General features: G+C 38.3%; 1 long non-coding RNA gene across 1 annotated transcript; it reads left to right on the top strand.

Moving 5' to 3' along the window:
- Positions 1-15,587: 15,587 nt before the first annotated feature.
- On the top strand, positions 15,588-97,444 carry LOC137479062 (uncharacterized). The gene is made up of 6 exons (XR_011001950.1): positions 15,588-15,985; positions 81,538-81,638; positions 87,028-87,162; positions 89,944-90,095; positions 91,271-91,412; positions 96,971-97,444. It is a non-coding gene; the product is annotated as an uncharacterized lncRNA (long non-coding RNA).
- The last annotated feature ends 46,735 nt before the right edge of the window (positions 97,445-144,179 follow it).

Below are 144,179 nucleotides of genomic sequence, written 5' to 3' on the forward strand. Positions count from 1 at the left end.
CCTCATCGAGAATATCTTCTGGTAATAGTAGGAATAAAAATCTTAGGTTAAGCAAGGGAAAAACCTCTGCCTTAATGTTATGATAGGAATCATATCAGTAAACTACTATGCCTGCACGATGTTCTGTTGAGATGCTCATTTTGACTTCAGTGTTGCATCTGTGCCATATGAGGAGGAGATGCTAACCTGGTTAAGAGAGATAAATACTGTCCACAAGGTCAAAAAAGGTTTCTGTTTCTGGTACATTTGTGACTGAGATAGGACCTCTTTTATAGCATGAAGACAATTTAACATCTGTCTCAGGGAAGCTTGTAAAACCGCAGATAACTATGATGTGTGCTAGAAAAATTATTTTTAATATTTTTATGCTAGAAAAAATGTTAGTCTAGGCTTGCTATTTCTTTCACAGAACAGCCATTAGTGATGTGTGTTTGACCAGATAGAGGCTCAGATGAATTGTAGATGTGACCCAGTTCCTGTGTTACATGATTAACTTCTATAAAACATTGCTTATCAAGTAGCTAAAATAATTTTATTGGAACTTTTGTGGTGCTTTTTTAATAACGGTAGTGAGGGCAGATCACGAATGGAAATTAATTATCTTCAGGACATGCCTCAGTATGTATTTAGAAAAAATTTAGAGCATACTTTTTGAGTATTCCTGCCACCTTATATAGTTTTGAAAACAATGTGTTTTAGAAATAGTTTTCTGAGTATCAAAGATACTTCTAGTAGCAGTTCTTCAGCCTTTGTCTACAAGCAGTGAGTTCCCACAACATGTTGTCTTCTGTTGTCACAGCTCTGTGTGGGTTTGAAACAGCCTTTCTCCAACAGCCATGTTGGACTTTTTCTCTGAACCCCTCAAGGGGTTTTGTAATAGCCTAAGCACAAAGCACTTTGATAGAAGAATGAGGAGCGGGCTGCTCCTGTCTTCTCCCCAGTGCTTGTTAGGATTGAATTGATAAACTGTAGTTGGAGTGCAATTCTTTGAGACAAGTCTACAACCTGGCAAAAACCCAAAACCAGTAGTGTGAATGGCTGCAAAATGCAATTATTCTTCTCTGACTGTTAATGCAGGAGGAAAATGGCTAATTTATAGCAAATTTCTTCCTATTTGGATAGCGTGACTGTATCTGATTAAAATGGAATACTTTACAGAAGTTTTATTTCCTGACTTCTAGCTCAGTCTGGGCTGTTACATCAGCTTGTTTCCTTCCTGCATGTAGAAGAGGAAGCATGACCATGATGTTGGGGGTAAATCTGTCAACGTTGAGTGGTAAAGTGTCTTGGAAGGGGAGAAAAATATTCTAGAAAGATACAGCTGGCTCTTGTAAATGTTAGATTGTTTTTGACAGACTGCAAAAATGTTTCTGCATTTTTTTGAAACTTTTCTTTAGTTTAGTCTGTGGCAATTGAAGTGTAGAATTTAATCTGTACCTGTTTTTTGTTCCAATATATCTTTGTTAAGACAAATCCTGTATTTCCCCTTGTTTTATTCGCCCCTCCATTCTTGTAGCAGCTTCAAAATGGTACAATAAAGATTTTCCTACCTATATAAATTACATATTGACATAAATGATAGCTAATTATATAATTAGCTATTATATAAAACAGTGAATAATCCTCTCTACTGTAGGTGTAACCACTTCAAAATGGGAGTGCTTTATCTATAGATGAAGTTGTGGTAATTACAAATTTTTTGACATGCAGGCCTGAGATATTGGACAAATTGTAGTCTCTGTTGCAACAGCAACAAGTAAATGCTTCCATCAGGGTGTAGATGACTTTCCTAAATATAGTATCTAGATTTAGAGTTGGAATAGAACACAACTACAAACAAGGACAGTACTGAAAAAAGAGAGGGTGAAAATTGTTCTTTGAGAAGTAGGAAGTTACTGTGGCCAAATGAAGCAAAGTAATTTAAGAATGGCATTGCAGAATTCCTGCTAAAAGAAAGACATGTACCTTCTCAAACGATTAAGCTTTGGAAATGGATGTCACCTCTCAGGTGCCTTTCCAAATATACATTTAGCCTTCATTCATTTTCCAGTGTTGGCTCAGTTTTCTCATCTTCTGCTCTTAGAAGTTAAAAAACCAAAAGAACTCCTAGAAAAATTTAGGCTTCTTAAGCTTTTCAGCCTTGAATCAGTCATGACCAGAAGCTGTACAAGCTGTTAAAAGCTGCTATTGTTGTATAACTAGGTGTGGTCCAGTTATTGTTTGAATAAACAACCATGAAAATCTGAACTAGGGAAAAAATATTGAATTTGCTCCATTTCCTGAGAAAGCAATGCTGCAGCTTACTATGTTAATTACAAAACATACAAATAGATGTTTTAATTTCTATCATAGTTAAATCTTTCACTGTTTTAACTAATGACTTAGAACAATATATTTAATTGACTCCTCATGATTGTGCATGAGCTCTTCTCCTGATATCATGATATATTTTCGTTATTTGCCATTTGACTGTTAACTGTCTCCTTTGATCCCAAGTGTGTTTAAATATAGTAAAAAATCTTATTATGGTTACTTTACTGCTGTACCTGCTACTTAATTTCATTTTTTTTTCCAAATTACCTTCAGCATTGATGAAACTGTTAACAAGTTACCAGTAGTACCCCGAAAATATTTGCATCTTGATTTTTTGTTTTTGTTTTTGAGCTGAGAATGTAACCATCTAAGTATATTCTCCACAATTTCATCAACAGAATTTAAATTAATATCTGTAGTTGTGATTTTTTTTTTCTAATTGAAATCTATTTCTAATGCAATCTATACATTACAGCCACTGAAGCGTTTAAAAAAAAAGAAAATATATTTTAATACATGAGATAAATATGAGACTTAGCAAAACTAAGCCTTCCATTTTTTATCTGGAAATATGCTGAAGTTTGAGTCCACTTTGATAGTAGGCATAAGAAATACATGAATATTACAACTTGTCATTGAATGCACATAAAACTCATAAAAATGCTGTCTGTTTTGATTGTGTCTTCAGCTTCAAATTTGAACTCTACTTAAACATAAAACTCACAATGGAACATAATTGAAAAGGTAATGTGTGGATTGAAATGAGAGAAAATATGTATACTGAAATCTCTTAAGCTTCACCATTGTGTACTCCTTAAAAAAAATTTAAAAGTGTATTGCATCTTTTGAGAACATTACTGTGAGTGTCCTAATGGAATCTGACTCCTTTGTCATAATCTCTTCATCTAATAATTCCTTTGTAGCCTTTTTCCCCCTTATCATTCACTGTGTGTTGATTTACATTTTGATTTCTGAGTCCTTGACCCAAAACTGTCAGGCCAGGATGGTGCCATCATATACAACAGATTGTGAACTATTAATTCTCTCTTCCTCTATGTGCAGTAATGTGCCATATGCAGATGGGGCTAGTCCCCAGAACTTGTGCTTTCTGTTCTTTAAGGGTCCTCGAGTCTGTCACAGATGTTCTGATGTGAAACAGGATCTCAGAATGCGGTGGGGTTGTCTTCAGTCTCAGGAACATGAGGCGGTGTCTCCATGCTGTGTCTCATCAGTGAAATGTCTGGCGTCATATCTCCCTTTCAACAGTGACCATTACCACATATTCCAGAGGAAAGTGTAAGCAGCTTCAAGTGGTTCTCTGGAAATGATATATCAATGGAGGAATTTTCTTTTTAGTTACCATAATTTGCCAGGCTATTTATTTGCAGTATAACACACCTTTTCATGCCTGGATTTGTATATAAATGTTTATATATATATTTTGTGTCCATGACTACATGTATACACAAGGTAATTTACAGTCTGAATGACAGAAACTCAAATATATAGGTGTGGGAAAGGAAGGAGTTGAATTTGGAATTTCAGTGGAAACCTAGTTCTGATTTATAACTCCAGTGATTTTTCCCTCTCCCTTAACAATTCAAATATTTTGAAAGAGCATGTTAAAACACAGTAAAACTTAACAGGAAAACAAGATGGCATAAAAGAGCAGACAGGTCAGAAAAATACCTTTACATATGCTCTTTGAGACTCAGCCAAGACTGCATCTGTTTCTGGAGAGTGCTGGGGAATTCTAAAGGGAGAATTAAAGTGACCATATAGGTATGACATAGACATTGGTAGCTGTCTAGCTGGACAGGCTTGCTGTCTTTCCCATTCTCTGCTTTGACTAGTGCCGTCCATGGGGCTCTCAGCATTGTCCTAATTCCTATGAGGCTGCCTTAAGTCACCTGCCAAGTCTCTCTCTCCTGCAGCAGTTCCAAACACATGATTGCTTCCTTAAGTAGCTTTGAGTATTATGTATCATCTCACTTTCTGAAAATGGCTTGTTCAAATCTCTCACCATGTTGGCCTCAAGAGGATCTGCTTCAGCACTGCTACCTAATAATGATTATGTAAACCCAGAAAGAATTATTGTGTAGCCCTGCTACTTGAAAACATGCATTATTAATAACATATGGCAGAGAGATTAACTGGTCATACTGTTGTACAACAATATGGGTCTTTCTTCTATTTTTTCCAGTTAAAGGGTAGGATAATTATGTAGAGGGCAAGGATAACTTAAGTGGTGCCATTAGAGGTTGTTGCTGCATTCCAAGTAACCCCTTTTCTACTAATCTGCTAGAAGAGAAACTACTCACCTCAAAATTCAGTACTGAGAGCACTGTTTTTTATTAGATGGAAAAAGAAGGAAAACCACCCCGATTCTCCATCATTTTTGGGTTGCTGTTTTCTTTCTCTTGATTCCAGCTCTTTTGTTGCTGAAGTCCTAAAATTAAATGGTTTTATTCACATCTGTGTGTATAAGTGGTTTCTGTACAGTGCATGCTGTAGTTACTGATAGATGGGGATCAAAACTGGTATCAGAGTCTGGATTCCTAATACAATTTAGAAATCCAGCTTCTTTACAGCATCATAATTTCTGGAACCTTTTTTAATATCCTGATGAAGATCCTGAATGAGGAGATGATAGCAACTCTGACTAGTTGCCATTAATCACTTTAGTTGAAGTGTTTTTCTCATTGGACCTACGAATATTCAGTTTCCAGCTGACTGGAAGTTCGTGCTGCCTATAACTAGTCAGAGTGGCCAATGTTTCGACTGAGATTGCAGATAATGGATTTTTGCTACACTTCTAATATGGTGGCCATGACAGAGATAACAAAAGAGCATCAACAGCTTCTGAAAACAAAATTGACCCTATCTGTCATGAGAGTACAGCCTTTCTGCTATTTGAGAAAATCACATTCCCCTAACCCATAAGATATTCAGTGATATTGATGATCTCTTGAATAAGAAAGCATAGCATGTACTGACTTTTTATTGCTGTAGAAAAGAAACCAAACCCTCTTTTATATTATAATTTATGTAATATTTCCTGTGTCCTCTTTATGAAGAAGTGGAAACACATCTGCAGTTGATCTGTATATCAGAAAATTATCATTGGTCACATTAATTTATTGCTGGAAACCCATTTCTTATAGGAAAAATAGAAGGAGCCACAAAACTTGATGATATCTTTTCACTGGCTACCTTAGAGTTTAAATATGTATATAGAAGTAGTTTTGTAGAGGGTTTGTGAAATCAGTTATATTATTTCTTGACTTCCATGCTTCAGTGATAAAATTCAGCTTTACTAGAAGAAAGTCTTATAATCATCTTCACATTTGCTATGCATTACTCTCGTCTTCTCTCCCCCTCTTTCCTTTTCTTAAATAAATAGTACTTTGCAACAAATTGATTTTGCTAGATAGTGCATTGATCATGCACCTTGCCTGAGGACAGAATATAGCTTCAAAAACAATAATAACTAAGACAATCATCTAATTTTACTGAAATAAAACTGAAAATGTACACCCAATGAAATAATCTCTGAGACTACTTTAGGTGCATTTGTGCTTGTACTTTATCCTCAGTGACACAGTAATCTACTAAAGTTCTTCTCTCGATTTTTCTCTTTGCAATCTGGAAGAACAGATTCACCAGTGATTGTGCTCATTTATAAAAGCATCCAAAACAAAATTGAACCCCAAGGCTGATAAACTATAAAGATGCTGATCAGATCTGAGCAGAATGGACGGGATGCTTTGGGGCTTGCTCAGCTAAAGATGGCTTTGCAAGACTGATGGCTTTATATACACAATTACAAACACCATAGCTTTGTCGAATGAATGGGAAATCATAAAATATGTTGCTTGCCTGTTATTAAGTAAAGAATGGTATTTTGTAAAATACTTGCAAAGATTTACTAAATTTTTGTAATTTAATTTCTGCCGCTGTATTTTCTTTTCTTTGCAGAAAACTTAAACATTTGTTTGGAAAGGATAATCCAATAGACTAAACCTCCTAGTCCTGAAGAGAAAGGGGCTAATTGATCTTGCTTACCAATACATAGCAAGTGGTGCACATTGTCTGCCTCATAAAACTCATCCCTTTTTAATAGCTGTGTCATAACCAAAAATGGTTTAAAATTTCATTCATTCTCACAAAATTATTCTCTAAAGGAGACACTGAATATAAGAGTCCTCTAAAAATTAGGTATTCACTGGAAATCATAAGACAACAAATGAAACAGGACAAAGATTAAAAACTTCAGTTGTTCTTGTCAGTGATATTTCCTGTTACCATAAAAAAGCTTTGTCTTTATGATGACATGAAAAAAAACTCTGATATAGTTATACATAGAGGATCTGTAGTGGCTTTTGAAATAAAATAATGTAAGACAGAATAACTTCAGCAATAGTTAGCAATAGGCTTTTAAAGCTCATTGATTTCTGAAGGACTGTTACATTTTTTTGCATTTTACTAGTGAATGCATGTTTGAGTCTTGACAGTTTTTGTCATTTAGGGAAGCACCACATGTATAGACATATGCAGAGGGGTGGGGGGCAGAGAGAAAAATAAAAGAAAATAGGTAGAAGTTATTAAAAGTTACCTATATAGACTTTAAAAAGGAAGAACATTTCCTGGGAGCATAGACATGGTAAAGTCGGAACTATTTATCATGCAAGGAATGAATGAATATAATAGAATGAATATTGTGTTATCCTTGACCTTTAGTGATCCTAATTACTTGTGATTTTAAAAGTAAAATGTATAGCATGTCAGAAGTCACACACACAATTCTCAGCTTGCAGAAAGTAGTTTGAAAAAAGTAGAACCAAGTACTTTTTAATTTTTTTAACAGGCATTCCTAGGATCACATTGATTTGCTATAAACTCTAGATTGTTCATATCCATCTTATACTCAAGATAACACAGAATAGGTCAGGTTGAAAGGGACCACAGTGGGTCATCTTGTCCAACTTCTCTGCCCAAGCAGTGTCATCCCAGAGCACATTGCACAGGATTGCATTCAGATCATTCTTGAATATCTCCAGTGAGGGAGACCTTTCTGGGCAATCTGCTTCAGTGTGTGTTACCCACACAATAAGGAACTTCTTCCTCCTATTCAGGTGGAACTTCCTGACCATCAGCTGCTGCCCATTGCCTCTTGCCCTATTGTTTGGCACCACTGAGAAGAGCCTGGATCTGTTCTCTTGGCACCCTCCCTTCAGATGCTGATAGGATGCTGATGAGGGGTGTTCTCGGTTGAACAGAGCCAGCTCCCTCAACCTTTGATCATAAGAGAGGTTCCCCAGACTTTGACCATCTTAGTAGCCCTCCGCTGGACCCACCGCAAGAGCTCCATGTGTCTCTTGCACTGTATAGACCAGAGCTGGGCACAGCAGTCCAGGTGTGGCCTCAGCAGGGCTAAGTAGAGGGGCAGATCACCTCCCTTGACCTGATGGCAATGCTTTTCCAAATCTACCGCAGGATTTTATTTGCCCTCTTGGCCACAAGGACACACTGCTGGCTCATGGATAGCTTGTTGTCCACCAGGACCCTGAGGAACTTCTCTGCAGAACTTCTTTCCAGCAGGTCAGCATTCAGCCTGGTGCATGGAGTTGTTCCTCCTTAGGTGTTGGACCCTTCATTTGCCTTTGCTGAATTTCAGAAGGTTCTTCTCTGCCCATCTCTCCAACCTGCTGAAGACCCTCTGAAGGGCAGCGCAGTCCTCTGAGGTATCAGCTACTCCTCTGTGCTTTTTATGATCAGTGAAGTTTCTGAGGAGGCATTTGCCCCCTCATCCAAGTCACTGATAAGCAAGTTAAATGTATGCCTGTGTCAGGTTTAGGAAACAGAGAAAGAAAAGCCCTCAGGTGATTCAGACCAATGAGGCTGGTTGAAATTATATCCTAGGAAAGTTAAGCATTTTCCATTAAGTATGCAAGGAAATTTGCCTTATAATTTGTGCACTGGAACTAGATTTTATGAATCTTCCCTCTTTCCCCTCCATGTTTTGGATAAACTTTCAAATTGTGCTTTATGTCTTTTGTCTGTGACAGTCGAGGGCTTATTTCTGCTAGTGAAATCCAACTAACAAATCTGTCCAAGGAGTGATTTTGTATGCGTGTGTGTTTTTGTAGAATTACTGCCTGGTGGGATTAAAAAAGGATCTTTTTAGACGGGTTTCACTTAGATTTTGTTTATAAAATGTTGTCCTCTTTATTTTCTTCCACGAAACACCACTTTAGTTACACTCTTAATGACTTCTTGTAGGATAAGTGATGTGAAAATTTTGAGGCATAAGCTAAAAAAAGTTTCTATAATATATACATGAGGTAAAAACAGAGTTTATAAGTTTTCTTTTTTTTTTTTTTAATGCCAGACACAATTTTGTCCTTCAGATTGGCATGCATCTTTCTTGCATAATGATAATACACTGAGTAAAAGGAATAGCAGACTGGCCAAGAGTACATCTAATGAAGTGGAGCAGATTATTTGGCTCTGATTTTTTTCCACCTTTTCCAGATCTGTGATGTCTTGTTTAGGGGTAGTAGCATACTTGCTATATAAAGCTAGATTATTTATTAAAGTAGTAAGTAGTGGTATTTTTTTCATGGTCTGCTGTGAAATTCTCTTGATCTAAAACTGAGTTTTTTTTAAACATGAGCTAAAAAAAAGCAGGTGGTCATTACTGTTTTTTCTCAAATATTTTTTTCTGAATCTGATAAGAGAAATCCATTCACTTCTGCTCCATTTTGTAAATGAACTAATTTTAAATGGTATGAGCTAAAGAATATCTTCATAATGTGTTTGTAATTTTTTTTTTTACTGTTCTAGCTTTAATTCATAATTACAAGCTTATTCCAATCGCTGCATTATGGAACCACATTTTAGACCAACAGCTGTTATCTACTTTCACTTGTAGCCTTGGGATATGCATATTTTAATATTCATTTACTATGTGCCGATAAACTAAATACTTCCTACTGGAAGTCTACGAAATTAATCACAGTATCTTAGTTGCTGTTCTCTCTTCCATGTAGCTCATATTTTTTAAACTTACTATGTTATATAAATTCCTCTCCTTCTCCTCCCCTGAATAAAAGGGGAAGAGGAAAGGTTATTACAAAATATAAAAACAGAACAAGTTGATTAAATCTGTGATAATTAGAAAATAGAGAGGAATGCAGTGTAGTCATTCGAATGACACAACCTTCTCTCCTGTTCCTGTATCTTGCATAAAACTAGAATAAAACCTTGCCACATTGCCTCCAGCAATATTTTAATAGCTGGTTTTGCATTTGAAGGTTGTGGTTTTAACTGTTATTTAAATAGTATTAGGTCCTCATATGCATATAATATAGCCTAAAGCTAGATATTTTCCAATCTTCCAGGCACAAACATAACTCCATGTGTCTTTGTGTTAAAAATATAAAATATGTGGCAACTTTGGAGACAAAATGTAATGAACAGGGAAGAAATAAAAGTCATGCAGCCCATTAAAGTTTAAGGCTGTTTGTTGTGCTGCAATGGATAAAGGATTGGTGAAAAGCTGTAGAAGGGCATGAAAATAGATTATTTCAAGGATGGGTTTGGTGATACAGAGTAATAATGTCAAGGCTGGAAATGTTTAGATGGATTTCTCATATATTTACATTTCTAGAGCAATGTCCTCTTCACACAAATTACAGCTCAATGGCAGCACTTAAAAGACAATAACAGACAATACATACCTGCTTCTGCTCACACTACAATGGAGAGTTTTGCTATAGAGTTTGGTGGGAGCAGTGTTATCCAAAATCCCTTTGGGACATAACATTCACTACTGCTTTGTGAATAATAAAGCTCTGGGCTGTGCTATTGCCCAGCCTTGTACCTGAATATTCCCCAAGAGTGACCACAAGCATACTTCAGGCTAGATTCAGTAAATGAGCTTAGGAGCATGAATAAGATATCTGAAACCACAAACTGTGTCCCAGAAAGTCCCTGTTCAGCTGTTGGTTGGGGCTGCAGATGTCAACTTCATGAGGCACCTCCCCACGACTGTTCTGGAGCCCTAAGTGCACTAATAGTTACCTTCCACACTTGAGAACTAGGGACGTTTTGATGTTGTTCAGTGTATATTCCTTAAAAGTTCATTTGAAATGCAGAAAGTGGTTCTTCCTTCACATAAGTGCCTGGAAGAAAAATTCCAGTAGCCATATTACAAGCTGGCTGCATGCACTAGCACTTTGCATCGAACTGTGCTTGAGAAAGTTCTTAGAATTCAGGTCCTCTCACTCTCACTTAGGTTCTATAGCCAGTTACGCTCTCTGATCCAATGAATCTGGTTTTCTACCGCTTCAGTTTCATAGCCTCAAAGGGAAATAGTGAGGAAATTATTCCAGAACAGGCTGTACTTTCGTGTGGACAGTGCTCTCTGGAGATGGGGGTTTGGACTCCATAAAGTTGACAAAGGTGCTTTTGGAAAAGGCTTTTCCATTTCTCAAAGGACTCCACTAATCACAAGGCTGCTAATCAAAAGATGGATGACAGCTCTACCACATTCTACTTCACCAAGAGGAGTGGTAGGTTCCTGTCTTTAGGGTACCCGTGCTGGGAGAGCCAGATGGACAGAGGTACCCATGCTTTGAAAAGTAGTGGAAAAAGAATTCAGATACACCCTCATTATTAGTATATCTTAAATACCATCCAGTTCCTTACTGTGTGTGAGAGTTCTCTTCAGTTTTAATTCTTAATTACCTTAACACTTTTGTTAAGGTAATTAAGAATTACCTTAACAAAATAATAATAACATAATTTGTTATTATTGTTCTGGTCCTTGATACCTTCTGAGGTATAAGGCTGGCTTAGTTTAGTTTTCTGTGATCAGAAAAATCAAAGTAAATAAAAAAATGTGCTATATTATGTTAATATTAAATATCTTGAGGAGGAGCAGACAATTTTATTTGTAATCATATTAACATATAAAATTATATCTAATCTGAAATTTGTATCTCTAATTAATCTCATAAAATGTATAATGGCCTACAAACTGCAGTTCACCTTCACAAGCTCACTGATGCCCTTCATACCTCTTATGAAATGCCTAGTGCACTTCTGAAGACTAAAAAATAGTAAAGAAAACTGAGTATCAGTTTATCAGTTGCATCTATTTTGGTAGTGAAAAAAAAATTTCCCAAGTCATTAAAACACATACACACACTAATAATAAAAAAGGAATCCTAAACATAAATAGAAAACAATGAATTTTAAAAAAATTAACTAAGTCACAACCTGTATCAAACTATCAAACTTCACTCAAGCTTCAGAAAATCAGGAAATTGAACTGATGGCAGGTCCTTGAAGCTTTGTCTCAGCACAATCATGAGGAAAGCACAAACATAAATCACAAATTAACTGGAAGATGATTTTTTTTTCACTTGCACAAATCTATACAAAGCACTCTTTTGGGCTGAAATATACCAAAACACTCTTTTTAGTCCAATGTGGAGTTAAAAAATGGAACACCAGTCCTGTGGGACATTACATTTTTTTTAGAAATGGTACAAAATTTGCAGAATACTTGGAAGTGGAAAGGTGCACGTTTTGCTTTAGTGGTACTGCATCCACCCAAAATGCTCTACTGCTGCATGAGAGCTGTCTTGTGGCTGCTGTGTTCTGTATCTGCTTTTGCCCATCAGGACTATTGGGTTTCCCATAGCAGCTCATGTTGTGTGATCAAAGCATAGACCACTCTCTGATGGGAAATACAGTCCCTGCTGAGGCAGCAGTCTGTGTGTTAAACTGTGGGCTTCTGCAGGTGCAGAATGGTAACTAACTAAAGCAAAATGTTTTGGTTTGCAATAAAACTAACTTGAAACACAGTGCTTTGTTTTGCTTCCAGGATTGAAAATACCTGTGATAAAATTAAGATGCTTCTAGAGCAAAGAGCAACCTCTTTTTGAAAACAAATCCAAGATACAAGCAAGGAGCTTTCCTTTGTATAATTGCATGTCTTGCTTACAGAAATTCTGTGAAGCTTAGGGACTACTGAAGTGAATATTAGCATGGTTCTTATATGATTTAAGACAGAGATCAGGTCAATAATGAAGTGAAATTTGCATCAGACTCTGATGTCATTGTCATCTGTGTAACATTATATAGTCCTCAAAGAGGAGACTTTCATCTGCTTTAACTAATACTGATATTGCTGCACAGTTGCTTTTGAAGTTCCTTGATTTTCAGATCTCTAAACATTTCCAAGAGAATGTTGAAACCCTTTTGTAATTAATTTATTATGGAAGCTAAGCTCTTGTCATGGTCACCTCAGAACTTACCTATGGATCATGTGTAAAAACTATTGAAATGAACTGTTTCACTTCAATTACTGGAAAAGAAAAAAATCAGTGGACTTTTTAGGAGAAGCTGTAGTGGAATATAAGAAACTCATTACCTGTTTTGTGCTTTATATGTGCTCCTTTTAAGAGACTTGTCACTTAGATTATTTGGCCAAAGAAAGCAAGCATGTAATAAAAAATTTCAGGTAGCTCCAGAAACTTAGCAAAGAAACATGGAAGAGTGCTATGAATGGACCAAAACAGGTCAGTAAAAAATACCCGCTGCTGCAAAAAAAAATTTTCCATCAGCTATACTAAATGTTCATAATTGTGAAATTTTATTGGGTTTCATGTTTACTTCCAGATATTAGTTTTAGTCTGCTGCAGTAAGTGAAAGAGTGGTACCTATTACAGCTGTTGCATTACAGATTTCAAGGACAGATAAAGCCTTTGTGTGTCTTTATGTACAGGATACTTTCTTATGGTAGCAGAGTAATGTCCTCTGCTCTAAGTACCTTATCTTCTTTCCATTGCAATAAAAAGAAATATGTTTATATGATAATAATAATTTTTCATTATATATCATAAATTTTTTTATGTGTCCAATACCTGATAATGTCTCAGATTGCTGCCTTATTTTCTTACTCTTTCTCTCGGTGGTTTATGAATGGTGTTTCAACTCTACCAATTTTCCAGTGATTTCCATTGTTTTTTCAGTATTTCACCCTTTTCCAGTCTACCAAAGTCTTTTTCAAAAAATACATAAAACACATTTCTAGTTAAATTAAAAAGTCTTTTTCCCCTCCCCAGCTGCCAGCCCCGTTTTTCTGTCTGTTTTTTAGGATCTTATCCTTCAACTCCATGCCAGAGAGGCTAGATAATCCTGAAAGTCAATGTTAGATTATTCTAAGATTGATATTCATATAAGTCTTTCATTTATTTAGGTAATTATTTGCATCATCAAACCTTAACCATATTGATTGCTTGACAAATGGAATTTGTCATTTGGTTTTTGTGATTTTTCTCAGGAGCTGGTTCATCAGTTGCAGTCTGTTTTGGTTTTTTTGGGTAGATGATAGAGTTGTACAAAAGAAGACCTTTTTTAATCTTTGTAAGATTTTAGAAATATCTTGTTCATCTCCTCCAGCGTATTATATTTTCATTATTATTATTAAATAATATATAATTATGTAATTAACAACAAAAAAGCAACAGCAACAATAATAATATCAATAATAATAATAGTAATAATGATAACAATAATAACAATATGGGCAAGCCTTTGCTGTTTTTAAGCTTTCTGGGAACATTTGTGTGAATGAAATGTTGGTCAGCTGAATTAGTGTAACTGAGAAAATGACAACAATAAAAGCAATTAAATAGACCAGATAGCTTTGTTTATGGAGTTGTTTGCTAATTTGAGGTTTGTAATAGGATAATTTTTGGGCTCATAATATGCACCGTTCTGATTTTCACCTTGTTTTTTTTCCCTGATTTTTTGCCCATATTCCCCCATCCCCTCTCCCCCCCCCCCCCCCCCCAAGACCTGCCCCCCCTCTCCCTGGTTTGGGAATAAAAAAAAAAGGAAGGCAAAGAAAACAAAGGAGGAGGAATAAATTTCCCTCAATGAAATCTATTACATTGAGGTCATATTTCAGGATAATGTGGAAGGACATGAGGAATGATGTTTTCCAGTTTCACAAAGATGAAGCATCCTTATTATATGTTAACCATATCCAGTTCTCATTTCTGATGAAGGACAAAGGAATTTAGGAGCCTGATCTTTTGAATTACAAGGACCTGCAGGAAAGTTAGGGAAATTCACACATCTGTGTTCTTTCTGAAGAGTGATGGTTTCAGAGAGTAAAACCAAAAGTAGTCTTTGCCTGGAAGTTGTGAATTCTAACACTTCTTGAACTTGGCAGCTAGAGATGGTCTCAGTAGTCTTAATTCTATGGTGTATATTCTGTTTTTATGAGATTTTTTTAACTGAAAAGCTTTCGTGCAGAAAAGCAACATGAGTGGCATGTTATTGAAAAAAAAATTATGGAATACTTTATCTATCTGAAATCATGTGGTTCTGAACTTTCTGTCTAGATTTCATTAGCAGTGGTGTAAAGATCCAAAAAACTATGTGCAGAAAAATAATAATTGAATTTACAAGGAATTATCATAGAAATGGAAAATCAGAGAGAATAAATGAATGAAGAATAACATAAATGAAATAACCACATCAAATGGGGTTTGAGAACTCATACAGATGACCTCCATATTACTATAGATTACTAAAAAGAAAAATGAGTAGATAAATAAGCATTCAAAATTAATGTTATTATCATTGCAGATATGGCTGCAACAGATTCCAGCACCATTCATAGAAAGCACATGCAAAACCAGCAAACAGAAAAAGTGGAAAAATTAAAAAGCCCAGTTCTCGTCCAGAAGGTCAGAAGTGCTGGTTCAAGTGCTGCAAGAATTCTCTTGAGTCTCTAGAAAGTGCCTCTGAAGGAATCTCCTGGCTTTCAAGTATACAGGAAACATGAGAAGAAAAACTTCTAACAAGGGTGCTATGACTGTCTCCCTATTCTCATTCTTACACCTATATATTTCAAAGGAGCAGGACTCTTGACTCTGGGATACTTGTTTCGATCCATATATAAATTCTTAAATCTGCCCAGTATAGGTTTATTAGTATAGATATATTACTTAGTATAGATCTATTTTTAATTTTTGACTAAATACAGTAAGAGGTAGTAAACTTATAGTCAGAAACCTCCGTGCACCCAATGTGTTCTTCATGCACACAAGGACATTTCAACAGCTTGAAATTGCAAATATACTCAATCTTCTTTCTGATTCCAAATTCTACATTAGCAAAGTTTTCACAGCAAGCTTCTTTATTTTTTGTCAGTTTTCAGTTTGGGATGTTTGTGCTTTCCTAGGTTAGAATATTGGGGTTTTTTCCACAAAGGAATAAATCTCTATTTGTGAGATGGCTATAATTTCCATGGCAACAATCATAGTATTAGGAAGGTAAGAAAAATCCAGCTACAGAAGGCTGCCAATGGTGTGGATGAAAGCTTGAGGAAAAATCATAGGCTAAGTAAAAAGTGTTTTATTAAAATTCTCTCTGTCTTTATATTTGCTCAAGGATAAAAATTTTTTTAAGAGGGATGTTACAGAGTTGTCTGAATTGACTTTGCACAGATTTGGACTGGCTCCTGACAGAACTCTGATAACACTAACTTCTCCATATCTCTGGCAGGTTCTGAATACCTTATTCAGGCAACATCTTTACTGAATTCTCTGGGAGTTTTCCAATTATATGGATTCCTATGTCATAGGTTAGTACAGTTACAATATTTTAACCTATAATTTAAGTGTATAACTTGTACAAATATACCAAATGCTTGCTCAAGATTTCCAGAACATTTCATCAAGCGTATCTTATACCCACAACTGGTGTTCATGATCTTGCTGATGATATTTTAAAAAAGTTTTGCAGTAAGTGTTTGAGGTATATTAATGAAGTGTTTCATCTGTACAATGGGACCTTATACAAATTAGATTCCAAAGAAATAATTTTTTATGGTATTTTAAAGATTATTAGATCTTCATTGAGTACTGCAGTGCTTTATTTTCTTCCATATTGATTTTTAATTATGCTGACTGTACATTATTTAAGAGAGGGAAGAGGAAGTTAAATCCTAATCTTATTAGTAGTGGTATAAAATGCATCAAGTTCAATAGGATTTCAGCTTGTCCTGGGTCTGATGTGACTGAGAACAGATGTCAGCCCTCTTGGATTAGTTTTTTTATTCCTATGACATAGTCATTTTGTTCTGGATTAGATTTTTCATTCATATGACATGGATTTGGCACATGTGGAATTGATCAAAGAGTAGACAAGGCCAAGCCTATCTGATTATATAATTGCTTCATCTGTCATACTGTAGTTGCACAGGGCCAAAACCTGAGATCTCCAGTCATTTTGAATCAGTCCTTTTTAAAACAGGCCTCAGCTGTCTTCTACGTTTGTTAATGCAATGGCACTAAAAACTGCAAATTTTCCTAATAAATAAGTGTGGTTTAAATAGAGAGGTGTAAATCTGTTAGTTCCCTTTAGCTGGTAGATTTGGACCCAGGTAATTAAAACCAAAGGCTGACCATGACCAGAAGAGGGAGGCTTCAGCTGTTTGGCTCAATGCTCAGCTTTTCCAAGCGTTTCTGTGTAACCTTAGTCAAGGTATGTTGTTACTTTGTGCCAATTTTCTACATAAATGTCTTTAGTTTCCAGCTTTGCTGCAACCAAAACCCAAAAAAGCCTCAAATGTTTTTTATTGCCATTAGGAAGCGGTCAATAGAACAGGAACACAGAGGATACTATGGTTTGACCTCAGTTCAACTGCAACAGTCTAATAGTTGTGTATGGCAGGAGTTTTAAGTGTATGTATGGCTGTACAGGTACTTAAGGGGAAAAAGTCATACTCTGGCTTCTACACCTACGTTCCAGTAATGGAATGTAATCAGGTTGCCTTGTACATGAGGCTTATGTGACCTTTAGATGGTACAAAACTGTCTGTTAAATTCAAAAGTCTCCTTGTATTAAAAGTGAAATGTTTGGCTCAGTTGCCAGTTTTCTAATACTTTCTGAAATTGTTCTTGTGGACTAGCTCCTTTCTTGTTGTTGCATAAAATAACTACAGTCACAACAGATGCTATTGTGCTTATTGCTTGAGAAAATGTCTTTCATTCTTCATTTGTTCTGAAAAAAGCAACAGCACTAGAAAGCCCTCATCCCTGTCTGTAATAATCACATCGTTTCACTCACTCGTAGCTGGTGACTTTTCTAAATATTTTTGATCAATGTAAAGAAATGTAAAAAATCAGTAGATTGCAGCTTGTAGCTGGAATTGATAGATAGTTTAGGTGGCAGGCTTTGAACTCCCTTGGCAATCAGTAGTTGAAAGAAATTACCTTACTTCCATAGCTAGGATCTTCTGCCAAATTTACCCTGTACATGTCTAAATCTCTTACATATTTTAAAGGATTAAAGATGAGATTAAAAACTTTCCTCTTGGCTTCAAAAAGAGAACTGAATTCTCTATACAAGCGTAACTGACAACCTCCCATGAGAAAAACAAGTAAAACACTAAAGATGTTTCCCCATCTCCTTAACCATTTCTTTTCCTTTTTTTTTTTTTAACTAGATGTCTCACTGAGATGCCTCTTTACAATATGGTGTTGTTAGACCTTATGCAAAGGCTATACTTTATGATTTGACATACAGTATTTTTGTTCCTTTGAACTCTTCTTTGAATCTTTAATTCTTAACAGTGTAGTTAATTCTGCATGTTGTGGCAGAATTAATTGTGTTGCCATAACATCACTTTCCCCTAATAAATTTTCCACTGTGGGGATTTCAGAGCTTCAAAGACGATACAACATACCTTTTGCTAACCAGATGATAAGGTTTTGTCTATGCAATGGAGCCAATGATTATTTTTGAACCAACATATAATTATGAAGACACAGTGAGAGAACTTTCAACATGCTCACAAGTGGCAGAACTAAATGCAAGTAGAAATGTCATGTTGGGGTGGAGGTTCAAAGTTAGCATCCAGTCTTCAACTCTGCAGCTGCTATAATTACACAACTCTGTAAATTGGAATCATTTATCCTCTGCCAACTGCAGTAATTAATTTTCTCTTCAGTCAGTGGAAGGGGGATTGATCTTTCCTTTGTGAAAGTCTTTCTCACGCAAATACCACTTTGCTCTTCTATGTTTCCAGTTCTGGAAATTTGTCATTCTATGCAACAGCTATTAAAGAGTGGGGCTGCAGCTTCCTTGCCTGTGTGTTCCTGTCTTGTAGCAGTGATGAAAATGAAGATCCGAAGTACAGGGTTTCATCATAATACTTAATTACTACCTGATAGTGGAACTAGGGTGGTTTGGCTGGTAGCAAATGTGCAAACCTTTAGCTGATTCTAATAATGACTAGAAGACAGATATTTCTTCAGTCTAAAGGCCTCTTGAAAATCTATGAAAATTATGCATGATTTACATCCCATTCATAATGTGTTTCTCCATTCTCACACTGCCTTTATTATCTAAATAAGTGGCAATTCAAGAAGAAATCTTGCATAAAAAAAGCCATAATCTGAAATTCAGGGATTCATCCTTAGAGATCAATTTTCATCTGGGCTTTAGGTTCTTTATAAATTTTGGTTGCTGCAAAAGAGCTATTGCCACAAAATTAATGCTTGATAGATATTTTGCAGGAGAGAAGTCTTCACTGTGATAGGCTTTGTGTTGTCTTACTGTCCTAACTGATCTGGAGTTAAGCACAGAGGCTGTATGTAGTTGTGAGTGGCAACATGGTGTGCATCTGTGGGATGGTCAGTGTTCCTGATGGCCTGAAAGCACCTCCAGACAGTGACAGCGATGGAGGTTTCTGCTGGTTGCAGCTGACTTGATTCCTCACAGACTACAGAAATAAATCATCAAGAATGGAGTCACACTTACTTTCCAAAGGGCTGCTGGTTCTAAACGTGTGACCAGGCAAGAGTCAGGACTTACAGGGAGGACAGGGTCTGACTTTTCCAAAGCCTGCACTGTTGTCCTTCCAGTTCAGGAAGAGGCATTTCAATGATGCAGTGTGGGAGACCACTTTGTTATTATTACCCACACTCTGCTTGTGCACAAAGAAATATGGAAGACTTGCGTGTCATGACTGTGCACAGAACCCTTCCCCTAAACAAGAACTTTCTCAAGTTTTCTTTGGTCTCAAATACTATATTCATTTGGCCTTTTCACATACTGTATCTCAGACTTTTGGGGCCAGATCTTCCCCTGCAGTAAACCTGTTGGCATTTTGCTGGTGTCTTTCTGATGAATTCTGAGGTGTAAGCTGCTCTGAACTACTCTGAAGCTACATCATCATCCCTGGTGATTTATGCTACTGGACTATACCAGCCTCCAGCTGCCATAGGTTGCTCACCTGTGAAGGCAGGTGAAAACCCAAGGGAAGGGTTTCATCCCTCCTTCTAGCTAAGGTTGCATTTTATTTAGGCTAGTGACCCCCCATGACCTCTAGGACCTGACTTGCAGTTTAGTGTGATTCTGAATGAAGATACAGTGCTGGAAGGATTAGAGCCAAGGCAGAATTCTTCAATGTGTTATCAGTATGAGGATGGGTCTTTTAAAAGGTCTGTCTTTCTTCCTTTGCTGGTGCCTGGTTGAATCCATTCTATAATCCTCTGCAAATGATATGGTACTCCAGATTTTTTGTAGCAACTAAGAGAAAATAAAACTATAGGAGTTAGAGTGCTTGTAATGTAAGAAGTAAAAGGAACATAATTTTTGCTCTTTTTTCTTTCAGCCTCTATTTATCAGATACTTGTATGTTAGAAAAACTACTGTATATACAGTAAAAAAAGATGGTCATTTGAGTAGATAAAAAATTATGTTTACCCTTTGATCCCAAAGGAGAAATGGGGGATTTCTCTCCAAGAGGAAAATCACTCTATTCCAGTTTGACATACTTGATAATCCTTCTTTGTCACAGAGTTTACTACACAGTTAAAACACATCAAACATGATCAAGCCACATTTATCAGCAGAAAACAGCTAAGTAAAATTATTAAAAATCCTTTGAATTTCAAAGGTAAGGATACAGCATGATCCTTTGGTGTCTATCTTCATATGGTGATGCAGAATAATCTGCTTCCAGGCCTTGATCTTTGCATATTTATACTTCCTTTATTGGTGTTGAGGGGTTTTGTTTGTATTTAATAATAATGCAGCTCACAGTGGCTGTTGAATGCATTTCTGGAAGTTTTGTAAAAATCAGTATCACTTTGGACAGGCAAAGCCTGCATATTTTGACAGTAGACATGCATTTGAAATCAATACATGACTTGGATTTGGGAAGCCTGGAGCAAAATCCTCAGGTGGACTAAATCACCATAACTCCTTTGACTTCCATGAGATAAAGCTGATTTTCACCTGCTGGGAATCTAGGCTTTGTTTTGGTTTCTCCTTTGACTAAACTGAGACAAAAAGCAAAGGAAATGTTTTATAGATACTTAGTTTTCCTGAAAAAGAAATTAAAAGGGAAAAAAATATCTGAGTGGGGATCGCAGTAAATGAGCATCTCTGAGTGGAACAAAGGAATAGAAGAGAGGGGCTAATTGTTTAATTAGTAAATGTCTGCTTGGTTAATGACATATTAATGAGTTTTTAAGACAGTCATATCATTTACCATAAAAGACCCATATGCGTATCCCTGGATGTACTGTATAATTAAGTAATGTGACCCATAGGAGTTCATCATTTAAAAACCTGTCAGCTGTCTCATGTTTGGTAGCAGATGAGTAAGCTCAGGAGGGGCTCACCAGGAAGACTCAGTTAGGTGTCCAAAATGTCTCACTGTAAAACAATCTGTTAATCTATCAGCAGCACGGTACCCGTGCATAAAGAAAACATAAATTAGGATTTGCCCATCGGTCTATTGAATTTTGTTAACAGAATAGTTGTTTCTGCGAGGTTGTGGGTCCCTTCCTCTCAGCTTAATTTCATAATCTATAGCATGCTAGGTGCTTCTTCAAGGTGCTAGGCCTGGGTTGAGAGGTGAATTTTACCCAGCACTGATCCAGTTCATTTTATTCTCTAGCTATTTTATCTCTGCTAGTAAGAACTTAACCTTGGTTATAAGTCTGCTAAAAAACATCTACTGTACTCCTAAAGAATTCTTCAGGCTATGAGAACAATGCATAACCATGTAAAATTTTCCTCCCTCCTTGTCCTGCACCCCACTATAGGGCCACAGAAGGCATAGGGGTGTTTTAATCATGAAATGTATTCTTCACCCTTTTCATATCTGAAAACTGCTTTGTGGAGTGTTGCAGCAAAATCCTTGCTGCTCACGTTCCTTTAGCTTTTAAGGTGAAGGTGTACATTAGGAAAGGTGTGGCTGTTGGAAACTACTTGTCTTCACCTTCAAAGAGGGGTGTAAATGTCAGTATCAGTCATCCTTTCTGTCTCAACGTGTACATATATATAATTTCATACAAAAATACATTTTATACCTGGCGTCCAGGTATGAATTTTGAATTTCAAAATTTCGGGTGAGCTCCAGGTGCAAAGTATGTGGGCCTAATGTGTATGCTTTCTGTCAGAACTGTCTTAAGCCTTTGAAAGAGCATGGGCAAAGTGCTGTGTGATATTCAGGGAATGCTAATTGCACGCCTAATTGATGGGAATGTGCCAATCCAATGCCCATCAATTATGCAGCACGTGTGGTAAATCTGATACATATGATATTATAGACACAGGTGATGAAAGCCCTTCTAAAGCTCGGGCTTTTGGGCTTGGCTTGGCTTGGCTTGTGGGGGTATGATATACTGGAAGCACACTCCCATTATTTTTGCCTCCTTTCCTCAAAAGTTTTTGGAGAGATTACAAGAGCTCACTGTCTCCAGACTTACAGGTTTAAATACAAAGAATACAAATAGAGCCGGAAAAGAGATGGATAGGTCTAACTCTGCTGTGCTCTTCTATTAGTAATATGGAGTCTGGCCTAAAGGGAATATGGGTACATTGAAAAAGGCTTTTGGCTGCCATAATACATGCCTAGCAAGTTAAAAAAATATCTGTGTACAGAAAAACATTAAGGAAAATTGAAACAGTTTTTCATTTCTTTGTGTTAAATTTGCATTACTTTTTCCAGTTTATTTTTTTTAATAGGACACCTATGACAAAATATTGTAGTAATAGTTGTCTAAGAAAATATTATTGTTCTAGAAGCAAGTTGCATTCAAAATAACGAAAAGCTTTTTTCTTATTTTCCATAAAAATAAATGCACACATATGTGACAGAAAAATAATTCCAGGAGTTGCAGAATGAAAATTGTGGCTTGTTATGAGTTGTGGTATCTGGGAACTGGATATGTTTTGAGGTTCTCTTTCTAGAGCATCCCTTCCAGTCTTTTCAGGATTGGTAATGAAATAGAAATAGACAAAGGAGCTAAGCTTCTTTATCATACATGTAAACAAAAACAAAAATGGTGTTATCTTAGCAGTAGGGAGGACAAGACAGCAGAAGAAGCTAAATGGATCATTATATCTATGCACAAGCAGAAATAGGAGAGCACTTAGTAAAATACCTGTCCCTAATACATGGTGTAGAGGTCACAGAGAGAAATCATATGGACTTATAAATTTTTAATTTTTTTTTCCGGTTTGTTTTTTTTGGCAACAGTAAGTGAAGTACCATTGCTCCTGATAGATGAAGTTTGAGAGCAAATATTACACACTGACTAAGGGCTTCATTCTGATCTCCCCTCTGTGGGTGTGTATCATTAATGATTCATTGCGTATTTTGAATAGCAAGCTGTCTGCATAGCAGAGTGCAGAACGTGGTCCTAGGAGACTACTGCATGTGTGATGCATTAAGAATGATATTGAGAATGTGTACCTTATTAAAGTAGTTGTCTTGGATTAAGTCACTTTTGGGGTGTATGTATGTCTATTTATCTGAAAATTAGAGAAAATTAAAAAGCCATCTCAGAAAACATTCTACGGAATGAGACTGTAGAAATACAATTTTAAAGGAAAGCTGTTTTTTTAAAGGACATGAAACATGACCTTCACCTCCTGAGTTAATAACATTCAAGAAAAACTGACAAAATGTACTTGCCTATTCTAGTTCATTTAGATTTTTTTTATCTGTTTAAAGTGTAATCTCCATCTTGTAAAATGAATGTGAAAATTAAGTGACTTTGGCAACATTCTGCTTTCCTGAAATGATAACTATAATGAAAAATAAATAATATTTTATTTGTTTATAAAATACATTCCTGTGTAAGAGAACAAGCAGAACCTTGGAAAGTTGCTATGTGTGTGATCTGTACAGAAACATGTACGGACTGAGTTTTCAATGTGTGTGTGTAATGTTTACACTCATTAGACTGTGAAAATATTTGTCCTTTTACTGTCAAGTAAGTATGGTTACAGAAAAATAAAATTAAAACAAAATCCCCAAACTCTTTTTTTTTCCTTTCTCTTTTCCTCTCCTTTCTTATTTTTCTTTTTTTCTTCTTTTTTCCTCTCTGTCTTTCAACAAAGCTAAGTATAACTGACTTAGCTTTGGGTTGAGTTGCAAGAGTCTGCCCCAGCCAAGGATCTGCCTCATGGTAAGTGTGGCGTGGCCTGTTAAAAGAGCATGTTAATGCAGTGTTATTCCACATTCTATTGTACTTTTAATGTATTTCATCACACTGTGATTATACATATTATATTATGACTATGGTACATATTATAACTATGCAATACAAATTTTCAGGAATGCAATCCTAGCATGACTGAGGCCAATTCACACTCTCAGGTCAGGAAACTAAAACATTACATCTCTAAAAACAGTATTAATTTCATGTACTTATGAGAAAATACTCTTTCTAAGAAGTATCTTCCATTTTTCAACTCTTCCCATAAGAAAACCTTGTCAGCCTACTTAAGGAATGCAGCAGGACTGTCATATCCAGATTGGAAGGTGAAGGTTTTTCTGCTTGCTCTTCTGTTGGCTGACACTGAGAATGAAGGAAAACAGAAGGGTGAAACGAATAGAATTGTAAAGTACAGTGGCTGTTACCCTTTTTCTCATGCTTCCCATTCCCTAACCTCTCTTTAAGCACAGGCAGAAATATGTTATTTATAAACAAAACTTAGGCATGTGGGAAATTGGGTTTGATCCAACAATGCACATGTACCTTGAAGACCATGGCTAGCCAGAGGTAGCGGTATTGTTACTTTGTGCAATTCTAGTAGTTGCTTGAAGAATACATGTGAGGAAAATTTTTGCTTGAAGAAAGTCATGGACCCAGGCTTTGGCACTCTTCCTGACAGGATGAAACCATGAAAAAAGTAGTTTGTCTCCAGTAGAGCAGGGATATTTGGTCTATTGATGCTATTTCAAGTTCAGTTTCTGTACTGGGAATATTTGGGGGTAAATAGTAGCTACACACTGGTATGTGTGGATTTATTATATTTACTCCTAGCGTATCTTATTGTCTGTTATGTGTACAATATGCATAGATAATAGAGTAGAAAGAAATGCAATTGTGTGTATACTGGAGTAGATAGTGCTGTCTGTGCTGGGAGGAAGGAAGGAGGGTTATTTGATCTGTGTATTAAGAGAGAGTGATACTGTGAAGTTTTTTTAACTTTGTAAGCTTTCCCTTTGAGGGAGATATGTGTGCAATCTGCATGCCTGGCTAGCTCTTTGATGATAAATTTGGACTCAGTTTTTAGACAACTACAAGAAGGTGCCAAAAGCATTGGCTTCTGTTTTAGAAAATTGGCAGACTTTCCTTGTCTGCAAATTTCTTTATCCTGCCTCATTACTTTGCTCCTATCAGCTTTTACCTGCATGAAGAAAGACCAAAAGAAAAAGGCAAGAAAACCCTTTAAAACTTAAGTAGCTATTACAACAACAGAGCCTAAACCACTCAGGGTGAAGATTCTATAATTTCCACTCTTTACACATACTAGGTGCAATCAAACAACTTGAAGCAATAACACAGGGGGAAATATGTTTTACATAACTTGACTTCCAAATAGCGATTATCCCTTCAAGGCTATTTGTTTTCCCAAGAATCCTGCTGATTATAGGCTCTATGTTAAACCTGTTTCAGATGATAACCTAGCTAAACCCTGGCATCCATTACACTAACTGAATTGTGGTTGCTATGAATGAGCAGGAATTATGGGTTTCTTCTGGATGCAGAAATGTTGTCATAGACAGACTAGTGTGGTGATATGAGGCACTGATTACAGGAGATTACAAAAGATGAAGTGAAACCTCAGAAGCTGAAGACCAGTAGCAGAAAACTTGTTGACCTCAGTCAACAACAAGCCATTGCCTCTAGTATTTACAAGTGATTCTTTTAGTTGGCTGCATGTGACTTTAGTTCCTAAGAGGGTAACTGGTTTTGTTTTATGGTGAATAGGTTCATGGCTTAGTTGGTCTTCTCATGTTTTGCTTTATTTTTTAAATATATTTTTTGTTGCTTTTCCCCCCCAAGATTTCCTATGATTATTTTGAAAATATGAGGCAGTCATGTTATGATCAGAATTAGGTGACAAAATAAATGGGCGATACTGTTCTTAATCCATAATTCATTGTATAAGCAGATCGAAAACCATCTAAACAGATCTGAAGTTATGAGATCCTAGAAAGTTGTCAAGAATCTAGCCTATGTCTTTTGTAATAATATGCAGTCCCAAGGGAAATCACATTCACATTTCGTGCTCCTTGCTTCTGTCTGGAGCTGGCAGAGACGGGATGTTTCTAGGACACAAAATATCTCAGTTTTACTTGTAAACTGTTGGTTTTTTTTGTAGGGCTGTCAGTGCAGAGCAAATTAGATATCTAGTGCAAATACCAACCCTTGCTGATGGTCCTTATCTGGCTCTCATTTAGTTCACAGCCCAGATCTCTTTTTACCTGGGTTTCTGAAGCCCCTCTTGCATTGAATTTATGATGTTTGAAGGAAGTTATTTTGGAAAGAAACTCATAGTGCATTGTAATTCCTGGAAGCTGCAAATCTCTCCAGCAGCAATTTCCTAGGTGTGAGGGTTTTTTCCTAGTCATCCTTCATTCCTTCCTCTTGCTATTTCTGCAATGGAAATTGATTCTACCCTATGTCAAGAACAACTGTAAAATAGACGAAATCACAGATGGATGTTAAATTTGTGGTAGAGAGTAAAGGACATGTGAATCAACAAAATTTTTACTGTGCATATTTCAAGAAATATGTTATTTGAAAATTGTTTCTGCAATTATTTGAAAATTCACAAGGTTAACAACTATATGTAAAGAAAATTGATATTTCATAAGCATATTTTTAATATTAGCAAGGGCTTCATTTATATTAACATGCTGTGTCAGTACTAAGATGTCTCTGTAGCTTTCACTTTCAATATTGCCAATTTAGGTTCTTTTGTTAAATTAATTGTGTTTTATAATAGGAAAGCAGAAAAAAAATAATGTTAGATATTTTCTTCCTCAAGCTTTAAAAGACTAAAACTATTTCTTTCAGTCATTTAAGAATCACTATTACATTCACTCCCCACTGCAAATGCTCTAAAACATCCATCTTGTGGTAGTGCCCAAGATATAAGTCATTGGAGCAGCTCTGAAGTAAGGAAGAAAACATAAGGAGTCAAAGAATCATAATTCACACCTCCTGCAGTACAAATGGCCTGCCAGGTGATTTAAGAACTTAGAGTTCTATAGTTTAACTTGGTTAGGGTACTAAGGTAAAACCCAGACTTCTGCACATTTGCTGGCATTTGCAGTCACTGACTTTGTAAGTGGTATTAGGTATCCTTAATATTATGTGGTAGGTTGTGTATACACCTTTATTGCATCAAAATATCATTGGCTTTTCCAAGAGTATGACTTGATCAAGGATTAAATAAATTGATGTCCTAGGTCTCTTTGCCTGTTACTGAAGCTGGTAGAGTTATTAGTGTTGTTCACAGGTATATTCATGAATTTGTAAGTTAAACATTTAAACAGTTTGAAATACACATGTAGGAAATACTATTGCTTAGATGTAATTGCTATTCACTTAGGTGACTCATCCAGCTCCAGAAGAAATAGGGCTGAGGGACTAGAATAAGAAAATAAAGATGTTTATAGACATACATATACATATCTATATAGTGGTGAAAAGCTTAATTCTACTAATTGAATTTTATTTCTTGGTTGAAATTTCTTTATGTTTAGATGGTATAATAATTACAAATAGTCTGATACTCGGTAGTTATTGGCATTACAAAGGGATAAAATCATTAAGAGGCTGTGTCCTATCGTGCATGTATTTATCCACTTGTGAATGGAGCATGAAGATGAGCATAAGAATCCTTGACTTGCACATTTTTATAAATATCTGGAAGAGTGGGGAGGAAAATTTTCTGGTGCCTGAGTTCATGGGGCATTGTCAATATGTCGGTCTGTTAATTTTGTTGTAGTTTAGTTTGTTACTTGGATTTCTGCAAATATAATGTCTTTCCACAACATTTTCAACATTATTGAAAGATCCTCAATGGGTTGACTGATCTGCAGAATTGCAGAATTGTTCAGAGAGATTTTATACAGTCTTTTGAAAGCCACAGATATATGAACAACTTTGGGTTGTAGAATAAACTCATAATATGTGGTGGGGGTTCTTGGTGGCTGTTTTTTTTTTGTTTTTTTTTTTTTTTGTTTTTTTGGTAGGGGGGAGGGAAGCAGGGAAGTATTTGTTTATTTCTGGGAGTGTTTCTGGTGTTTGTTTGTTTAGGGACGCACACCTGAGTAGATTGAGTACTGCCTTTCTAGACACTGTTGGCAGGCAGCACACAAGTACTGAGTGCTTAAAAAAGTGGCATATCCTCATTTTTGTTCATTCTAGCTGCAATGCAGCTAGAGGAAAGAAGTGGAAACTTTACACTCTTTTCCCAGATTCAATATAGTGACATTTGATACTTAGTGTACAATTGCCTCCCGATTTTTTTTTTTTGCCTGGTCTCTTTCATCTGTGTGTCTCTTAAGAAAGAATTGCAGGTTGAGGTTTTTAGGAAGAGAGTTTTGTGTCAGGAAGGTCAAAGTGTTGAACTTTAAGGGGTATCAATTGCAATTGGATGGCAGCCCAGTAGGAGGATCTCTTAATGGGGTGGAATAAAAAAATTTTTAGACTGTTTAAAGGTAATACTTTAAAATGTGTGCTCCAAGGAGACAGTCTTTGATTTAGCATATTTTGTGTCCTGCTTTTCAGAACATGCAGGCCTTAGATCTTTGGATGATTCAACTATTTTTAGTAGATGAGAATTCCTCTGAATTTGATTACAGTTTCTTTTGCATTTAACCTTTCCTGAAGAGAGGTGCAGCTGGGGATTTTTCTTCTGTCATTTTTTTGGTGTATTTGCTGGAACTGTGCCACTTTCTCCTTTGTTCATCTTAGTATCTAGCTATTCATATTAATTTCTACCTATCAGTAAGTATATACATAATCTCTGAAAGCCAGAAACATGGAAATGGTCCTTGTTCACTTGATTAGCCAGGCTGGGTAGCTGATGAAGCAGGAACTCCTCAGTCACAGCTGAACTGAGCAATAAAAAAGTGAAATTGTTCATCTCTTGTAAGAAACAAAACAAGTTTTCTTAGGAAAAATTTCTCCTTTGCTTTCTTCTCTCATAGAGACATTTCTATCTATTAGTTTCATCTTTAAATGTTCTGTGGTCACATGGAAACTAATATTTTCTTGTAGAAATCTGTCTGTTGTACCCCTAAAAATGCCCAAAATGGCAAAATAAAAAGAATGTGAAGCTAGTAAGTTTTAAAGGAATACAGCCAATATAAAATGTAGCATCTTTAGACAAGGACTGATTTGTATTTTGTATATAACTAAGTTGACTTATTGAAGCTGGCACACCACCACCCTAAGGAAAGATGAACAGCTCAGCAGTGGATGTATTTTCTGCTGCTCAACTCTAGACTTTACTGCACAATCACCCTTTTATGCCTAAAGTTCTGGGGGAAGATATCATTGCTGTCTTTATATGTCAGGAAATAAAAGCCAGGAAGGAAGAATGAGCAACACTGGCACAAGAATAAATGGATATAAAACAGCCATAAATTCATTAGAAAGGAAATGGAACATTTCTCTGATAGGAAGAGTGGGAGTGAAGAAAAAACCAAACCCAACACAAATACCACACCAACAAACCCAAACCCTTCTAATTCCTTTAGAAGTTAGAACGAAAAAAATTGATAGTAGTAATATAATGCCCACGCTTGGGCTTCACTTGTCTGACTTAGCAGCTGGGATAGCATTGGTGGCCTGGAAAATGTCATCCAATCCAGTGCTCCTACAGCTCCTTCCAGTGAAATCACTGACAACGTTGACATTCACTGGATCTCCACGAGCTGCTGTCAGTGAGAGGTGAGCACTGTACAGCGTCTAGAAGCTGGCTTGTCGAAAATCCTTATGTAGATTGAATGAGAAAAACAAGTGAAAAAATTTTTCTTATTTCAAGGCTTACAAATTACACAGTGCTTTTTCCAATTTTCTCTCCAGAGCTTGAAACAGTCCAGGGTGAGCAGAGGTGAGGAACACAAGCCCTGAAGCTGTGACCAGCATATATGTGTGACTGTTAAAACAATACTTAGATATCAGTTGTGAAATGGTGATTATCTTCTCAACATCTATTCATTTAAAGGAATACAAAATGCTGTAATTTGAGTAGCAGCTCTCATCCATAAAGCATTATTCTCTCTTAAGCTTTGATTAGACACATCATGTGCCATTAGATTCCACTACATTACGTTTAATTTCTCTTCCACAAAGTAATAATGCCATATATTAAAGTGAAACCTTAAAAACATTAAAGAGAAGATACTTTAACCTGCATTCAGAGTGTATTTAGCTATCCATGAAGCTTTTCTCTCCCCAAAAGATAAATACCCAGACACTTAAATAGGCACAATACTTATGCTAAAACAAATAGATTCCCATAATGGACTTTTTTTTTTTTTTTTTTTTTTTTTTTTTTTTTTTTTTTTTTACGAGTGCCAGGCTTGATACAATTATACTGTGAAGAAAGTCTGTTGCTATAGGAAAACCTGTCATCTGACAATTCCCAGGAACCCCTCTGCTGCTGAAAAGTCTTTTTCTCTTTGGACAACTGCCAAAATCCACTTTAATCCAAAATACATTAAAGACTTACGGGTTTAATTCAAAGTCCATTGAAGTCAGTGGAGATTTTTGGTGCCTTCAATGGGTTGAACAGGCTGTTGAAGCAAGCTGAAGGCTGACATCTCATTTACTTTGGGGATACTGTTATGTTCTTTATGTAGGTTAAGAGTAATTATAGGTAACATAGTGGGACAAACCCTGCAATCCTTAGATAATTCGTATTTAAACTCAACTACTGTTTAAATCATGGATACAGATGAAAATATTCTACTTTGTTCTTTAATTAGCAACAATAACCAAAGGCGCACATATCTTTAATTTCTCATTAACTATAAGTATATTAGGCCAGGTAAAAAAGCAGATATGGAAAAAAAAGTGGTTTGGTTTTAAATGTTTGTCCCCAAGAAGCAGTGTTCAGAGGATTATGGCATTCATTTTCTTGCCTAATAAGGTTTTATGACACACCCTTAAGCACGTATCTGAAGTATCTTTAGGAACAGTTCATAGCAACAATAGACTAATTTTCCTTTCCTCCCTGAGGCAGTTGGTGCTCTTGGTTTTGTTGTTTGTTTTCTTGCTTGCCTACTTTTCTCTTATGCCTGTGACTTGGCACACTGATGCTGGTACCAAGTGTGTTGTAGCCCTCACTGCACTTTTGAAAACAGGGAAGATAAAAAGAGGATGTCCAAGTGTCCTGGGCCAGGATAGATAGGAACAGCTGTCTTTTATTTCCACTTCTGAAGTAGTACACTTTTATCAAATTCCCAAATCACTCCAGTGTTTCACGCCTTTCAGTTCCTCCCTCTGAAATAAAAATTCACAGGATACTATATTTTAAAAAGTCTATAAAGACACTATCATTTTAACCTTCCCTTCCCTTCAAAGAAGCTTGTGTTTTGACAGTTTACCTTTTTGAAGAGAACTTTTATTTTTAAAAAATGGTACTGGAAAGCTTCTAATCAGATTCTAGCTGAAATCCTAGTATCTTCTTAAATGTTTTTAGCTGCTCTACTAATGACAATATTAACCTTAACAGTTTTGGGTTGATAATCTGTCCAAACTATTGTGTGAATCTGTTGTAGCTTGTCAGCAAGGGCTATCAGGTTTATGTGATTTTGTTTTATTAAGAAACATACATATTTGAACCTGTTCTATAAGCAGCTGTGTACCTTTCGAAAATCTGTCAGAGACTTGACTATTCTCGACTGATTCTATTCTTCCATTTAGACACAGTACCCTTTAATTGCACAAAAGTGTCTGAAGTGAGAAATGTTGCTCAACTTAATGCTGATTTTCTGGTTATGGCATACATCTTCAACAGTTTTTCATAATTTAAAATGTAATATTTTATTTGGTCTCTGTTGTTGGTGTAATATCAATACTACTTTTTTTCATCACTAAAATCAATATCAAAGACATAAATTGTGAAGATAAAACTGAAGACAGCTTTCCACTGGGATTCCTAGTTGTATTTTCTTCTGAAACAGATGCATCAATGTTGATACATGTATATACACAATTAGAAAAGAAAAAAAAAAAGGAAGCAGTTTTTTAAACTTTAGTTCTTCATATTTTCTGGCCGTGGTTAAAATGAAATTTTCTAATACTAACCGGCCAATGTTATTTACAGATTAGCCAGCATAAAAAGGGCAAAGAAAAGGACAATCACTGCATTCATGACCACCAAGTATTTTTCAAATAAGACCCTTGTCAAAAGGGTGCAGGTTCTTGATGGGCAGAAGCGTTTAACCTTTTTTGAATTACTTTTGCATTGTGTCTACTTCTAACTTTGTGATTGTTTGGTTTATTTAGGCAAATGTTAGCTCTCTCATGGTTGCCACAGTTGCAGTAATGTCAATAAGAGAGAATTTAGCAAAGCCAGTGTCAAAAGGAGCTGGAAAAATATTGCTTTGACAGATAATGCACATTGATAATGCATGACACATACATCACCTCTGCTGCATCATGGCTGCTCATCACCTTGTGCAGTGCAGCATTAGGGATGATTTGCAATTTGATGGCTTTAGACATAGTTTAATGCTGTCAGTTGGATAGGACTCTGAAGAGATACTCTGACCAAAAGACGGTATCTATCTTCCTCAAAGGGAGATAGTCCCCAAGAATTAGCCATTCTTAATACTGATTTTGTGGACACCCCAGATCCAATATACAGCCTTGATAATAATTTTTAGGGCTACCAATTTTCCTGAGATAACACCTCCATACATTGAGGATCTATATAGCTCCATAGGCAGCTATATTCTGAAGAGACTTATTGGCTAAAAGTGTGAGATAACCAAGGTGTTTTAGAAGCTATTTTTAACATTCTTATGGATTGATCAAATGCTTAACACTAATGTGATGAAGGAAGACATCTGTATTATTTGTTGGTTTACTGTAAAATGGATTAACATTAAGCATGAGTTCAGCAATATGCGGTGTTTTTGGCTGTATAGAAATGTTTTGCCAGCTATGGAAATGCTGGTCTCTGAATATACCCAGTGCTTTGTACGTAGCTTAGGATTTTGGCCAATCTTAGACCTCTTCCTGAGCAGGTTAAACTAAACCATAAAAGGTGATTGATACTTATGCTCGAACTAAGTGTGTTAGACCAGTCTGAGGTGAGACTTAGATATTTACTTACTTTTAAATCAGTGCTCTGGCTTTTTATGTAGGAGAAGTATCAGGAGCAAGTAGTGACAATATTTACCAGAGTAGGCCTGACAATCGCAGCCAGTTGATAGAGCATTGAGTTGGAGTGGTGAATGAAGGAAACACAGTTTCCCTTTCTTCTAGCTTACTGAAGGAATACTATTTGGTGATGCTTGTTCAGCATATGTCCCTCAATAGGATATATGCCTCCAGAGATCTCATTAGAATATTTTATTACAGTACATGTAACAAAACTTTAGAAAATAAAAACCATTATACTAGTTTATTCCTACAGTGTCCATCAAAGTGTTGCTGCTGCAGTTTTAGGAAATTATTCAATTTTCTAACAATTATGGGGATGACTGTAACTTTTTGGGAGTGGAACTGTAGAGAGGAAGTTACTATTATCTAGTCTAACTTTACTCAGAAATTTTTTACGATACTGGGGAAAACCTCTGTCTGCATGTTGCTGGCAGATACCAGGATGAGGAACATTTATCCATAGCAGTGAAGTCATGGAATGCTTTTTAGAGAAGGAAGACTAGATACTGGCCTCCACCAACTGGACAGCTGGACACAAAAATGGAGGAAATGTTTTGCTGGGACAAAACAAAGCCAAAAAACCAACACAAACCACCCTACTGCTGAAATACACTCTTTCCCTCTGGCTAGTGCCATTTTATCTTGAGGAATGACAAAAAGAATTGTAAACCTTACTGCAAAGTATACAGAGATTACTTCGCACATCATTGAAGTATATCCTGTCTCTGGGGCAAAAGCTAGCAATGGTTTAAGAGCATACGGTGATGCTGTACAGGAATTTCTTTCTGATACAGTTCCAACTCCTAGATGTAATTTCCCACTATCAACTTCAGCGCTGTTGATGAAGCTAATGTTGCTGTTCTTATTTTAAATGTGCCAGAAGGCTCTTTGATAATCGAAAATATTCTGGGCATCTTGAATGAATCTTAAAATTGAAAGAATCTCTCTTCAGTGAGAATAATTCTGTAGAGTTCAGTAGGGCTAGGTGGATATAGATAAACCATATTGGCCTACGACATCTGTGCCAGTACTGTAGGAGATTGCTTTGCCTCTGTTGCTGGCCAGATAATTCAAATCAGCCAGTGATTAATTAATGATATGTTCTTTGCAGTAAGACCATGTTGCAGAGATGGCCAAATACTGATTCACTTCAGATGTCAGAGAGATAAATCCACACAAAGTAATATGGTTGAGGTTTTGGTGGGTTTATAGGTGTTGAACTGGGAAAAGTTGTAGTGTTTAGCAGTTTAGAAGAAAAGGTTAGAGTTCTCCAGGACAAGTCTACACTTGGTGTACAGTGATATGGATAGCAAAAGAAAAAAAGCTGTAAGAGAGAAAATAAAAAATCCTGTCAGGACCTGTAATAAAAAAATGAATCCCACAAGAATTTTGGAGTGTTCACTTAATACATTCCATGTGTTGTAACTATGGCAGAACTTTTTGAGTCATGAGGTAACATTCCCAAGTAATTCCCCAAATTGGACTAACTGGCAGGGATAATTTTTTTCAGTCAACATAACTGTATTTATAAAGTTTGACAAACCAACTGTAGTTTACTTCAGGCTGTTGTATCTGGTTTCTTATGATAGGTTTCACCAGTTTACTTGATAGCTCTGTTGCACAGAACTAGGCAAATCTAATTTACATAATGGAGGCTCTGTGGGCAACTGGAGTTATGTCTTCCCCTTCTAATTCTGTGAACCTGGATTCACATGTGATGGGAGTTCAATAGAACAATGTGTTTTGTGGTCTCATTTACCAGCACGTCACCAGAAGAAATTTGTCCATATTAGACAAACTACTCAGATTTGATGGAGTCCAGGAAAATTTGCATCCTCTGATCCAGTGAAGTTAAGTAGTAGAAGAAAATGGCAGGAGTTCAGAATGGATTAGCTCTGATCTGGGTATCTAATGATCACAACTGGTACTTGTACAGTAGATGCTGCAAGCTTTGCTGATGTGACAATACTGTGAGGTGAATATTTTCATAAGAAAGGACAGTTTTGAAATCCATTAATGTACACACAATGGATTCTTTTTTCATTTTCTAGATTTAGTGAATGTCCATCTTTGTACCTGCTGTGACTGCATTTTCTAAGGTACAGAGCAATATCCTCTCTAAGACAAAAGTAGATTTCTTCTGGTTCTGCATCAGGACATAATTACTGTACACCAGACAGTAGAAATCATTTGTTCTATGGGAGTCTGTCATTTGGTCTCTTTGGTTGATTTTCTTTAATTTTCTCAATGACAGTACATGTGTACCAGTGACAGTACCCACTAACTTTTGTATCAGTGACTGTAGAGCCTGTAAACATATACTCCTACTATCACCCTTCTTCTGAGTGTGTGTAAACATGGTATAGGAGAATCATAGAAAAATTTTGATTGGAGGAAATTTATGGAGGTCATTTAGTCTTTCCTGCTAAAGGCTGCTCAGCTTGCCCTGTTCAATTTTGGATAAGGATGTTCAGGCACTTAGACAAGGATCTGGAAATCCTCAAGATGTAAAGTTCTCTGCCTCTCTGGGCAACTGTTTCAGTGCTTAGGTATGCTTATTGTGAAGAATTTTATATGTGTGTATATATATATATATATATATATATATATATATATACAGTTGGAATTTGTATTGGAATTTGTTGCTATTTGTAACAGTTGCTTTTTGTCCTTTCTTTGAAGGACTTCGCTTCTGTCGACCAGCACACTTCTGGAAAGTCATCATTAGTCTCTTCTTCATCTCCTCACTCCTCCCTTCCTCTGGAGTGCTTAGCAAGTCTTATAAGTTTGGCCTTAGACTTTTCTCCTGTCTAATTTTCTTCCGGAGGGGAAAAAATAGCAGACTCAAAATTATCTTCTGTCCAACCCTCCGCCCCCGCCATTATGGAATGTCTTTACATAAAGGTTGCAAAATTCCCTGTATTTTGCCTGCCCCTTGTCAAAATTACTCAAGACACAGAGAAGTGCACTAGGCAAGTGTTTTTAGGAAATCTTCAAAAGCAAACAAAACTGAGTATAATCCATGCTACTCAACAGCTCAAGGTAGTAGAGGCAGCTGCATATTTTTGAGGTAAGAATCTCACATTGGTACCAGTGCAAACCTCACACTAAAGTTTGTGAAATTCTACCATTTAAGAAAAATTTTCGAAGTAACACAGAGACTGCTTGGATATTTTTCTATACATTCATGGTAAATCTTGATTTGTAATGCAATTAAAATGCTTTTGTGTGTAAGCGTAATCATAAAAACCTGTAGAAAATTATGTTTTTGCATACTCATCTGTATGCTGAAAGAAAATATTTTATCTATGTGGTTGTTAATACACCCAGACACAGAACTATACTATGAGATCAGCAGCAGATTATCATGTGCAGCAATTCCATTAAATGCCCTGGAAGGAATGCTCTCTATTGCCAAAGTGACATGGTTTAAGTCCAAATGACAGTGTAAAGGCTAAGTGGATTTTGTTCACAGATGCATATTCTATTGGTAGTGCTCATAGTCTGCCTGTTCCAGGCAAATCCAGACACTTTTGTACTTCTTGATGATCAGCAGGTTATTTGTATGGTTTGACCATCTAGTTCCCTGAGCATAGCAAAACTGATTCTTTGGGACAAGTGTGTGGTAGTTTTTAATTTATGCCTGTCATAGCAAAAGGTAGGTTAAAATTCACAGACTTATGCTAGGAGCCATGCTAGCTGCATGACTGGTGCTAGCTGCTACATGAAATCAACAGGTTCATCAGCTGACCCACCCCATGTGCAGTGACATTTGTCCTAGTAATATTAATCATATCAGAATTTCTACATAAAATAAAGTCGGCAAAGGTTTCTGCCTCGTATTGGATGAAACCGATTCCTGTTTTGATGAAAATGAGTGGCCATTATGTGGTCACAAAATGCCTGTTATCTGGACCAAGTCTTATCTTAAAAATATATATACCAAGAGGGCAAATAATGAAAATTCTAACTGAAGTTATATGAAAAAATTAATTAAAAGGAAGCAAACAGAAAAAAACTGACAGGAAACAACTGACACAAACCCCCCTAATGCCCCTTAAAAACACAAACAAAAACACCCGAAAAAGCAAACCCATTTGAAGGCCAAGCTGGAAACACTGAAAATTATAGAAGAGTCTACAAACAGAGACTGGAGCCCTGCAGTTGTGGCCTCACTATGGTAAACTAAATCATCTGTACAAGCTGGTTCCAATAAACCATTCAGCGTGATAAAGGGATGCTATTATATTACAAAGCCCAGAAGGCTCTGGTACTTCCAATGTCATGAATTGAATAGGATAAAAGTATTTTAATGCAACTGGCATAGCTTTCTTCAGTGAAAACAGCTATAGACAGAAAAAATACCCCTTTATTAATATATATAGTAGGTCACTAGGACAAATTAGAGGGAAGTAATCTGGTTTGTTCCAATCATTCAGTACTGTGAAAACAGTTTAAGAAACTATGTAAAAGCAGCTGTGAAGCAAATGATCTTTATAAAAAGTCTTGTAATAAAAAGTTTCTCTTGAAAAGTGAATTGCATGCTGTAGTAGAAGGGCCCCTGTCAAGATGCCATCATGTTTTTTACTGGACAGAAATTTAACCCAGAATCAGTCTCTGGAAGGAAGACACAGCGCCTTGCTACCTTTGCAGTTATTGTTTTATTCTTTCCTTCTTGGTTTCAGTACTAGTGGTGGAGAGGGACTGTTGCCTGTGAATGATAATTCCTATTCTGAAACATCCGCTCTTCTTGGAGTTCTGTTTCCTCTGTGGTCATCTGACATTCAGCAAAATAGGATAAAGACAAAACAAAGCCTATGAGCCAAATGCCAGAATCCTTACTCAAGCTCCATTCCCTGCTTTTTGATGAAAAACGTGTGAGAACAGGCTGCAAGGGAGACGAAATCACTGTGAATTTCAGCTCCTCACAGTTCCCTCTTGAATTCTCTTGTCAGAGTGGGCTTTAAATCCCAGAAACTTCTACGCTTAAAATGTGAATTGCATATCTTAGGTGATCTGAAGGCATCAAAATATCAAATATGAATGCTATAGCATTTGGTGATAGCTCTGTGCCACCACGTTCTACTGAATTTGTCTGATGGTGTTTGTTCATGGTGTATGTATAGAGGAACTGCTGGGCCAGGCAAGTTCCCTGGGTGTGGGGCTCATGTGGATGGAGTGACACAGGTTCTTTGTACAAGGACCAGCAAGGCGTGATTTGTACCTCAGTCTGCATGGGCAAAAATCCCAGCATTCAAAAAATCATTGAACTTTTAATTATTTTCTTTTGAGAGTCATTTTTGCGAACTAGATGGACTCTGAGAAGGAAAGAGTTACATAACTAGGATACCTTAGCCAGGTAAGGTGATCTGGGGTAACAAGCTTCCCTTACCAGTAAAGCCTTTGGAATCTTTGTCGTCAAAGTTGTTGAAGCCACAGGATGCTTGGAGGGAAAGGCTGTAAAGACAAAGGAGGGAAAATACTGCTAAATCAATGTTTTCTGTGCAAGGGGGAAGCTCTGAATTTCTGTAGCTCTTCTGTTGCTGTCAGTGCAGCTTCTTAATGAACATCTAGGGTCTCTGCAGGTGTAAAAAGACACAACTCCTCCAAAAGCCCACCCAGCTTTGCCTGGCTACCTTGGTTGGAGATCAAGCCTTTAAACACCATGAGGCTTTGTAGAGTACTATGATTTGAATTAGGTCTCCAGTATAACTCAACACATTTCTAGGAAGTTGCTCCAACAGACATAGTCTGCACAGTTAGTTCTTGGATTTTACTCTAATTCACAGAATCAGAGTGAAAAATAGTGTCCTAAATGTGTATCGTTGTGTCAGTCATATATACTTAGACATCATTGGCCTTCACCACAAATCTGCCAGTGCAATCATGTAAATTAGTATCTTATGTTTTCTCATGTTAATGATGAATTGAGACCTATCATCTCTCCTTCACCACACCTCCTTCCCACAAACCCTTGATTCTGCAGTCTTTGAGAAAGAAAAGCAAATTCAAATATTAAGCAAAACTTCTTGTCACAAAAAATATGGAATAAAAAAAAAAAAAAGAAGACATGAAATGCTCTGTATCATTTACGATGTAATCTCCTGGCAATAGAAAGCTGGCAATGTGCTACAGTCATGCTTTCAATTACATTACTAAGTAATCACACATTAAAGTCTAATGGCAAATGAGTCTTTATTCCCAGGCTGCCCTGTCCAATTGTTTTCTAAATTGGTTTCAGGAATAAGGATGCAAGTATGACTGCAAAAATATTATTTATGGTTTGGAAGTCATCTTTTGTATCTTTTTTTTTTCACTGTGTGCTTTTGGCAGATAGTTCAGAATGTAGTTTATTATTTCTAGGGACATGTTATAGTTTGACAGTTAAGAAATGCTTAAATCTCATTATAAACTTGGTTGGATTGATAGATAGAGTTGTCATATTTTCACTGCCACCAAATATGTTGTCTGTCCTGTAGGAAATTACAGTTTCTCAGGAAAGACCTGTGTTGGAATTTGGTATTTTTTGCCTTTCTCATGCACTTCCATTGCTCCTTCTCAGGGCCTGCAGCCAGTGGTATGTAGTGGAAAAAAATGTACAGGCTTTGTATCTTAACAATATTAAAGTTTTCAAATATGACAAAATGTAAGACGTATGGTGCTTTCCATAATAATAATAATAATAATAATAATAATAATAATAATAATAATTCCCTGAGGAACAGAGAACTTCAAAGTACAAAATAAATTTCAAGGCTTTAAGAAGGTAAAACCTCAAATTGTAGTGGATATTCATGCTAAATGTTAGAAGTTTTCCTTTTATATTGCACTTTGTAAAAATATATTTATATAGCTGACATTTTCTTTTCTCAATATCATTGTGTTTAAACATTTTGGAAGTACTTAATCTCATGATAGTTCTTAACGAACAGGTTTTTGCATTCAACTGCATTTTCGCATAGAGCAGAAAAATATAACACTTCATAGAGTCTAATTAATCGAGCCATCACACATTAAGGTCATCAAAAGAATGCTGTGTCTCTGGTGGTTACTTGAGTATTACTTGGGTACAAAATTACTTGCCACTTGGGTACAAAGAAGGAAGAAATGCAAAGCAGGCTTGTTTGAAGACTACGTACTATGAGGTCACAAACAGAAAAGAGGTTTTAAAGAGATCTAGCTCCATAGGTCTCTTCCAGACCCACTTGAAGCAGCCAAGACCATGAGCAGGAGCTGCTGTCCATTAGTGTTTGATGCTCTGAGCACAGAACTTTGGTCTTGAAAAATTTAGATGTTTTGGATGGCCCAAATGGAAGCCTGTTTCCCTATTGACATCACTCCCAATTTTGGGAAAACTTTCCATCAATTGTGGTACCTTCAGAGAAACAAATCTTTATGCTGCTTTTAATATCAATGTGCACATATAGAGAGAAACAAAAATACATTCACGATTTGTATTGCACAGAAAGGTATTTAACAAAGACACAACTGTTGTTGCATTACAACTTATGGAACAAATATATTAGGGCAATGTGAGTGTCTCTTAGCTCCTGCTGCACTTAACTATTTCTACCTCCTGTTCTCCCTGTGGTGTGTTGTGTGATGTGGAGAGACTGAAACTGGGTTTTTTTTTGTTTTTTTTAAGTTGCATTCTTCTTATGCTTTAAACACCAAGTGTGTGAATGCTGCTACCAGAGACATGGTAAAATGCTGCTACCAGAGACGTAGACCCAGCAGGAACCCAATGTGAGCACTGCCAAGCTGCCCCAGAGCCCAGTATGAGCCCTGCAAGGTTTGATGAATTCTAAATGTTAATTAAGTCAGATGGCTAGTTTTAGTTAAGACCATAAGTGGGTCTGATCCCTGTGAGATTTTACTATAGTGAAAATGCAAGTGCTAGAAATTACATTGCCGTAATGACTTTTACAGGGTCTATACACTGAGCCCAGCAACTGAGCTAGTGAATGGGGTTGCTTGCTGTGTGGGAGGTGCTTTATGAAGGCAACATTAGACCACGGTAAAGATGATGTTTAATACAGAAGTGGAAGTGAAATGAGTGTTGCTGTGGTAGATGGATCTGGTTGTTTGATTTGGCTGCCTCAGTTTTTGCTTTGAACTGAAGCATTTTATGTAATTGTGGCTGCCAGGGCAAACGACCTCTGAGTTTTAGGAAGGAAGCCACCACAGTCAATCGAGGGGTGGGAGAAGACTTTGTCTTGGTGTTGTTTTTCTTAATTAAATACCTGACAATTAGATGAAGAAATTTTTCAGAAAGGACCTGGTGCTGCCCCTTAACTCTCAAATCAGGAAGTAAAATGGGTCATTTGAGAAAACTGCCATGTTTGGGACCCACAGCTGTACAACCCTGACTTTACTCCCTGCAGCGCTGTGAAAAGAGATGTCTTGCCAACATGTTTTGAACTATGCAATATGGACTTTGAATAAGATTCTTACCAAGACCTTTCACCCATGTACTGAATTAAACTTGATGGACCTAAGCAGTGTTGTGACTCAGTGCAAGTAGATAGTCCTGCATTATTTATTTGATTGGTTTGCTTTTCATGTAACATTTCATAGGTACAGTGGATTTTATGTGGTGAAGTGATCATTTTAAGGGTAATGCTATAAATACTTATGTAAACAAGTATATGAAGAATTCCTTTAAGTGTTTCTCTGTCTCAGAAGTGCTCTTGAGAGACTTTACCATTAACATGATTTATATTGAACTATACTTAAGCAGGAAGTCTAGAGTGTAAATAAATAAATGCTTCTTGCATTTATTGGGTCACTTCTTGACCTGAAACAAGATCAGCTGAGGACAACCCTAAGCATAAAATAATAAGGTTTATTAAAATGGTAATTTCTGCAAATGTTCTGTAAAGAAATATTTTTGTTGTGTGATTTTAACCGTATCTGCCTCTTCTAGTGAAAGAAGAGGTAGAAGAGAAGAAAATGAGGTTGGAAGTGTTCCAAATACTCTAAGCATAATTTACTGATGCTTAGTTTGTGCTACAAATGTTCAGAAATTAATTAGAAAACTGTCCAAATTCCCTGAGAATACACTGATATGTCTTTCACCAAAGGTTGTTGCTAACAGTGAGAAATTGTTCTGGTAGAGACTGTATTGAGAATGTGCTAAGTACTTACTGGTATATCACTTTATTTAAAGGTCCCTAGGCTTTATAATAATCCTGAGGTTTTGTGCTAGGTAATGTACAAAGAAAATGAGGACACGGGAGTCAGTAAGGGCGCTTGAAATGTGGAAAATACAAAGAGGAAAATGTGTATGCAGGATGGCTTTATTTCTATTTTATGCTGTAGTATTGGAGACAGAGTAAGGTTTGCACTGACTGAGGAAGGTGCTTTAAGCACCTGCCTCCCACAAGCATCTAATTTATCTCTTGTAAATATGTATGTTGATATCTAAATGAACTAAGATTATGGCAGGTCAGGTAATCTAAAATCACATTATGTGTCTATGACACAGGCAGCAACGAAACCCAGACCTGAATTCCAGTCCTGTGGTTTAGCAGCAGTGTCAACCTAACTTTAAATATGAATCCATTGCCATTTATCGTCCTCCTGCATCTCCCTGTCTCACCCTACCTCACAAATTCTGGAGAGTTCAACAGGTTTTAACTTTCTTATTGTTAATATGAGTTTGGGGTTTTTTTAACCTTTTTATTTTCAGTTACTGTCTGTGATGGTGTGAGCAAGGTATGATGTAGTTCCAGTCCAAAAGCAGTGTGATTAGGGTCAAACTGCTCAGATGCATGTGTTTTGCAACTCAGTTCAGGTTAATAATTTAACCTCATTGCTGTAGAAATGCACTGAGTCACAGAACTTTGAGTTAGTTTGAACTACAGGGATGTTTTCATGGGTGTCCAGGAGGCACAAGTTTACAAGTTTTGTACTAAAATGCTTGCCTACATTTTAGTCAACATTTGTTCTTCCAGCCTAAGCAGGTCTTAATTCCTCTTTTGGTATTACAAGCATAAAGATTTCACTTATGATTGCATTCAGAGACATTAAAACATTGATTTGGGCTTCATTATATATGGGGGATTTAATTTATTTTGCATTATTATGACTTCTAAAGAAATACTACACATGAAGATGAAATATGTTTGAGATCTAATTATCTTCTTGTTGTTATGGAATATGTTTTTTTTTCCTTCTAAGAAGGAATTTTGAGAGGAGATTCATAGCAAATGAATGAACTCATGATCTTGGAATAGCATAACTTAGGAAGGACTTTGACCCCAATAGACTGTGGAATAATCTCTATATGCATGTTGTATTTTGGGTTATGGGATTCTTGTGATTACCATGTACTGTACTTGAAGTGAGAGATACTTTGTGTTCAGTAATTTTGGATTTAACTTCATCAAGATTAAAATCTATGACACTGAGAAATGGTAAAAGCCTCCAGGGATATTTCAGATATAAGAAAGTGCAGTGAGCCTGTCTATATAACTGATCACACCTTGACTTAGAAGCTTATTCTGAAATCAATGCCACACAACTACACACAACATCAGGGGAAGTCTTCAGATGAAAATATGAAGTTAAGCAGTGCTCAAAATTATAAATGCATGATACTTTCTTCAGATGAAAAGCCAGTTATAGAATAATAAAAATTTTTTGTTTCTTTTAATTTAAAGAACATGACCAAAGATAACTAGAAATTGATTCAGTTGAATTGTTTTCAAGGAATCAAATAACTTATTTCCATGGACTTGCAATTTAAGCCTGTGGATAGAGGAGCTTAGCTGGTGAACACACACTTTCATATAAAACATAAGCTGTTATCAAAAAGGGGTTTATGCCCTCAAAATTCCCACGAATAACTTCCTTTTAAAATTAATTTCAATATATCTCTTTTTTTGTTTTCTTTTTCTTCCAGATTGTGAGCTAAAACATTAATAAATATACGTAAAGACTGAGAGAATTAAAAAGAAAGGCTTCTGAGTTAAATTTTCTTAAACTTTATACAGATGCAGACAACAATAAATTTATTTGTATAATGTGCATATATATATACATATATGCACAAACATTCTGGTGATGAAGTAACAAAGGCTTGTGTACTGGAAATGCAAAGGATGGCAGGGAATTGTAATACATGAAATGGTTCATCAGAGGGTCTGAAAGTACTTCCCTTTCAGAAATGGTAGTTAATTAATCCTGAAAATGCCCTTTATGATAAAGTTCAGTTTTAAAAAGAGTATTAAGAGATCAAAAGTTTTTGTGACCATTTTAACTTATTCCTAAATTCAGAATTTGAATTTGTTTCTTATTCTCAAATACATTCAAGGTAATGGCTAATTGTAAGCATGTGCTAAAGTTACATGGGCATAAATACATAATTAATTTTTAAGGTCTCTTGCTGAATAGGTTTGCTTTTCTGATTCAGCTCTGACTTTGTAAAGTCATAATGCATTTTCCACAATGAATATAAAAATCTCTTAAAAACAATTAGAAACAGTTACTTTTTTTTTTTCAAATGATTATTAATATGGATCAGCTCTTTAATTCCAATTCTACTGTCTGCTTATGTATAGCTGTAAATCTGAAGTATCTTGAGTGAGTTACAACATTAGATCATTCATAAAACTATACAAAAGGATTATACTGACTTCATCCTATATACTCTGTCTTTTCCTTGATGTATGTGATCTGCATTAATTGATTAATTGCTCTATGTTTATAGCTAGGGATTGAAGTAGTTATCATGCTTTTGTAGTAATCAGTTCCTCTTCTTGCTGATTCTTTTACTCTAGAGAATAAAAGAAATTCAAAGTAAAAGCCAATGACTGTATATCCTGTGCATTAAGGTTGCCATTTGGTGGTCTAATTAAAAAATTCTGCCAGTTACTAACATAATTTCAAACAAAGTTTGATGGAGACCACTAAAAAGGCATTGTCCTACAGCCTGAAGGCAGAGATCATATTCAGAAACAATCCCTTTTGTCTGTGAGTGAGTACATTGTTCATTCTTTGGAAATCTGACAAAGATATTTGTTGCTGACATTTACATTTCTGTTGAGCTGCATGGAAAGATTCAACATAATTGCACCCCACACGGGCAGACCTCTCAGTGTCCTGGAGTCCCAATGTGTGCAACAGCTTTCCCTGCATCATGTGGAGGAAGGAAAGGAATGCAGGCATCTGGTCTCAGTGCGAGCATAGGTGATGGGACAGAGCTGTGCTGGTGCTGGTTGGGAATTTTGTGGGTCCAGGACTATTGAGAGCAAGCCTCTGCTATAAGGCATGGGTGACCTGCCTGCTCTTGGTACCTCTCTCTTGCACTCTGGGCAGATGGAGAAGGTGACTGGCAGAGGATGTCTGGTGCAGCATATCTGGGGAGAGATGCAATGCTGTCCTACCAACAATGTGAAATATTGTCATTTGGGTTTTTACTCCATATCCTCTAGCTGTGGGCTCTGCAGCCCTGGATCTTCAGTGTCAGCCTGAGCTTGGACTTTGTCTTTTCCTAGCTCAGCCACAGCTGTGTCTGTGCCTGGCCAAGGGCCCTGTTGATCTGAACTGAGACCTGTGGACTGATTTGTTCATTTGACCTTGGACCTGACTTGTCACCATGGACCTTTCCCAGAGACCACAGGGCTTTGTCCAGCCCTGGCTACTCCACAGGACTTGATCTGACTTCCCAGCTTCACCTCAGACCTGCCTCATCACCTCAAAATTGCCTCATGATCTCCTTTTTGAACCTGGGCACCATCCCTGGCCCTTGCTTTACTTGAGGACAATGGTACATGGCACCTGCCTGGTGAAACACTATTACCTAAAGGCCAGAACCTTAAAGCTTCCTGACACAGTGATGACTTCTGCTCTTCATTAAGTTTCCCTTGTGTGGATACAATTATCTGGAAGGGTGCTATGTAACACCAAACTGAAGTTTACTTGCTGCCTTACAATGTACTTTTGTTATGTTGTAGGATTTTAACCAAGAGAAGTAGGAAAAGACGAAGTACTGGGATGGACAAATTCCAGCTGTCCATTTGTGCTTCTTGAAGTACAATTTTGCCTTTTATTGGAAGCAACATATGCAACTATTGCTCATTTCTATCGCAGCAAGAACTTCTGCTGTTTTGTTTTTACACATTGTCTCTAAATTGGCATGTGGAGGTGCATGAGTCCCTTCAGTGACCTTTAAGAAAGTGGAGGTGCCTCAGCTCTGTGCCCCAAGTTGGACAAGTCTGAGTTTGAGTATTTTGTGTCATCACCCATTGCACTTTTGAAACATCTCATAAAGTGGATAGGCAGATTTCAAAAATCTATTTTTTATTCATTTTAGTTCAGTCCATATGTTTTTCTGCACAAAAACCCCCAAATGTATTTAAGAGGTGGCTGAAAACCTGGCATAAATGTGTTGGTTTACAGAGACGGCTGCTCTGATTTTGTACTGTGAGAGGATGTTTGCAACACAAGGAAATCAGGCTGCAGATGTCTGGGTTTCTGTGAGTGCTCATGACAGAGGAAACTAGATGTTTAAAGTGTTTCCAGTGGAATAAAAAGTTACTGCAAGATGAAGACACAAGGGAGTTTTTAAACTGCTGGTTAAAAGCCTTGCCTAGAGTTGTTCACAGTTGTGAAAAAGTGACAAATCCCTGGTAATGGCTTTTCATCTGTGCATCCTGTAAAATACTGTAATGCCACTTCACCTAATTGAACAGGAACGTTACCTAAAATTCAACTTCTTGCTGTCCTTACAAGAGCATAGATTTAAACTTTATCTCCTCAGTGTTCAGATTGCATAGAGCATGTATGGAAGTGCTCTCTAAAATAATATATTATTTTCTGTTCATATTGTAATTTATCTGCAAAAATTGTACTTTAAGGTATTTAGTCCATAGTGACACTCTGTGTTAGATCCTAAAACATTCTATAAGAAATAACCATACTAAAGATGGTTACTTTTTCATTAGAAGTCTACAGAAGTAGAACAATGTATTGGACATTGCATTTAATAGAGTTAATTAGTGTACAATGGTTATTTAATATGCTAATCAAGATTTAATCATGATAAAATAGACTAATCTCACCATTACTCTGCCATTGTAAAAGTGTAATTGAAATAGATTGGAAAAAAATACAGTACATTCTTGTTAGTCTCTTAAAAACCAGTGCTCAGTAGCATTGCACTGCTCCGACACACATTTCAAAATTAGTTGTATTTAATCAAAGTAGGTTTAATTCAGTTAGTATTTTACATTAAAACTAGGAGCCACCCACTTGACAGAAACAAACTCAGCACATAATTCTGCAAACATGTTTTCTCTTTTAGCTTGGTTTCCTAGGGAGGAGGCTGAGGTGGTCATTGTGTCTGTCTCTGCCTTTGTTTATTTTCTTTCTGATCATCCTTATGATGTCCAAACTCTTGGACAGAGAAAGGCATCACAAATGCATTATGGAGTTCCTTTGGGTTTAACTGGATGATCCAACAAGTACAAGTTCATAGGAATCCAGACCCCATTAGCTTCATTGAGTTACTTAGAGAAAAAGTTATCTAAACTTTGCAGCAGGGACAGTTGTTGGTGGGGCTTTAGTCTTGAGAGATACATTGATTATTCAGGCCAACATATCCACCACAGCTTGCAATGATCTGTCTTCAGCTACTACTTGGGCTGGTTTCTAAGGGAAATCCAAGCAAGGATGCCTCACTCTTGAGTTAAAGTACACTAAGGATGCACACTTCTGATCCAGACCATGGCAAAAAAAGGGAGAGGACCTGCAGTTTAGTCACAGATGCAGGGCAGCATATTTCATTAGGAAGGGAGAGGATGTAGTCTCACTTAGGTGTGAAGTAACCCAATTGCACCAGCAGCCATAGTCTATAAGTAACAGCACCAATTATAAATTTGTGATTAAAATCCATTATTTTCATTTCCCTGTAGCTTTTGGGGCAGTCTTCAGAGGTCATGGTTTTGGTCTACTGTCTGTAACTGAAGGGTTATCAATATTTTAACTATCTCTTAAAATAATTAAGTCTGATGCATTCACGACTTCAGGGTTAAATCTCTAAGAAATCTGTAAAACAAGTACCTGAACTTGTGATGCTCCAGATAACATTATATGTGCTTCCAAATTTTATAATATTATTGATCTCAGATTTTTCACTGGTTTAAATGAGTAAATCAGACTGGTGTAAATTAGTAAGTTGGACTGGTTGCAAGTATTTAGAGGTCTGACTTTGTGTGTAAGCCAAAATCTTGTTGATTTCCAAGAGGTGCCATGCTTTTATACAACTATAAATGCTATTAATATCTGTGTATTGTGAAGTCGGTGTCTAATTATATCTGCAGAAATACTGTTCTTCTAAGATAATGAAATTTATATTTCCTATTCACTGCATTTCTAAAAAGCTGTGGGGTTGATTTTTTTTTTTTTTTGGATACTGCTAAAAAACAACAGTGTGGATAACATCATACCCTGTTCAATTTTAGTTCTGGAGAATAATTTCATACAGACCTTTATGATGGAAGGTTCTCAGAAGGACTACATTATAGGGAAGTTTACAACGCCGTGTCTCTTAGCAAAGAAAAGTCAGGTTTAGTGAGGTTTAGTGATGCTTGTTTCCTACTGATTACTTTCGATATGAGCTATGCTTTGGAATATTTTCTGTGTTAAATTTTGTTATGAATCTGTTAAAATATCATTCATAGTTATGAGATGAAAAAATTGCTGCTAATTTTTTACAATGCCCTTTTAACAGGAAGATCAATAAAGATCAATCAAAGATTTCTGATGTGGGGTCCAATTTGACCTAACAGTGACCAAAACAAGTACCTGGGCAAATTAAGTCCTGACACAGCTAATGGTGTAAATGATATGAACACCTTGCATTTACTAGTAAGGCACATTTTCTCAGAATCCTGAGCTATAATACTGTAGAACCCCACGTTCTTTCTTTCTTCATCTCTGCAGTTCCAGCAGTCAGGGGATCTAAAGTGAAGAACAGGGAAATCTCCAGATGACCTCCCTTTCCCTGCAATAGTCTTGAGCAGCCAGAGCAGGAGCTCTGCCTCAAACAGGCTGTGTCATCCACTGATTGGCTGTGTACTCTAGGGATGTTGGCAGGTTTTGGCCTTGAAAAGTAACTGACATGGAATATTCCCTTTATACCAACAATTTTGAACCTGTTGCCTACAAATACTAATGGCTATTTCTGAGGACCCCCATTTCCCATGCAGGAGTGAGCACTGCCCCTGTAATGCTTTTGTATTCTGTGACTTAAGAATGTTTGTTTGTTGATTTCTGCAGTGCAAAGAATTTGGTGAAATTTTCAGTGAGCAGTGTAGAAACTCAATTGGCCCAAGCATTTTATGGAACCTTAAATATAAACATTTTGTTCAGTCAGCTGAAATATGAAGTTGTTTCAGATGATTGGGGAAATTAATAGGATATAGGAGTGTTCAGTTAAATGTTGGCAATATAGTACTCAGATTTTCTTATATATAATTTTTTCCTCTACTGAAGCTGTTTGGGAAAAAAAAACCCAACTAATTGGTAAACTTAATTGATAAACTCATTGTTCCCCTTTATTTTTCATAAGAAAGTTATTTTTGTTATCCAGGTTTCAAAAATGACACATATTATTTTCTCATTAAAATGTTCACTGATTATTTTCACTGAATTTTTAATTAAGAATGAATGTAGATGAGTTGCTAAATAGTCCATTTTCCAAAATGTTATGGTCTTGGAAGGGGCAGGATAGCTGTGGTAAATTTAAAATATTGCTAACCTTTTCTTCATTTAAAACATATAGAATGTAAATGAAACTTTTACTTTCAAATACTTGAGGCAGTTTTAGAGAAAAAAAGGGTTAGAGAAATTAGATGCTTTGAACAGTTTGTGAAAATCTCACACGGAAAAAAAAATCCATGTAGTTTTACCATAGTCGTTAAGCCAGCTCAATAAAAGGATAATTTTTGATATCATGTAACCAAAATGGATTTGAGACTCAGAGCAGGCACATGACTGAGAGCCAAGGGTTCATCGACTATTTATTAGGGACTTTCTTATATAGTGATCTTCAAGAGATGTCTGTATTTATTAGGTTCTGTTTGTACACCAACTTGCTTTCAGATGGTGAAACTCCCAGAACATTGCTATTGTAAATACATGGAATTACTTACTTCTGTATCCTGGTTATTTTTATCAGTAGTTCAAAATCACAGATGTTAGCTCATGAAATTGAAGAGTAGCATGTTAAAAGCTAATAAGAAATATTGAGTATCCCCATGGGATTTAACCAGCAGAAGTTATGGTGAGAATTTCTGAAGAGAGAGTTTATTTTTGAACAGTTATGGAGGTGGTGAATAATTTTGAGTTGTGCTTTTAGCCTTTTTTTTTTTTTTTTTTTTTTTTTTTGTGACTTTGAAGGGATTTCAGTTCATGTGATTACAGTAAGAAGACATTTCATCTGGTCTGCTTGCTTGCCTCCAGAGTATGCAATGGCTGTGAGAGCAGTAAATGTTACTGTAATAACTGTGAGCCCTTTAGTCCACATGTGAGCAGTCAAGCTGCTGTGGCCAAGGCTGCTGCTTTGATGTGACTGTACAGGAGTTCCAAAATTTGGGAGTGCAAAGAGAACGTCTGTGGATAACTGCCTTACTACTCAGCAAGTAGGACAAGTAAAAAGCAGCATAGGTGTTTATTTTGTGTTTGGTGGGGTGGTGTTTTTTTGTTGTTTGTTTTTTTTTTTTCTTTGTAGGGTTTTTTTAAATTTTTTTCTTTTTGTTTTTAATTATAACTCATTGAGCTGCAGGGCTGGGTGGTGCTGTAGAGAGCCTAATAGAATTACAGGGATCTTCAGAATGAGTTGGAAATTAAATTCCTCCACCTTCATACCCTCTAAGCCCAGTTCTGGAGGTGCTGAATGCAGTGTAGAGTGTAAAGAACCTGGAGTTGATACAGAAAGGGCAATCTGTTTTGTGCATGGCCAGTTCTGCTGTCCCTGTGACTTAGGGATGATAGGCTGAGGTCAGTGAGCATTTTACGGATGGAGGTGTTGTACCTGAACACAAATCAGTTGAAGAACCACCAGCATTGCTTTCTGACATAGGAACAGCCACAAAATTCATAGTTAAAGTTGGTAGAAGAATGTTTAGAATGTTTTTCCTGCAATATTTTTTTTCTGAGAACATTTTTGTGGAGAGTTATTTTATCTATTTTATCTTTTTTCTTCTTGTTTTCCATTGTGCTGCTTTAACTGTAAACATAAGTTACATTTTAGCCTGCGAATCATTATCTGATTTGTCCCTGTTGTCATCCTGTGAAATGCTAAGATATTTTGGCTGCATGATTGGTCACCTGAATTACATGGTATTGATGTTATTTTTGCATCTGACAGCTTAAATGTAATGAGTTGTGTATTCTGTAAGCCTTGAAGGTCTACTGGATCTGTCAGAATTAATTGATGTATGTTTTTTCACTGGTTCCTTTGTTAAGAATTTTTGGCCAGAAATGTAGTATTATACTATATAGTATTCATCCCAAAAGGAAGGTAGAATTTTCCTTTTCCCTACAAAAAGAATTTAACTCACTGTGGAATACCATTCTGTTTTTTCATCTGCCAGCTAGAGTAGTGGGCCTCAAATTTGTTAACTGTAAATATTTGGGTGGAGGAAACTTTCCTCACATAAATGCTCACAAAAAGCAAGATCAGTTAACATGTTTAAAGTGAAATTCTGTTTACAAACCATGACCGTTTCTTTCAGAGATAATTCAAGTGCTCTGTTTAAATTATGGTTCTTCAATTCTGCGCACAAGTCTTGAATGTGACTGTGGCAATGAGGTGGTGAGAGAGCCTCTGATTTTTGTTTGGGTTTTTAAATTTTTTTTTTTTTGGCTCATGGCTTGATACATGCATCATTGTTCCATGATCAGGAGCTAAGGTACAATTACCGCTGGACTTCTGCTGTCGGAGAGGGCACCACTACTTCAGCACAGTGCTAGGAGTATCAGTAAGTCATGGCATGGGAAGGGCAGTGTGGCAGTAGAGGAGTTAAAGTAACTCATGTGGAACTGGCAATTGCCCAAATGATCTAATTCTATTAAACTGGGAACTGACACAGCCCTTAGTGACAAAGGGGATAAATGAAATGGATGGCCACTGTGCTACTGCAGATCAATAATTGTCTTTAAAAAGTAAATACGGTCTCCAACCATGTTTGACAATAACTGGAAATGATTCTTTGGCAGCCGTCTATTTGCTAAACCCAATGCGACCTGTCGGAGCTCATTAGGGCTGCATACAGGCGCTGGGCTGTCTCCACTGGATGCACTCAGCAACTTATCAACACCGTTCAGCAAAAAACAACTCCCGGCCAGCTGTGCAGAGGCAGTTGTCTCTTTTCGGAGAGAAGCTTTCCACCTTTCAAAGCAACAATGGTAACTTCGTTTTCCCTTTCAATTTCTTTGCTTTGCTCCCCGTACGCCGGGAGGAGCGGGATGTGCTCGGCCGGTGCCGGCAGGTGGCAGTGTGGGCGTGCGGATGGCGCCCGCCGACCCTCGCCGGAAACGAGCCCCCAAAAAATGGATTTTTGCCTCAGGAGCATTTATTAAGCGAGCCCTTCGCCGTGGGAGTGCCAGCCCGCCAGGTCTCCTGAAAGAAGCCAGCAAAACGCAGGTGCTGCTCTGCAAGTGCACGCTCCGAAACGGCGCTGAAAAGCCTCTCGGAGGAGAGGGGAGAAAAGGAAACGGGAAAGAGAAAAGAAAAAAAAGAACATACGTGTGCTATTCATTTATTCAGAGCCACGCACTCTGCCAATCATCCTTTACATCACTCGGTGCCTCGGGAAAAGCTGCTCAGAAACAATCTTTGTTACTCGAGAGAACCAAGCTTGTGCTTTTGCGCCGCTTGGAGAAAGCATAAAACATTTTGTCCCTTATGAAACTCGGCAGGCACAAATAGATCAGAAGGGGATCTGAAACCTCTGACCCTTGCAGATTCAGACCAATCACGGCTAAACCCTCCCCATGCTTATTCTTTCTTGCACTCACAAATAAAGTAAACATAAAACCATGAGGAGGGAAAGAAAAAGGAAAGAAGTCTGAACTGAGAGCCCAGGCCCTGGAGAAAGGTTTGTCTCAGCCGTGTGGTTGTGCTGCGTGGCTGTAAAGGTGCTGTGTGTGTGTTATAGACCTTGAACAAAGTCAGTACAGGTGAAACAGTTTTTAAAAAAGTATTTTATTTGTAGCTAAGGAAAGCTCATCTTTAGCAGAAATTACACTGTCAGCATGAACAAAAGGGATGCAAGATCTTCTTTCCTGAAGGGAGATCACAGCACCCCATGGAAGAGGCTAGGAACGCTGTCTCATGGGACGCCTGAGTGCGCCTGGATTTGCAGCAAGAGCCACACCTTGGGAGGACAGGAGGGTTCCAAGTGCCACTCTGGCACAGTGAATCATGGACACCAGTCAATTCACATTTATTTTTTCTTTAGTGGGGCTAGGTGGAGCTCGTTAAATGATAATATAGCGACCCATATAAAGGAAGCCATTTAGAATGCCACTAAAAGGAGATGTATTGATCCCACAAAATCCAAGAGCTATCCTGCGTATTTTTGATTATCATATATTGACATCTTATAGTTAGTTTACTTAAAAAATGTTATTGCTTATAATTAGTGTGGGGTATATTCTCATTCAATTACTCAAGTAATTAGGTTCATAGCTAGTCTTATGCTATACCTTTCATGCTTCAGTGATCTTTATTCTCCAGTTCAATACATATTGAGCTGGGACAACTGCCTTTCAACTTGGTTTGCCTAAAAGCCATATTAGCCCTTAACTCCAGGTTATCTAATATTGAGATAAAACAGAGGTCTTAGTTGTGATGTAGGATTTTCTCCTTATAAATTTCTGAAAGAGAAAAGACCTGGCACCTTTGCTAACAAGCATCCATGCGGTATATTGCACTCCCTCTCTTTCCTGTTAATTACTGTCTTCACTTTCCATGGGGAAAGTGTTTGTGGAGGTGTAAAACATTAACATTATTTGTGCAGGTATAAAAACATTAACAGACCTTCAGTGACACTCTAGATCTTTCCTCTGGACCAGCCTGGGATCATATACCAAAAGCACTCACTGCACAGAACTGTTTCTTGGGCCTCTTAATGCTTTTATCAGCCCCTGCCCAGAGGAAGGAATTTGCCCCTTGGGGGAGGATTCTCTCTGCCACGCCTGTGTTGTGGATTTGGGGATTTTTTTGTGAAGCCTGTCAGTAAAACTTACCTCTTAGTGAGCTCATGATGTGAGGGTAGGGTGGGATGGAAGATATCCTATTATACTTTGCAGACAAGCCCATAATAAACTCTTTCTCCCTTGTTTGTTGTTTTTGGTTTTTTTCTTTGTTAGTTTGTTTGTGTGGTTTTTTTTTTTTTTTTTTTTTAGTTTTATCTATTATAAGTCTTCCAAGTTTATAGTTTTTGAAATATCAGGTTTTCACTGAGTAGCTTTTGCAAGGATCAACATTTTTAATTGTCTTTTGCTGTATTCTGAGTCACATGCATGATCTGGGAGTATTTGAGAGTCATCTAGAAAGTCTAGTGCACTGTGGAAAAATAATCCTGGGCTTGAATCTTTGTATCATTCTCCATTTAAGGCTAGTGGGGATGGGGAGCTGTGTTAGAGGAAAACCAATTACTTTAAAATACTGAATATCCCTAAAATCAATATTGTTCACTGTCCATGTGTACTTAGAGAATTAGTCAGTTAATAAGTTTTGCATGTATGCTTCTGAGGGTCACTTTTTTTTTTTTTTTTTTTTGTCTGGACTATCTTACTTTTGCCATTGACAGAAATAGACTGCACAGGAGGTTCTTAACCAGCAGCCAAAATAAGGAGTCACATGTTTTTGTAAGGTTGGTTACATCTGTTTTGGGTAAAATTGTTGCAGGAGTGGAATTTGACCTATAGCATTAGACTCTTTGTGTGACTTGTTTGGGCTACACTTATAATTTGGTTTTGTTTATGTTAATCTGTAAATTCTAATAAGAAAACGTACCCGAATCATGCAGTGTGCTTGCCTGTTTTTCTGTCTGCTGGATGAAATCTGAAAATAACAGGAAAAAACCACCTGTATTTGATCATGGCCGTGAAGGAGACAAAAGCTCTTGGATTCTGGGTATGGAAAGATTTTCTTATTCCTTTTAGTGATGGGCTAGTCTCCAAAAACCTGTGAAGTGTTCAGTTTGCATAAACAATCAAAGATCTGGATGTTTATCTGAGGCTTTCCTATGGCTCTTTGGGGTGGAAATGGGTTTGGGAAACTTAAGAAAATGAGCTCTTTGTGTTCTTTGCATTTGGTGTGGTCAGGAGTACCACAAGAACAGGTTTTTTTCAGTCATTTGGCATTTCAGCTTCCTGTTCTGGTTCCACCTCAAGGTGACTGATACTGAAGCAAACAAAAGGGTCTTAAAGTGACATTGTGAAGAGAGAAACAAGAAATAATAAAAAAAATAAATTTCTGTCTTGGCTTCCCTTAAATGACAAAGTCCCTCTTCCAGATTTTTTTCTGTGAAGGGATTCCTTATGCACATGGGGATTTTTCCCTATATTGGAATACCTGGGCTGTTGCTCTGGTTAGCCAGGGGACAGGCTAGGGGGAGGTTGATGGTTGAGTGTTGAGTCTTTAAAAAAACCCAAAAAACTCAAACCCGAATGACAGTGGGAAGTCAGTTTCAGGCTGGACTGGCTATGAGGCAAGACTATCATTTTACCCCAGTGGATTTGCAGACTCTTACTTTTGTTTGTTCATTTCAAACTAAAATAAAACTCTGTTAAAAAAAATCACTTACAAATCCCCGTTTCCTGATGGGTTGGATCACCTAAACTGCAGGGCATTGCAGGGGTATCTTTACACTGCCTGGCTTTTGGTTTGATTACTCAAAAGCTGTGCTGCTGCTCTGAATATCCAAGCTCCAGCTCTGAGCCAGTCTGGAGAGCTTGTCAGGCTGGCTGTGGAAAACTGGATGATGTAAGTCAGCTTTTGCTCACAGGTGGAAAGCACCTTCCAGGTGTACAGGAAGGACTGTTGGTGAGGCCATCCTGAAGGGCTGCAGAGATTACCTTAGCAGGGTGAGATCTGACAGGGCAGGTCAGAAGTCCTGAGCTGCAGAAAATTTTGGAGGAGTTCTCTAACCACCCCTGTGGATACAAGCCTCTCTGAATTGCATCTCATTAAAGGATTCTTAGGCATATATAGATATAAAGTAGGCTAGATACATTTCCCATGAAGAGCAGCTTCTAGGCATTAGGAGATGGTCCATAAATTAGGTATACAGCAGTGAGCACCAACCAGTCTACCACTGCAGGCCAGAGTGCAGCCAGCCTGTTTCAAATCAGTTTGTATTATCAGTGAAAATCTTTTTGGCACTTGTTCATTACCCTTTTTAAGCCAAAGGACATTATCCACTGTTTCCTTTAATATCATCTATTTGGTTTATGAGGAATGGCTCAAGAAAGTTTTTTTCTAATTCAAAACAAACAGTCCACTTAGACATGGATTTGTCTGTCCTGGAGAGCCTGCCTACATCAGGTATTACAGGAGTGGAAATGATTTTCAGAGCCAAGCAGAGGGAAAAGAAACAAAGAAAAAGAAACAAAGAAAAAGGCTCCTAGGAAACTGTGGCTGTTGATAACTTTTCATCTCTAACCTGTTGTAAAGATCTGAATGAAAATTAGACCTATTATATGGTGTACTGAGGTAGTAAACTATTGGTTAATTAACCCTGGGTTCCTCTCTAATTGGTAGAAAAACATGTATTACCCCAGAGGACAGTTCAAAGCACCTTGGGCAGAAGCCTGCTTTGTGGTCCTATGAATGATCTCTCTGCTGACAACTGGCCTGACTGTGCTGCCAAAAGTTAGGCTGTGTGTGCTCCCTTCATGTCTCCCCGTTTTGTACTGCAAACAACAGTTCAATATTGTTTGTACTGAATTGACTCTTCATCACAAATTTCCTTTGTACATAGAGTGTACTTCCAAAATGCAACTTGAGAATTTTCCGGCTCTTACTGTTGTGTAAAAATTTCAAATAAAGGAATAACTGGTAAGAAGACACATAGCTTTAAGAAGACACATAGCTTAGTGGTGAGCAGGGTAGGAACAAGTTTTGCAATAATGATACCAACCAACTTGGGTTCACACTGGCTCAATTATGCTGTTAAGAGGCTTCTTCCATATCATGTTTATTGGCCTACATGAAGGGGGCTTGAATAGAACTGGTAAAGATTGTTTGTTAGGCACTGAGGTATGGATGATGCTCCATATGATACAAAATGTAACTAATACCTTTACAATCTACAAAAGGAGACACCATGCTCCAGGAAACTCATGAAAAAAAATTAAAATGGGTTATGGAATGTTGTTATTGAAAAATCTCAGTCATTTTCAGAAGCACTGGCAACTGGTGTAATAAACACCCATGGGACCTAAATAAATGTTTATTGGGGTGCTTGTTGAAATAAGGGGTCTTTGAACCTGGGAATTAAGAGGACTCATCTAGTTGGAAATTAACATTTGGAAAAATATTCTTAAGGGCCTTATCTTATGTAGACCATTGTTTAAAGCATATTTAAAAAGTAAAATAATAGACAAATGAACAATAGATAAGTGTATGCTTACATGCTGAATGTATTGTGGATTGAAAGAATCAAGGAAATCTGAGGCAAGCTTTTATATGGACTGGACAGGTCAGGGAGAGGACAGTTCCTGATGTTAGATATGTTATAAGTGAGGTGAATGGATAGGAATTTCGACAGTGTTGCTGCAGTGTGCTTTCTGCACATGTGTACAATGTATATCTATATAAGTAAATAAATATAGCTCACACGCTCTTCTAAAATCTTGTGTCAGTAATGAGATCAAACTCACACAGCAGCATATCACTCCTTCACTGCTAAGAGTGTTGCAGACCTGTTAATATCAAAAATTCTTGGTCATTGTATCAGCCCTGTGGTATCAGGACACCGTAAGTTGCCTGCTTCACAACTGACAGGTTAGAGCTTTCTGCATTTCAGTGTTACATAGTGTAATCAATAAGGGTACTACTTCTTGTGTGGTCTTAGAGGAAGTTAAAAATATATAAAATAAAATTAGTGAAATCCAAGTTGTTTTCTTTCTGCAGCATTAGAGTTTTCATATATTATTTTAAATGTAAAATACAATTCTAACTGTGATTTAAAAAAAGCAATTTACAAATGTTTCATGGAATAATGGCAAATAAGTCTGAGGAGTATCAAGAATTAGAATCAAATTTATCTGTATTGGTTTTGACAGATATTTGTCTAACATCCCAATGAAAACCTCTGACTGGAGATTCCACAATCATTCTAAGCAGTCTATTTTAGGTCTTAACTGTTCCTACTATTAGAAAGTTTTTGCTGTTTTCTAAACCTCACCTGCTGAAATATAAATCTCTTACTACTTACCCTGTCAAAGTGTGCAAGTAGAATGGATTATTCCCCTCCTCTTTGCAAAAGTCTTCCTTTCTCCCTTAATGTATAAAATACTTTTCTTTTTGTTTGAATAAATTCTAGGCATTTTGATGTACGTGTTCCTGTTGAACATGTTTGCTACAAAAGCTGCAGTGCCTTTGGTTTAGTCATGTTATCCTAAACATTATGTCTCCTGTATATTTCCTGTGGTGCTGCTTTTCCCACTCTCTGTGCAGACCGATCCACAGTCAGTTCCTGCAGTGATTTTGCTCGCAATTCCTTTCTAAACTGCCGTAATACCATATTCCCAAGGCATCAATAAATCTGATGTATTTTGACTATTTATCTTGCAGGCAATAAATATCTGTTTACAAAGTGCGTTTCGTGAATTTGCTCAAATTACATTTGGGCTGCTGCAATCTTGGAAGGAAAAAAAAGAGGCGTTAAAGATTTGATGTGGGAGAACATTGCATTTAACTTCAGGGGAGAGCTAAACTTGTGATTCTGTCATCAGAGGTGAAACAGCAGAGCCCTTTTCTTGCTAACGTTAAACCATTTATTCTTATTTACCTGTCATTTTTATTACAGGCATTCAGTCTGATGCTCTTGACAAAAAAGTTCAGACATGCTTCAAAATGAATTCGTTGCATACCGAGTGTAGAAAACTATACTTTATGGATGGTAGCTGGAGGTGACTTGTAGTTTACCACTGATTATAAATTATTTAAAGGGAAATATATATAATTGATATTCAGAGCTGATAGCATGTATATTTATTGGAACATACTCTCATCTCTGTTTTTTTGTGGCTATAAACATGTGGATTAACCTAGGCATGTGGCACTTTGTACCTTGATGGCCCCAACAGCTCTTTGTTTACACTTGATCTGTCAATTATGCAAATATTTTTAGAAACAGTGACAAGTTATAATTGGGAGTAGACATTTTATAATATTGAGATGGCATGATGAAAAATAAATTCTTACTTTCTAACAACATAATATTTCCTCTAAGGAAAAGGGTAGTTCCTTAAACAGGTAATGTAAGTAGGACTGACTCAAGTGAATGATGCACATATATATAAGAAACCAAATTTCTGAACCTATTTTTAGTCTCAGTATAAATTCATCCCTCTTTTGCATTCATCTACAAAAGCAGACAACATTGGTATTCACAAGTATTCCTAAACCTAATCTGCTTTAATCCTTTTGAATCTACATGCTAAGATTCTTCTGGCAGATACCACAATTACCTTTTTTACTGTCTGCCCATGCTCAGCTGAGCAACTGCAGCAACTTGCTGTGCTGTACCTTGCCAAAGCTGTGAAAAGTCAGTATTTGCAATGTGAGCTTGAGCTATGGCCCTTGTTCATGCTTTGGAAGACCACTGCAGAATGTTCCATTTTCCTCTTTTCCCCTGTTTTTTCTGTAGTCATGAGAAGAGATTCTTGTGTTTGTTTGTTTTGATTTTGCAGAGTACAAATTGCATTACTGCCTAATGGTAGATGTGTACTTTCCCTTAGACTTCATGGCAGTAAGTGAATAAAAGCAAGTAATTTTACTGCATAGCAAAAAAACGAGTGCCCAGTGGTCTTTTGGACACCAAGCTCCCATGCAGCTCTGCCCACCAGGGGTAAAGAGATGTTCAGCTACTGAGATCAAAGTGGAAAAATGGGCTTTAGACACTGTTTACAATGTCTCTGTTATCTCAGAAGAAAGAGAAGAGTTGATATTTTCAGCCTGAAAAGTTTTTTTATATTTAGAAGTTTAAGGGAATGATGTGTGATCAAAGACTGTGTAGTGTTGAAGTTATAGAAATTTATGTTTAATATCTAAGACAATATTCCTTTTGTTTAAACATGAAATCTGAACTTCAAGCAGAAACTAAAGCAAAACTTTGAGAAGATGCTGAATAGTTCATGTACGGTGGTGCATGGTCCACCTTGTGAACTTCTTTCCGGAGGCTGAGTTATGCAAATGCTTCCTTCTCTGCTGGAGGTTTCAGGTCCGTGCTGCTGCCTGTATGCTGGCAAGATAAGACTGAGTGTGTCTGGAGGATGAGTGACACACCTCAGGTCACAAAGCAGAACAGAAGTGTTGAGAAAAGTAGGATGCCAAACACATACTCGATACACTGCTTAACAAATAATATCCTTATAATTCCTTGTTTCTGGCTGAAAACATGCATGATATTTTATCTTCAGCCTGGTTAGTTTTTGTGTCTAGTTAATCCTAGGACTAGTTAGTCCTAACAAAGCAAGAAAAACATTCAGTGTATAGTGATTCTTTTGCTTACAGTGATGATTTTAAGTACTTTAGGTTTTAGCACTCCAGTGTGACACATTTAGACATCATCTGACATTTATAACGTGATTATCGAGGTCACTGGAAGTGATTTTAATGAACCACTGAGTGTCACTAGTCACTATGGAATGTTTTGAGAATATATGTGCAAGACAGGATCTGCACAAATAATTTTGGAAGAAATTACCTGTAACCTCTAAATCCACTTAAGTGTTGAAATGGAATAAGAAACTGCTAGGTTGGTGCTGACCTTAGGAAGTTTAACATGCAACTACATTTAAGCTATAATAAATTAGTCTGTTCCGTGTTTTCCAATATCCAGCACAATAATGGGATCCCATTATTTCAGAAGTTCTAATGAAACAGCAATAAAAAGTAATCAATACCATAAGAGAATCTGCTAATTAAATAAAACATAGAACATCTGTGAATATCCAGATAGCATTTTGGCCATATGTATTTTCAAAAACTGATTATAACTGTTGGGGAAAATATGTGACAAAGAAAAAAAGGAAGGGAAGTAATTTACAGAAAATGAGCATAATACTGAGAACTGTTTGAAACACTCCTATGAGTTAGGTTCAAAACATGTCTAATGAGATATGTTATTCCCTGGTAAGGTAACTCAGCAGTAACAAGCCACAGAACGTCTTCTTGGCCATATTTTTGACAAAGCAAATGGACCCTTCTGAGCAGTTGCTTCAAGTATTCAGAAATTAGATTTTGGCACTTTTTCCCCATCATCAGACCTTCCTGTTTTGTAAGGTCTATGTGCCTTCCCATGAGATGCAGATGTAACCAGGTCTCACTTATATCATAGTGATGTCAGGTATTATACCTTGCCCAGATTAACTGATATGTCACTGTCACAGAGAATGCTGTGATATATCATGCTAAGACAGGCGTGTGCTACATGTGCTACATATCATGAAATCCATGAAAACCTGGTATTCAGTCAATATAGTGTCAATGTTGCTTTGCCTTATGGTGTGCCTTATTTTTTTGGGGTTTTTTTTCTGGAGCAAGAGGAAGAAGGGTGAAAGTAATACAAAATTTGAACAGCCTCCTCTTATTTGGGTGAAGGAGAAATAAGATACTGTCTGAGGGTCTCTGTAAGCTGCCTCTGTTTGGGGGCCTTTCACTGAGGGCATATTCAGGAAAAACTGCCTCATAAAACTCTTAGGCAAATCATAGCTATAAATCATAGGCAGCAAAACAATTTCCCCCAAGCCAATGGCAAATCGTTGCTATATCTTGAGTGTAAATTACTAACAATCAGCAACACACCTAGGAAATGGAGCAAGTCTACAGTATATTTACGATTTATCAGAGCTGAATATACTTTTGACAGAATTTAAGATCTCCAGAAAAACATAAAGAAATAGGTTTGTCCCTTAGGTTGTACTTACCTACCTTTCCCGGGGACCTTCCTGCTAGTGCAGGAGCTGCTCAGTGCTACCTTTCTGATTGCTTATTCCCAAGTCTGAGGCAGTTTGGTTGGTTTTTTTTTTCCTTTCATCAAGAGATATAATCTGTTAGACAAGATAATTAAATGTGTATGGGCTAAATTCTGTTCTTATTTACAGAGTCTGCAGTAAATCTGAACTCACTCCAGTGACTGCAATGGAGTCATTCTAGATTTATGTTATTATCAATGGGATCAGAATTTGACTTGTATAAATGAATATTAAAGAGGGAAAAGAACTGTTCATGTTCACACTCCTAGCCTCTGGCAAAGGCTAACTTAACTTCCTTAGCCTTCTTCATTGAATGTGGAGAGGTTCAGTCACCACTGCTCTTTAGGAAGGATTGAACCTGATTTTAGAGCTTTCAGAAGACTAATCATAATTATTAATTAATATTAATATTTATTATAAATGTGTTACTGCCAAAAGTCTAAAGTAATTCTGACTTTATCTCTGGTTCTGCATTCATCTTTGGTAAAACTAAGGATTACTTCTGTGCTTCAAACTCTTTTTCTCCTTCTTAAACTATACTTTCCTGTTAATACTGTTGTGAGAGGCACACTGGCAACCAGGTGATGGAGGTACACTTTATTATGCAAGAAGTCTGTATTTTTTTATAAATTAGAGCAGGATGCTGCTCAAGGTTTCATGCCACTCTCTTGCCTTGTTGTTTCCATAAAAGTCCTGACTTAATTCTTAAACATTAGGCTTTCATTGGGATTGGGCAATTCTTGGATATACAACATGGCAGAATGCTGAATTATTTAATACTTAATGTTATGTCTTCCCCAGTTTTGTTTTCTTTACTGTAGTGGAGAGTAAGAAAATGAGTTTAACATGCATTTTTTGTAAATATTTTTCTGAAAAGTAATCTTCTTTTTTTTTTTTTTTTTTTTTAATACTGTGGTAAATCAGTCTCCACTCAACTATAACCAGCAAATGATTCATTTTGAGAACTGGGGATTGTGGTTGAAGACTTTTTTTCCCCATCCTGTGATTGCAGGTACATAAATCAAAATCACTTTCTCCCCCCATGCTCCCTTCCAGTAAACAAAACCTAGCTATTAGAAAGCAGAGAAGCCAGATTCATCTCAGTTAGCACTAAGTTTTGAAGAAAGATGGGGGTTTTTATAGAACTCAGACATAAGTGGCTTCATTATTTTTGAATATTTTTTTTCTCCCCTGACAAAGAAGGCGATAGATACAGTCAATGCCTGCAGTAGATACAGTCAGTGCCTTATTTGTTAGTTGTTATGTACAGTGACTCCAAAGTGAAATATTCCACCCCTTTCCAATTTGCAAACATAAAATAAGAAAGTAGGTAATACTGTATATTTTTGTTTTACTGTTTCCCATTATTTTTCTCAGAAGACTGCAGTCTTCTTTTGTGATAGTATGTGAAGATATAAATTAGGTGCCTTCCAAGTAAAATCATATTCTCTACAGTGAATTGGTAGCTGATTTGTTCAAAGGAAAAGACCTGAGATGCTACACGAGGATAAAGGAGGTTTAGATGTCTGATCCTGGCGTTGTTTCAGGTAGGGAGGGATGAGGACTTACCTGTGTAAGTGGTACTTCCTCCTTGGATTTTCATCTGTGACTTCCTTACTGTGTGACTTAATGTACCCATGATCCTTTTCTAGCACCTGCCTACCTCCCAGTTTTCTTCAGCTATAGACTCCCACAGTTTTGCTGTAACTGTAGACTTTTACTACTTTACTATGAGTAGCCTAAAAATGGAATGATTTATCTGAACATGTACAAACTCCATTTGATCTTGAATAAAATGGACTTGTGTCAGTAGAAAGCCAGATTAACTTTTTTTTAATGAAGAACAAGCATAGTTTCTGTCTTGGTTTTTCTCTCTACAAATAGCTTGATTAGTGTATTTTTAACATGGAAGTTTCTGAGAATGACACAAGCCAAACCATGAACAAAACCTGTAGGCTGACAGAATAACTTTCAAAATTAAATGTATTAATTTGTGGAGGAAAATGTCTCTATCACATTGAAAATGTCCTTGCTCACAGCCAAACAGATGCTCTGTCATATTTTTCTAGTAAGAGCAAGAAAGTAATCCCCTTTTTAAATCAAACCAAGACTGGCACTTCGTTGAAAGCTGTTAAGCGATTTAGAATATAAATTCCCCTATCCAAAAAAAACCTTATCAGGGTTCGTATTCCACTGTTTATTCTACTTGTCATTATCGGTTAATGTATTCCCTTCTAGAGGAGAACAATAAACCACTGATGTTATGTAAGGCAGGAATGTAGCCAGTAGTCATCTCGGAGCTTTAATGTACTGTGTGAACACTGGAGAAGGTTTTGTGTATTTTTTAAAATCACCTAATCATTTCCTAGCAAAGTAATAGACTAGGTGAGGTATATCTTATATATTTTATATGAGCAAATAAATCAAGTAATTGGCAAGGGGGAAATAATCTGTCAGGTCCAATGTACTTCTAAAATATACCTTTTAATTCTTATCTTTACTTGATTCCTCACTCTCATTGGTAGCAATGTGATTTTTGGGTAACTGATGCTGGAGCATCATTTTCAGTTTACCAGTGCACACAAAAAGATGATACCAGATGTATTTAATTCTGAATATGTAGACTTGAGTCAGTCTGGTGCTATACTTGGGTACCTCTGTGTTCGTTCTTTATTCATCTCACTTTCAGTTTGATACACAGCTTTTTTGGTGTTTCACACATGTATTGTCATAGTAGCAGGTATTGCTTTTAAATCTCCTTTTATGTAAAGTGTAACTAATGTAGTTTTCTTCAGATAAAAACTTGGAGTCCTCTAAGTGTGATTCTCTGTCATCTCAGACCATGAAATCAATGCATTTTTGTGTGTCAGTCTTTTAAGATTTTAAGTCTTGGATATTTCTCATACTCTATGTTGATTGAAATTCTATTCACATAAATGTGGAATACCAGCAAATCTAAGTAGTGATGTACTAAATATTTGCATGACAGATTATATTTGGTGACACCAGAACATGTTTCAGAAAAATAAATACTAAAATCATCTATAGTTCCTCAGAAGTCTAGATATTTGCAAAACCCACTACACAGCTGGCTCAGTGATACTGTACTTGTTTCTTTATAGCAAGAACATTTGGTGCAATGACATTTAATTTGTTTCCTTTCCCCTCCTCCTCTCTGGTAACAAGGCTGGTCTGCTTGAAGATGGCAGGCCCTGGAGGAGAGACAAAGGTTGCCTGTTGTAACTGCAGCTCAAGAAGCTCTCAACAAAATTGCATTTTGAAAGTTGCCTTCACAATGCAAACTGTTCATTTGTGAAAAGTCAGACACAGGTTACAAAATCAAATTGCTGTATAGTCTCCCAGAAATTCCTCAGAAATACTCAGAAATCCTGAATATCTGTTGCTGAGATGAGAGGTTGGACAACTTCTTTCAGATGCAAGAGCAGGGGCAGCAAGCGCATCTCAAAGGCACGGTTATTTGAGGAGGTTGTTGGAAGGATGCACGCTGACCTCTAACAAACATTTTACCATCAGAAGTTTTTATGTGTTCCCTGGGATGATCAGAGCAGACAGAAGGAATATTATGCTGCATCAAATGACTCACTTATCCATCTACTCTAATATACTTACTCCAAGGCTATGCAGTTAGGAAGGCCATTTCTATGGACCTTACAACAAGTTTTCTGCTTTCTTTTTTATCAGGTGCTCGTAATCAAGGATAAAAGGTGATGATTCCAGATGACAGTTTGAATTTGCAGCTTTTGGAAAGGAATCCAATACAATGACACCTCCCCCATTTGTTCCTGCCCACTCCCATTTTAATTAACTTGATTGTTTTTCCTTAGCTTTTTTGGTTGGCTTGGGTTCTTTTTCTGGTGGCTTATGGCTTATTGTTGGTTTTAGTTTTCAGTGGTTTGTTGCATTTTTTTTTAATGGTAGTGGTTCTTGTTTTTGTTGTTTGGGGCTCTTTTGCTGAGTGTTACTTGGAGTTGCCAATGGGGTTAATTCCTTGGCTGTTCTGTCAAATGCTAGCTTCTAGTACAGATATTTGTGTATATATGAACAACTGTTTTTTAATAACCTGCCAAGAAGCTATAATCTTCCATTGCAATCCCTCGGGATTTAATTAGAATGGTTTTCCACAGCCTGACATGTTTATGGGGCATAGGTAAAGAGACAGTTCATAAAGCTGTCAATTTTCTGAGAAATTAAAGAAAAATTGGGCTGCTTAGTGCCTTGGCAATTCCATGCTGCTGATACTAGCATTGCAAACAATGAAATCAAAGGCAATGTAACAAGATACTGATGCATTAGAGATGGGGAGGGTTTAAAATTATATACAAAGGCATTTGTCAATTTGAATTTGAATGCATAAGAGGAGAAATATGGAAAACAAAATATGAACTCCAGTAGCTGCACAGGTTTAAACAGCACAAAACTGAACAATGGTGTCTTCATTGCTTTAACAGGAGCTGTAACTTTCCTGGGGCAAGGAATGAAAACTGTGAAAGGAAGTAAGTTTGGACTATAAAAACCCTTCCTACAGGTTTCCGTATTCTTTGCTGACTGGAGTCTCAGGATGCTTGTTCATATAACAAAAGGGTCTGAGCAGCTCTTAGAGGTACAGTTCACAGTATCTTGTCATAGCTGATGTAATCCAGGTCTCTGTGAGACTCTGTTATGCACTGGCCATTGAAAACAACCCAACTGCTAAATTCTGTCCTTTTTAGTAACTTTTCAGTTAAACTATTAGGGTGTATCTGCATCCAGCCACCCTCTTTAATGTAAAATAGCAACTATTCCCCCTTCTTCATAGCTCTCATGTGTGATTGTTAAAAAGGAGTTAGAGTTGCCATCTCTGCAAATTCCCTGTAACTTCACGGTATAATTAAATTGGTATTAAGAGCAGTGAGCAATGAGAGCTTGGAACATGGTTTCAATGGCAGGGTGAGGTGTTGTTGAGGAGGCTCTGTAGTTAGGTTGGCATTTTAACAGAATTTAATTAGGATAGTTCATGTCCGTGTTTAGTATCAAGCATGAACTTCTTTAACACACTTTAATATGACTGAATATAAGGTCAGATGCCTGTTTCATCTTTGCCATTCAATTGGAATAGCTTTTGCCTAAGTTCTGGGAATTACATTTTAGGAATAAATATGGAAAGGCTGTGGAGTGTTCAAGAGAAGGCTAAAAGGTAGTGCACAAAAGAAAAGGATCATGATTAGAACTCACCAAGTAAAACGTTTTTTAAAATGATGTTTCTATTGCTTTCCATAAAAAAAGAAATTTGCAGAGACACAAAGCAACTTTCTGATGTATCAAGGACACATCTCTAGGTCCAGCAAAGTCATGACAGGAAACTGTTTGTTCATTTATCAAAAATGACTGACATTAGGAGGGACTTTCTAGCTAACTAAGTTAATCCCTGGAATGACAGGTTATGCAGTCTTTGCCAGTGGAGTCTTCTAAGGAGGTTGGACAAATTCTTGTTTGTATGTTCTACCTGCTGTAGTGCAAAAGAGAGAACTGTTCTAGTTCTGGTGTTTTGCATTGCACTTTCTGAGAATCGGACCATGGGCAATGTCCCAAACCAATAAATTGTCACAGCTTCAGTTAATCAAGAATCATTGTGTTACGGTTACTGTGCTCTGCTACCACAGATGAGGCACTTGAAAACCCAGGTGCTGCAAAAGGTGTTTAGGAACCGATAAGGGAATTAAATGCATTTGCTTTATCCAGATTTTGGACTGTGTTTGAAGCTGCTCAGGTATAAAGAGTGCAAAGCTGAACAGTACTTTTGTTCAGGGCATATGGACTAGGCTCCATATTTCTCCTCAAAGTAAGCAGAAGAGTGTGGCATATCAGACTGAGGGTGCCTTGGCCTACTGTTACCTTGTGTCCTCTCTCTTTATCTCTGCTTGTCCACATATTCATCTATTACGCCCTGGCAAAATGGCTTTTTCTTTTGTGTCTGGAGTTTGTTCATACAATGCAATGCAGTGTGTAATGCAACGAGACCCTGCACTGCAGTCTCCAGGCACCATTTCAGTAGCAACCACAATCAATGGTGTCAGCATTTACTGTGGATTCATTTGTTTAATTTTAATATGCTATTTATTAAGCCACGGTGTTTCCTTTCCATTTTGTCCTACTCTGTGTCTCTATGGTTTCCCCTTTTGCTCTCATTTACTTATCTTCATTATTATTCCCATTCCTTTTTTGTTTTATTTTCCTTCCTGCCCAAGTCTCCTCTCTGTCCAGCTTTTTAAGTTATAGTCATTACTCCTATAAAATATATTGTAGGAGCCAGCAGACACAGAGTTTGTGTGATGTGCCTCTTATAACCATAAAACACCTTAGGGAGAATACTTTCTCAGCCCAAAACATCATATTTTTCCTTCTTGCAAGATTATTTAACTTCCTGTCTTTTTCTCATTTCTTTTTAGAATCCTACCATACTTACTAGGTTGGTGGGGTTTTTTCAAGCAACTATAAAATAAAAGTCACTAGGCCATTGGATCTAGGGTCTTTTTTTTATATATTTCTGCACTTACATGATAAAAAAGGGAAAATAAAAGTTTATGAGCAGAGCCACTGAAAAAGAATGGAATGGAAGTCAAGGAGAGTCTGTGCTATAGGTCAGCAAAGAACACAGAGATTGAGTGCAGATCAAAGAAAGTTAAAAATTATTTGACAGCATTTGATTTAGAACAGCCATGCTGAGAAGTCTCCTGTAATAATTTATCCTACCTTTCAGTCGTAGATTGCTGAGCTGTCTTGAAAGAATTCAGAGACTGTGGAATGCAGCCACTCTTCATTTATGATTTGAGAAGATGGGAAGCAATGTAATGTGTCAATGTGAGATCAAGATGTCACCCTCCATCAGTATGGCTCCCAGTGATTTTCTGCAAAAGGCTGTGAACTGAATAGTCATGAAAAAGAAGGAGTTTATCCTATGGTTATGAGGCTGATTGAAGAAAGCTTAGAATAAAATGTCAGCATGTAGAATTGTACCTCCTCCTGAGATTATTTCATTTTGTAGAAGCTCTCTCACATTATGAGTGTTTTTGCTGTGGTGGGGAGGTACAATAAAAATGGCTTAAGGTTAGTGTGATTCAGGATCTGGTGTGTTCTGTGCCTTAGAGACTTGCTTCTCATCTCAAGGGTATGTTAGAACCCTGACATTCCATTGAGTACAATACTGTTCCCAGAATTGGTTCCCATAATTCATTGCAGAGGTAAAGAATATAAATCATAAATTAATGCACTCATCGAGATTGAACAGTACTGTCTCAACTATAAAATGTTTTAGGAAAATTTTACTAGGATCCTAAAATCTTCTAATGGGGACTTCTTCTATTAGTTATGCAGGGCTGCCTTGACATCTGTAGCATCTACTGCAGTGCAATGTCCCTGCTGGTGCTACTCCTGCTGAATTCATATGTCAGACCATATCCTCCAAACTCATGAGGCTGGTTTAAAATTGAGAAAAGTTCATTCAGTGTTCTGAGATTTGGGGCTTTTAGAATTGCATCCAATGGTACATATTTATGAAGCAAAGCAGTATCAAGGTGTGCCGTCAAAAAGAGTGAAGTAGAATGCCCAAATGTGTTGGAGCTGTTCGTACTCTCACCACCCTTGGTGGAGGCCACCAGCCAAACAACAATAACTACACAGAGAGTGAACTGGGGAGTGTATTTTGCTGGTAATAAATGCCTAATAATAATAATGTTAATAATAAATGCTCTGAAATGTTCTATGACAATTCTATTTTGGTTTAGACAACAGTCAAATTAGGGTTGCTGTTTTCACTGATGGACTTGGCCTGATTGGCAGTGGAACATAATTAAAGTATAGAAGGTTTCTACTGTTTATCACAGGAAATCATATAAAATATGCCACAGCAGACCTTTATCATTTTTCTTCTATTTCTATAATGTTCCTTTATAAGGAAAATGACCTGTAGGAATTTAATTCATGAGCACAAATTAGATGCCAATAATTTTTTTTAAGGGATGTAATTTAGTTTTTAGCTAGAACTCACAGAAGCTTCATCTAGAAAAAAAACCCATGCATTTAATAAAAAGAAATAAACAAACACAATGATGCTGGCTACTCATGCCTGACCGACACATTTCTTCTAGGAGAAGGAAGTGTGAATTAGAAGTTTCCAGAAAAGGCTGATTAACATCAGCTTCAAGTCTTACATTTTTTTCAGTGTGGATGGTGTTTACCATGTCTTCAAGAAGATATGTAAAGGTATGAAAGCAACTTTTGAGAACACACAGTATGCTGGCACTTCTACTGTATTGTAAAAGAAAAATAAATTATAGTAAGAACCATGTCAAGATGTGTTTTTCTGTAATTGTGCTTCTATTTCATGGCTAGATGCCTAATGTCTGTATAAGAGACTCTTTGGACAGTGAGCTCAAATATACAGGTCTACATCATCCACATCTATTTTTATTCAGCTGTGTCTGATCCTCAGTCTCTGGTTTGTCTTTAAGCTTTCATATGACTTCATTGGCAAGTTTCTAATACTTATTCTGTTCGATTTCAAGACTATATGTAATTATTACCACACACCACTTCTAATTCTGTCTTGCTTTTTAGTAGATTTTTTTGTCTATTTACTGCCTACAACATCCTGTGTCTTACTTTTGGGTTTTCTTCCCTTGCAAGTGCCCGTCTGTGTGGTTTCAATGAGCTCCCACTTTAAAGCTTTACTAAATTTTGTGAAATTTAAGCAATAAATATGTCTGAGCTGCTCAGTCTTTTACTATATGTATGATCCAGTCTCACTTACTCTAATTGGATGCCTGCTTCACAGGTGAGTTTAATTTTTTACTGCAACAAGAAGTCTGGAATGATTGGGTAGCCTTATGACCAGTCAGGGTGGTTTTCACTAAGGTCAGCTGATAAAGAACTTTATCTTTATTTATAGAACTTTTTCATGGCAACTAGCAATAAGGGTCTAAACTATGTGATTTTAATCATTCTTTTGAGGGAGTGGTAATCTTTAATGATGTCAGACCATGAAAACTGAGATTCCTGTCAGGAAAAATGAAGAAACTAGAGCTTATTTTTTAATCTAGGAGCTACAAATTTCAGTGAGACTTAACAAAGTATGTCAGTTTAAGCAGAAATACAAGATTTTCAATAAGCTTGTATAAGCCTGTCTGAGCTATCCCCACTTTTCTTTATTTGAATTAAGACTACTTTGATTAAAATGTTCATATTAAATTCAGCACCTCACTGAATTTTTTCTAGCTTTGTGGAAAAGTCTTTTGAGACTTTTAATATATGATGTTTTCACTATTTCTATTTGAAATCAGAGTACATGTACGCGGCTGTGTGTTACTTTTCTCGGCCCTGGTCAGCTCTCGAGCGCCTGGCTTGGGTGTCTCAGCTTCTCGTCAGGGCCGGGGCTTGCTGCAATTCCCGGGCACTTTTGCTGCCGCGCTCTGGGGTGGGCTGCTGGCCGTGCTTCGCCGTCAGCCCAAGGGAAGAAACAAAGAGGCAGGAAATTCGGCCAAATCCGTCCGCGTGATGGCTGGATGCTTTATTGGCTGCGAGAGCTGTGGTGGAAAAGCTGCAGCCCACTCCCAGCTTCCCACGGATGAGAATGGCCCTGAGCGTGGAGCGGAGCGGGATGAAATAGGGGTGGGACAGGGCACAATGGGAGTTCTCCTGCCCAATGGGTACAGACATCATGGTGATGACGTGTATTACAGCGACCAATGGGAACACAGTAGGGGCTCTGGGGCGAGTGGGACTGCGAGAACGGGGTGACGGGCACAAAAATCTCAGGAGTAGGGGAAAACCCGGGAGGTGCACGAGTGTACACAGAACCGGCAAACTAACAAAGAAAAAACCTGTAATTTGAACCCAAACCCAGGATGCAACATCTCCCCACTTTAAAAAAGATAAAAAAGACAGTTGCTTTGATTTGGATTCTGGCGTGGTGGCCTCTTCTCCTAGCTTATTCTGCTGCTGTGACTGCTTTGTAGATGGAGAGGGCCTGGAGATGGTGCTGGAGCTGTTTTTTTCCTGGGTGTTTGGGGATAGTGGAACTGGCGCAACAACTTTATTATAAACGCGGGCTGGGGACATACACAGGCTGAGGTAGATGTGGGAAAGGTGGTTTTTAGGGACATGCTGAGTCTCTCTCTTTTCTGCGGCGCCTGCAATTGGATGCAACCCCTTGGTTGGTGGGATCATCAGTTGCATCCACTGGCACTGTATCGCTCTGACTCACTGACTGTCCTGGAATGTAAGGTTTGATATGCCTCCTGGGGATCCACTTGACTCCTGAGGGCCTGGATACGCAGGCATATCCCCGTCCCCAAGTCAAAAGTGGGAGTGGACTCTGGATTTCTTTAGAGTCCGGATCCCCCACTAGTACTGGAGGCCTCTCCTCTGGCTGGAGCTCCTGATGTTGTTTGAAATGTCGCAGGGCTGGCGGTTCTTGTCTGTCAAAAGAGCAGTTTAGGAAATTGATGGTAAACAATGCCTTGCAGAGCCTCTCGTGCACTGACAGCACTTGCATATCTCCCCGCTGCTTCCGGAGGACCTGTTTCAGCATCTGATTTGTTCTTTCTATTATGGCCTGGCCGGTGGGGGAGTGAGGAATCCCAGTTTTATGTTGGACCCCCCATTCCTTCAGGAAGTTACTGAGCACCCTGGAAGTATATGCTGGACCATTGTCAGTTTTTATTGTGGCTGGGTCCCCCAAGGTGGCAAAGGCATGTATGAGGTGTCTTCTCACGTCTGTGTCCCTTTCCCCTATGTGGGCTGAGGCAAAAACTGCTCCCGAGAATGTGTCCACATTACATGGACATTCTTGAGTTTCCCAAATTCGAGGACTTTGGTGATGTCCATCTGCCATACCTCGCAACTGCGGAGACCTCTGGGATTCACACCTGCTCCCAGTGTTGGTAAAGCTGCCTCCTGACAGCTGGGGCATGAGGCCACAATTTCCCTGGCTTGGTCACGCCACAGATGGAACTGGCATACTAGACCTGAGGCATTTTGATGGAACTGCTGATGGCTGAGCCTGGCCTGCTCGACTATGTTTGGCTGGCCTCCCAGCTGTACTGGGGCTGCCAAGGTGTCTGCTCTGCAGTTCCCTTCGGGAATAAAGCCTGGGAGACCTGTATGTGATCTCACATGTACCACATAAAAGGGATGCTCACGGTTAGAAACCAGGTGTACTAATTTTGTGAGCAACCTGAAGATAGCTTGATTTGGGACCTCTTTTATGACTGCATGTTCAACTCTAGACACTGCTCCTGCTACATATGCCAAATCCATGACCAGATTAAAAGGTTGATCGAATTTTTCAAAAGCCCTCACTACAGCATCCAACTCAGCCACTTGTGGGGAACCTTACATTACCTTGATGTCAGATTCCCACAACTGAGTCTCTGGGTCTTTCCAAGTCACTACTGACTTGTGGGACTTCCCTGACCCATCTGTGAATACTGTCAGTGCTTTGAGTGGCTTTTTACTTTGTAATTCTTTTGGCAACAATTTGAACTCTGTATTGAATAGATGATGGCCAAGATGCCCGATTTGAATTTGGCCTGAGAAGCTGTCTAGAGCAAATTGCAAATTTTCATTTTGTCTGAAAAGGTGTTCAAAGGTCTCCTTGGTCATTTTCCCCGTGAATGTTTTGATGGGGAGGTGGATACATGTGAAGTCACAACCCGCTACTACTTGCAGATGAGCCCTGGCCCGTATTATGAGTTGCGCCATCAGCTCTTGTGGCCTGGTGATACTTTTGGACTGTCTGTGGCCAAGGAACACCCACTCTATTATCAAGAGGGGGTCCTGTTGGCCCTTGTCCCACTGGAATATTATGCCGTATAAATGGGGTAACTCACCTAAGATGATGAAGCGGAAAGGCAGCCCTGGTTGACAGCGATGGGCTTGCCTACTCGCGATGGTGGTTTGGACCTTCTCGAGTGTGGCTCTGGCCTCCCGGGTCAGGACTCTCGGGGAACTTAAACCCTCATCCCCCTCCCTTTCTGCTAACAAGTCAAAAAGAGGGGATAGTTCCCTCATGGTGAGTCCCAGCCATGGCTTGATCCAATTTAGCGATCCGCACAAGCTCTGGATGTCATTCCGCGTCTTGGGGTTGTTACTTATCTAAATTTGTTGAGGCCTAATCGTTCGGTTGTTAATTTCTAGGCCCAGGTATTTCCAGGGTGGCAGTAACTGTACCTTCTCTTTTTGTAGTTCAAATCCGGCCACTGACAAGGCCCTAATAGTGTCTTCCAGAGCTGCTTGTAGGACCTCGCTGTCAGGGGCACAAATTAGCACGTCATCCATGTGATGATAGAAAATACAGGATGTCCACTTGGCATGCATTGGGGACAGGACCCCAGCGACATACCACTGGCATATAGTGGGGGAACATTTGTGCCCCTGAGGTAGTACTGTCCAGTGGTAGCGCTTCATAGGGGCTTCCCCGTTGATGGAGGGTACGGAGACGGCAAAATGGGGAGAATCATCTGGATGGAGCAGGATTTGAAAGAAGCAATCCTTAATATCAATTACAGCCAAATTATAATTTTGGGGTAGCATAGATGGAGATGGCATACCCGGCTGGAGAGAGCCCATATCTTCTATGGCTTCATTAATTTTTCTTAAATCATGGAGGAGTCACCACCTGTCCTTCCCTGTTTTTTTAATTACAATCACTGGAGAGTTCCAGGGGCTGTTATTTTCGACTATATGTCCCTTTGCCAATTCCTCCTCCACTAGTTTTGTGAGCGCCTGCAGTTTTTGTTTACTCAGCGGCCACTGCTCCACCCAGACGGGCTTATCTGTGAGCCTTGTTAATTTCTGTGTGGGGCGCTCCTCAGTGGCCGCACCTAAAAATGGTGGGGGGCTGGAAATTCCAATTTGGCTCCCCACTGGGACATGGCATCCCTCCCCCATAGTGTAAATTTACAATCGATCACGAACAGACGTACTGAGGCTAGCAGCCCGTTCGGACCCTTAATTTGGATAATATTTTTTGATTGCTCTGCTGGCTGGGGCCCACCTAGTCCTAAGACTGGTTTGGCCACGCTTTGCAGCTCCCAGTGTGACGGCCACTTGTGTGGTGGGATGACTGTCACATCTGCCTCTGTGTCCAGCATCCCCTGAAGGTATGCAGAACGCCCCTCGTACTTGAGTTTACACCATACGAGGGGTTTTTCCTCTCCCAATTTCCCAGCAGAAAAGACTGAGAGTTCCAGGTCATTGCACAGAGTACAAGGAATGGGAATTGCCTGTGTAATAACTTGGCCCTTGGGCAGGAAGAGGTGGGGGTGGACACAGCGTGCCGCGAGATAGAAGAGCCTTGGATTAAGGGTGGAAATTACCGGAGGAACCTCTATCTCCAGTGGGGTGCTTTTTGTGTCTCCGACCACGAGGTACCTGCAGTTCAGAAGGTCTTCCTTCCTCCTGGTTTCACAGTGGCAGATGTGCGATAGAAGCTCTGCGTCTGCTATGAAGAAATGCCAGTCCTGGGAACGAAAGTGGACAGAATTGGCGAGTTGGAGCCGATAAGGCTCCCTGATGTCAGTAGTTGAGAGGCAGCCGCTTACAGATGGGACTAGATGGTGTATCACGGCTCCTCTCCTGGCACCGCAACTTGCCTCATTTTTATCAGCACGCGAGGCAAGTGTGCGTTCCTTTCCTAGTTTTTTGGAACTGTGGGGTTCCTGTCCCCGTTCCTTCCTCCCACAGCCCCGGGCGGTGTAGTCTGTAGAAGTGGGTAGCGATCCTGAAAATGTCCCTCCTGATGGCAGTGGAAGCAGTGGCGTGTGGATGGAAATCACCTCGGAGCTGAGTTCCGTGGAGGAGCAGCAGCCAATGCGACCAGCTTGTCTTTAGGTCTCCTTGGGGCCTCCTTCTCCATCAGGTGCGATTTTAGGGTGCGCTCCTCGATGATCTGGTCAAGGGTCGGCGCTGGTGGGGCCGGCAGTGACAGGATGATTCTATTGCACATTGCGTTGGCATTCATGTGCACCACTTCTAGGATTAGTCCGTCTCAGTGTTCAGGTCTCTCCACCCATCTCTTGACTGCTGCCTGGACCCGGTCTACGAAATCTACAAAAGGCTCTGCAACACCTTGTTTAATCGCTGTATAGGGAACCATCGGGTCCTCGGTGGGCATGCCCAGGAACGCACGCTCTGCTGCACCACTGGACATGTCCAGCACAGCCGTTGGAATGCCTCGAGCCTGAAGTTGCCCCTCACTCCATTCTCCTTCACCCACGAGATGGTCCAAAGTGATTGGTTCTTCCACAAAATCCAGGCTGTAAGGCCCTTCTCGGATTTTGGGAAGCAGGTCTGCTGCCAGTTTCTTCCACCTCGTCTCCCACAGACTGTATTCTGATGGGAGAAGCAGGCAGCTAAACAGACGCTTAAGGTCTGCTGGCACTACGGTTCTAGATGTTAAAGTCGCTTTTAAAATGCCCTTAAAAAAGGGGCTTTTTTGTCCAAAATCACGTCATGTTTTGCAGACCTCTTTTATGGTTTCATAGGCAAGGGGTGTCCACGTAGGGTTTTCCCCTCCCCTGGTGTAGGAGGCTGGAGTGTGGAGTGACTGCTCGACTTCATAGATTGGGCCCTGTTCCCCCTCCATCCCCCCCTTCCCCCCCATCCCCCCCGGGTATCCGAGGAGTGGGAGGACGTGGGGGTGGGGTACGATGGACAGGGCGGACAGGGCGGGGGGAATCTTCACCCAGGGACAGCAGGGCAGAGGTAACACAGCCCTCCCTCTCAGGTGAGGGTGGGGCTGATGTTGTGGCAGGCAGGACATGGAAGAAGGGAATGTCCACCAGGGAGGGAACAAGGGGAGGGGTGGCAATCTGATGCCTGGAGTGGGCGGTGCCCATGCCCACAGGGAAACAGGAAGGGGTGGGGTCAAAGGCGGGGACAAAGGGAACAAAGGAGATAAAAGGATTATGAGAAGAAGAAGCCCCTCCACATGGCTGTCCTCCATCTTGGGAAGACAAAGACCCCGACCACATGGCCGTGGCCTCCTCAGAGGAACAAAGAAAGGGGTTTAAGGAAGAAGAACTGCGTAGGATAGTGTCAGAACTGGGATTTCTGACTGGGAAAAAAGGGATTGGAGAAGGAGTTTGGGGTCGGTTCCTCAGTGAAGCAGTTAATTTCACTAAGGCAGGGCGGCTGGGGGGAGCCAGAAGCACAGTCCACGTCTGTGGAGCTGCCCTGCACCTTAGAGTGGCGGAGTACTCCCCCCTGCCTACCCGGGTTAGGGGAAAAAGGAGTAGGAGAGGATGGGGAAACGGGTTTAGGGGAAGCAACAATTTTCTGGATGGCTCACGTCCTGGCTCACGTCCCGCGTGGACTCTGTTTTTTAACCTCCGAGATCAACAGATGGAGCTTGGGGAAGCAGTCTTTCACGGAGGGATCCCTGTAGATTCCCTCTGCTAACCTGGCCCCTACCCGCTCCCAGAACTCTGTTTTGTGTGCATCCTCCGCGGTCAAGCGTGGGAAGGAAAAGTACAGCCACCGTACAAACTGTTTGACCAAATTTTTGGGGTAGGGGCCATTTACCGATAAAATTCCCTTGATTTGGGTATAGAATTCCCTTTGTTGGTTAGATAGCACAGTCCCCATGGTATTTCTACCCACAACCTCACCCCTGGTACAGAAAAAGCAGGAAAAAAAAGCAAAAAACACAAAAGACTCCAGTGGCTAGCCGCACACGCCGCGTGCCGTGTGATCCGTACCCTCAGAAACATGGCAGAGCCCCCCCACGTGAAGCATTAGCTGGGTACTCCCCGTGGCTAATCACTCACCAAACCGGAATCTTTGCAAATAAAAGCTGCTACCAGGGTCTTCTTTCCCGGGAAGCATCCGTTCTTCGGCTTTCCATGGCTGTGAATGGTTGTGCTTCCAGTCCCATGCGGGAAAACATGGTGTGTTTTCCTGTGGGTGGTAGAGACATCACTGACTCACTGCGGGGGTACTCTTGCTCCCATTTTCAGTCCGGCATGGAGCACTTTTCCATTGTAGACCGCAATCCTGTGGTGGCGATGGCGTTTTTCTGCGTGGATCACTCTTGCTCGTCTCGGCAGCGGTGCTCGCTGGTTGGCGGTGCGGCTTCGCAGCGGCGGCGCTCTCTCTGCGTGGCTCCTGGGTGCTCTGTGGTGACTCTCTGCCTGCTCCACGGCTTTGTACTGGTCGTGGCCCTGATGTCGGGCGCCACTCGCGGCTGTGTGTTACTTTTCTTGGCCCCGGTCAGCTCTTGAGCACCTGGCTTGGGTGTCTCAGTTTCTCGTCAGGGCCGGGGCTTGCCGCAATTCCCGAGCACTTTTGCTGCTGCGCTCCGGGGTGGACTGCTGGCCGTGCTTCGCCGTCAGCCCAAGGGAAGAAACAAAGAGGCAGGAAATTCGGCCAAATCCGTCCGCGTGATGGCTGGATGCTTTATTGGCTGCGAGAGCTGTGGTGGAAAAGCTGCAGCCCACTCCCAGCTTCCCACGGATGAGAATGGCCCTGAGCGTGGAGCGGAGCGGGATGAAATAGGGGTGGGACAGGGCACAATGGGAGTTCTCCTGCCCAATGGGTACAGACATCATGGTGATGACGTGTATTACAGCGACCAATGGGAACACGGCAGGGGCTCTGGGGCGAGTGGGACTGCGAGAACGGGGTGACGGGCATGGAAATCTCAGGAGTAGGGGAAAACCCGGGAGGTGCACGAGTGTACACAAAACCGGCAAACTAACAAAGAAAAAACCTGTAATTTGAACCCAAACCCAGGATGCAACACATGTAAAGTGTGTGTTTCCAAGATTATTAGAGTAAATGCTGTAACGCTGCAGCACTAGATCAAAGAATTCACCAGTTACAATGTAGATTTTACCATCCTCGCTTTAAATGTGACTTCAAATGCAATATCCATCACTAATGCTTGTGGTTTTGTGTTTTCTAAATTGCTGTCTTGAAAGATCTACTTAACATCTAATTATCAACAGTTTGCATTAAGGTTTGTAAGAAGGAAACAAGGCCTTGCTTTAGCCTGTTAATGTGAGGTTCACTTCCATTCACTGTCTTCTGTGGACCTGATGTAAGATGATATTCCTTTGACACCTTTAGTTGTACAGTGAAGAATGTAGGTGCATCTTTCTTTTATTCAGAGATACATTTGAGCAGCACTTCAAGGAAGTTGTTCAAGTTCCTTATGGATATACATAAATTGTGATTATTTTGGTATGGGTTCAGTCTATGCAGTAAAGACAGAGTCCTGTGTTTCAGTGCAATTTTCCAAATACTGCATTTTGAGATGTGACTTATGATCCCTGGTTTATGTATTTTTTCCCCACAGATTCTGTGTCTATTTCACAGGCAGCTAGTGAAGTGGGAATTCCAGTTTCCCAGATAACCAGAAATCTTAGAATCATGGAATTACAGAATGTTTTGGATTGAAAGGGACCTTAAAGGTCATCTAGTTACAAACCTGCCTGCCATGACCTTCTACTAGACCAGGAAGAGGCTCAGAGCCCTATTCTCCCTGCCTTGATGGGCCCTGAAATATTACTACCATATGACTGTATTTGTATTTATATTTGTATTTAGACACCCATCTCTAAAGTCACAATGAAGTTATCCTCTTGAGTGATGCAGATAATTAACTCCCTATGATCTGTATTACTTGTCCTTCTAGAATTGCTAGAACTACAAGTGGATATCTGTGTCTTTTGCTTTATCTGAATTGAGCTCTGCTCTGCTTTTTAGAGAGAATTTTCCTAATGAAAGGATTTTAATTTACTGATAGTTGTTACTTATTATTTTTGATTTCAATTTTTCATGTCATGGTTGCCTTGACTTTCCTAATCAGTGTTTCTCTAATTTTGCCTCCCCCAAAAATCTGCTTATGATCTAACTGAAGTGGTCTGCAAGCATGTTTTCTTATGTCAGACACTATGTGCAAAGTCCAGTAGACATGAAATTCAGAGATCTGCTGTAGTCACTGTCACTGTGATGTGCTGTCTTGCACAGAATGTTGGCCTGTTGGGCTCTTCCCATAAATCCCAATAAGAAGGAGAAATTGAAGGAGAAGTCATAGCCCCAGTGGCAGCTGCCTATGTACTATGAGTGAGCCATAGGAAGCCAGCCCTGGGTGTCACCTTCCCCTTCCTTTGACATCTTTTTCAATTGAGGACTTGATACTGTGATTTCACACAGCACTGGTGCTCACTTTTGCTGTGCACCTTCCAATTCCATCACTGTTTAAATAATTTCTGTCACAAAATATTTCTAATGATGCAACTGCTTCCAGCAAGCTACAAATTACCATACCATTGTTTTGGCTCACACTGTCATTGTGGAACCAGTGGATTCTCAGGTTCTAACCCTGTGTGTACTCCTAAAGTTGTCTTTTGGTAGTTTTAGACCAATGCACCTGTCAGTCTCTGATGCAAAATGCAGTCATTTTCCATGTCAGTTTTTCCTCAGGGTCATCTGCACAATACATAATTCATACATTCAGCACTTTTAGGGGAAAAGTTAGTACTAAGAATGGCCAGAAATGGGAGAATTTATGTTTTCCTAAAAACTGGATCATATTTCCTGTGCAAAAGGTTACACGAGCAGTGCTTAGTGTAAGCAGTCACCCAAGGCTTGGAAACCGAGATAATTTGATGATTTTTAAATGTCCTCTTCAGCTACATGCAGCAAGGAAGTGCCATTTCTCCTGCTGCACATACATGTGGCTACCAGGGGCTCAAATGAGAGAGATCAATATTATGCTCAGCACTTGGCTGTGGCTTGAATGGTGGTGGCATGTCAACAGCCACAACAGGCCATGCTACTCTCAGATGAGGAAAGGATTTTAAGATCTAAAGCTGAAAGTTAGGTGTATTTGTGAAGGGGAATGCAATCAAAGGGTAAATTTTTTTTCAGTGCATCAGAGGAAGGGGCTCTAAACACCCTCTCCCGAGGAATTCAGCTGCATATCAGTGAAGGTAAAGTGGATATAAGAAAAATGCCATGTGTATGGAGAGCATTAGGAAAGGTCATATATTTCAAGAAAGAATATTGTTTACAAGGAGTGTTAATAGGTTTCAAGGGAAATGTTAATTTTTTTTCCTGGCTGAAATAGCTACTGTAAGTTTTTAATGGTTAATCATTCATTCTTGAATTTTTATATTAAGCATTTCATATTACTTTATTGACTTAACTTTTATGCTCTTCTTCATTTTGACAGTAAAGAATGACCAGGCAATACTCTTTGAAAATTGGAGACCATTTGCAGCTGCTCTCTGCTGAGGAAAGTGAATAATAGGGTGCCCTCAAGGAATTTCAAAGGTATCACTCAACAGAAACTTTTGTGTCTGAAGAAAACTAGATCATTTTATCATGGTAGGCATACTGATATGTTTGCTTTAATAAAATGCCATATTTCTGCCTTTAATCTCTTGTCAACCAGCTATTAAAATCCCAAAGTGTATGCGTGCAGCACATGTAAACACTTGTAGTTTCATGTTTGTCACACAACATGCAAACAAAGCCAGTAATTTTTGTTTAGTGAGCAATCTGTAATAAACTTACTGAGTAATGGCAATAAGGCTCTTTTTCTCACCCCTTTCTCCAGCCAACAAATCAATTTGGTTTAATTCAATAATCCATGCAATTTTTAAAAAGCATTATCTAAATCCTGCAGAGTCCTCCGAAGTGGCCAGATGATGAAATAATGACAACTGTTTTCCATGTAAATAGTGAGAAGCACCTGAAATAATAGCAGTGTTGGAAGATGATTACTTATGAGAACTGACATTATGTGCCTCGAGCCCCCAGAATTTTGCACCTGCACTGAACAGTTCCCCTTGTCTTTCAGCATGGCAATTCTGTGCTGTTAACTCACTCATCATTTCTTGCCTGTTAAGGCAAGGCTTGAATCGGTGCCCACAGTAATAGAAGCTTGCTTTGAGAGTAAAATACATTGTTTGTGACCCAGGTCTTGTGGTCCTTGCATCGTGTTAGTTCAGAAATTCCTCAACATTTTTGTGGATAAGGATACCTTAGTGAGTTTGGGAACTGTTTCAAATAATAGTAGAAGACTAAAATATAATATTTTCTGAACAATAACCAATAAATATCTTCTTGTTAACAGTTATACTGTTTATGAAATAGATTTTAAAAATAATTAAATTAACAGATATCCCTATCCTTTCTGTCAATCCTTGTGTGCTCAAGTATTTCAGAAGGTGGTAAACATGAAAGAAGCCTGTTTGTTGATAAAACACTGACCCAAAAAATGCAATGACAAAGATTGATAAAAAACGATGCATTTAAGATTGTTAGCAGTCGTATATCACATCAGTGAACCACAAGTATTGGGAAGTGTTGGTGGTTGAGAAGGAAGAATAAAGCCTCACATGCTGAGGCTGCAAGTGCTTGCTTCTGCAAGGCAGACCCCAGCACCTGTATGTGAACAAATTGGGAGTGAAGATTGCACTTCCCTGAGCTCAGTGGAAAGGGAGCCATAGTTACTCTAAGCCAGTAGCAACACTGTCTACTGCCGGTTTGTACCCATCATTTCCCCCATTACACTAACTCTTGATGGTGTTTCTTTCAATAGAATAGTGTTAAACTTCCTTATTTCTACTTCTGGGGAAGTTTTTCAGTCACACTACTAAGTTCCGTGCATTTCTTTATCTCCTGTGTTTTATTTAAGATGGAGTTTGTCATAATGAAGTTAGTGTTAGAAGTAAAGAAATGCATTAAATTTCAAAAGTTATTATTTCATTGTTGATATTCCATAAATTGAACCTGTAGTAAATTTTCATGTAGGCGGGTGGTCAAGAGTAAAATACCTTCATACAGCTGTGCAAATTGCTTTCCTTTTCTTGTTACAGTGTTGTAGGTTTTCCTTTATTTTTCACTGGAGTAGCTACTTATACATATGTGAAACGAAGAAATTTTTTTTTCTTTCAGAGAAAGTTAATATTCCTTTTCTGTGTTGAATTTCAAATACATGGTGTCCTAGTTTTTTTGGGTCCTTTTAAATATCCTATTAATCTTCTTTATTTTTGGCTAGCTCACATAATTTAGCACGTTTTCCCACCTCTGTATTACCTTGCTTTCTCCTATCATGTGTTTTCTGTTTAGTTTGTTGGACCCATGTTCTACTTCTTCCTAAAGTGTAAACTGGTGACTAGTTTCTAAATCATAGGAAGTTGTTCTTTTAATCTATTATTTTCACTGAACTTTTTCTTTAGGTGTGATACTTCTGCAAGCATTTTTCTATATAATAAAAAAAAAAAAAATAAATTTTTGACCCTGCTGACCAATCCTAACACACTGAAAACTCATAGGCTTACATAATGGAATTTATGTTCAATGCCTGTTTTATAGATCTTCCTGGGATTTTTGTGAGTTATTCTCACATGCAGGATTGCCACTAGCACTTTTTCATTCACATTTCTTATAAAAAAATATTGATAAAATGATTAGTATTAGTTAACCATTGCCCAATAAGGACTAATAAATTATTAAACAGGTTGATGCTGTGTGTAATCATAGCTTGTTACCTTGCTTACTTTTACTATGCTATCTACTAAGTATTTTTTAATCTTTTCTAAGGTATTCTTGCTAGTTACTTGAACAATTTTAAGTCACTTAAGAGCTTCTGCTTTTGTTTAGAGCTGGGTGTACGGACATCTTGACAATCCTGAAGTTGGAATCTCTCTCTCAACTTTTGGTTCAATGTTCGTTGTTTCTGATTTAGGGTTGAAATTATTTTTTTCTCCCCCATTGTTTCCTGTTGTGGCATAACCTTTGACAACTTTTCCGTATTGATGGGAGTGGATCACCCACTCCTGTGACATGTCTGCAAGGGACCTGGCTCCTGTAACCTGGTACATCTCTTTAGTCCCTGATTCCTGTGGTCTCCAACATTAAATGTTTTTGCCTGAGTCTGATGGCCTCTGATGGGAATTTTATCAAGACTGTGTTTGTAAGGTTTGCAGTGTTCTTCAGCTCCCCCAGGAAGTTATAGGATATTTTTTTTTCTTTCCACTAAGATGTTTGCAGGAAAAGGCTTTTTTGTAATAATCCAAGGCTCTTGCAGTGTCGTAACAAAGAAATGCTACTATTAAATGTTGGAACAGAGTGGGTTGTTTGATCAAGGTGTCCTCTTGCTTTCTTGTGCTGTCCTATGCTTAGTATTTATGCTAGTTATTTATCTTAACCAGTAGACCTGGTGGTGTTTCTGGGTCCTGAGACAAGATGTGTGTTTCAGACAATGTTCTATATCCTTTCAAAGTCTAAATATGATTCAGTATGCAGTTCTTAGGTGTCTTTCACAGATATGCCATGGGTGTGGGTAGATGGGGTTACTGCTTAACATTGAAAAGTGAAAAAGCGAAGCTGTGGTGTACAATTATGAATTAATTAGGAAATTATTATTCTGTTGCAACACAACTGTAGTCTGTTACAACCATTAAGTTTCTCTAGTGAATTTATTGCTGACAATTTGCTTTGTGTAGCCTGGATTTACTACTTACAAAATATGATTGCAGGAAAGAACTGTGCTTCTTTTCTGCATTTTGTAGTGGGATTTTTTGTCAATTCATTTGAGTGTGACAGGAGGTCTGACAGACAACAGATGAACCCTAGCAGTTCTTGGGAAAGAGTGCAGGATGCTGCCTTTAAAAACTGACTGTTATACATGTGAACATAATTTTTCAACATTTTAAAATGTGCATCAAATATGTCTTGAATTGCATAGTTTTTGCTGCATGGAGTCAGATGACAAGCAGGCAGGCATTAATTAGGATGGAGCTGCAAGAAAAATTTGTTTCATGGTTATTCTTAGGCTTAGACTTTTTTTTTTTTCATTACTGGTAACAAAAAGTAAATTGTTTAAAGCCTTCTTGTGTGCACTTGTCTGGTTTGGAGTATAGTAGCTCATCCCAGATCAGGCAAAACAGAAAATCGAAATGTGGCTTTGCAGGAAGTTCTGGCCATGATAACACTGGGCGTTTGTTAGCAGTAATTTGAGTCTTGGTCTTCGCTGCAGTCCTTCAAAGTATTCAGGGATGTGCAATATCATTTCCCTTACATGTGGCTGTCTTTGGGATGTTAAGCTAGACAGGCATCGTGCACACTTCCTGGGACACGTGGAAGGCCAGTCTCCTATTTCTGCACAAGAGAACTCTTGTTATAGAGGAGTACCTACAGTACTAGAATTGTGTGGGAGCCTTTTTGTTTGAGTTCTTTTTTATCGTAATCTTTGGCTAGGCAAATGTGGTTATTTTTTCAAGAGATGCTCCCCCACTATAAAAACCCCACATTTTGTGGCCTTTGTTTACTTTGGGTCACCTCAACAGGGCAGGCAAAATTTTATGCAAGTAAAAATGCACAGAATGTTCTGTGCTAATCTGTATGGCACATGGGAAGAACAGGATCAGCTCCTCAGTCTGCCATGATCTTTTCATGCATATTTGGGAAAAATGCGTGTCTGCTTCCTCTACAATCTGTAAACACTTTAGGACAAATCTTTATCTGCAGGACAAAGTGCAATGAAGCCCAGATTTTAGCTTTGTCCTCTGGAAACTATTTTCAAAATGGTTTTGTGGCATCTCTCTAGACCCACATTTCAGTGCCAAGAGTCAAAGATAAAAATGAATGTTGTGGTCTCATTTTAGTGCTGTTTCTATCCAGGCTTACCTAACACATGCCTGTATTTGGAAAGCAAGGATTTCTGTGGTCAGAATAGAACTGGACTGGTTTTGGGAGGTATGTAGGGAATTACAAAAGATAAACCTGTTATTTTCCTCTTGCTCAAACTGAAAACATAAACATAAAAGACTCGAGCTACTTGTGAGGCACCATGGTCATGCTTTTTGATGGAGAATAAAAGATGTCCTTCAATCTGATTAGATAAGGTAGTCTTTGTTCCTCCTTCTTGATGAAATAGTTGTGGAATGCAGGAGTCCAGGAAGAGGCTGAAATCTCAGGGTGGTAGAACGTGCACAATCTGGAATTAAGTTGGGGTTTGTGTATGTCAGATGCCTATGAACCTGGTGCTCATGGGGTAACAGCAAAACTGGGCTGTTTGGTAGCAAAAAAATCATGGCAAGTCAACAGTATAAACACTGTTTCACCCAGTGGCAGGGTTTCCATTTTCCCCCAGATACAGGATGAAATAGTTCAGAGACCTCCTTCTGTAAATACCTTTCTGGTATTCCTGCAGGGCAGAGATTTAACATGCAGGGTGAACTAGAGCAGAGAGACAGAGCTGTGTGTCATCAGTGCACTGAAATTCCTCTCTCTGAGCACATGCAATCATCCCAAGGAACCCTCAGTACCATGGTCTTCCTGCTCTGCTGAGAGCTGTTTTTACAGGATCACCCTGAAGCTGCCATTGAAGAGTAGAGTAATTCTCTCTGCAATTGGTGGTTTGCATGTCAAGTAACCAAGTGTAAATTCTCATGTAGGTGGAAGTATTTTAGACAGGGTAAGGCTTTGGAAATCTCTAAAGGAAAAACCAAATCATGGGAGGCTTCTGTCTGATGTGAAGTGGTGCTGGGTGTACTAATATGTACAATGCTTTCATAGATTTAAGAAATCAACAGCCACAGAAAAAATCCGCTCTCAGAATGAAAATTCTAAGTATGGCAGATGCAAGATGGCTCTGATAGGATCTACCTCCAACTCCTATTTCACTTGGGCTTTTTCTTTTTGTTTGCAGAGACTGGCAGGATGAGATGACAGGTTTTTTTTGTTTTTTTTTTTTTCCTGATGGCCCTGTTAATACTTTTCACTAACAAGGAAAGGGCAAGGGAATAATTCTCTGCAATAATATTGACTTCTTATGTGATCTTGGGTAAGTCACTGGATTATTGTGTGCTCGCTTCCTCAAGAAGAGAACAATACTATTTCTGTAGCTTGCACAGGTGTTGTGACTGTTGCTATGAATAAAGGATATTTTGTTTTTCATGGGTTGGGGTTGAACCAGCACAGAATGTTTTCAGTTCTCTCTTAAAAAAAAAAAAAAAAAAAAAAAAAAAAAAAAAGGAAGAATGTTTTCAATCAGTCAAAGTGCTTTGGCCAGCATGTATTGAATTGTTCCATTACACTGTATAAATGTGAGGTTTGAGGTTTTTGATTTTTTTTCTTTGTTTGTTTTTCAATATTTAATTTTTTTTAAATCATAGGTGAATTTTTAAATGAAAATTGTCCTTCTGGGAAAACTAATTCTCTCTAGAAAATATTGAAGCAGAATATTTTTTCCATTTCAGACAGTGAAGTCCTTAGCATTTCTGAAATAGCTCTGTCAGAAAAAACCTCCAGCTACTCTTTGACATGTTCAATTACTTCCTGTTCCACCCCCCCATATTTTTTTCAGCCAAACTGTGTGTGAGTTTATTGTAACAGTAAAATTCTTTGAAAGATGAACTTACAGACCAAGGTGCATGAAAGAAAGCTGAGGTGACTTTAAAGAACTTTTGCAACCTTTGTAATCCAGTCTGATTTATAGATATTTGTGTTTGTGTGTCTCTTCTCCTGGGGCTTCCCAAGGAATAAAAAAGAATGTGACAAAATTTATTCCATGTTAAATCCCATTACTGAAACATTTTTCTAGTGTTCTGGCATTAGTGAATGTTATTATTCTGATGTGTATTTAGGGCACCTCAGGAGGCAACTCTTGAGCCCTTTTCTGTAATGTTTGACTGTGGCTTTGCAGAGACTGCCTGTTCTGTCCCTTAGTGCAGGTCGCCACCTGGGCACAGCCCCATTCCCCAGCAGTGTCTGTGCCACCAGCTCTTCTAAATGCTTTGATTTGGAGTTATGGTCAGACTGTAGTCAGCTATTTGAACAAAAATTCCCATCTTCTTGATCAAACCATGAGTGCTAATAACAGCTGGTACTTTGCCTGATAAGAATTTCTTAGTGCTTGCATGATTTTCTGGATGCTTTGAAGACAGCTTTTATAAATTTTAAGTGCAAATTTTATGTAAGAATAAGCACACTTCATCAGGTCTTACAAAAGCCAAACACCAAAACCTCATTCAGGAATTCATAGCTTGTCTACCCTCTTTCTTCTTGTAAAGGGACTGAAGAAATATTTCTTTTATGTTAAATATCTATCTGCTGAAACTTGTTATAACAAGACAGAAAGCAAACTTCCCTTTTTGGTGAACAATCCTGTGATTGCACATTTATTACCAAACTATAGTTTGTAAATACGAAAAAAAAAATCCCAGACTGCTTAAAACATAATTATTAATGTAACAAAGCAAGGCAAGAACAACATCCAAAGAATTTATGTTTGAAGTCACAGATAATCCTGTAATTGCTACTTCTTGGTAAAATTCTGAGTATGTGAGAGGGTGCCTTTATTTTTAAAATGGCACATACACATCAAAGACACTTTCCTTGTCTTTCATACAGCTTTCTTTCAAGTAAAGAAACACCCACACAGAAAAGGGAAAAAAAAAGTTCTGTTGTGATCGAAAGTCCATTCATTTCTGCTCTAAGTAAATGCTGGTTTTCAGCAGCCTACAGATGGAAATGTGTTTAATGCTGCGAAGGTGAATTCCTGCTACAGCAAGGACTGGAAGTGGTTGTCAGCACAAGGGAATTATTATCTGCTCTTTTGTGACTGGTTCTTTGCCAAAGAGTTTTGGACTGTCCATCGCCAAGCTTAGAGCAATGTTTATTTCCTCAGTTGCTGATCTTCATAAAAGCATCATGCAAGGAAAATTTGCCTTAGTGGGGATGAGAGCATATTGCAGGTTTCAGTATTAAAACTGGAATCCTGACTCCCACATGCATGGAGGCTGCTAGCAGAGCTGTCTGGTCAGTTTTCCTGAGAGTAGTGACCTCGCTATTTTCAGGTAGAAGATGTCAAGGATCTGCTGTAAGGATTTTTCTCCCACTGTGATTAACTGGGACTTGAACATCACTTGTACCAAAACTAGTGTCCTAGAAATTAAACACCCACATTTTAATAGAAATCTGTTTACCAATAGTCGCACATAATAATAGAGGATAGCCTATATATTTGATTTTTTTATTCTCCTACAGTCTTATACTCCTGTATACTGTAGGGTATGCAACTGCATTTTCATCTCCACAAAATTTTACAAAACATTTATAAGTGTTCGGTTGTTTGGAATTTCCCTAGGACTTTTCTAGAAGTGATTGGCAGGAGCTGGTGGAAATTTGGTATACCCTGAGTCATAACTGTGCTCACTTGCACCTTATGTTAACTCCTATGTGGTGGGTTAACCCAGGTGCCCACCAGAGCTGCTCTATCACCCCTCTCCTCAGCTGGACAGGGAGAGAAAATATAGCAAAAAGCTCCTGGGCTGAGATAGGGGCAGGGAGAGAGCACTCACCAGTCACCATCACAGGCAAAACAAACTCAATCTAGGGAAAATTAATTTTATTTATTGCCAATCAAGGGGAAAATTAGTTTAATTTATTGCCAAACAAGTCAGAGTAGGATAATGAGAATTAAACACTAAATCTTAAAAACATCTTCCCCTACCCTTCCCCACTTTCCAGGTTCAGCTTAACTCCCCACAGTGGTGTAGGGGGATTCTCTACCTCCTCCTACATCCTGGTGGATGTAGGGGGATTCTCTACCTCCTCCCCACAGTGGTGTAGGGGGATGTGGAACTGGGGCTTTGATCAGTTCTTCACACATCCCTACCACTCCTTTCTCCACAGAGAGAGGGCTCCTCACATTCCTCCCTGGCTCTGGTGTGGGGTCCTTCCCATTGGACACAGTCCTCCATGAATTTCTGCAAGGTGAGTCCTTCTCACAGGCTGCAGTTCATCAACTTCCCCACTGTGGGTCCCTTCTGTGGGGTGCAATCCTTCAGGAACAGCCTGCTCCAGTGTGGGTCTCCACAAGGTCACAAGTCCTGCCAACAAACCTGCTCCAGGGTGGAGCAGCAAACCTGCTCCCTTCTCCACAGGGCTGCAGATCCTGCCAGGTGCCTTCTCCAGCATGTGCTTCCCACTGGGTCACAGCCTCCTTTGTGCACATCCATCTGGTCCTCTGTGGGCTGCAGATCACTGTGGATCTCTTCTCCACTGTGAATCTCTCGGGCAGCAGCGGGGGAATCTCTGCTCTGGCACCTGGAGCACCCCCTCCCCTTCCTTCTTCACTGACCTTGGTGTCTGCAGGGCTGTTTCTCTGACATTTTCTCACTCCTCTCTCCAGCTGCAATTGCTCTTGTGTGACAGCTTTTTCTCCTTCTTAAACATATTATCCTAAAATTGCAACCACTGTTACTCAGCCTTGGTCAGTGATGGATCTGTCTTGGATCTGGTTGGCAATGGCTTTGTCAGACATGGGGTAAGCTCCTGGTAGCTTCTCTCAGAAACCACCCGTGAAGCTCTGCTGCTACCAAAACCTGACCACAAAAATCCAAAGCAACAAGTCATTACTGTCTCTGCTAAAGAGCCTTTTCTGAATTCTTGACAAACGTCCATCAGAACTGTGGTAGTGACCTCCCTTCTTGAAGTTCATGTTGAATCTTTTGCAATACTGATATTTGCTTATTCTACTGCCTGAAAGAAGGTGTTCTTTTGCCTTGAACTGTAAGAATGTTTCAGCGTGGATTACCTCTCATTTGGTGTGTGTCATCACATAACCAGATTGATGTCCCTTCCTACTACTAAAGTACAGGCGGCAGTAAATGGCATGTTTTAATCCCAAAGATAGTGCCCATTTAACTTTTAAAAGCATCTGGACTTTTTGCCTGTGCTGAGCACAGATACCAGCACTTTGTGGCCTTGAAGGAGTTATTCTCTTGTTTTCCAACAGGTGCTAAAAACCACAGAGCTGGTATGGAGCACTGGGATACAGGTGAAGTGTTTGGTTAGTTGTCTCCCTGACTGGCTAAAACATGTTTCCAGACTATTCTTTTCATTAATCATTTCCAGAGAAGAGGGAAAAATATGTTCCCTATGGGCAGGTTTGGAGATGCCCCTTCTGGTTCTCCTGCAGCACCACCAAGTGATTGGAAGCACGAGCTGCTCAGACATGATGGAGACAACGGAGCTAAACCTCTTCTAGAAAATCACAGGCCACAGTGAGCTGCAAAACCTTCAAGGAAAGTAAGTAGCTAAATAAACTCACCTGGTTGTGTATATCTGATCTGAGTATAAGGACGCTGTGTTAGGGTGCTTAAAAGCGAGCAGTATAACTGGCATAATTCATCGTGTTAAAATCAAGAGGCATTTTATCGTGGGTTTCTAATGGCAGTGGCACTTAGCCAGAGCTCGGGGCTATAGAAAAGGATCCTACTAAGCAGTGTATCAGAAGACCAACATTTATTAGTAATGGTTTTCTTGTGGTTATAAACCTTGTTGCCAACAACAAGGTTTGTTGCCTTGTTCCCAAACTGGAGTTCTTTGCAAAGCACTTCTGCAGCTCTTTCTTCCCAAGCTTTTCAGGCTGTCATGTGCACCATCGGAGTGCACTGCTGTGTAGACAGTAAAAATCTCATCCAAGGAGAAGTGTATGCTTGTGAAAAATTGAGTGTGACCCCATGCTTCAAACACACAGTCCTGTTGTCATAGATATCATCATGAGGAAAATACAGGGATTTAGAAAGGGAACAGAGAGAAATATTTATTTTGCTGTAAAAAGTGACCTTGGAAATATGCATATCAATTAAGCAGCATCTGCCAAGAAGTTTTTCTACAAATAGAAAACTAAAGAGCTTGCATAAAAGTACTTTTGTCATTCTGAAAGATATGGCTGGATGCCCACATGAATACTGTATCTTCACCAAAAATGTGTATTTTTAAAAATCTCCTATCAGATATACTGGGATGAAATTAGTCTTGACAAAAAATGCTATTGAGAGGCAAAGGAAATTGGAAATAAGAAACTCCACAATTGCAAATGCTAGTTTAGTTCTTTTCACATGAGCCTGCTGAGAAGGAACAGAACTCTTGTGCCTCTTAAATGTTTAATAAATCTTCCAATATCCAGCTCTGAGAGGAAGAGGGCTGTGGGCATTCACTGCATGTCAAGTGCAAGAGAGAGACAAAGGGTCTGAAGGATCAGAGCTCATTCTGGATAAACTAACCCAGAGCTTAGGCAACCGTAGCACTGCCTCTTGACAGAATGAGCTTATATGCACTGAATAATTAGGTGTACTTACCTGCAGTGTTTTGGTTTTCCATGCCCTTTTATTATGCTTCTGTTGAGCTTTCTGATAGAAATACATTCCAGGAATTTCATTCTCGAGAGTTAAAAAATGAGGGGAATAGGACAGATAGTCTTGAGACTGGTAGGTGACCCTGGGAAATGGAAAAAGGAGGGAGAGACATTAAAGTGAATCATGATGTTTCAGTTGGGTTATGTGATTTTTGGTCTATCCATTTTAAACAAAGTGAATGATTACTAAAGGCCAAACTGTATTGTAAATTACACAACCAAAAAGTTAACTTTACATACATAGCTTCCTTTTTAACTTTTTTTTTTTCCTTTGAACAAATACATTGCTCCTAATCTGTTTCTCAGGAAAGGAGAAGGAAAGGAGGAGGAGGAAATAGGAAGCTTTTATTAACCCCTACTTGGGCTAACATTATCTCAGTTCTGAGGGATGCTAACTACTTATTCTTGAACATGTGATTGCTGAGCACAGGTTGATGGCTTGTGACCACAGCACACAATTAGATAGATTAAACTCTGTCAATCACCCCAGTAACTAGGCCAACAAATTCCACCTTCTTTTCACACACAGAGCCTTGCCTAATTTCTTTTTATGTGAAGGAGCAGTGAAAGCTGGAAGACAAGTTGGATGGCCTCTGTTGAATTTCCTAGTATTTCAGTTTTAGCCTCAATATCCTGAAGAAAACAACTCAATGTCAATAGTTCCAGTCCGTTCCTATTTTTAAAACTGAAATCTTCTTTACTAAACAGAATTAATCATAAACTGCCTTGTGCTTGTAGTTGATAACAGTTCCTGTAACATTCTCCTAATATGTACCTGATCAGATTAAAGATTTGGCAAAAAATTATTGCTGTATCTAAATGCTTTTTTGAACGCTTCCAGGGATGGTGATTCCACTACTTCCCTTGGCAGTCTGTCCCAGTGCCTGACAACCCTTTCAGTGAAGAAGTTTTTCCTAATATTCAGTCTAAGCCCCTGCTGATTCAACGTCCGGTCATTTCCTCTCGTCTTATCACTTGTAACTTGGGAGAAGACTCTGACCCTCACCTGGCTACACCCTTCTTTCAGGTGGTTATAGAGACCAATAAATTTCTCCCTGAGCCACCTTTTCTCCAGGCTAAACATCCCCAGCTTCTTCACCCACTCCTCATTGGCCATCTCTTCCTTTACTAGCTTTATTGTCCTTCTCTGGATGTGCTCAAGCACTTCGATGTCTTTCTTGTAGAGAGGAGCCCAAAACTAAGCATAAGATTCGAAATGCAGCTTCACCAGTGCCAAGTCTAGAGGGAAAATTACTGCCCTGGCCCTGCTGGCCACACTGTTTCTGATGGTGGATGGCAGTTTGACTCTCTCCAAGCATACACTATTAGAGCCATAGGTAATTCCCTGATTCCCTGGAATGCAAACTCCGATCTCTTCCCACAGTCTGAGGGAGTCTTTGTTGGTGCAAGCAGTTCTTTGTTGGAGCTGGCAGCAATATGGTGGCATTATAAACCAATGATCAGCAAAGAAAACTTTTATTTGCCTCATTTCTCAAGAGGAAAAACCACAGTTAAAGGCTAAAAGTGTGTCAATACTTTATGACACCTAAATCTGCATCGTTTTACAAAGAACTTATTGCAATGGAAAATTGGTTTTTTGGTGTAAAAGAAAAGGAGTGGAATGAGATGAAGTTTTCTTTGAAGATAACTGAGCCATGAAAGTTAGAGCATTTCAATGGCAATGGCTTACACACAGTGCAGGTACTATTGTGCAGCAAAAATTGGTGCTACCTGGCTTCGTCTGCCAAGTCCAGCAGCTTCCTGGTTTGCAAGTTGCACTGAAGTATCCAGTTAGTTTCTACTTGCATAATTTTTCAAGTGGAACTTTGGGTTTGCAAGCAAACAAAAAACACTTTTCTTTTTTGCTCATTTTCTTCATGATGGGCATATTTTGTCAAGGTGTCCTAGCCTGGTGATAAGAAAGGCAGTAGGAATACTATGCATTTAATTGCGTGCTAGTCGGGCATGAGAGGAAGAGCTTTAACTGACCTTTGTGTGTAGTATACAGTTAAATATAGATTTCACCTTCTCAAAAACAAAGGAAACCAAGACAAAATACTTCTGGCCATGAGTCCTGGTTATTAGTCAAAACATGAGACTTTGGCTGGGAAAACTAAGATGGACTCGTGGAGATTTTAGAAAGATGTCAATGGCCTTTGTGAGGAGTGGGAAAAGATCTTTGTGACCTTGACACTCATTCCTATCTCACCGGTCTTATGATGATTAGGGAATTCATTTAATTCAAATAAGCTGTGGAATGGTTTATGGAGTAAATTTGACTTGAGTTCCTAAACTCATTGGAAACTTGGTAGCATGAGTTACTTTTCTAACCTCACATTGTAATTTTCAGCAAGTTTTGTTCAAGCAACTAGTTTACTCATAAATCTAGAAAAATGCTTGATTCTGTAACAGAATTAAGTTTTGGCCTGCTTTTATTTCAAAATCCATGTTCTTACAAGCCCCTCTTACTCACTCCTCGTTTTAGAATTGTTTGGAAATGTATGCATGTGTGGTACAGTAAACTGTTTTTGCCAGAAAGCTTGATAGCTAAATTCCTGGCCATTCTGTCTATTCATCTTCCAAGACAGGATGATTTCTCACCACAGGATGCTGCTGTGTCTCTCGTGTTTCAGAAAATGACCCATATGATAGCATGAATATCTCCAGTCTAGCTCAACTGACTGGTGCAAGTCCTATTAAAATTTTGATTATGCCAACATAGACTACCTGAACAATGCATGCTTACTACTTTCCTGGGATATTTTTTTGCTGGTATTGCTGTATCATGATCCCTCTATAGACGTTTAGGTACATTTCCGTCATGGTGCTGCAGTCAAAACAGTAACTACAGCTTAGTTCAGTGCTTGAATCTGTCTCTATCTCCTGTCCTCCTGTTTCCATTTCAATGTATTTTAATATGTGAAGTTAAAATAAAAATCTTTCTGGAATAGATGGCAAATAATAGGCTTCAGCTTCTCTCCTTTTCTCTTTCCCCACTCAACCCACCTGGGCCCATGTTTATTGAACTCCATACATTGTCAAGACAGTATTTGTAAATGGAATTTAACTGTAGGTGAGCAGTACAAATGTAATAATATTACACAACTCTTGTTTAATTTTGAAAGCTCCATCCTCTGCAACAGCACTTATAATGGACGGTTCAAGCTGAATTATCCATTATTGCTCCCAAAGTTTACAATTAAACTATCGATCAAAGCTGGCAGAAAATTCTCAAGCAGTCTGGGTGTGTACCAGGCTTGTTTTAGATGCAGGCTGAGGGAGAGAAAGCCAGAAGCAGCCTTCAGCTAATCCTCTTAGTGCTAACTGTCCTGGATGCAGCAGTGATTATGTATCGTGCTTATACAGTTTTAATAGTGCAGGTCCTATGCAATTTGCGACCTCTATTTCTGCCTGGAAAGATTGGAGCTTAACAGGTTTGGATCCACAGGGAACCAGCTTCGGCTTTTAGGCTTCTTCAGACACTGCAGAATGCATCTTTTCTGGGGAATTCCACAATAAAATGACTGTTATTTATCATTACAAACCTCTTTATCATTTAGTCAATAAAAGGCCTCTCTCTCACTTTTTTTTTTCCATGGTGTGCTCAGAGTCAGAAATCTGTATTAGTCTCCCCTGGCCTGAAGGCAAGAGATGTCAAATGCTAAATCATGATCTGCCCTGGCTTTCTGGCTAAATTGTGTATGAAGGCCTGAGGCAAAAAGGTGCACATGCTCATTATTTGAAACAGAATGATTTTTCCCCCTTTCTTTCCTTTTTTTTAAAAAAAACATATTGAGACATATATGGTAACACACATACAGTAAGCTTCTGAAAAGTATCAAACCTGAAACAAACCAGCCAGAGCTAAATATCTCAAATATATATGCTTGCAGATTGGGAAATAGGAAAGGGGTTGTCGGGAAAAATCAGATGATCTTCCCCTTTTGAACTTTTTGTTAGCAGTGGTGAAAAAAGTGTTAGGAGTTGACAGCAGGGTGACTGATTTGCTATATAATGCATCTGGTGAATTCACCCTTCTTTTTTTGGAGGGGGGAGGAGAAGTTTGAAATGAATCTTAGTTTGGTATTGGTCAGAAAATCCTTATGGAAACATATTTTAAAGCCTATGATTGTTTTGCAAACTGTTTTCTGTGTTTTTTCATCTATTTATTTGTTTGCAGCTTGTGATAGATCACCTTCCTTACAGGGCATTTTTACTACCCCAGGTTGACAAAGAGACTTCTGTGAAGAGGTTTTAGAACAGTCATCCCTTGGGCAAATTTTTGTGTGAACATATTTGCATATATTTGCCAAAGTCCTTCAATTCTGTAAGTAGTCTCCGAGGGATGTATCATGCATACCAAAATATAGGTGGAAAACTTATTTAAAGGGTCATGCTTGTCTTTGAAGCAAATTTAAATTTGTAATTTATTTATTTTTGACACTAGGGAAATGTTCAAGATTGTTGTTTTCCAGTATTTGTTCAGGGAAGGAACTTCTATAAAAGCATATAAAACTTCACTATTTCCACACTGTGGACTTGAGTTTCAAAAGCTGCAGTGAAACCGGGGGAGCTCCTCTGGAGAATCTAAATAATGTATTTATTATTTTTAGTGCTCAATATTTTCTGTGTTCAACAAAACATTCTACATATTTATGCTGACCACCTGCTCTCAGTGTGAGCTTGAAAGCAACCACAGCTTGGGAGAAGAAAAAAGGGTCCTGTGTAACTGGGATATTATGTTCAGCCAGCAAAATTTTTGACATTGCAATTTTGATTTATATTCCAAAACACAATTTATTCAAGTGCTTCATTGCTAGTTACAAATGCTGGGAATGAGCTGAGGCTGCTTGAATTCAGATATTCTATTTCTGAAGGGTTTGGGGAAATTATATGATTGGATCAAAGTTTTCAGGGAAGACCCCTCAATGGGATGACATGTCACTGGCTGACACCTCCACCTAAAAAGCAAACTCTGTAAGCTCAACATCTTTTGAGCCATTCAATTTCCAGTTCTCGGTGGAGGGCTTTAGTTTTAGATATATCTTAAATACAAATTGGTTTGGTTTAAAATGTCACTGTTTTATTAGAACTGTTCTAATATGCAATTTTTTAGTTATCACTGAAATGGTCTTCATTGTCAGTATGATTTTTCCCAATTTAAAATAATGCATTTTGAGAGCCCTTATATCCTGATCTTTGTGGTCAGATAAAAAATGAGGCTGCTCTGTACACATCACTGGTTCTGTATTTCTTCCAGAGAAAATGATGTCCTCTTGAAATTACTTGAGCTCTTCCCCAGCTGTCACATATATGAGAGTGAAATTAAGAAGAGGACTATGGTTTTCAACACCTAACATGGTCCCTGCTAGTTTTTAAAGTTCAATTAAAACAATCTTAAGGAATTTAACATGCAGAGATCATGCCTGACATTGATCAGAACATGAGCAAGTGAAATAAGTTGATGTTTTCATATTTGTCGTATTAAAAGCAAAACCAAAAACAACAGACCAATATAAAACAGACATTCCACACATTAACTTTTCAGCAATTTGACTTTTTCCTCCCAGTTGTGGTAGAGCTTAATAGAAGAGTCCTTATTAAGCACAACACTTCAGAAACAATAAGGGACTCATACAAGTTTTAACAGAATCTGCTTGCTTCTACTGTTTAAGCATGAAACAGTTCTCTGTTCCTTCCTTCTGCATGTAATCTTCCACTTTTTGCAAAGTTTGACTTCTCTGCTGCCTTTTTGTTTCCAAGACATCACATGATCTTTTTCTACATACATCCCAAGTTCTTCAGTAGAATTCTTCTGGAACATCATGGAAACGCAGAATTTAAGAATTGTATTTGTCTCCTAAATTTTATTGCAGAATTCTCATGGGTATTCACTTTGCTTGATTTTTTTGCTTCTATTTTTTTCTCTTTTTTGTCTTATTTTTCTTTAAAACTGTATCCAGTGGGACCATATATTAGTGCAACATGTCCTAAGTCTTTTTGCACTGTGGTTGTCTCTCAAAATGACTCCACTGAAAGCATAACAGTTTCATCAAAATAAAATGGTGAATTAGACCCATAGGTTCTTTATTCGTTACACAGGAGCAGAAAATACTTGGGACTGACAGACTTTTAATTGTTACTTCCTTTCAACTTAATCACCATGCCTAACTTTCTTTAAAAGCATTTTAAAATTTACTAAAAGAGGAAAAAAATAGTAGTGCACTTCTAAGATGAGACCTTATATTGACACCCTTTGTCATACTGTGGGATTTTATGCCTAGTTAGAAATCATAAAAATTAGATTTGTAATGTAAAACCTAAAGAGCACAGAGATGTATCTGTAAGAAGTGAGAATCACAAATATATAGTCTGACCTCCCTACATGATTCTGAAGTAATGTATTTCATTAGAAAGTACAATTATAACTGTTTTCTCCTTTTTTTTCCTTCAACTTGGCAATGTGCAGGAAGCTAATTTCACTGTCTGTGTCCTCCAAACTGAAGCTGCTTTCAAGAAAAGGCATACTTCAATGAATGAGACTGTTTACATACTTTTGATGATGTGTTTGTTTTAATTTTGTTGTAAGTTCATACTTCTGTAGGATCCATCTGAATCTTATCCCCCAGCTATATGTGTAATTCAGGTTTCCTGTTTTAAGGTCATTCCTAATACAGAAAATTGTCACTATATTAGATATAAATGCAAGGAGGGATTTTTAAATGTTCATGAGCTTAGTATAGGTTTTCTTATTTCAGAGGTCAGTTTCTGTATACTTCCCACATGGAATCTCTGGTTAAAATTTTTGTTCATATCCTTATACAAGTCAGAGCAATAGCCAGAGTAAAACACAATATGTCAACCATTCTTTCTCGTTTCTCATGGATTTTCTTTGTTCATCTGAAAAATAGATTTATTTTAGCTTCTTATAGTTCCTAGAACACGTGTATATTAAAGTTCCATTTATTAAACGAATAAAGAAACTTCATCCTGTTTTTTAGCTCAGCAAAATTCCATCAGTTGCAAATAGAAGTAGCATTTCTGAGTGAACATTTTGAGATTTTATTTTTTAACTATAGTCTCTGCAGAATTTGATACTACCCTGTCAGTTCCCTGACTGGCCTACTCAGGACTTGAATCAGTCAGGTGCTAAATGTCTGTCACTGTTGTTCTGTCAGACATGGCTGTGTTTGCATGGCTGATCACACTCCAGACCCTCTGCATTCTTGATATGTGGGAGCATGCTAGAATCTAGATGTAAGCTGAGCTTTAGAGCAGTGTGAGCTTGGGAAATGGGACAGACCTGGGTGTTCAGCATGTTGCACAGATGACAGCCTGAGAACTGTGTACATCACCTGGCAAAATGTCAGAAATGTCAGTGATCAATCTGGGGTTGCTTACCATGCTCTAACTGTAATTTAAGGCCACTTGCTCTGGTGGAGTTCTGCTTTCCTCCACTTGTGCCATCTACTTTAAAACAGGAATCAAGACGACAAAGCCTTAGCTTTTCATAAGGACAGCAGAAGGCTTGGAGGGTGGGAATCTGGCTCGGTTTTTCTTGCAAAGTGCTGTGGAAACTCCTTTGTCTCAGCCTGAGAACTGGAGAGGGCTGACATTTGGGAAGAAGGGAGAAGGAAAAGCTGGTAAGCTGGTTTGGTACCAAATGCTGATCCACCAGCACAGTTGAAACTATCTACAGCACTTTTTTTTTTTTTTTTTTTTTTTTTTTTGGGTAGTGTGAGAGCAATTTTTCCTTTAACTCTTCATGTTTGTTCTTTTATTTTCATAATCCTAAATTATATCTTATCTGAGATTGTCTGAGACTAGTGCTTTCTCTTTCCTTTATTTCTAAAGCACACAGCAAGCGTGGCCATTCTCCCTGTTGTAGCCTGCCAAGTACTGCTGCATTACAAAGAGCGAGCAGCAGAAAAAAGAATGGACAGTTATTGACACTGTGTTTATAGGGCCACTGGCAGACTTGCATCCTGCCACTTGGGTACTGGAATTGGATTTTAAAATCAAACATTATTTCTGTAAGGAAGCATTTATTTTCAGAGTCCTTGGCACACAGTGGCCTGAATACTGCAGTCATAATTCTGGCAAAACTCCCAACAGACATCTAAGTTACTTTTTCCTTGATTCAGGTCTGCAGGACTCTGCTTTTCAGTACAAACATGTCACATGTCTGTGGCCTAATTCCCAAAAGTTCTGAGCAGATCCACTGTATGTTGCCAACAAAGGGAATGGAGAGAACGAGACAGCTTGAAATGTAGTTAATGAAATTATTCATGTTGCTTTTATAATTACATTTATAACTGCATCATCATAATGTGATGTGCTGATTAGTATACAGAACAGTTCATATAATTAAACCGAGCATAGGGAATTAGCAGAGTTAGAGAAACACCATGGTGCTGTTTCTGGCACAGTTCTGTTCACAGCTGTTTGATGGATTGAGAGGTGACCACAGTGTGAGAACTGATGGAGAGGCAGTGGCTCCCTTCCTTTGCATGCCTCTTGTGTCTGTAAAGGGAATTTGCCGCTGCAGCGTTGATGCGGTTGGTGTTTAGGACTGGCACTTGGTGCTGAGCATTACCTGGGTGCCTGATCTCACAGCCAGAAACCACCCATACATCTGCTCCTTTTCCATAGAGGTCTGCAAAATTTGCCATGAGCTGCTGCCAAAGATTTTATTCAGCAGCACACTGCATCTAGAATGCACTGTATTACTTGGTCTATCGAGTATTACATGTGAGCAAAAACCTCACATCACTCAAAAAAGGAAACTTGTGCATGGTCTCTGGTCTAGACTTCAGCTGTTTGACCATAAGCAAATGCATTAAGTTTTCTTTTGCCAAGTGCCAAGTTACAGTTGAGTTGGGAAATGTTAGCAGGGCTATATAGCATGTGTAAAGGACTTTGAATGTGGAGCCTAAATAGTAGCAGTCATTATAGAGTATTGACAAATACTGGGTGTGAACAATATTTATGTTCAATGAAGTTCCATGACAAATACAAGAATCACATGAGTCTCTGCTAGTCCAGCCAAAAAAACAGTTTCTGCTAAGGAAAAGAAGTGGAAATATATCTTTAGGCTGGAAATTAGAAGAGGACATCTGGTTTTGGAGATTTTCGTTTGTATATTCTAAGACCACTGACTCAGTAACTTATCCACTAATGGTTAATACCAGATGATTCAGAGCCATAAGATCCAATGGCATGTTGCTTAGCAAAGAACAAGGAAAAAGACACAATCCAAAGGGTTAGTTTTACTTTGTAATGCTTTCCATCTTGCCATATTATTTACAATCTCCTTTCAGATGTGTCGTAAGACTGAGATTGCAGTGTACAAAATGTTCTTATGGGGTTGGAGAGAGTTCAAGGAATTGCAGCAAACTAATTAAGTGTCTAATCTGCATTTTATATGAGTGCTTGAAAATAATTCACAAATATAATTGTCTTGTAATAATCCTCATAGGTTTTGATAAAAATATATGTTTGAAGGCACTTTGTATATGCATGTTACTTGTTTCCTGGCTGTATTGAGGTAGCACACATTGAGATAGCAATGTCAAAGTGTTGACAACTCTGTGATTTAGGTTCAACTTTTTACCCTCATGGGTATTTGAACTCTTGGCTGTTTCAATTTTCTGATGTTCATGGTAAATTTGCATTTCTTTTCTGGAATATTCCTTCACATTCTCATTCAGAAAATGTCTGCTATGTAATATTTATAACACAAGCAGAGACACTTGTGCTAGTCTGCCAGCTTTATTACACTGACTTGACCCTCTCATTGCTAGATGTCAGTTTAAAAGTATACTTACTATTACACTTTATTGCACCAACAAAGAAAAAGATAATAAATTAATATTTTGACTGAGTTGTCTCTACATTTATAGGAAGATCTACTCTGCAGTCTGTATACTTCAAAAATGCATCTGTATTAATCTGTGGTAATGGCACAGAATAAAATTTATTCTACAATTTTGAGAAACTATGGTTTAATTAAATTGATCTACTGAGTGCTTGAAGGTATCATGTATGAAATTTATATATAGAGTACACTATAAGATTCAGTTGTTATCATTAAAAGAATATTATTGCATAAGATAAATGTGATCCACTTATGTCTTTGATTTCTTCTAGTATCATTTTTCTTTCAAAAATGAAATTTGTTATTTTGAGGGAATCTTTCCTCCTGTTTAGCAGATTAATAATCATTCATGTCATTATCGGTTCTGCATGCAGTATGTAACTTTTGTAGGGATTCCTGTACTAATATTGTACATCACTGGTGACTGATAGTAACAACTCATCCACCTAAATTTGCAGCCTGATTCCAGATATCTTACCTGACAGCATTCTAATTTTAAGTGCTCATTTTACATCTAAATTACTTTTTCTCCATACAGATCTTTGCAAAAGACTATGAACAACACAATCCCTGCCACTTACAGGATATCATTTTCTCATATTTTAACCTTTTTTTTTTCTAGACTACTTGCAACATAGGCAGTTTTTCACATTTATCTGGGATACTTTCAAAGATGGTGGTATACACCATATCAAAGATACTTTTTGTTTGGATGTTCTTTTGGGTGGGTTAGGATGGGGTTTTCTGGGGGGTGGTGGTGAGTTTTAAAATAAAGTTATGATAAAAGTTTTTAGGTGAGTTTCCTATAGACTTTAAGAAAAATAAATTGTGTTTAGTACTATAAAAAGCACATAGTGCTCTGGTAGGCAACAACCTGTTGTGAGGAAATTAAATATTGTTGAACTTTTATGAGGGACCTCCAGAGTGAAAACAAGTCTTGCATACTTTGCTTCCGCTGTCTGTAGAAGTTACTTCCAATGCGTCAAATGCTAGATCTGTAGCGGCCCTGCCCACTGAAGCAAACGGAAAGTTTAGTTCAAAGCCTCCCTGGACAATTTTCAATCTTTCCTGTTTCTGCTGAGGTCCAAGACAGCAAGTCCCATGCAGGGCCATGGTCCAACAGGGTGAGCTATGCCTGTCTTCTCAGTCATACTGGAAAATAACACTAATTTGAAATGTTCATATGGAAATTCCAAGTAATTAGTTATTACAAATAATTTTAAAAAATCAGAAGGATGAATAAATTGGTTTTTGAATTATTGGTTTTTCAAATTGGAATAATAAAAAACATTTTAAGTATGGGATTTTTATGGAGTGTTATGGTAACTATGAGTATGTTTCTTCTTCTCTGTGGTTTTATCTCTGGATATCCAGATTTCCTCCAGTTGTACCTTTTTTTTGCTGCTAACATCCACTCATTGCCCACTTCATTAACAGATTGAATCTCTGCCTGTTTTTAAAATACCATTATTTTATGTGTTAATTTGTGTATTTTTTCCTGTGCCTTCTGAATTTATTTTCCTCCTCTTGTCCTAAACTGGTCCCTTTTTTGCTGTGCAGCTGCATTGCATCTTAATTCTGCTTTGTTACAGTATTCTAGCTTCAATGTTCAGTTCAGCTTTCTTTTCTTTTTTTTTTTTTTCCTCTGTCATTGTTCTGCATCTGTAAATGCTGGCAGGTATTCCAGGGTTCATTGCTAGTAAATTCTTAGATATATTTCTCTAATTTAAGCCATAAGATCAGTCAGCTTTTACTGCTTATGTCTTGTTTTCCTGTGTGGCTGTTGCTCATACGTGGTTCTGAGTTTTTTCTTATGTCTTGCCTGCAAATCTGCAGAGATTATTTCCTTTACCTGAGTCTCTTCTGTTTCAGATAGACAGTGTACTTTATAGTAGCAAATAAGAAAGAAAAAGGGGGAAAAGAAAAGGTATTTATATTCTTTTCCTATTATCAGAGGTAAATGGAACCGAATCTTAAATCCTAAGGCTTTTGCTGTCCAGCCTGCAGTGTCTTGCATACTTTTGATACATTTCTACATTTTCTTCATGCCTAGGAAGATCTTAAGTATGCAGTTTCTGCAATTTTCCCACTGTCTCATGTAGCTGAGAGCTATATTGCCAAGTTCTCTTCATGACTACTAGTTCAGAATTTAAATTTGGAAACTGTAACTTTAGCAGCATTTTGTGGTTTTGCCATTAGCTTCTCCTTTTTATAGATGTGAATCCTAAATGCTACGTGTCTCCTTGAATGCGTGATGCAAAAAGGTATGATTTGCCATTATGGTTCCAGTCTTAAATCCATTCAGCTTCTGAGTCTTTGTGAAAAACTTCATGGAAGTAAAGATTAGGATTATGAGTCATAAAAATGCCATTTTATTTTCTGTATATATATTGTGGGCAAGGAAGAACCAAAGTAATGTTTATAAAAGAACACCCTGGGAAAAGTTATATTGATTTTCTCTAACCTACCCATGCTTTTTCATTTTTAATCTTAGTACTTTCTCTGCTAGACATGAATTTTTCCTCTTTTAGTGTTTTCAGTAGCTTAAATTTACTCACCTTTACTCACCTTCATCAATGATGGTTGCTACAACTGCTCTCTTAGGTTCCTGGAGCTCCATGAAGATACTTGCTGTCATACTTATGAAGGGGAAGAATAGAAAAATCAATTTTACTTAGATGGCAATTGGAAAAAATACATTTTTGTCCTGCATTCTACTTTCAGGATGTTTTATTCAGTCTGCATTTCTAGAGGTAGTGCTGTTTTAGTTTTGTGATTCTCTTTAGAGTCCACTTCATGCTTGCAATATTAGTAATTTCTTTAGAATCCACTTCATGCTTGCAATATTAGTAATTTCTTTCCATTAAGGTTTTTTTTTTTTTTCCTTTTAATATTTTTTGAAAAAAGAGCTAAAAGTGATGTTGGGTATGTGCCATGGCAATAAACATTTTCTGAGGCATGGATGTATTTATTTAAAAGGTTACTTAGAAATTTCATTTGACTTTTACAGGACTAAGCTGTACACTCAATCATGAAGATTCTGGATTTCCATGGCTTCAGGTTTTAAGATTGTTTAAGAATGAAGTGTGAAATGGAGTAAATCCACTCCCAATATGCAAGTGCCATGTCTTGCCTTTCCTCTCCTGGTGGGTTCACAGAACAGTTATCATCAAGAAACGTAAAATACAATAGTGCAAAGGTTGATAAAGCACATGAAGTTAGTCCATCAGTTTCTCCAGCGAGGGGCTTTGTCACTGACAGAAGTCAGGCTTCAAGAAGACTTCTGCAGATGAGATAAGAAACTCTTCCCCCCTATAGCCACTTTCTTTACCTATGTGCAATGTGTGAGTGAGGGAAATAACAAGGGAGAAGAAAGATTTTTCTAAATGTCAACTACCAGGAAAGGAAATGAAACATGAATCATCCATACATTTTGAGAAAAGGAATTTTACTATATATAATGTGTATGTATATTTATATAACTATATTAAAAAGTTAGATGCTAGCAATAATCAAAGAGCACATAAAAGACTTTGATTTTTCAATATCAGATTAGTCATGACTGAAACTATCCTATAGCTTTTTCTGTGACTATAAAAAGCCTGGAAAATGGAAAAGATTATGTATTTAGAATTCATTGTATTCAAAGTTATTTTGATTTTTGACCACAATTTCTCTAAATTCTTTTTTTTCCTAGTGTTCAAGGGTGTATGAGTGTCTAAGGAAAGCATAAACATCTTCTAAGTTGTTGATTTGAGTATTAAACATTTTTTTTTTGTGCTAACACACGGATGGGTGTTTTTCAATTACCTTTCTTATGCAAAGGAGTTACTACTCTTAAGTACTGGGATTCCCCTTGTAGCAACTCTCCACAAGTTTTGGCTAGGGGTCCTCCAAAAAATGTGTACATAATGAGGTGCATTAGAAAAAAGGCCAGGGTATTACAGTTTTAGCTGAATGTGCTGTATAAAAACACTTTACCCCAGCAGTCATATACGGTCTGATCCACCAAAATGTTACATTTAGGAATTTCATAGGGTTGAAGCTTGAACCCGTTCATAGGGTTGAAGCTTGAATCTGTAATTGGTAGAAAAAGGTTTTGCACAAAATATGTTTTGTAACTTAAATACAGACTCTCAAGCTCTTTTTGGTATTACAAGATTCCAGCCCAACAGTGTTGTGTGGCATTACCCTGGAACATAAAGCAAAAGCTGGAGCTAACTAGCACAGCTCCTCAATCTATAGTTGATGTTGTTTTGCTGTTTATACAGAGCACCAGGTCTCTGGATAATGAGGATGATGGAGACATGATAGCTTGATTATCCTGCTGCTGTGCTTTTGCCAGGAACTGATGAATCCTTCACACTTTTTACTATCTCAGGCCAATGGTACTGGGGAGGATGAGAAAAAATCGTAAAGATGACATGTTTGCTGTCCTGTTCCCTGATGGGGCTCCAATGTATTACCTGGATCTAATTATCTTATCTCCAGTTGACAGAGAGGCTTCCATGGCATGCTTTCCATCACTGGGAGCCTCCGCCAAGCTTCCAGTGGGCTGTCTAATAGCTTGATATATTTTTGGACCTCCTGCTCATTGGATGAACAAGCTGAAGTAAATAATTTGTTGACCTCAAAGCATTTATAAACTGTAGAACATTATATTCTCATCAGAGCCATAGGGGCAGTAAACTATAGTTTCTCTGCTGTGAAACATGGTTTTAGTTATGCACTGTGTTACTAGGGTTGTACTTAAACAATAATATATCATTTGTGGCACATGTCGCCTTCTTTATTGAAAGGCAAAACAAAGAGTTGAGGAAAAAAATCATTACTACTTTAGCAATTTTTCACAAAATGCTTTTGTTTTGTACTTGACACACAGATGGGACATTGTACTGCAGTGTAAATGATGTACAGCAGCATGACAAATTTATAAAATGAGAATAAGAATAGTGGATGAGTTTGGGGAAATGGTGTTAACTTTTTTTTTTGTTAGTGTTAAAAATAAATTAAATAGGGGAATAAATAAAAAAAATTAAAGATTAAAAAAAGAGATTGATTCAGAGGGAAAATTCCTCTTGGAAACTATTTGAGACCTTTAATTGTCCTGGCAGATATTGATTAAAGTGCTTAAATGAAAATATTGAAAACAATAAACTCACTTGTGTTAGAGCTTTTGAATCACTGTTATAGTGATAATCCATGACCAAGGAAGAAATTCACACAAGTTGTTAATGCTACACCACAGCTGGACTAAGCAAACAATAGAAGATCAGTTCTGAAGAAAGTAAACCATATTCTCAGTACTGCTTTCAATCACGGACTTTTTGGTGCTTCAGTCATGTTAAAGAAATATAAATGCTGCTTCTCAGTCTTCTTGCTTCAATTTAAGTCTGCATCACTAGGGTGTATTACTGTGTGATACGTCACACTGTGAAAGGTGTCTGGTTCTGGGGAAGAGTTTTGAATTTGGTTTTGTTCACTTGGTATAGCTTTGCCTTTTCCTTTTATGGTGGATTTCAGGGGAACATGACCAAAGTCTTTACTATGTTTCCAACCAGCAAATTGTACTTAACATTTCCTTGTTATTAATCTTCAATAAGAAAACAAGAATTGAATGGCTGTAACATGAGAATGTCCCAACCCATGCACAAGCACCAGGATCCCACACTGTGAAGTGCTGTGCACACATGAAATGGAGCACAAATTAATGAGAAAATTTCCATTCCTTTCCCAAAACTTAGTGTGAAAGTTTTATCTTAATACTGAGATAAACAGCTGAAAACCTAACTGTTTCAGGTACAGCTGAAAACCTGTCCCATGGTCCTAAAATACAACACAATTATTTTTCTCTGTTTCAGCAGGTGCTAAGTTTTGCCATTTTCACAATAGCCAAAGCTAAGGAAATTTTTAGCTCTTTGGCTTTGTGACCGTCAAAATCCTCAGTCTGGAACACCATATATAGATTGTAAACAATTAAAAGGTGGAGGTTTTTCACATCTACCAGTCTGGGGATGGTGTCTTACAAAGATAATGTCTGTCTGCATAGTATGGGTCTGAACATGAGCTGTCCTTTGGAGTCCTCTTTCCTCTTTGCTACCAAAACTTTGAAATATTACAAATTTCTTTGAAGCAGGTGAAGAAAAGATATCCATGGTAGATAAGTGAAAACCAAAAAAGACTAGGAAATTTTTCTATGAGCAATGAGCTTGTGAAATCTGTGGTTAGGTCCTGTGTGGATTCTTGTAGAAAACAGTGAGGTTTCTAATGATACCATTTTTATCTTAGTCAAGGAACTTTTCTGGTCTTTTTCTGATAGATTTGTTTTGGAATTAACTTGCAGTATTCAAAGTCTTAGAGACTCAGACACACACACACACACACACACACACACAAAGAAAAATTATATATGCATGATTTCCCCACTCTAAAAGAATGTACTTTATTTGTACAACTAGAACCAGAGACTGCAGGGACTTGCTTTATATTTTCCCCAGTGTTATTGTGTTAGAAACTATGGGCACAAAGCGGGAATAAAATCATGGTGCCTGTCTGCTTTCCCTGCAAATTCCCATCACAGATCCAGTATGATGCCAGATGACATTTTTTTGCGGTCTACAATTTTAGGTATGAGCTGTAATGATTTGCACTATTTTAATTGTTTTGTGGTTAAGGTTGTTTCCTTTTTTTATCCTCTCCTGTCTGTCTCTACTTATGTCATAAGAGCTTCAGTCTTATCCTCAGCTGGTCTAAGTGGACACAGGTTTGCCTACATTTACATTAACAGTGCTGCAGCTTTTACATATACTAAGGATATGGCCTTGTGTATGGGATAAGCATGAGTCTAGGAAATGACAGCCAACTTGCAAGGAAGTATCCAGGACAGAGAACTTGTCTTGAAGTAAATAATTGGCCCTTATAGTAGAACTGTTTTTCTCCAAATGGTCTCCTTTAGAATATGCTAAATAAAGTAGCTGGATTGATTTTTACCACGGTTTATTGAGGTATTTTGCCAGCATATGGTCTGCAGGTTCTCCCAGGGCAGCAAGATATGTATCACCCCTGCAGCCTGACCTTGTACTGTGTTTGGTCCCTCAAAGCCTGGAGGGAGGTGAGATATATGAAAGAGCAACACAATGGTCATCACACACCTGGAACTTAGTTTGAGCAGACAATATTCACAACCCTAGTCATAGCTGGATCTGATATTTTAATAGCCCTTGTCTAGGAAATACACTTAGAAATCCTTCTTTACATACTAGGCAATACCACCTTGAATACAGAAGATTTGTTCACTTGGATTGTTGGAAATACGATTTTTTAGCATTTGTCTAGCTGAACACTGCTAAATATTTTCTTTGTCAAAAGCAGCTTCCTGGATGTGTTATGTGTGTATCCGTAGCACCTCCTTCTCTGGCAAGATGGAAGATGTCTGACAAAAAGAAATCACAGAAAGATGAACTTAACTCTCTGCTGTTGTAGGCAGAAACTATGAAAAGACACCCTGAAAATCTAGAGAGACTTCTGGGCTAATTGTTCTTCTGTCTTCTGCTAACTTTCTGTGGGTAGTGCCTTTTGGCCTCCTTATGTGAACATCTAAACTAAATGGGATCGGTATTCTCATGAACTGGGCTGCAGAATTTCTCACCCAAACTGTGATTTTCTCTTGTTAATTTGCTGTGTGCTTTTGGGTTTTTTTTGGTGGTGTTCATCCTTTTCTGAAAGATAACTTCAATAATGGAAATCTGAGACAAAGAAAAATTAGATTCCATTTTACTGTAGATGCTACAGCATTTGGAGTGGCTGTAATCACATATATTAACTGCTAAAATGCCTATTGAGGGTTTCACGTAGAAGGAGAATTCTGACAATAATGTTGAGAAGGTGAGATCCCAAAGAGCCCAAAGGATAGCGAAGAAGGTAGTAGTAATTATATTTTGGACCTGGAGAAAGAGAAGGCGTCAGGTAAAGGAATATATTTCACATAAGCCATATTGCTTTCTGTAGAGAGATGGAACACATTGAGACCAAGCCCTGTGATAACCATAAACTGCCAGCTGTGGCCAAAACCCTTTGAATTACAACTTGCCATGGCTCATTGCATGGTGACGCTTGGATAATAATTTAAAGAGACCAAGTCTTAATTTGTTTTCTTTTTGACATACAGCTGCAAGTCTAGGACAGGCTTGACTGCATAGCACATGCTAATAATATCCAACCGTGCTCTAGACATGACGACAGACCAGTGAACCTCAAGCTAGCCTAGCTTCAAAATGAGCAGCGTGTCAAGACTGAGGTACATCTTTCCTTTCAATGACAGAAAAATGTCTGGAAATTTCATACTCTGGGCCTCTGTGCCATGCCCTACACCTCTTTCCCGCAGATCAATCACCCCAGGTCAGCCATCTGCTACATCTTGACCTGGTGGGTAATGATGAAAATGAGGTATGAGCTGCTATCATTGTGCAATGAAAAGATGGAGATAACTTGAAAGTCAGGGGTACTGAGATTTGGATTTTAAAGGTCAAAGAATTCTGAATGTCTTTTCATTCTGCATGCCGGTATGGCAAATACTCTTGACTAGAGATGCAAATAATATGTAAAATTGGGGCTGTGCTCCCTGGTTTTCCTATAAAAGCAATAGGTACACTTGCAAATTCAGTAATTTAATCTCTGGATTACTTAATCTGTGTTTGTTCATTGCTTTATGAGTGTTGATGTTGTTAAAGATATGGTGCTAAGGAAAGAATCCTTTGTCACTACCTCCTGTTCACAGAACAAATATGATGTAGAGGGAAAAGCATCATATCAGGTTTCACTATAGAAAGGTTGGGAGGAGTGCCACTTCTTTTCAGGTGGAAGAATCAGATCATGGACATCTTAAATCCAGTAGCAATTTTACTAAGTTATGTTGTTCCATGATTGGGCCTGAAGTGACGTGTTCCTCTAATTCCTGTGAAGCCTGTAACAATGAACAGTCTGCACAGCACTGATCGATTATGGGAGCTTATTTCAAAAACTGAAGTATAATGAAACATAACCTTACATTTTCCACCTGCACCTCAGGTAAAATTAATTTTATTCTAAGCCAAAATGAACAGATGTGTTTCACAATGTCATTAAAATCATTATGCAATAACTTTTTTTTTTTTTTTAACTGCTATTAAGTTTTCTCATGTGCAAGTTTGTTTTTTTCCCTGCTCTTTGACTTCCTTTTGCAATGTCTCTTTAGGCTACCAGCATTTGGGACAATTTATGTCTTCTGTAGATATAAAAGGCATACTGTTATCTACAGGCACACCATAGGTACAACTCTATCTAGAAATGCATGCTGAGGTGATGACTGGTAAGAATTAGGGTTCATTTAAGTTAAAGATAGCCAGCCTCTGCCCTATGGACCTGGAATTGATGAATCCAGAAGGGAAGGAAGGTGAGAAGATATGGAGAAGAAGGGAGCAGTAGCAGGAGAGTGTCAGCTCACGCCATGGAGCAAAGCAGTCACTCTAGTCCAGCCACATGGATGCATGGGAGTGAACAGCCATGCATGGCTGCACCTCATATTTCAGCCCTCAGGGTAGACAGCAGGAGGATTCTGGTCAATCTTAAATGCCTAGTCACAGTCCATCAAGTTAGCTGTAAAAACTTCTGTTTCAATTAAATATAAGCTCATTGTATTTTCACACAACAGTTAGTAAAATAAAACTCATTAGGAATATAGTGTTTAGACTAGAGCAAGTGATATTGTTTTTGAATATCACAGTGAAAACCACATTTCCTTTAATCAACATCTGCTCTGTGTTAGGCTGTCTATAAAATGCGGTACATTGTTGACAATAGGGAAAGATGAAAACAAACAGGAAAACTACTAAAGACATGGTATTAATGTCAAAGTGCATTAATCCCTCCCTTTCCTTGGCATATAAAAAATGATTTTATTCTTGACCCTAAATAATTTAACTTTCTTTCCACCAATTTTGATTTTGGACAACAAGGGTGAACAAATAACAGAAAGAAAGCAAGGGATTTCACGTGAATTGAAAAATCAAATAAGGAGACAAAAAAGACGATAACACACTTGTCTGAATAAATGAAACATATTTTTTTTTTTAAATGAAAACAGCTTCATCATTTTGGAATTGATTATACAAAAAAGTTTATAGGGACGGAAGTTCTGACATTTCCATGTAGTTTCTACTTGTACAAATATTTGTGTTTCTGTAGGAACTTAAGGATTTAATGTGAAGAAATGTATGAGAAAATTGTGTACAGTGTGAAAAAGGGGAAATAATAGGCATTGTGTGGGGTTTTTTTCTTATCTAAATATGTAACTATTGTTTATTATTCAGTAAATATTAAATGTAGAGATGAAACTTGTGTAGATGACTGATTTCAACAATGGGCTAAATGCAAACAACCAGGAGTCTATTGTATTTAGGCAGTAAGCTGCTAAATACCTGGGGTGAATGAAGGGAGGCGACTTCCTTAATCATTAAACTAGTCCTTGAATATGGAGGATAAGCACATCATCTCTAATCCCATTCATAAACACCTCATGGTCTAAAGTTAAAATCATTGTGATTTTGTTCCCCTCTATTTCTACTAGGAAATATTTCACAGCTCTGATGGTTAGAAATCCTCTTGTAATTTCCAGTGTAATTGTGGCTGGTTTATACCTATTTGTTTTGTGTCAGCGCTGTCCTTCAATGCGAATAGCTTTCTTCTTCCCTGCTGCTTACCCCTGATACATTTATAGACAGCAATCATGGCACCTCTTAGCCTTTGTTCTGCTCTGTTAAACATGCAGTGCGCTGTTGGGCTCCTCTAATAAAATAGGTGTTCCTTTCCTTCTATTGTTTCTGTTCAGTACCTACTCTTTAAACTAATCGACCTTAAATGTGTTTGACAACAATGGGGTTCGTGGTCTGTATGAGTCCCCCTGCACAAATCCTTAAACAGGGGCTGTTGATATCTTTTTTTTTTTTTCTGCTTCTGGAAATTGTTGACCTGATCAGCCTGGGATAATATCCACAGTTTTCAAGGACCCAGTGCTGACCAGTAGACATCCTGGTTGCTGCAACTGTTTCTTTCTACTTCTTCATCTTCTCCACCTGATGATCTCATAGCTTATGGGAAGAATTGTCATCAGTATTTCCTGAAGGAGGGCAAGCTCGTATTTCCTGTTGTAAGTTCAGCATCAAAGTAACAGGCCCAACCTGGAGCCCAGGTTCTTCTCTTAGGATGGGATGACTTGATTCTGGACATGCCCATTGCATTCCCTTCTGTGTTGGCTGAGCAACCAAAGTTTGAGATGTCTGTCAGTAAGGTGGGGCACACTGCTGCCCTTTGAGATGGTATCACGTTTATAATGGTCACCAGTACCAGACAGGCTCCTTTTGTGCGGCCACCTCTTCTGTGATAACCCCTGCCTCTGGACTGTGTTATCAGCAGATTCATGAACAATTCCATAATTGCTGATCACTAGAATTGTTCCAGCTGCTGAAGATTCTGCATGAAATAGAGATGTACAATTTCAACCCTAAAGCCTATGGAGTTGGAAAAAAGTTCCAACTGATAAAGGAAGTGCTGCAAAATAATAGACTTTATGAAAGAGAGCTTTGTATTGGTAGGTCTTTATTTTGACTATGCCTCTGCTAAGGTTTTAACAAGAAAATCCCACAAAAATCTCACGTGCACCACAGGTAAAAATCCTGTTTGAGAATAATAATTAGGAACTGCTGCATCTATTTTATTTTTCCTATTTTAAATCCAAATGGACTGTATCAGACTATTCAGACTATGCCTATGGGAACAGCAGAGGTCACAGGATGTGGAAAACCAATCTACTATACTTAGTACATTTGTTTGAAATGTTTATGAGGTTTTTTTGCAAAGTAAATGTTGTCTATTAAATTAAGGTATTCACATTGTATAATATGAAGGAAGAGACAAGAACAAAACTTTTATAGCAGGCTGTAGGAGGGAAAAAAAGCCCTTTAATTTATCATTGTTTTATTCTATTATATTTATTACAAACTGTTAAAATTAATTATTGCTATAATTAAATATCATATATATTTACAGGGGATAAAAATCAGGTAGCAGAGGATGTTTCTTAATTTTGCATGACCACTTGTGGCAGTGTGTGACAGAGGACTGTGTCTATGTTAGGACCCCACTACTTCCCACTACATTTCCTCTCTGGGTAGTAATGCTACTTTGATTGGACATTTTATTTTATTCACTATAAGGAACATAGGAAAGTGTTTGGGAGCTCTTAAGAGCAGTCTCAGAAGTGGTTGCAAATGCCGTGTGAATGCTCACCTGCATAGTTCACACCTCCCTGTGTGCATGAGGAGAATGAATGCTCGCAGGCCTGGCCTTGACTCTTGTTCTGGTATGCCTGGTGGCATGCAACTTGTCCCCTCTTCACATCTCAGGCCCTGCCCTACCTGCATGTTCTCTGTGCAAACAGCAAATCTGACCTGAAAAAGGGCATTGCTTTGAGTGGAGCTTGGGTCAGACACCCTCCAGAAGTCCCTCACAGACCAAATTATATAAATCTATATAACTGATTATTGCTGGATATCTTTTACTTTCCTCTAAAGCACCTTGGTTCTGTTTACTAAGGCAGAATATTGGACTAAATGGGTTTGAAATATCATCCATCCTGGCAAGTCTTGTATTTCCATGTGCAAACAGGATTTATTAGAAACTCAATACATATCGAATGTAGGTCTTCAGGGATCTCTTATTTACTTTGGGCAGGTAAATATTGAATTGTTGTGAATGGTATTTGAGTCCATTTTGGAACATAAAGCAAGAGGAGGTTAATAGAACAAAGAGAAGAAATCAACACCAGCAGTAAATGGTAACACACATTACTGTATATCCCCTTCTGACATTGCATGTTTTGCATAGCTGTACCAAGCAAACTTCATAGTATCACAAGCCTCAGAGAGGTAGCAGAGTTGGGAGGATGCTTTTGTAATCTTGTTAGACTTGTTTGTGAGTTCCTTTCACCTGCCAGTTATTTCAGCTATGTTTCTTGTTGTTTTGAAAAAAGTCAGCTAATTTGGCCTAATTTTTTTTTTAATCAGTTACAGGCCAGATAAAATGCTGCTGGTTGCAACTTTTCATGGCCAAAATAGAATGTCACTGGGAAGCTGAGGCACTTTGCAGGGTTTCCCACATCCACTCCAACATAAGGAGCAGGGAGGAATGGAAATGTAAGGGGTGTTAAGGATTGCAGCTTCCCCACACCATGGCTGGAGCCAGGGGACCCAAGGATTTATCCTGGTGCTGCAGTGAGCTTTTTCACCCACTGGAGATACATTAATGACACACTCATGGGACTGTTAGTGACTCTGTGTGGGAATGGTTGGCTGAAGCAGTGTCCATAAGACAGCTGTTTTCCAAATGGTATGATTTCTTGATGATAGTTTTTCTTAAAACTTTATCCATGACTTTTGGGGATTTCCCAAAAGGAAAAAAAAAAAAGGTTGAAGTTTCACTCCCCCTTGCACAAGTTTTAATAAGTATCCTAGTGTCCTATGTGATGTAAATATCTTTTTGAGATTGCCTATTATTGTTGGTAATATAATTAAAGGACTAGAACAGCTTCCTGAAAACATTTTTCAGTTAATACTTCCATTTTATTTCAATATAATGCATGCTTCAGTTGCTGAAGATTTTAAGTTTTTGTTGCATCTAAAGTAGAGAATATGGAAATATTTGGACACAGTGAGAAATGTTCTTTCTACATGTCTGTAAATCAGCAGAAATTGGTATAGGAAGAATTCCAGCACACACTGTTCTTTCAGACCTAGAGATTTGCAAGCAAGTCCATACAATTATTACCATCCCATGCAATAGTAAGATTATTTCAGGCAGAAACTATTACTCATGAGATAAATAATGCTCTAAATGAAACCGTACAGATCAGCTGACCTGACGATTTTTTTATCTAGCTCTTTTTTTTTTTCCTAGTGAACTCTAGTCATATAAAAATGTCCACAGGAAAGAAATGTTTGTTTTTTCTGATTAAAATGTGCAGGCTGTCTTTTTAGCCTCCCTGCCAGTGTCATTCTTTGCACTCTCATCACAACACAAAGAGACTCTGTTATTTACCCTGGGAAACAGGTGACTGAACTTATAAAAATCACTACAGGACAAGATGTATTGAGGCCTGGCACAGAATGACAAATTCTGGCAGGGTTTGCCAAGAAGAGACATATTGATTTTTAAATGATTAATAAGGAGAATATAATTGTATTTCATTAAGATGGATGGGATTTCATTTAGTCTGTCTTCTCCTTTTCCACTTCAGATGCGAAAGGAAATCAAGTCATCATCAATGGCACCTTGTATTAGCCTGCCATGGAAACAAGGTCATTGATTGAGTAAAAGAAGTTTCTGAGAGGCTAGCCTGGTCTTTAATGGAGTTACTTGCATAGATAATGTGGCAAAGATAACAGCACTTCATTTCTCTCATTATTTTGAGAACAACCAAGACTATGAAGACATTGATAACATTTCTGTTATGGATTTTGATGCTTTTCAACTTGCATATTGTCTCAAGTAAATGGATTTGGATATACAAATACAAAAGATTTCTCATTTTTTTTTTCTTTCGAAGTCATTTGAAGCCATTCTACTGTCTAAGACTGTGAAATTTATTGGCTGAAAAGGGAGGCGATCAAATTCCTATTATCTGTATGTCTTGTAATTCTTATGAAGACAACTGTGCTCTTAATCATAAGTATGCAATTAACTTTTCAGTGGATTTTTATGTATTTTAGGACTGTGGTAAAATCAAACTTTTTCTTCCACTGCCACCTGAAATTGAGGGGTTTGTGAAAATTTTAAGCAATAGCTTAACAAATAGAAGAGAATTTCCTCTCCTGTTTTCCAGCACGTATGCCCAGGATGCTAACTCATGTTACTTCTAACTGACTGTTGGTTTTACTTTTCCAGATGATTTTATTCTAGTTGTTGGGATTATCCAACTGCTCACATGGCAGTGGCTAAACTACCTCTGAGGATGGCATGTTAAATAAAGTGGTTTTCATTGCATTGCCAGTTTCTGTGTCCAAGCATATCAGTAGCTTTTGGGGCATCAATTACATTGATTACATTGCAGTTTTCATCAGAAGCTCCAGATAAAATATTGAAAATAATTTAGTGGTGGGTGAGTGTGGTGAGACTGAATGAGAGGTATTAGGAATTAATTAACGAAAGATGAAAGAGTGTAGCAGTTAAGGAATTAATAGGGAATGGAAGGAAGAACACATAAAGGTGAAAATCATGTTCATACAGAGAATGCCTTCTTTCTAAGTTACAAATATATTACAGAACAACACAAACATTACATATTATTTTAAAACAGCTGAAGACATGAAAGACATCAGTCTACTTCTACAATTAGAGGAAGCTGGGTATTCAGTTCAACAATATGGAAGTGGGTGAAGATGGAGGGGTAAAAACATGGATGATTAATTAAAAACTGATAAACCAAAAAAACTGGTTTTGTATTGAACAGGTGGAGAACAGATTTTTCAGGTATCAGAGATGAATTAATTATAATATAATAAAGTCAGAGTGACTACTCATGCATTCAGACACTGTAAAATGTAGTTGACAATATACAGCATGTTATCAAACCCATTTTCCGGGGAAGAATGCTGAGACAATGAAGTGGAGTGGATTATATTCTGAGGCAGGTTATGAAGGATCCATGGGTTTGTTCCTTGAGCTAGATATTCATTTACTGTAAGACTTTGAACAAAATGCTTAGAAGTCATGCTAGGATGGAGATGTTGGTATTTAGTTACGTGTGCCCTGTGAGAATTAAACAAGGTTTTCTGTGCAGTTTCCTGTAAGAGTCAGTTACTCCCTGCAATGTGGAGGCACAAAAATATGTATATATACATAGCTGATAATGGATCTGGAGGGGAATTTCTTTTTTGCATATGCTAGGCTTCTTCCTTCCATGGAGGCTGAGGAGACCAATTCTTGAGACATGCAAATAAGGGGGAAAGGTGGGAATCTGGGGTGTAAAAGGCAGACCACAAGTGTTTTCTATATCTGTGTTGATAGTGGTTTTGAAACAAAGTGGGCAAACTGCTTTAATGAAGCTCTTTGCTACCGTTGGGAGAGATTCCATAGTCATCTTGTTCTCCCACTTCAAATATTTACTGTCTGTGAAACCATAGTTTCAAAGGTTGGCAAAATTACCTTATCCATCTGAGCTTGTGTAGATTCCTCCAGATTGCTTTGTGGGGCTGTGCAGCTCACACCTATACAACAGAAACTGTCTTGAATATGTGCAGCTGTAAAATGATTTTTATTGCATTTTGGAGCACAAACAGTTTCAGCCTCCCACACCTGCACTGCTACCAAAGTACCCAGGAGATCACTTTGCCGATATAGAATGCACTATGATTCCCTGATGGACATTTGCTAACTGATGTCCTGCTGGATAAGAGGAGATATATATACATTTTTAGAGTATTACAGAATATACTAATTCACTAAGGTATGACTTATCCTGACAGGTTTCTAATGAAATACCAAAAAAAGAACAAATCATGGCAGCTAGGAAAAGGAATGTGGTTTTGATCCTGGAGTTGGACTGTGGTGACTACAGCAGAAATTTTCTAACAAGAATGTTCGTCAGAAGTAAAATGTGAGTTAAAAAAAACCCCTTAAATTTGGGTTTATATATGAAAGGGTCTCATTTAAAGCAGTAATTCTACTAACAAAGTAGAGTCTAGGATACAATGAGGTTTGTATCTGGTTACTGTATCAGTCAGGAAAAGTCCTGGAATCTGTGAGTCCTGTCTTTGGGATTAATAGCTATGATAAAACAGTGAGGGTAATTTCTCATTTCTTATTGTATAAATTCATTGTAGATTCAAAAAGCTTTAAATTAAAAAAAAAAAAAGGAGTAATTTTGAAGACTCAAAAATTTCTGTGGTATGGGAAAAAACATGTAAGACCTGGCTTTACTATGTTCTCTGGTTTTGTCTCACATTTTTGGGATGTTCAGCATATCGTCTTTGACTATATTAATCTTTTTCTAAGAAAGATCTTATACTGTTCTCCTCTCTTAACTGTATAGACCCTAATTGTATAAAAATTGTTTGACTGTGTTTTGAATCCAGAGCAGTGTTAAAGGTAGTCGTCACTCAATCTTTTTTCTTGTTTGGTTAACTTATTTGTTCTAGCTTTTCTTCCTTTTTCTTTCTTCTTATGAAATCTGTGCATTCAGGTCTTCTCTGTTTTGTTTTGAGAAGCTTTGGCAATGTCTGAGATGATTTCTCATCGGCTCTAACATCAAAAGCAAAGGGATGAAGAAATTAGATATTTAACAAAGTCTTCATTTGTTCTGTAAAGTTAATTAGTCACTCTTGACCGTCAGATTAGATTAAAATTAAATATGGGTCAATTAACACTTGTTACTTTTGTTAGCTTCATTTCTGACCAGTCACGCTGAAATTACCACTGAAAGCCAGAAATTTATTTAAGTAGAAATTAAGATGCAGGATTAGCTTTCTCATTTTTACTAAAATGACTACTGTTGGTTTTTTTTGTTTTGTTTTGTTTTGTTTTGTTTTGTTTTGTTTTTCTTCAGAGCTTAAATCTGTTAATCTTTTTTATTTTGTTCCAGTGACATGTTTGAATATGAGGCAGAAATTTAGTTTCAGAGAAGACTTGCACCTTTCTAATCTTATAATATACATGAATAGGTTGCTTCCCAAAAACTTCTTAACTTTAATGGTTAATAAACTCCCCTGACCAGACTTTGTTGTTTACATTAATCACATTCATTAGCGCTTAAGATCGTAGTCAAACAATTTTCAAGTTTTGGAACTAAATCTTGCTCTTGGTCCTTTACCCTGAGTCAACCTTATCTTGCACCTTAACAGAAAAAGATTATATCCTTGATTTTTGCTTGTAACCAACAAGTTAGAGCCTTAACTTCTTTCTGGGTGTCCATCAGATGCCTTATATTTATATGCTCACTTGCTGTACAGTGCCTTTACACCAAGCAAACTTCTCAGGTCTGCAGTTTTCCTCCCTCATATTTCTGCCAAGCTAAAAGTCAGGGTAAGATCTCATTTCACTTTATTAGGAAAACTGTGTGCAAAATCAAACATTTGCCAATTTGATTACCACTTTCTCTGTTTTTATCTTCTGAGCTTGTGGGATGTTGCCATTATTGCCCTGGTTATCATGGATCCCCACTAATTAAAACATGCTTTCCACTTGTTAATGTAATTTAAAACCAAACAAACTGAAGACAAACCAAACAAACCCACTGTTTCAGGTTAGAAATTATTTTCAATGTTGGTATTACATTTTTTTGTTTGAATGTTGTTCTGCTTTCCTCACCATTTTTTCCATTCCTTCCTTTCAGTCCATAATTTATTTTTATTGGTTACAGTAAGACTGCAGGCTTTTCTACAGCTGAGCACAGCTGCTAATGTTTTGCTATTGATTCCACATGTTAGCTCAAAAGTGTATAATAATCTGTTTTAATCGTTGCCTTTGGCTTTTCCTCTTCCCACTCTGAGAAGTGCCCTCTGCCTCTGGCCTGGCATGGCCATAACCAGAAACTGATCCTAATTACATCAAACCACTCTCTGCCAAAATGCCCAAATATCCGTAACATGTTTGAATAACTGTTGGGAGACATAACTCCATCCAGCTCCCTGGAAAATGCTTCAAATTATCAACTGTATATGTGCTGACAGAAAGAAAATCTTGTGGGCATGGTAGGAGGCTAAGCTACCTCTGGCCCGAAAGGGAATACCTCGGCAGTACAAATGTAATGCTATTTAAGTCCCCCCCCGCTTCAAATCCCTGCAGCTCTGAGGAAGCTCCAAATTATAACAGAGCTCCTAAGGGAACAGCACATAATCAGCCCTACTGAAAACATGTTGAATAGTGCTAAATAAATCCCAGGTCTAATTATGTTACTGAGACTGCTTGGGGACTGCGCATCTGGAAGTGCCCCCACCAAGTCCTGTGGTAGTTGCACAGTGAAGCACTACCAGCTCCTCCAGCCTCCATGGTAGCTCAGCAGCCATCTCCAGGAAGGAGCTGTGAGAGTCCCCTCACAGTGCAGGAGTAGCCTACATTAAATCACTGCTTATTTAACCTGTCAAACTCCTCTTCTTCGGTCTAGGACGCGTCTGTCGGGGCTGGTGTGAGAAGCAGAGCTGTGGCATTGGGTGGGAATGACTCACCTGCCTTCTGCTCTTTGCTCCCCAAAACAAAGCCAGTCCTTTCCCAAGCACTCAGTACATAGAAATGATAGAAGCAACTTGGGGTTTTGTCTGCAAATAAAGAGGGTGGTGTTTTGTTGGTGCAAGCAAGAGCTTTGCCACTGGTTTCTCTGTGGCTGTGTTTCAGCTGCATTGGCTCATGCACCAGCAAGCACTGGGAGAATTTGCTCAAAAGGCTCATCACCTTACACAATCTTTTCTGTAAGAAATGACTAGGGTTTTTTTTTTAACCTCAGGACGTGTATCCTAGTATGAGTGGCACCTTTCTGAGAAGCTCTTGCAGCTACTGTAATGATTTTAAATTGCAAACACATACTACCTGGAGTAGACCTCACTATTGGTAGCTAACTCAGACTACATGGTAGGTGTGAAAATAAAGCCTCTTGTTTAGGATCCTGAATTTTCTTATGCTACTCTGTTTTTCATCACTGATTCTGAAGAAAAATATCAGTGTACATGTATCACCAATAGGTAGAAAAAGCTTTTCACAACTATTTTTCATTACTCTCTTTATATTTTTCTTATGTTCTGCTTCTGTTATTTGATTAGTTTGCTGTCAGAAATGAAGATGACATGCTAATTACTTTTGTAATTGTTATACCAGTATAGTGCTGGTAGTCAATATTACTGTGGTCTGCAGTCAGATTTCTGCATTGCTACATATTATTATGCATCAGTGATTCTTGATGATATATGAAGTGAATATTACTAGGCTTTCCAACTTCCTAAAGAGGCCTGGAAGCACCCTGAGAATCTGAGTGCTAATTATAGAGACCACAGAGACAAATTCTTTCTTCTTTGCACTATTAGAAAACAGTAGAAACAAGAAAATTTTGGATGGTCAATAGTAGCTCTGTTTAGTGTTTAGAAGAACTTGTAGAGAATATTTTGTATTGCTAAAACATATGGGGAAAAAAAAGACATTTAAATTTCTCTGTTCTATGGGATACATAAAGCTATTCTTTGATAAAATGCTCCTTTAATGGTGTGCATAAGAAATCAGGTCTTTCCTTTGAAGTCAGAAGGAAAAAGTAAGGAATTAAATTTCTTGTTCTCTGATTCCACCTAAATTTAGATAATTTATCTTAGAACATTTTTAAAAAGAGGATTTTATTTTCTCAGGTTTTCTCTTTCCCATGTGCATGGGGATTTTTTTGTGGATCATTGCATATAAATATATTCCTGTTTCTTTTCTCCAATCTGCAATTCTACCCCCAGTATTAAGACTAATTTAATTTTTGTTTGAAAACATCAGACCTTAGCAAGACTTCATAGGTAAATTTCTATTAAAAAATAACTCAGCTGTCTTTCCTATTTCTCTTGAAGTGACCACAGATCAACAAAAGCTGCTAGATTTTCATTCTCTACTCTCAAAAAAATATTGCACTGCAGAAAATGCAGATTTTCTTTCATCTGTGGAGGGCTGGTACGACATCATGTTTTTCTCTCCTTGCAGCAGTGTTTGAGCACAAATGGAAAAATCAAGCTGGACCTTTTGAGTCTCACCTCTCTTGACCTTCACTCTAGTCCAGTGATACCTGCAGCACCTTTGCCACCAATATTTTCTGCAGTGCTGTTTGAACTGTGTGCCTGACTAAGCAACAAAACTGCTGAGTCCCCAGAAATGAAATTTCCAACTGGAAATCTCTGAGGCCTTCAAAATTTCTCCCGTGGCTGCTTTTACCGATGAAAGCCCTGGTGATGTCTGTGGTACAGTAGCACACTGAGACCCCCAAGAAATTCAGAGTTGCTCTGGAATAGTCACTGCTTAAATGCCCAGTGAGAAGGAGAGTGGCTCAGGGGGGTAACGTCCAAGGTTTTCACCAGGAAGAGTCACAGTACAAGCAGGTATTGCAATGCTCTTAAGCCTTTCAAACAAGGGGTGAGAAGTGTTTGGGGGCTGTAATGGCTGGCCTGTCTTTCCTGCTTCTTGCTCAGGCCTTGGCCCCTCAAAAACCCTGACTGAGACACTGAAACTCCTCCTTTAGCTCAGTGCTCCATGGGCTCTTTATCTCCCCAGGCTTCTACCGAGCTGGTGAGTTGGCATGATGTGCTATTTCTCTCCTGACATTTAAAAAGAGTAAGGGGATGCTGATGAGGGAGTGGAGCCGCTTCTGCCCAAGGAACCCTGAGGTAAGCCAGGGTGCTTCAGCCCAGCACGGAGAGGGTAGAGATAGGGGTGAATACAGATCTGCCTAACTTGTGAAAGAGTTAGGAGGTATCAGATGAAGCCAGAGTAGCCATTTCAGAAAAAAAAAAAAACAAAAAAAAACAACAACACAGTGTTCACAAAGGACACAGCAATGCACTGAAACTACCTGCTACAGGGTGATCTGAATCAGATGTCAACAGCGGTTCAATAACTGGGTAACTTTATGGGTAAAAAAGCCTGGTGGTTATGGTAGACACATTTGTTGAATTAAACATCTCCCAGTTGAAATCTGGGAAAGCATTTTTGTTCTTTCATCCCCTTTTGGCATTGTCAGACACAGGACACTGTGCTAAACAGACCCGTGGCCTGATCCAGTCTGGCGGCTCTTAGGCTCCTGTGTTACTGTGCTTTCCTACAAATTCGTCACATCACAGAAGGTCCACAGGGTATCTGTGGAGTTGCTTAGAGGAGAAACCAACAGTGTTTCTTTTCAAAACTGATCTGCTCACAGTGTGGCTTGTGCCATAAAGTAGCTGCTTTCCCAGGCTAACAACTCCTCATCATTTGCAATGCTCTTGCCAGGGCCCAGGCTTTCAGGAAGGGCCTCATGCTGCTCTCCACTTTGTTAAACAGAAGTTGATTTTATATTTAGTGGTGCATGGAGTGTACAGATGAAACAAATCATTCCTATAGACTCAGAAAGATGAATAGGTCCTGTTGAAAACTAGCAAGGAAGGCTGAATGCAAGATTAATATGTAGTCCCAAGTTATGCTTCCCACAACTTTTATTGATTATTTGGTAGTAAGAAACCACACAATTCCTTATATAATTCAGACTAAAATTCTTGTGCAATCATTCTTAGAAGAAAAGAATTTGTCTGTGAGGAGAGCTTTTTTGACTGGTTACTCTTTGAGGGGTAAGAGGTTTAAAAGCATCCTGTCATCATTTTAGTATTGTTTGTTAACAAATTCTCAAAATAAGCACAGAATTCACAAATAAAATAATTGTGCTGCCTAGAGGCTTCACCATGCTGGAAGGTTATCCCGGGCAATAGGAAAGGACCTGTGATCTATTGGTTTCTCCCACTTCTAAGTTTAATTTGTAACTATGAACTGGTGACTCTTACTGTGAGACAGTAAACAGCTCTGTTTTGAGAATGTGATGGAGATGTGGCATCAAGAAGTGTTTCAAAGTTCAGGGACTGGATGAGGTAGAGACTGCAAACATGTAGTGTGTTGTGTGAAGCTTTGATGTTTGAATGATGTCCTGTGTTCCCTCAGCTGCTTTGTAGATGACCTTGTTGAAGAGATGTATTTTCTGGGTTAGGGAAGCTTCTTTCTAACCCAGAAATCTTGCAGTATTAAGTAAATTGTCAAATTTACACAGAACAGAGAATTGCAATGTCTTCTCTTCTTTCCCAGTCAATAAATAGTGCAATTATCATTCATTTACTGTCTTAATTATGTTTTTTAAAATTAATATGAGTGCTTTCAAAATCATCAATGCCTGGCTGCAGAGGGGAAATTCTGACCAAAATATGAATCTATAGTGCGTCATCTAGAGGATGTGAAAAATTATATCCTGTAAGGTCCAATGCTTTGTATTGATCTTACAGAAGAGACAAATCTCATGGGTCAAAGTTGAAGTGATATGAACAAAAAAAAATCAATGATAATTTTAAAAATAGACTTTTTTTCCTTTTCTTTTACTAATTCATGAAAAAAAAAATAAAAGAGCACCATAAGACCTGCACATTATTGATGTTTTACAGATTACTACTGTTTTTTTTTAATTAATTATGTTTTGGAAAATATTTTGTGCCAGCATCCTGTTGGCAAAAATGTATTTTCAAAGCTGAAATCAAGTATTCCTATCCCAATAGATCTGGCTTCTGTTGTGGCATGGCTAGTACAAGGGTTTTTTGGTACTTTGAACACATAAAAAATTACAGCTTTCCTACTTCAGTAACACTCAGAATTGCCTGTGATAGGATAGAAGGACCTCGGACATTCAGCAATGAATCTCACTGGCAGGTATCTGACACTGCTATTCTTGTCTCCCCAGGCCTTTTCCCATGTCCTCTGAAGGCAAAACCAGGAGGTAACAGGTACCTGTGCTCCAGCTGACTCAGTCTGGTGTTATAATGCAGTCCCATCTGCACTGCCATGGTAAGTAAAATTAGCTGAACAAACTGTGCAAATATTTTTTTTTCTGATGCTGCTCCTGAGACCATAAGCACTAGTGGGCCAGGTAGGCTGTGGGAGATGCTAGCCCTTTAAGCAGTAATCACCAGAACTTCTCTGAAATGATGTCTGTGCAAAATGATTTTTGGTGCCACAGACATCCCTATATTTTCTGACTGCTTGTGCGAACTCCTATTTAATAAATCTTAGTCTTTTTAGATGTGGAAAGATCTAGATTTTTCTTTGTTTTGTGCAAATAAAATAAGATCCTCTGGGCTGGAATTTTTTGAAAGCTTTCTGTCACTGAATCAATGGTAGCAGATTTAGAGTAAAGCTGATTGCTTGTGAAGCTTTGCAGTCACTGAGGCCCTTGATCAGGTGTCTGGCCACAGGGGATGGGAGAGAAGGCATACTGTCCTATCTGTCCTTAAACAGAGTTAAAATCTAGGAGAAATCTCTTTGGTTGAAAGTATTCCAGAGCTTCACTGACTCCTGGAGGCTGGTTTGGATTTGATCTAGCATTATTTCAGGTTTCAACAGGAATTTCATGCAGCTTTGCCCTCTTACCCGCTCTTTGCCAGCACACAGAAATTTAGCTGAGAGCTGCTTAGCTTTTTTCCTTCTCTCTTAGGAAAATCAAGCTGTTGTGGAGTTTTGCCATGTACAAATACACCACCTCTACCAATAAAGGGGTCCCTCTGTAGTGTTTTCCATGACACCCACTCATCAGTGTCCACCTTCTTGAATATCTTTGTGCTGGCACGATCACATTAGTGTTTTTGTTGATGACTAAAATGGAGGCTAGTGTTCTGCAACATATGCCAGAAATAAATTTCTCTTGGCAGGCACCCTGGTAACAGCTTATCCATTTAAAAAAATAAAATAAAGTTAGAAACCAGATTTGAATTGTTTTGTTGAAGAGCTCAGAAAATGCTTCCTGTGCATGTTCCTTCTTTCAGTAAGTACTCCCAGTATTTTGCTCCTTTCTACATCTTGTGGCCTCTTGGTTGAAGAGAATGAAAATCAACATTAAATAATAACAACATTTAATAGCAGTTTAGGTTAAATCCTCAAAATACTGTCCTGAATAGACCACTGTGGAAGGTGTCAACCATCAGGAGTTATTTTGGCTCCTCTTAAGAGCCTATTGAAAAAAGCATGCCTTGTACCTTTGCAGAGGAGAACTTTTCAACTGGAGACGATGTGTGTGGGGGCTGGGAACAGGGTAGGAGAATCCCATACACCTCATTACAGTCTTTAATATTGCACAGAGTTTATCAGCCTTAAAAAAACAATTATTTAATTTCTAAGCTCTTCTAACTGAACATTAGTCACACACTTTCCCTTGCCCTCGACTTGCTGTGTTAAAAATCATGACCCTAAAAGTGCTTATTTGAATGTTTCCATAATTAAGGAGACATTTAATACAGGAATGTCCTTTCCCAGAGACAGCAGACATGCCTTTGGGTGAAGGGCTACACCAGTGTAGCCAGTGTCAGAATCCAGCTAAGAGTATATAGAATCATAGAATCCTTCAGTTTGGAAAAGAAATTGAGTCCAGCCAGTAGCCCAGCACTGCCAAGTCCACCACTAGACTGTGTTCCTGAGTGTCACATCTACTCATTTTTTTAACAGTTCCAGGAATGATAATTGCACCACTTCTCTGAGCAGCCTGTTCCAATATCTGACAATCCTTTTGGTGAAGGGAAAAAAAAACAAACAAACAAACAAAAAAAACCAAAACAAACCAAACCAAACAAACAAAAACAACAACAAAAAAATCCAATCCAAATCCTGCCTCTCCTTCTACCCCCAGTTCAACTTGAGGCCATTTCCTCTTGTTCTATCACTTGTAACTTGGGAGAAGAGACCAACCTGGCAATACCTTCCTTTCAGGCAGTTTTAGAGAATGATAAAGTGCCTCTTGAGTCTCCTTTTCCCCAGGCTAAATACCCCCAGCCCCTCAGCTGCTCCTCACAGGATGTGTGCTCCAGACCCTTCACCAGCTTTGTTCCCTTCTCTGGACATGCTCCTGCACCTCAATGTACTTCTTGCAGAAAGGGGCCCAAAACTGAACAGAGGATTCAAGGTGTGGCCTCACCAGTACCAAGTACAGGGGCACAATCATTGCCCTGGTCTTGCTGGCCACACTGTTGCTGATACAGGCCAGAATGTCACTGGCCATTGACCTGGGCACACACTGGCTCATGCTCATGCACTGTTGATCTGCACCCCTAGGTCTTTTTCTGCTGGGCATTTGGCAGCTGCTCTTCCCCAAGCCTGTAGCATTTAAGAAGTGCAGTGGGAAGCGGATGGAAGGAGTGTAACGGAGCAGATTGAAATAGAGAAAGAAAAACAATAGGTACAAATTTCTACCAGTTTCCTCAGGCATCCATAGCAGCTGCTTAATGATACATGTATCATTATATCTTGGAGTAGTTGGAGGGCAGAAGCAGACTTGATTACACTACAGACAATTGTTTCACAATAATTCTGGACCATTTTTCATTAGCTGTCTCCCCTCACAGCAGAACAAGGGATAATTTTTTTCCTAAAAAATCTTATACCTCTAGAAGGTTGTCCAGCAGTTAAAGATTTTTAATAATTCATCATGCGAAACATCTTGAACTAAATACTAAATTTTTCAGCAATAACAACAAAAGATGAATGAAAGGAGCTGAGGTTAACTTGCTCTGATAGAAACAAAAGGGTAAGTAAAAAGAACGATGCTATCACTTTTCCATGATTTATCAGTACATTTTTATTGCACCCTCTGCTTTGACAAGTTTTGTCACTCAGTCTATTGAGCCAAATCAGTTCATTCCAAGGAGGCTGATTAAGTAACTGATTAAAACAAAGCAGCAGATTTGTCTGCCTATAATCATTTACCATGACACAAGTGTTAGATGGCAGTCCATATTGGTGAGTGCAGCTGCTGACATTATCTTTCACAAAAAATAAGGACTTTTGGTTTTGATCACCTGTCCTAGACCAGCAAGCCCCAAGGTAATATGACTATAGTGATGTGAGCAACAACTTTTATGGCAATTACTTTGTTTTCTTCCTTTTGAACCACCTTTAAAAAGAAATGTTTCATTCATAGTCTCATTCATAGTAACATTTAGATGTGACACTCCTGACTTCATTAGATGGACTGAAAGTACCCAGCTATGAGCAAGGAGCAATTTGTAGGACGAGATGCCTTGGTAATTCTTTTAGGTCTGCTTCCCAAGACACACACTCTGATTGCTCCACCTTGGCTTTCCCGCATGGATAAAGCAGGTGATGGCGGCGGTCTGCATAATTTTGAATTTGTTCCTAAAACTTGTTTTGGCAGCCTGATGATGCAGCTGGACACCTAGGATTTACCAAAGCCTAATAAAGTGAAATGAAAGGAACTGAGAGTGAGAGACTCAAACCAACATCTGTGGTTTTCAAGATGAGATAAGGGGTCTATCTGGTATCTAGCTACCTGCCATGGAGTGTGATTAGCCACAACAGGCTCTTCCTGTGAGATGTTTTGACTATGGCTGTGATCGGCTGAGTACTAGCTACCTGCCTTTTTAAAATGCCTAAACTCTGGAAGTCAAAGCAAGAGGCCATCGCTGTTCAGGGTCTCAGTGTCAGACATCCTCAAAGGCAATGTGTCCAGGAATTCTATTTCCAAAATCTGGTCTTGTGAGCAAGATGGTGTGAAGCAGCTACTGCAAATGGCACAAATGATAAATTTTGATTCTTTGTCTGCAAGAAGAAAGTACATTTTCCTCAAAGGATCACAAATTTTCAAGTTATAGGAAAAAATCTTCTAGTCTTTAGATACTGAGTCCTTAAAATACTGAAATGAGACTATATATAAAAAATGTATTCACATTCCCTGCTTCATCTTGGTAATCAACAAAATTTAAACTACTTCTGAATATAAGGCCACTGGAATTTGGATGTGCTTCTTAAAACTGTTGGTTTAGCAACTGCTTCCGAGATCAAATGTGTTCTGAAATGCTGAGTCCTGCACTAGGTTGCACTTGCATTGCAACCTACACACTTCTCTAATTCTACTCAATTCATCATTGCCTTGTTTGAAGATTGCAATTTCAGTAGGTTTTCAGAAGAAAAGAAGATTGCAGCTAACTACAGAACACAGCAGACTGTAAACATCCTGCTGTGTTCACTTTTACACTGCCCTAGCAATTGATGCTGTTTCTTCTCTTGCCCTGTGAGTTACAGCTTTAGTAAAGCATTGCCAGATTCAAGTAAGGAGGCCTCTGCTGGCACTGCAGAATGACAATTCTTATCTGTTTTCTATAGCTTGACATTTTCAGTAAGGCCTGGAAGGTTTGGTTAATAGGGTTTGTCGAAAGGGAGCTACAATATAAAATGTTGATATATGGAAGGAGAGCATAGCAGAGAACCCGTGTCATGTTAAATGTTACCAAAGCAATTTTTAGGAGGCTAATTATTCACAATAGGTAACTAAACTGTAAATCTCTATTACAAGGGGCGGATTGAATTTGAGTTTCCTTGGAAAGCAGTTCTGAAGTCTGCTCCTTTAATAGCTAATGCATAAGGAAAACGGTAGATGTGCCAGAGGCTCTGAAAGATGAGAGGTCAAAGGATGAATGGACAATAACTCCTGGATTCATTCCCTCTGCAAGTCCTAAAAAGACATATTTGCATTATAAAATGCCTGATAGACTTTTTTTTAAATAGTCGGATATTGAAATAATTATGATGTAATAATTCTTTTTGACTATTGATAACTAGAAGAAGGATGAAGGGAAAGACATCTAAAGAGGGGCTTCTATATGTGCTTAGGCATTGCTCAGCAGGATTTCCAAAGAACAGTGATAATCAGGTACTTCCTAAAATTTCATGTCCTGCCTTTTGGGTGCAAAGTCCCTTCTAGGATGGCAATTGCACTTGCTGATGTCCCTGTGAAATGCTGTGCCCTATTACCTGAAATAGCACATAGAGGGTAATCTGTGTCCTGAGGCAGTATTTGTTCTTGTCCTTTCTATTATGAGGCGTTTTGTGAGAGGAGAGAAAAGGTAGTGGACAGTGCCTGTGACAGGAGGCTTTCTGACATATTCTTCTGTGGTGGTTCATACAACATTTCTGGTTTTTGTTCTCTAGATGCTACTCAGCCTTATGGATACCTTTGGATGTTTTTATTTATTACTAAGTAATTTTTAATAAGTAGACAGTGCATTGTGGCAGAAACTGTAGGTCTGACTATAGTTTCCTGTATTACCTCTGCTCTGCCTCTTTATTATTGCTTCTGCACTAAATTGCATTTGCCCTGTAAATATATGGAGACTTGCCAACACAAGACAACTGCTATGCAACTGAAAGTGTACTCTTACGTAATAGAGATGTAACTATACTACAGGTTGTGTGAACTCCACTTTCTGATTTGAAGGGTATCATCCAGCTCATTAGTAAAGCATACCTAAAGAAGCTCTTCCTTTTTTATGGAAGAGTTAAAATGCAAAACTGTTCAGGAAGGTAATTTCCTTCTTGGTGTCTATCTGCAGCTGTAATGGTTAAAATATGCAGTAAGATTGTCTCTGGCAAAGTATATGCTCATAAATGGGGTTCCAAATCTTGGAGTTGTTGGGTATTAATGATGAATGTTGATGTCCAAAGAAATTGCATTAGACATGACTTAAATGTAGACAGGATGAAGGAGAGATGGATTTCTTTTCTTCTGCTTACAAACAAATATGCAATTTTTTTAAGATCTTAGCATATTGCAGAAAGTTTGCAAATTCCTTGCCATAAACATGAAAATGCTCTTTTTGCTTTTTTCTATTGATAGCCAGAGGTGACTATGACTGGAAAAAAACAAACCCAGCACTTTTGACTAGGCAGTGACCATGGTGACACTCTGTATTATGATGGTGGAAGGTCCTGTTACCTACAAATGCATTTGTCTAGTTGATGAATTCTATGGGCTTCAAGCAATAGACCACCAATTCCTGTTACCTGGCCCTGGGATTAATCTTTGCCTCAGGACTTCATAGGTTTGGAGTATTTTCAAGTACTCTGCTCTGACAGGCAGGATGATTCTCTTCATGCTACTGCTGAGTATTTTGGACATAACTGCAGCAGGCTGGTTATAGCTAATGTGCAGTAACTTTGTGCAGAACAGCCCTTTTCCCTGTCTTAGAAAGCACAGAGTGATGAACTGCATGCGTCAGACAGTCACTTGCACAACAAAGTGGATATTTCTGGAGCTGACTTGTTTATTATGCACCTCTTGTTATGACTGGTGAGTCCTAACATATCAAATTTATTTCCTTCACTGTGCATCTAAACTAGGACTATTCATGTCTACAGAGTCATGAACAGAAATACAAAATCTCTTGTACAGGGGAGTCTGTCTTGTATCTGTATTTAGAGAGCAGCAAGTGGATTGTTACATCGAGGAATGAACGATCAAGGAACTGCAGAGAGAAGTGTGGACTGTTCTACTAGTGAAGTAATACTTTACACAGAAATGCTCTTAATTATTAGGCTGTTTGCACTCTCATAATGCAGAAGATTGTCAGGTTTATTCTAGGAAATCTCTGTTCTGGTGAGTCTTTAGATCAGCCTCATAATTTTAATATCTATTTTTAGTAACGTTGCTTAGTCTTTATCTGCAACAAAACTACTATTGATATCTGTCATATATGAGCAGTAATTACTGGTAAGCATGTGTTTAATTATTTCTGTGTGCCTAATTTTAATTTATTAGAGTAGCATCATTTTCTGTGTATTAATTTTAATTTAAAAGAGTGGCAGTGAAATTGTACAGGATAGTATAGCAATAAGGAGTACAGCAAAATAAGTGCAAAAGCAAAAACAAAATTTCTTGAGTTTGAGTAAGACATGATTTCCTATGCAATGGAGCAGTTCCATCAGAGTTGCAGGACAAGTGCTTCAGAGGTAGTCTACAATAAGTGGTTGCTACTGCAATAATATATGAAGAGAGGCATGTAATAGAAAAAAGATAAGCCTACAGTCTGATAAATGGACAGTGAAACGGGATTAAAGGCCTGACCTTTTCATAACAGTCTCCAGTGTTTTTGTCTGAGTAAAGTGTAAAGATTCTCTTCCATCCTGGTATAGCTGGGGTCTCTGAAATTTCCAGCCATGTTGGGGCTTCACAGAATCACTGAATATGTGGAGCTGGAAGGGATCCATAAGGATCATCAAGTCCAACTCCCAGCCCTACACAGAAAACCCCAAGAGACACACCATGTCCCATAGAGAGCTGTCTAAGCACTTCCTGAACTCTGCCAGGCTGGTGCTGTGGCCACTTCCCCTGGGGAGCCTGTTCCAGTGCCCAGCCACGCTTTGGGTGAAGAAGCATTTCCTGATATCCAACTTAAACCTCCCCTGACACAACTTAGGCTGTTCCCTCGGGTCCTGTCACTGGGCACCACAGAGAAGAGATCAGTGTCTGCCCCTCTGCTTCCCCCGTTCTGTCAGTGCAGAGGCCACAGGCACAAGAGCGCATATTTGCAGAGCTTTCACTTGTAAGAAATGTCTTTCCAGTAGAGGACACAAAGAAGAGGTGAGGATCTCATGGCTGACCACTTGGGAAATCTGTCTGATGCTCTCATGCAGCCAACCATTGATACCTTGGTCTGTGTTCTCAGATCTGTGTTGCTCCATTTGGGAGTAAAATTCAATTTCACTATTAAAGGATTCAGACATATTATTATGCAGCAATAAACTGCATGAAAATGAGGATTCTTAGCTAACTCTTTTTCTAATATTTTAAGGCTGTTGAGGCCAGACAAAAGGGGTGTTTTGACTGACCTAATATACACTGGATTTTAGCCTATAAATGTGAATGCCGTAAGAATTCTGGACACACTGAAGGCTATGTTATCTGAAAAAAAATTAAAATAAATTGTAAATATAAAAATTTCCAGGCATATATGGATGTAAGGGCTATTTATTTTGCTTTAGGTTTTTTAGAACTTTGAATTTATAATTGATTTTGAGCAGCTCTCTTGCACAGGTGATTCTCAAGTGAAAACTATTTTGTTTGAGAGCTTTGCACCAGCTTAATTCTTGAATGTAATTATAAAATTGGTTTCTTTTTACTCACTTGAATTGATTCTATAAGAACTGCTGCAGATTGATTGTTATGTAACTCTTAATAAGTGTTCAAGAAACTGAACAAAGTTTTTAACAAAGTGTATTTTTTGGAAAATTTTTCTTTTTAACAAAGTGTATTTTTTAGAAGATTTTTCAAAAGTAAAGGTGCCTGGTGGTGCCACTTTTTTATATATGTTTGGTTTATTTGTGGCAATCTTTGCATTGACTAATGGTTACATAAACCCATCTGTACTATCTTTTTTTTTGGTGAGGAGCCCTCAGTCAAATATCAGGTCCCAGCAGTGATAAGGTGTTAAATAGGCTATGGATGAACAAAAAAACCCCAAAATGTTTCCAGTGATTTTCCTTGCTTTCCTTCTAGGCAGTCATTCAAGAGCCTGTTAGTAATTTGCTCAGCAGTCCACACGTATGCAAGGATAGGAAAATGAAAATTTCTCAGAGCTCTTTGCATTAAAAGTGACTTTCTTCCCAAATGTCACAGAACAGTGATAAAATTTCTGAGAAAGCTGTCTCTAGTCATGGAATTGTGGTGGAGTCAAGTCACTCCAGAAATGTCACAGAACCTGCATGAGGGAGGTGGAGCCACTGGGGTACTGCTGAATTCCTTCTGGTATAAAGTACCAACATTAACATGAGATTTTCCTAAACAGGTGCTTCCTCTTCTTCCTCCAGAAGAGGTGGTAAACCATACTGTTGTCCTTTGAGACCAGCACCTACTAACATGTTTTGGATATGTTCTTTTATTATAGGGAGCTATAAAATTGTAGGAGTATAAATTGTTCTGCTAGACATTATTATCCATATTAAATGATTTCTTTATACTTTAGAAAAGAAAACTAATGCACAATTGCCACGGCTATCTCTTGTGCAAACCCTCAGCTACAACAAATAACTCTGTTTTACTACAGAATTATGTATTTCAGTGTATAGTTAAAGTTCATTTATCTTAATATTCTTATGATATAAACATACAGAATGACTGAACTGGAGGGAAGAGCATTCTAGGTTGCAATGGTTCTTTTTCTTTATTTATGCTCACACAATATTTGTTGGTATATTTATTGCAGAAACAGTAGTTTTTAAAATAAACACTGCCTGGAACTAGGAGCAAAGGGCAGCAGATTTTGACAAGGCATTTACATTTTTTTTCCAAAAAATGACTCAGTAGTTTGCATTCACTAGGAAGAAATTGGTTTTTTTCCTAAATAAGCAATCGCATTCAAAGTTGATTTGTTCCAAGGAAAAGAGCTGAAATTAGTTACTGACATGCAATAACTCATTTCTTATTTTACCAACAGTAATTAAATTGCCTGGAACTGTTGTCATTTAACAGCTTATTAATTGACTAATGTGCATTACTTGCACACAGGCTATAGGTAAAATCCAAGGATTAGGAAAGGAAGAAAGCAGGAGAAAAAAAAACCTCGCTGCTTTTTGTGACCATCATAGATGAATGATTAATTTATTTCTTAACAGTGTTATTTTTGCAAACACTAATAGGTTAGATTTTAAAGATGCAATTTTGTCAGCAATAGTCCTAAAGAAGGAAATTATAGTTAACTAGTAATTCTTTGTAGAGGAGAAAAACATTTCTTTTAACCATATTAAGGTTGTGTATCTCTTTCTTCCTTAAAAATCAATGATTTCTGCTTGGATCTGTATTTACGTTATAAAATTCCTTCCTCTAATCCTATGATTAGCCAAATATTCTGAAATTTTCCTCCTTTTGTTCCACCAACATGGAAAGAAACTTTGTCACATGCATCAGGGAGTCTCAGCCTAATAGAACTACGCACAAAAGTGGTTATAGGCAAGTTCAGCAGCTTTGATTGTGTCCAGTCAAATATGATACATTCCAGTGCTGCATTAGTGGCCTATGTGGGGAAAAAAAAATCAATGAGGTCAACATCTAGGTCCCAACTGAGAATAATCCATTTCATAAAAATAAACTGAAAAGTTCTCAGTCATCCCAGTAAACTCTAATTTATAGTGTTGGAGGTTCCTAACCGTCTGTGACTGTGTATAGACAGGGAAACATAGGCCAAGTTTTTAAAGGGAGGAATGTGAGATGAGATTTTCTGAATTACCTAACCATCAAGAGACTTATAACAATAGTGTCTTATGAAACTTGAAATCATCAATTAGAAGACATGGAGGGGGAAATGAATTGGTTGTGTGAGCTGCCTAAAAGTGAGAGCAACATGGAAATTCAGTCCAGTGAAGTAGCAGTTAAGACACTGATGAAAAAAACCCAAAAATATGGAAGTCATTGCATAGGGCTACTCAGAGGATGAAGGGGAATGGAATAGCTCCAGGACACAAGGCTGAAGAGACCATCCATATTACTCAGTTTATACACCATGGCTGGGAGTTGTTTGTCGAAATGCAGGAATCAGTAGTGCCCATATCTCCAGCTGCTTGGCTTTGCAGGTCTGTTATAAAAACCAGGTGATTCTTAGTACTATTTTTCCTCTTTTAAGGGACAGCAGGTGAATTGTAAGCACTCTGCAAGTGCTTACTTTTCTGCATTGATTAGAAAGGGAGTCTGTACCAACAAATGGGATGTAGGGACTTCCACTGTGGATCTGTGAAGTGGGAGAAGATTAATCCCATATGGAAGTACTTGCCTATGGGGACTTGACCATGTACTTGGTTTTTAATAAGTACTTGGCCATGTGCTTGGTCACTGAACCTGCACCAGGCCTAAAACATGGTGATGGTTTTGGGGTCACCATCATTCCTGTTGTTCAAAAGCACGCCACAGGTAAAGTGATTTCCTGTGGCGTGGTGCAGATTTCTGTGATTGTGGTGCAAAGAGAAGGAAAAAACACCGAGTGTGCAGTCAGACTCCCTGGAACTCGTTAGGCTGTCTTTCAAAGTGCTACTTCATGTAAGGCCATAACGTGCTTGTTTTTATTTCAATAAAACAGTAATTTTGACAATAACTAAGTATGTCTGGCAGAATAGATGGAAAGGCTATGAAACTATTAATAACATTTAGACACCTCCTGCACTGTTTTAATGCATCACAAGTTAGCACAGTATTGATTCAGTATCAAAGTTCTGAGAAACAAGCCTCTTACCAATATCTAGGATCCGATGTTGTAATTGAACTAGAAAATGTTAGATTTCCAGCATTACTGCTGAGAATACTTCCCAATAAATGTGTGTTTTCCACTGGGGCTGAAATCACTGCAAGTGTTAGTTTTAATTTTTCTCCTTTTTGTATTTTTTCTCATCATAGAGGTTCCCTTTCTCCCCCCTGTGTGTAAAATAAACATAATGGGGCCAACTCTTGTGTTTTGCTACCTTGACTTTTGGGAACATCCTTTCACATACTTGGGCTAGGTAATTAAATCTTTTGTGGAAGGATTAAACTTTGTAGAAAGGAAAATGGGTGGAATTAGAAAATACTATGTAGGGAAAGAGACCCAGTATGAATCATGGGCAGGAGAAACCTTTGTCAGTGTGTGAGGAAAAAGGAGAAAAAACAGAAAGAAAAAGAGAGCCATTGTTATGACACTGAAGCACAAGGAAGAATCAAGACTCACTACTTAAAGGAGAAATGAAATAGTGTGAAGGAAGGAAATGAGAGGAATGGCTGTGTATGTAATGGCTGTAATGAGAATGGCTGTAATGAGTGGGTGCTGGTATATCAAAAATGGATGGTACATCAGTTTCCATTATATGTGCCTCCTTATTTAAAGATGTCTCTCAGATTTGTATATTCCTTTTATCTAGCATCTTATATCTACAGCTATTAACCTCCAGAGTTTGTCAGTAAAACCGAAGAAATGCAGAATACACCTTTTTTATTTTCAAAGCTCATTCTGATTTTCCGTCTTAGGTCTAGGATCACATTGGTCTAGTTTCTTTCAGGATCATAAAGGTAAGACAAAATGTTGATTTTTTTTTTTTGTTTAGTATCCTTGTCTTAGTTAGAAGCCAATGGTTGTTAATTTATCCAGTGCACCTGCACCTGCAGAATAGTGTCATTCTTTCTTTCCTGTTAAGTGGCTTCAAGTACAATGTTGTGCAAGGTAAAAGCCTACTTTTGTTAGACAGCAGAAGATACAGCTATGCAGAAGAGGTAAGAGGAAGGAAATAGAGAATTAGGAATGTCACTGCCACTGCAGTAACACCTCTTACCAAGTAACATCAGTTAATTTATCCAAATGATCTCAAAACTACATTTTTTCTTCTAGTATGTGAACTACCAATGCTGGCCATGGTATGGAGGCATTTGCCTCCCTGGCTTTTCAAAGTGTCTGTATTTTCCTTATCTGAAGCTATGCTGCTTTTGGTGAGAGTATGTTCTGTGTGAGAAGATATGTGGAGTGCAGAAAATCTTATTTCTGGTAGGAAGCCAAGAGTTCTTCTTCTTATCCCTACAGGGTTCATCACATAGTTAATGCCAAGTGGCTGAAAAGCCACAGCTGTAAGTAACTTGCTGGTTACATGTATTTTGTTCTTTGATGGTTTCTCCATAGCTAATTATGTATAACAAAAAAAACATGTCAAGTGTAGATAGCCTAGAAGTTATTTTTTCTTTTTCTTATTCATCCTAAATGGCTTCTAACCAATAATAAAATATGCCAGCAAACCACAAGTGGCAAAATCTGAACCTGTAAGTACCTGTGATCAACATATTTAGCTTTTAAAATGGAAGTGACACTGGCTTCACATCACTGCACACATCAAAATTTCAAAATCTGAAGAATTTTTTAACCTCCTATGATTTCTAAACAAGTTCAGTCCAAAAAGCATTTACTCTTTCTGACTGATTGGGCTGTAGAAGTAAAAAGGAATTTCAGTGGTTCAAATCCAGTAAATTTTTTCCGGGAGCAAATGTATCAAAAAGATACCGAAATTATGAATTGTCTGGATCAAAAGTAGTTCCTAAAGCCATCTGGCATATCATCAGGCTCTGTGGTTCTTCATAATGCTGTAGAGTTAATCTACTGTCTCATTAGAGTAGCTGACAAATCTCATTGAAAAGTACTGCAAATCTGTATATCTCTCAGCTGTAGGAGCACAAGGGCAAGTACTGACAAATCTTTCAAGAAGATACCTTAGAAAGGATGCCAACCTCCTGACAAAAACATGAAAATAAGATTTATGTTTTGGTGGTTATGGTTAATGTCACAGAAATTTATGCTAAAACTAACTCCTCATACTGGTGTATGCACTTTTGCGCTATCACACCACTTGACTTGAGTGTCTGTGCATTCCCATTCCAGATTGAAGCAGGTTTTAGACAAATGGAGAAACAGAAACTGAAATTTTCTAGACACAGATCTGAATGTCTTGCTCTTTTAACTGCAGAAAAGCTATTCTAAAATACTTTTGGAATTTTACATTAAATTTGGCCAAATAGCAGTGGTTACTTGACTCTGCCAGTGCTTGCTTCTCGTTTCTCATCTATTTATGAGACATAATGCCAGTCCAGTTGCAGTGTTCTGGTAGAAGTACCTGCGCATGAGAATTTATACTTGTAGCTGCTGTTCCTGTGGTGACATAGTTCTATGTGTCCATAACATCATTATTACCCTAGACAATACCAGACATGCTATTGTTGCTGGGACAGGGTTCCTGTCATTTCAGGAATGGTCTGATATGTTGTTCCAATTAAAAGTGAGGGCCTGTGTATTATTTAGTGCACAAGTTTTAGTTGCCAGTGTGTGAAACTCACATGTTCACAAACCAACAAAGGGAAGAAAAGAGAGCACATAACATGGGATTCAGAAATAATTCATGATGATTTAGTTTAATTTGAGTTACTATAACCCTAAAGCTCCATTAAAACCTAAAATGAATGCTCTTTCCTCCTGAGAGCAGAGAACAATCTGCTAACTTTGCCAAGATGAGAGCTATTATGGTGTACAACATGAATGCATATAAATTACAAGGTTTATATTTGCTGTTTTTCCTAATGTTAACTTTGACTGGCACGTCAAATTAAAAGCAAGAGGGAAAGAAAAGGAAAAACCTGCATCAGATTAAGGAACATGTAAAGAAGTGCAATTTCTAACTACAAAACACAAGACCTTCACACTTCAAACATCCAAACAGGTTTTCTTTTAATGATTAGGTTTCACTTTTTTCCCCTTTATACTAAGGATTCATAGAGAGCTACAGTAGTATTTGGAAATAATTCAGTAAGCTGGGTACCTCCTTTTTTCACAGCTCTGGTAACACTGGGGATGTTTCAGGTTTCCTACTGTTACTGTTTGGTGCAAGGAATACAGGAAAATTAAAGTAGGTTGAAAATTCCTGTTTGAAACCAATGTAAAGCATCAAAGAAAATGTTATATCTCAGGACATGGCACTGAAACTGTCCTGAACACTCTTTTAATAGCACCTGCAGCCTTTTGCAGGTAAACAAATAGGAAGTTGCTTTCCATTAAGGAAGACAGATGCTGCAGAGAGTCTGTGTCTCCCCAGAGCAGCTGCTCTGTCTAAGATCCAAATAGGTCACTTAAGCCCTGATCCCAGAATGAGAACTATTGGGTCAAAATGTGCCTTTCCAGGGACTAAGTCATGACCTGATAAAAGTAAAAACCTGTGATTTTTATATATACTTAAAACATATTTTCAGAACATGAATATTTCAGAAGAATATTTTTCCTGCCTCACTCTTTATATTTGATACAAAGAGCTTCACCTTTTGCTCATTTTAACTCAGCTGATTTTTGCTCCCATAGTTCAGCTCTTTTTTCACTCAGATAGTTTAATTTACCCACTCTTTTATACACAGAGCTACTGTGTTTATGGATAGTGAAATGTTTTTCTATATGTCAAATGAGCTTTTAAAAAATATTATACTCTGCAGGCATGCAGGGGATGATGTTTAAGCATAGCTCTCTCTTGCCTAGGCTTCCAGACGATTCAATTTTGAATCTCCTATGAGGTAAAAAATTGATTATGGACCATTTTGGATAGGGTTTGGAACATAACTCTATCGCTATCTATTGATGTGCATTACCAGAAGCATCAAAGGATGCTTCAAGGATCCAGGATGTCTTTTTAAGGAGATTATTGGATAGGGAATGGCCTAAAATTTCTAGCTTCCTTTTGAATATTTTGAGCAGGGAAGGATATTGCAGCACAAGTCTTCTGGAATATTACCTTTTCCCTCTCACAGAACCTAAACCACTCATCAACATGCAGTAGGAAAAAACAACAACTGCCCATGAAGCAAGGGGCAGTCAGGAACGGATGGCAGAGACAGGCTGAAGGCTCACCTTCCTGTGCTGGCAGGGAGCTAGGGCAGCTGATGGGGGTGGTAAGGAGGGTGGAGAGACTGTAATTTCCACTGCTCTGCATTGCCCCATCCCACATGCCTTCTCTTCCACTGAGACTTGCACCAAAGCTTTTGGCTACAGTGCCCAACCCACAGTTAACAGCATCTCAGATGCCAACAGGAATTATGTGCTTTTTAAGATGTCTCAGAGTTGTTCAGTAGTGGAATTAAGAAAAGGCTAGATCAAAGTTGTAATTTTCTGTTTTCCTTCTCCTGCATTGTCACTTGTATTTAAACCCTTTACCTACTGAAGAAAATATGAATTTATAGTCCTTAAAGTTTTGGGCTTTCCCTTTTCATACTTAAAATAATCAATTCCTAATGTTCTCTGTGAGTCTGAAACATTTCCCGAGTCTGTTAATTTCCTTACTGTATTATTTACTATTACAAAGTCATCAGTCTCGATTCTATCATTGGTTTTGACTTTCTCACTATTTTTTTTCTTTGTAGTTTGAAGTTCACTCTTTTATTGCTGAAAAATCCTAGTATTTTTATTCCTATTCTAAATCTAACTGCTTCCAAATCCCTAGGGTTTCAAGCCAATATGTTTGGTAATGACTTCACACAAAGGAAAAGGACACAAAGCCAATTTGTGTTTTCCATTGTTGTGATAAATGCATTTCTGAACTTTCAGCTGGTCTTGTCTTCAAAAAACAAAGTAAACAACTTTGCTGGGTGACACTATAGTCTGAAGAACAAACATAGTTTTCTTTGCTTATTCTTTTGTGCTCAGGTGACTTATCCTCCACTTATCCTTTTGAAAGCAAAAGTAGGAGATGCAGCCATAAAACTGAAACAGAGGATTACTGTAATCATGAACTTAGAATAAGGTCCAGGCATTTGAACAAAGATTAATGGCATCTTATAGCAGGCACTGCATAAAATCCAACAAAGAAAAGCCATGCCTCTAAAGAGAGCACAGAGGTACAGATGACTAAAAAGCCTTTGAAAATAACCATCACAAACTCAGGTTTTGAGGAAATCAACATTTTCTCTGGAGGACACCAAATATTATCAGGGTTTTCTGTCAAGGAATATTTTGTTCACATGCGTTGTAGGGTAAACCATCAGTAAAAGCTACCAATATCCCTGAATTTTTGTGCGATGTTCTTTTCTTTCCTGCTGTCTCTTGAAGTGACTGTATTCTTCATAAGGAGGTGATTGCAAAGCCTTTCCCAACTTCCCCTTTCTTCTTATCTTACATTGGAGTTTAAAAAATGAGATCAAGTTTTGTTTTCTTAAGAGCTCTTGTATATTCATAGCCGTGCTAAGGCAAACTGAACAGAACACACATGTGGAACCATGAAACTGAAATACCCTCAAGCAAAACAGCTAAACTTCAGCAAAACCACCACCCTTACAGCACCTGCTCATGGCCAAATTTTCTGTACTAGGAGCCTCCCAATGCACTGTGTGCAAAACTCCTTATCTGGACATGTTGGTTTTGGGGTAGAGCTCCCAGCGACCCCTTTAAAATTAGGGCAAATTTAGTGGTCAGTGTGTGCTGCTGTAGCCCCATGAGTAGTAAGAAAGCTGGCTGACACAGAGCAAGGTTCTGTATCTTTGTCTTGCAATGCAGCCACACAAAAGTGACATTAATAAATATGTGCTTAAGTAATAGTATAATACAAGCATCCTCAGAGGATGAATTGTACTGAGAACCAGTATACTGATCCTAAATTATGCACTAAATTGGAGGCTTAAAAATGAGGAAGCTAGTAAAAAAGATGTTAAGGTGAAAAGTGAGGAAATTAAAGTGTTGCAGCTCAGCGTGGGGGCTACTTAAACATCCCATAAAATAAGTAATAAATTACTACCCCTAGGAGGGAAAAAAAAGGAAAAAAAAAAAAGAGCAACTCAAAGAGTAGGATTGCAAATTAATAGGTATAGGTAAAGGAAAAATTCTGGAAAATTGGAATGTGTCTCTGTACCGGAAGGGAAGATCTCGGCTTATGAAGAGGATTATAATTAATGGCAGGTAAATATGAAACAGAAATATGGGGACACTAAAAGGCATTTTGCAAAGCAAACAGCCAAAAGCATATAAGCAAATAACAAAGAATTTGTTTAAATCTACAAAGAGCAGGAAGCCTACTAAAGCAGACAGAGCCAGAGTCAGCTAAAGGACAAAGCACTGGGAGAGGGGCAGAGGAGGAAACAGCTGTGTGGTAGTTCTCCTGGCTGCTTCTCCTGGCCATGCTCTTTCCTGACCTGGTGTCCCCTGCTCTGAATAGTTCCTTTTCTTGCCACAGGCATTCTCAAGTGATTTTTAATGTCTTTCTTTCCTATTTTTCTTTGTCTGTGGACTTTGCTCTGTCACTGGGCACAGTCTATGTCTTGAGTTTCCAACTATGCCCTGGAGAAAGGGATATTTCCCCAGGATTATTTAAGTCTAGAAGCATTTTGAAAATGGAATGCCTGTAAAATCCCAGACCCAAAAGATCCTTAGGGAATTTAATCTCTATAAATGTTTTGTCAACAGTTTCTTTAACCTCTTTTGTGGCTTATATTGCAATGATTGAAATGTGGGACCATATGGTATAACATAAGATATTAAAATGATAAAGAATACACAAAGCATCCTTGCAACAGCTTTGTGCATCTGTTTCAGCATCTTGGCTAAATTCCAATATGGGTTATTAGATTCCTAAATTCCCTACTCTTAATTGTCTCTGTGATGATGTTGAATTTTTTCTATTCTAGCGTCCTGTGCATCTGTGCCTCAGTTTCCCAGATGTA

This window comes from Anomalospiza imberbis, chromosome 1, assembly GCF_031753505.1.
Source record: "Anomalospiza imberbis isolate Cuckoo-Finch-1a 21T00152 chromosome 1, ASM3175350v1, whole genome shotgun sequence".
In the NCBI taxonomy this organism is placed as follows: domain Eukaryota; kingdom Metazoa; phylum Chordata; class Aves; order Passeriformes; family Viduidae; genus Anomalospiza; species Anomalospiza imberbis.